At 44.6% G+C, this 143,246-nt stretch overlaps 8 protein-coding genes, 3 non-coding genes and 4 pseudogenes across 13 annotated transcripts; 12 read left to right on the forward strand and 3 right to left on the reverse strand.

Moving 5' to 3' along the window:
• The first annotated feature begins 15,712 nt into the window (after positions 1–15,712).
• On the forward strand, positions 15,713–17,985 carry LOC125507597. Its single transcript, XM_048672133.1, has 5 exons — positions 15,713–15,889; positions 15,994–16,051; positions 16,184–16,245; positions 17,375–17,615; positions 17,716–17,985. Exons 1-5 carry the CDS (start codon positions 15,819–15,821, stop codon positions 17,983–17,985), a joined length of 702 nt encoding a protein of 233 aa, XP_048528090.1. The 5' UTR covers positions 15,713–15,818.
• Positions 17,986–22,504: 4,519 nt separating this feature from the next.
• On the forward strand, positions 22,505–30,952 carry LOC125511498 (annotated as a pseudogene).
• Positions 30,953–32,172: 1,220 nt separating this feature from the next.
• LOC125506436 (BTB/POZ and MATH domain-containing protein 2-like) lies at positions 32,173–33,692 on the forward strand. The gene has a single exon (XM_048671252.1). It carries the CDS (start codon positions 32,361–32,363, stop codon positions 33,399–33,401), a length of 1,041 nt encoding a protein of 346 aa, XP_048527209.1. The 5' UTR covers positions 32,173–32,360; the 3' UTR covers positions 33,402–33,692.
• Positions 33,693–35,403: 1,711 nt separating this feature from the next.
• On the forward strand, positions 35,404–37,114 carry LOC125507598 (annotated as a pseudogene).
• A 148-nt stretch (positions 37,115–37,262) lies between these two features.
• Positions 37,263–45,189, reverse strand: LOC125511499 (myosin-10-like). Its single transcript, XM_048676883.1, has 9 exons — positions 44,728–45,189; positions 43,754–43,951; positions 43,498–43,620; positions 43,300–43,337; positions 42,967–43,135; positions 39,133–42,273; positions 38,931–39,034; positions 38,033–38,258; positions 37,263–37,855 (listed from the first exon to the last, which is right to left on the reverse strand). Exons 1-8 carry the CDS (start codon positions 44,812–44,814, stop codon positions 38,081–38,083), a joined length of 4,038 nt encoding a protein of 1,345 aa, XP_048532840.1. The 5' UTR covers positions 44,815–45,189; the 3' UTR covers positions 37,263–37,855; positions 38,033–38,080.
• Positions 45,190–50,752: 5,563 nt separating this feature from the next.
• On the reverse strand, positions 50,753–50,834 carry TRNAS-GCU. The gene has a single exon. It is a non-coding gene; the product is annotated as a tRNA-Ser (tRNA).
• A 7,861-nt stretch (positions 50,835–58,695) lies between these two features.
• Positions 58,696–61,160, forward strand: LOC125511500 (small nuclear ribonucleoprotein Sm D2-like). Of its 2 annotated transcripts, none has more exons than XM_048676884.1 (5): positions 58,696–58,886; positions 59,046–59,107; positions 59,213–59,290; positions 60,624–60,728; positions 60,826–61,160. In XM_048676884.1, the coding sequence occupies exons 2-5, from the start codon at positions 59,084–59,086 to the stop codon at positions 60,940–60,942; spliced, it is 324 nt and encodes a 107-aa protein (XP_048532841.1). In that variant the 5' UTR covers positions 58,696–58,886; positions 59,046–59,083; the 3' UTR covers positions 60,943–61,160. The 2 variants fall into 2 exon arrangements, with proteins under 2 accessions (XP_048532841.1, XP_048532842.1); XM_048676885.1 differs by having other exon boundaries at positions 58,729–58,886; positions 59,216–59,290.
• Positions 61,161–61,834: 674 nt separating this feature from the next.
• TRNAC-GCA lies at positions 61,835–61,906 on the forward strand. Its single transcript has one exon. It is a non-coding gene; the product is annotated as a tRNA-Cys (tRNA).
• Positions 61,907–63,478: 1,572 nt separating this feature from the next.
• Positions 63,479–66,625, forward strand: LOC125506437 (zinc finger MYM-type protein 1-like). Its single transcript, XM_048671253.1, has 4 exons — positions 63,479–63,601; positions 63,732–64,800; positions 64,878–66,362; positions 66,448–66,625. The coding sequence occupies exons 2-3, from the start codon at positions 63,740–63,742 to the stop codon at positions 66,358–66,360; spliced, it is 2,544 nt and encodes an 847-aa protein (XP_048527210.1). The 5' UTR covers positions 63,479–63,601; positions 63,732–63,739; the 3' UTR covers positions 66,361–66,362; positions 66,448–66,625.
• Positions 66,626–67,776: 1,151 nt separating this feature from the next.
• Positions 67,777–67,848, forward strand: TRNAC-GCA. Its single transcript has one exon. It is a non-coding gene; the product is annotated as a tRNA-Cys (tRNA).
• An 8,161-nt stretch (positions 67,849–76,009) lies between these two features.
• LOC125511501 (silicon efflux transporter LSI2) lies at positions 76,010–78,648 on the forward strand. Its single transcript, XM_048676886.1, has 2 exons — positions 76,010–77,309; positions 77,932–78,648. The coding sequence occupies exons 1-2, from the start codon at positions 76,154–76,156 to the stop codon at positions 78,198–78,200; spliced, it is 1,425 nt and encodes a 474-aa protein (XP_048532843.1). The 5' UTR covers positions 76,010–76,153; the 3' UTR covers positions 78,201–78,648.
• Positions 78,649–80,848: 2,200 nt separating this feature from the next.
• LOC125507599 lies at positions 80,849–86,432 on the reverse strand (annotated as a pseudogene).
• Positions 86,433–86,502: 70 nt separating this feature from the next.
• LOC125511502 (SKP1-like protein 21) lies at positions 86,503–91,314 on the forward strand. Of its 2 annotated transcripts, none has more exons than XM_048676887.1 (10): positions 86,503–86,636; positions 87,639–87,785; positions 87,869–88,093; positions 88,409–88,600; positions 88,687–88,797; positions 88,927–89,002; positions 89,780–89,877; positions 89,962–90,122; positions 90,554–90,675; positions 90,901–91,314. In XM_048676887.1, exons 2-10 carry the CDS (start codon positions 87,750–87,752, stop codon positions 90,915–90,917), a joined length of 1,038 nt encoding a protein of 345 aa, XP_048532844.1. In that variant the 5' UTR covers positions 86,503–86,636; positions 87,639–87,749; the 3' UTR covers positions 90,918–91,314. The 2 variants fall into 2 exon arrangements, with proteins under 2 accessions (XP_048532844.1, XP_048532845.1); XM_048676888.1 differs by having other exon boundaries at positions 90,554–90,648.
• Positions 91,315–91,749: 435 nt separating this feature from the next.
• LOC125511503 lies at positions 91,750–92,955 on the forward strand (annotated as a pseudogene).
• A 235-nt stretch (positions 92,956–93,190) lies between these two features.
• LOC125507600 (protein FAR1-RELATED SEQUENCE 5-like) lies at positions 93,191–96,083 on the forward strand. Its single transcript, XM_048672134.1, has 5 exons — positions 93,191–93,297; positions 93,437–93,506; positions 93,584–93,671; positions 93,769–95,495; positions 95,573–96,083. The coding sequence occupies exons 3-5, from the start codon at positions 93,588–93,590 to the stop codon at positions 96,081–96,083; spliced, it is 2,322 nt and encodes a 773-aa protein (XP_048528091.1). The 5' UTR covers positions 93,191–93,297; positions 93,437–93,506; positions 93,584–93,587.
• Positions 96,084–143,246: the final 47,163 nt, after the last annotated feature.

Genomic DNA, 143,246 nt, shown 5'->3' on the forward strand with positions numbered 1-143,246 from the left:
TACCGAAGGTAGTACGGAGTCCTGGATATGATCACAGACATGACGAGGAGTCTCGAAATGGTCGAGACATGAAGATTGATATATTGGAAGCCTACATTTGGTCATCGAAAGAGTTCCGGGTAAAATCAGGATTTTACCGGAGTATACCGGAGGGGTTACCGGAACCCCCGGGGGGCTAATGGGCCTTGTTGGGCCATAAGGGAAAGAGAGAGGGGCCGGCCTAGGGCAGGCAGCGCGCCCCCTCCCCTCTGGTCCGAATTGGACTAGGAGAGGGGGGGGCGGCACCGCCCTTTCCTTCTCTTTCTCTCCCTTCCTTTCCCCCTCCTAGTAGGAGTAGGAAAGAGGGGAATCCTACTCCTGCTAGGAGGAGGATTCCTCCTCCTGGCGCACCAACAAGGGCCGGCCGACCTCCCCCTTGCTCCTTTATATACAGGGGCGGGGGGCACCTCTAGACACACAAGTTGATCACAAAGATCTCTCCCAGCCGTGTGCGGTGCCCCCCTCCACCATAATCCACCTCGGTCATACTGTAGCGGTGCTTAGGCGAAGCTCTGCCACGGTAGCTTCATCAACATCGTCACCACGCCGTCGTGCTGACGAAACTCTTCCCCGAGCTCTACTGGATCGTGAGTTCGCGGGACGTCACCGAGCTGAACGTGTGCTGAACGCGGAGGTGCCGTACGTTCGGTACTGAGGATTGGTCGATCATGAAGACGTACGACTATATCAACCGCGTTGGCATAACGCTTCCGCTTAACGGTCTACGAGGGTACGTGGACGACACTCTCCCCTCTCGTTGCTATGCATCGCCATGATCATGTGTGTGCATAGGAAATTTTTTGAAATTACTACGTTCCCCACATCTTTGTAAGGGCTGATTTTATATAAACCATTTGTCCTTGTGCCTTTTGCCACAAAAATTAAAATATTTAATCCTCTGGTCACGAATCATGACCATCACCATCACAGGGTGATCATTTTTCTAGAGTCAGTGTATATGTTTCTAAGTTGAATAAGATGTCTAAGCCCATATATACTAATGTTAAGGGAGGTTCGCTAGCTGATAAACCAAATTTAGCGCAGCGACCTGTGATGGAAAAAACGAAACGTTTTTTCTGACTTATAGGTGGCATACTCGGTAATTTGTAGCAACTTTGGGGGTGAATTATATAACGTACGGGCAGAAGCAATAGCCCTTTTATTATTACTAGTAAAGGTGCCCGTGCGTTGCAACGGGGCATACATATTTGAATGATATAACACCATATGGACCCTCTGCAAAAAAAACATCATATAGATCCTCATCTATCTCAGGTGGCATTGTCAAATTCTTTTTACCATTAAACTACTTTTCTTCTTCTCCTCCTCCTTCTCCTTCACCGCTACTCTTCGTGTGCTGGCTGGGCTTGAATTTTAAACTATAGCATTATAGGAGACAAATATGTGCTACAAAAATATTACATGTGCTTAAACCATAGAACGTGAGATCCACAATAAGGCATAAGAAAATGTGTAGAAAGCTCATCATCTTTTATTGTAGTGGCAGTCGATCTAAATATTGAGATACGACGATATGCATCTGCTTGCTATCCATGTGGGCTGGATTAATTCCCTTTGCTTTTTATTTAGATTTGCAAAGACTACTGAAGATGGTGTATCATTTACATGCAATGGCCAAAATTAGAGTTTGCGGAAAATAAAGTAATGCATCTGGTAAACATTTGAGTTACTCTGCCCTCCATGTTGCTACACTGCAATTTTGGCACGCTGGTGTCTTGTACCTGGCACTCCCAAGAAAAGAGTGATGTGATATTCTATCGGACACATTGGACTCAATTTTTTGTTCGCAAAGGTAGGGAGTTTGTGTTGGTAACCAAGAGAAGATCCACAATTTGATATAAACACAAAACGTGTAACTTAAAAGCTACTCCCTCCGTCTCAAAATAGATGACCCAATGTTGTACTAAAGTTAGTCTAAAGTTGAGTCATCTATTTTGAAACGGAGGGAGTAATAATACTACCTTCTCCCTCAAGGCTTCGTTAAACCATCATTTTGTCAACCATTAAATAAACAACATTAACGGAGGGAGCATGTAATTTTTGCTGATGAAGTAATACTTTATTCTGCAAAAACATGCTACTTTTGTCATAAGTAAGGCAAAACCACCAACAATAATGGAGGGAGCATATACACACACACACACATTTAACCTGAGTAACACTATAGAAATAATTCTTAAAAGATCAAATACGCATTCTTCATGGAACCAGGGGCTTTTGTCTATTAAAAACATTAAATCTTTGGACAAACCTTTAACTGGTGTAAATGCACGCGACAATCAGCTAGGAACTCCCAGGATCCTTCCTAGTTGATTTGGTGCTCATCCGGAAAAAAAAAATTTGTAGCCGATGCTAGCAGCCTAGTATGGTTAGCACGCTTAGCAACATCCAGCAGCTTCCCCTCAAATCTCTATTAAATATAAATAAAACTCCAGCAGCTTCTAGTCGGTAGCAGCTATGAAGCACCGATACTTCAAAAATCGCTGTATCGGCGTACCGCACGCGTCCGATACTCCAATACGCATGATACGGCTTCGATATACGTATCTGGGAAGTATCCTAGTTTTTCATTTAAAATAAAGAGAAAGTAAATCCGATACGCTGGGACACGCTGTGGACACGGCTGGGATACGACAAGAGCCCAATAAAAGCCCACGCACGAGCCTAACCCTCAACATTCGCTCTTCCTCTCTGTTCGACCACCTCGGGCGACTGCAGGAGCACGCCGCCGCCGCCGCCTGGAATGGCATGCCGCTGCCCCGACATGAGTGGCTCACCACCGCATGAAATCGTCGTCCAGCTCGCTGACTCGCCTCGCCACCGCCTGAAGTGATTGGGTTTTTCTCCGCCATTGTGGCCCGTTGCTAGCAACAACAAGGTCATGGCTGTCTTTGCTCTCTGTAGGTTTGGAGATGTTGCCGCTGGGGTCATACACGAGGCTAGGATATGTCGGGTGATTATTCCTCGGTATCTTTGGATATTAGGATACGGTAGCTCTGCTGTGTAGAAGATTTTTCTTCGTCTCTCCGTCATTTATTTACATGTCATTTTATTTATTATTTATATATACTCACCGTATCGTCGTATTGCTGTTTGTAGAAATTGTCATATCCCGTATCGCCGTACTTGTATCGCCGTATCGGTGTCGCCGTGTCGGTGCTTCATAGGGTAGCAGCAACAATTTCATCATTAAAAAAAAGCACAAGTCCCCATCGAGGAGCTATCTCACCGCTCCTTATCCACACGCATCGCCTCACCTAGCGCGGTCGCTCTGCCTCCATCCATGGCTCCATCTTCCTCCTCCTGCTACCTCATCAGTCACCACCCGCTCCTCTCCTCCTCTGCTCCATCCACCTAACCACTCGCTGCTCTTCTCTTCTATCCAGCCCACGAGGGCGGCTTGGCGTCGCCCCACCCCAAGTTCACTCCTCCTGGCCGTGCTCCACCGCAGAGCCACAACAGCCGCCCTCCCCTGCCCCTGATCTTCTATTGGCGACCTCTCCAAGCCGACGATGCACTCCACTCCTGGAGTGCGCGTCCGCGGTGGCCCAATAAAATACCCCCCCTATCGGTGCCGCACCAGGAGGGTGCCTGGGATCGGCGAGCACGGTCAGGCCGGTGCCGATGCACGACACCGAGGCGACAAAGCCGAGCGAGGCACCGGTTGCGCCGGGCACAGCCACCAGATATTCCACTGGCTGGCGCGCCTCCAGCCGCGAGGATGGAGAGCTCCCTCGATCCCCCACTCCTCCGCACACCCGAGCCCCACCTCGCGCCGATGGTCAGTGAGTCACCGGCGAGCAGCAGGAGGAGGAGGACGCTGCACCTCACCGCTCCCTTCTCTCGCCCTCCGGCATCCCATCTCCTTCCCCCGTCCTCCCTTCTCTCCCGCCCATCTTGCTCTGTACCCGACGCCATGCCGCGCCCGCCAGCTGTCGTGCTCCAAGCTCATGCCGCTTTCCTTCTAGATCCGCCGCCTGCGCACCATTTTTCACCGGATCCGAGGAGACCCGGCAGGTCCTCGCCGACCGCACCACCGCAAGGCCGCCACCGGTCTCGTCTGTGTAATGGGCGCCCAGCCGTTGCCCAGCACAGTCCCACCTCCCTGCCATGGCCGCCCCTGCAAAAAACGAAACACTGCCTCAAATTAGCCATTCACACACGCACACAGAGAGGAGCAGGAGCCCCATGCGCCGGACCTCCGTTTCCTCTCCGCGAAGACCAGCACCATGGCCGCCGCCGTCCGCGCCAGACTGCCTCTGGCGCTGCCATCTCCGCCCCTGCCTCGCTCCACCTCTTCCCGACGCGACTACGACCAGGGGATCTTGCGGGCTGACGACGAAAGAGGCCGGGGATGGAGGCAAGTTGCGACACGTCCGCCGGCCGCCGCGAAGCCTCCTGCAGCATGCTCGCCCACGAGCCCACCCGGAGCTGTCGCCGCCGTGAAGGGCGCCGGCCCACCGCTCTCGGAAGAAAGCGTATGGATATGATAGAACAAAGGATCGCGGGCTGAATTGTTACAAACCTAGGGTCTGTTTCGTAAAAATGAATCGTTTTTCTAGATTCACTTAAACATGGTTTGCGGGTTGAATTCTCAGAAACAGAGGGGCTTTTCTATAAAAATGCCGATAACGTACGACCAGAAGCGATGGCTACTTTATTATTAGGGGAAGATTATTATTATTATAGGGTAGATGTTGGTTAGAGCATCTCCAATTTTGTTGCGTGCATCACAATGACGCAGAGGCCACGGCAAAGTCCCGTTTCCTAATATAATCCAGCTATTGGGGGTGTTGGGCCAAAAACATGCTTCAACATACCCACTTTGCCCAATAAAATATTAGGGTATTCCACTAATTCACCCCAACTCCCCCAATATCTAGAGAAATTTGGCTCTTCCTATGCCTCTTCCAATAAGTGCCACATCAGTGTGTCGCCACCAAGCCCACTGCGCATCCGCGCCACCATCATGGGCTGCCTGACATCCTCCTGTTGCTGCCAGCCCGTCATCACTGTCGGAGAGACATAGGGAGATCACATTGATAAAGTGAGGCATGTAGGCCAGGTTGGGTATTGCGGAGGAGATTTCCGACCATATGAGAAAGTATCACACCTGCAAACCCAATAAAAATATAATTTCGCTACAAATAGAACGCCAGATTTATTAGGATGGCAAAGCAAACATATTTGATGGCAAATTGTGTTGTTGCGAGGATGGCAATTTTCTTTAGCAAGCATGACATATCCTTGACATGTTCAATTTTTTTGCTAGGTTTTGCCATGCTTACTAAAGAAAATTGTCATCCTCGGCACAATAAAATCTGCCATAAAAAAACATTCAATTCGACATGGTTAAAAATCTGACGTCAAATTTCTAATATTACCATAAAATTACTGGAGAGGCCGAATAACCATTTGTTAGTGAAGATTTTTTCGGGAACCTATCGGAGATGCTCTTAGTGAGTACATGTAATGGCGACACGTGGTGGGCTCTTATTTGTTCTGTTCCGTGCACATGAACCAAGCAATTGTACTGTATATTTTGTTCTCGTGGATTTCTATACTACGGCGCGCTCAGGTTGTACATATACTAGTACCCCGCGCATGAGCGGATGGAATGTTGGCGTAGTTAAACAAACTACACATTATATGGCAGCTAGCCTGGAGTACAAAGGGTGAACTAGGGTAATGCGTGATTTCGTCCATCATTTACGAGATGGAAAGGTAAATTTATTTAAACTCACAATATACTCATGTAACGCATGGATATGATTAGGCTTGCACGCATGCATGGCTGGGAGCCGACATGCATGATACTTCATATGTCAAATTGTCAACTTTGATCCATGGAGACGATCGAGAGAACAGTGCATGTTTTTGCAGCTTCCCCTTGGCCTCGGGCGCCAGTGCCATCGACACCATGCATGTGCTAGCTAGCTTGTGGATCCGCAATTTTTCTTTTCTTCCTTCCGTGCGAGACCGAATACTATGCATATACACTCATCAGTCTAAACGTATGCATGCATATCCTACCTCTACGAGCAGCTCCGAGAGAGACCGAGCACCGATATCAAGATTAGGACTTAGAACCCGGCAGTGTGCAGATTTGACCGTATAAGAAACCTAACCAAGTCGGTCAGTTTGCGGCTTGTCTGCATTATTGGTTGCATGGGAGGCAGCATGGATGGATGGATCTCTATCGGCCATGTCTCCCGGTGGCTACGTAGTACCCCGCAACAACCCCGGCGTTGTTTCGGGATCCATCCATCCATCCATGGCGTGTCGTGATGCGTATGTAGTTGGCTAGCTAGGCTGTGAGCTCTAGCCGCCAAATCCACGAGTACTCTCGGGAGTCGTGGCCTCCTTGTTGCTTACCGCCAATTGCCCGATTCCCTGGCATCTATGCATGCAAGCATGGTGTGCGTGATTGACATTGACGCACGGGCGGGCAGCCGAGACCGAGATACTCCCTCCGATCATTTTTAGTTCGCATATAAGATTTAACTAAAGTCAAACCTCGTAAAATTTGATCAATTTTATATAAAAAAAAGTAACAATATTCATAATCTGAAATCAATATCAATAGATGTGTCATGACTTAAATTTTCATATTGTATAATTTTAGCATGGCAGATGTTGATATTTTCTCATATAAATACGGTCAAACTTTATAAAGTTTGACTTCAGAGAATTCTAAACATTCGCATGATCAACATGATGGATTCTTTTAAGATGAATGCATTCTTCAGTCTCCACATCCGAGGATCTACACAACCTAATTAATTTCTTACGGCATCTCAGATGATCGGATTAAAGGGGAGAGAAAGGGAAAGGGAGCGCCTATTACAAAGGGCACGTGAAAAAAAATTGCATCACTCGCTTTGCTTGGACCACTAGATTTTTCATCCAGCGGCCAGAAACAAATCGCACAGTATTTATCTTCTTCCTCCCGCCACCTGTGGTCGATGGTGCTCCCGCGCACGCCTCGCCGCAATGCCCTCCCCTCAACCGCAGCCCACTACCTCCCAAAGCACTCCCCTCAATGTCGGCGACCACCACGCAGTAGTCAAGTTTCAGACTCACCCTCACCGTCTCCGCGGCAGCGCCGGCTCCTACTCGTTCACGGCTCGCACTCACCGTGAAGTCTATGGCCTCCCCCTCTCGTGCTCGGGGTGAAGCGGAAAGTGAATGATGCAAAGAAAAATAAATTCACATACCTTTTAGCAAATTTTGGGCAACGCATGTTCAATGCAAAATTGGATTTGCCGTCTCCACACGCAGTCGCCTCCACCTCTCCAAATATGCTTAGGGTTCCTCTGCCTTCCGTCGGCGCCACTGCCGATCCACCTTGTCCCTGGTGGCTCTAGGGCCATGGAGGTGCGGTGGATCCCGCTCCTTGCCGGTGGAAGGGCTTCATTTTTAGATGTTTCTTTGAGTTTTTGTTAGGATTTGTGTTATGCTTAGGAAGGTGTGATGGCGGCGAAAGATGGAATAACGTTTCTTCCCGCCTAACCCCCGTCCCGATGGTGCATCTAGCATCGTCAGAAGGCGTGTGGAGGTGTGTTTTCGACGGATCTCGCAGCATTCCGTTAGTGATTGTCTATGGTAGATCTACTCGGCTCCTGTCTTTGTTCGTCTACGTGTGTCTTTAGGTTCTATCCTTCCGATCTACGCATCTCTTTGTCGGCGGCGGTTGCTATTCTGGTGCGCTGGTCCTATGGGGTCTTAGCATAACGACTTCCTGACTGTCAACTACAACAAGTTTTTCCCAGCTCTAGCGAGGCAAAGGCGACGGCGGTGGTGCACCTTCGACTCGCTTCAGTGCTGGCAGTCGTCGTTCGGTGGCTACGGAACTAGATGTAATTTTTATTATTTGTGATTTTCGTTGTACTGTCATGATTGAAGATGAATAGATCAAAAGTTCTAGATGTAATTTTTATTATTTGTGATGTTCATTGTACTGTCATGATTGAAGATGAATAGATCAAAAGTTTTAGATGTAATTTTTATTATTTGTGATGTTCGTTGTACTGCCATGATTGAAGATGAATAGATCAAAAGTTTTTCGGCGGCAATTTTTTTTTTGCAAAATTGGATTTGGTGCACAAAGAAGTTCCGTAGATTTGATTTGTTGTTGTTGTTGAAACAAAGGTTGGAATCAACGTGCGCCTGTGTTGGACGTACGTGATCTGATCTGGTCATGCATACATGCATGCTGTTCCTCCTGCTACTCATTGCACGATACCTACCTTCTGCATCATCTTCCTAGGTACAGTACAATACAACCAATCATGCATGCATGCACCCTGATCTCGATCGATGGATGGATGGTATCCCTCTCCATTCCTTGGAGCTTTCTTCAGCATAGATGCACTTGTCCTTTTCTCGGTGTACCGGCCTCCGTCCTACTGCTGGTATCCAATGTTGATGCTGGTCAAATGTACCAAAAAAAAAGTGGAAGCTCAGATCGATCGTTATTGATCAGTGGGATGCCACTGTTGGTCTCTACGCTTGTCAAATTTGTAATACTACGTTGCACTTCTATGCTTGTCAAATTCGTAATGAATTCCAGATTTTACTCTCTATTTTGATATTTCTTGCGCCGATTAGCCCATTTGACAACCTCGCTACGTGTTTCTAATGGCCGGGACCCAGCTGGTGAATCGCTCAGAAAAGTTTAAATAAATGGGGTAAAATCTGGTAATGTTTTGCTAATTTGGACCAAAACTATTAAATGGTGTTGTTAGTGTCAAGAAAATGTCAAAGCATAGGGTAAAAATTGGAATTAAGAGGATGCTCTTACCTCCAGGCAGATCCCAGGACTAGGATAGGACAAAGCAGTGAGAGTACTGGGGACAAGCAGGAGGGAACAGATCCGTGGGAGGGAGAGAGGAAGGAACGCTGTCCCCCTGGCCACCTTACATGCTCTATGTTTTTAGGGACTATCCATCCGTCCATCCAAGACCCCAAGTCCCGAGAAGATCACCATGGATACCATCATCACCACTTCACCACCACCACCATACAGATCAATCCATCCTTCCACATTCCCACACAACATCGGGTTGTTCACTGCAAATGTATAGTGGTACATTTGTTTGCTTGGCCCGTGTAAAGTGATCCGTTTTTAGTGATCCAAGAGATGTGAGGAGTTGCTCTTCCGGGCCACCGATATGGTGGGAGTTGTTGGGAAGAATGAACATCAGCTACATGCACCTAAACTACTAGCATAACTGTGTGTGTAATCATAAGTACTCCTACTACCAGTGTTATGCCACCAGCTGGATAGTATTCCAGCCGTGTGATCATGTGGCAAGAAGCTGCCCACATGTCAACCAAGCACAAATATATATAGTGCAGCGCTACAGCCACACCAATTGCTCCTTCCTATGAGGATCACCACATATATCTGGAGGGAAATATAATAGTGGAGTGCAAGCTCACAAAACGACGTAAGTAATCAGCCGCTGCACCTTATTTAAGAAAAAAAAATGAATGACTAGGAAAAAATAGAGATATCGGCGAGTTGAGGATGAAACTCAGACTGCCTAGCCCACCATGCATGGTGCTACCCAGTAAGTCCAAGGGCATAGCCAGGATTTAGACATGAAAGGAATGGAGAGAGGCGAAAAAGCCATTGTTCACAGACCAGGCAAAATATTACGATACAAGTCTCAAGATAACCTTGACAACAAGGCATGAAAATGTATAATTGGAACTATGGAGAAAGAAATTTGCATTTAAATTGAGCTCTGCGAGCACCAGAATGCAAATCTCATCTTTGTACCTATTTCCTTCTTCATACAGAAGAACATGTATGGCCAAAGAATGCCGTCTCCATTTTATTTCGAAGGCATGTCTTGATTAGTTTAAAATGCATGAAGAACGAACTAGCTACCCAAGGAATATTAGTGAAATAACTGTACTATAATCAAAGATGGTTCTTTCCCTAACCCGCTATATGGATACTCTCTCATGTTTGGCTAACACGGGCTGTCCAAAAAACTAGAATCGCCGTGCTTCATCTTGCTTATTACGAGAGAGCTCCCAAATCTGTGGGCTCTTACCGTGCTAGGTCCTTTCATATCCGATGCTTCCAATTCTACATTGATCTGCAACTTCTACTAGTGTCACCACATTTTTTGATCATCAGATTGCATATCAATATGAATTGGATTGTAGCTGTCATATATCTTCACATGTTACTCCTCAGATGGATTTACATTCTCAACATTAGAAATGTTGTAACCTGAAGTTGAAGCAATGTGCTTGAAAAAGAATTTACCCCTCTAGTTGTTGGTGTCCTTCGCTTCACCTTTAACTTTGGGCATAACATGCACATAATTGATAGACTAATCTATTGTTTTATACACAGTCGCACTGATTAACTAGACTAAGATCATAATTCATTAAAACATTGTTTCATGATATCCCACCATCTAAGTTTTTTAGTCTAAACACACCCTCTTTATTAATCAATGAAAATGTTAACCGGAATACAATTGATATCAGGAGGCTGTAGGAGCCGGAGATGTCTACTAACGGTAAGACCTAGAGCATGTTTAGCAAGGTTATGTACCTCAAAAATTGATTCTCTCCCCTCGGAAGTGAACGAGCAAGAGCTTCTATACACAATCGTACTCATCCATCGAGGTTGTTATCTCCCGTATAATAATCCCGCGTAGCCCTCCGGTTCCATTCTTGTTGTCACTGACTATGCCCTTGCAATCAGACACAACTTACAGATGTTGCAGAGAGAGATCATTAGCCAAAGCTACAACTTCTCGATATGCAAGAGCTTGTAATGTTATTGAGTCAGTCACCCCCGGGATCACACATGTAGAGGCGTCAAGATAAAGGCATGTTGAGTGTCTGCATACAACAGTGAATGAGTTAGCCTCCTTCTTATTCTCAAAGAATGAGGGGCAAGGGGATTGATACCGAGAAAGATTTCTTCTTATTATAAGACGTGATTTGATCTGCATATGTTTGGTAAAAGAACAATCTTCTCCTTTAATCATATCATAAATGGAGAGTGTTCAATTAAAACATGAAAACGTGACTCAATTGGTCTTAGTTAGTCTTCGGGGCGGAGTGGAAGAAGGGCGGAGACTCTCGAACGAGGAAAAGGATCCTTTCGAAAGAATTGACTGAGGAGCCGTATGAGGCGAAAATCTCATGTACGGTTCTGTAAAGGGACAGTAAGGGTAACTTATCTGTCGACTTTTCCACTATCAACCCCCAAAATACAAAATTCACATGCGGTAATGTATCCATCATAGTGAAGATCCAACACCTTGCACTAGGTTCTCTAGTTTGAGTTACTGCTGCTACCAGGTCCTGATCTGCAAGTCCCCAAATGCACCGGGCCATGGTACAATCAAGTAATGAATGTTGCCATGAGTCAGCTGCTCTTCATAGTCCGCAATAAGATGCTTGTATCCTGGTATTGTAGCACCTCTTTGTATGCTGGGTCGGCTGTTGCTGGTCTGGTCTCTTGCATCTCGTCATGTGCTAGTATCCAATGGTGCTGCTATCTAACGCTTACAGAGAGCATTAGTAGCACACTACTCACTTAGGCCTGCCCCACAATAGCTGCCGCCTTTTTTGCAAATTCATTTGAAAATCTAATATTATAATCAAATTCATAATAATAAGGTAAACATATTATGAATTATGTAAAATTGCCATGTATAAAAAAATAAACAATTAGTATACATCTACAAAAATTATGTTTAAAAAATGTATTCACTTATTTTCAATAACTAATAAAGTATCTCTATATACATAAAGTTTTCTGTAGTTAAAAGTGTTTATTAAGTGATTAGAAAGTGTTCACACATTGTTAAAATATCCATGCAATTATAAAGCTACATACTTTTTCTAAATAGTAAGTTAAATTTTTAAAAAGTGTTCACATCTTTTAAAAATGTATATTTTTCAAAACTCTCCATGCATTTAAAAAATAGACATGTAATTTAAAATACTCATACATTTAAACTTATTTACGTATTTCTGTAACTTTTCAGGTATTTCATAAATATTAATTACTTAACAAAAGTTTCTCTTAAAACTGAATAGGCAGACATTCAAAAAGTAAATAATTTTTTTGAGACAAAAAATAAATAAATAAACCACCGAATGCGACACCTGGGTTACCAGGTTAGCCTTTCTCAGTTTGGCGCACTGATCCAATTGATCAAGCATGGGCTAATGAAGTGGCAATTCCTAAACGGCGCCCGCTGCGCCCATTTTAGTTCTTTTCACTAACGGGCGCATACCCCCGCAGCGGGTTGGGCTCGGCCCGTCTACGTTCTTTTTATTTTGCTTTCATCCCACAAAAAAAAAGAAACGAACCCACAACTTCTTCGTTATATATGTAAGTCACAGTAACCAAAAATGCGTGAACGTTTTTCAATTTCTTGATTTTTTTTTCTTTTACATCCTCTTCCCTCTTTTGTTCTTTTTATTTCTTTTTCTTTTTCCTTTTCTCTTTGAATTTCTTTTTCTTTGTTAAATGCATGAACTTTTTCAATTTCTTGATTTTTTTTCAAATTCGTGAACTGTTTTTCCAAATCAATGAACTTTTTTTCAAAATGATGAACTCTTTTTAAAATTGATGAACTCTTTTCAAAATCGATGAACTCATTTTTTTAAAATCGTTGAACTCTTTTTCGAAATCGATGAACTCTTTTTGAAAATTGATGAAGTCTTTTCCAAATCGATGAACTTTTTTTCAAAATTGATGAAATCTTTTCAAAATCATTGAACTCTTTCCAAAATTGATGAACTTTTTTTTCAAAACCGATGATTTTTTTTCAAAATCGATGGTTTTTTTTCCAAAATCAGTGAACTTCGTAGAAAAATCGATGAACTGTTCTTAAAAAATCATGAACTTTCTAAAAATCGATGATCTTCTTTTCAAATTTACCTTTTCCTTTTTCGAGGGAATTTATATTGGTTCTTATTAAAGCAAACGTTAAACAGGACTGTTTTATAGAACTAGACATAAGAACTAGCTTGGTCTAGTGGTTAAAGCGTTAAGCTGCGACTGGGGTGGTTCTGTATTCGAATCCCGGCCTTTTTCAATTTCGATTAGTTTCTTCCCAAATTCTAAAAAGTGCAGCTGCACTTTTTAGACGTCCCGAGCACACAGGCCTACGAGCCGTTGGATGCGCGATCACGGTCCCCAGGTGTGCCGTTGTCGGACGAAATCGTCCGTGCTAATTCAACCGCCGAAGTGGCAGCCAGTGTAAAATAAAAGCTTCGCTATTTCTTCCCAGAAAAAACACCTAGCCCGATCCCCTTTTCCTCGTCGAGCAGAGGAGCGCCGGCGCCGATTCCCGGGTGGTCGAGGGGGAGGCGGTAGATTGGAGGAGCCCGATCCTCTCCATCCTCTCTCTCGCGACCCGATCCTCACGAACTCCTCCCGGCGACGCACCCGGCCTCCTCCAATCGGCGAAATGCCCCCTCCCACTCGTCGGAGAGCGCCGTTGCGCCTCCGCAGCCGCCGGACGCCAACAGCCCCTCCCCCCGCCACCGCATCTCCACAGCCGCCGCACGCCACCGACCCTTCCGGATCGCCGCATCGCCAGGATCTCGGCAGCCTGCCGGATGCAGCCGCTGCGCTCGGATCCCCGCGGCCTCCTGGATCCCATCGCCGTCGGGTCTCCCGCTCCAACGCCGGGCCGACCCATATCCACGACGAAGGCGAGCGCGCACTGCCTCCATGCTCCTCATTCAGGGCCGTTGGCCCTGACACCGTCACAGCAGGCCTCTTCCTCTCCAGTAGCTCGCTGCCGACCGCATCCGGGACGGCCTCGACCTCCTGCTGCTAGCTGCTGGTGCACCTCCGTATCGCTACTGCTATCTCCTTCTGCACCGTACAACTACCCTAGCTCTGATGTCTGAACTTCTACACCTGACCGTGTACAGGTGCTGGCTATAGCTTGGACTGGAGCAGCAAAATTGCATCAAGGTAGCAGGTGGATGATGGTGTTTGTGCCTTTTCTCTTGAATTGTTGCTGGTGATGGCTGCAATTTGAAGACGTCGGTTTTTTCTCTCCTTTCATATTCTGCAATTGTGCTTCCCCTATGCGTGATGATTCTATTGCTTGGTGCATTGTGGTTTGGGTTGTTTTACTGCTTGACATTGATCTGTGTGAGCCTGTGACAGTTGGAGAGATGATAGTAGCAAGTACAAACTCTCTTGAATGGTTAGTTGATAGTATAGTGGTAAATGTACTATGATCATATAATAAAGCATGAAAAATTCAAGATTTATATTGAGCTATTGGACTCATTTCTTCTATTAGACTTGCTCAAACTTGCATGATGTTTTGATAAGTAGATGCCTCATTTCTGCTATTGGACTTGCTCAATGGGTCGATACTCGATAGGCAATTTGTATCCCCTATTTTATTTCTTCGGCAAGTTGGCTGCAGAATCTATGGGAATTGTCTACAAACCTAGTATGAGTTCCTACCTTTTAATCTTTTTTTCTAAACAAAACCTGGATTGCCTGGATATAGTATGCAATTTTCTTAGATTAGAGCACAACTTGCCTACAACAACTGAAACATTTGCCCAGGGGACACAACACAACTTGATGTTCCACACAATGTAGGTCCACTTTTTTTGCCTAAAACTTGTAGGCAAATTGCCTACAAACCAAGTAGTAGGTGCTCCTGACTTCCGCTACTTTTTTTCTGCGGCTAGCAAACCAATGAGTTGGCTGCAGAAACTATGAAAATTGCCTACAAACCCAGTACGAATTGCTACCTTTCAATCCTCTTTTTCTAAACAAAGCTTAGAGTTGCCTAGATATGCTATGCAATTTTCTTATATCAGAGCACAACTTTCCTTCAACCACTGATGCATTGACACAACACAACTTGATGTTCTACACAATATAAGTCCACATTTTTTTTCTCGCAACATGTCAAATTGCCTATGAACCAAGTAGTAGATTCTCCCGACTTCCATTATCTATTTTTTCTTCGGTATTCAAGCTAATGAATTGGCTACAAAATCTATGGAAATTTCCTACAAACCCAGTGCAAGTTTATAGTGGCTACTTATAGTAGTTGCTCCCGACTTAGCGTTTTTCACTTGGAGCAGAGGGCAAATATAGAGGCTGATTATTGTATCACGTACAGTACTACACATGAACGGATACTTGTAGTTGTACAACACAAACCAATCTGCACAAGAGACGCATACCCCCATCCTCACTTTAACCTGAAAGCTTGGTCGTGCCCCACCTTTGTATTTGCTTCGATCCTGCAGCACTACCACAGAGGGCTAGAGGCCTACAACGGCTACAAAGATCCCTCATGCAGACTAGAAGCATAAAAAATTGTTGCTATGCTAATCTATGCCATCCCCTGGCAGGGAGAGGAAGATGAACATGAGAGAGAGAGGGAGAGGGAGAGGGAGAGGGGGAGAGAGAGAGGGGGGAGGGAGGGAGAGAAGAAGATGAACATGAGAAAGGGAGGGGGAGGGAAGAAGATGAACATGAGAGAGAGAGAAGATGCAGTGGCATTCATGATTCTGAGTCATTTGTATGGTTGCTACTACTTGTACTGCAATGACTATCCTATCTTATCATATTTGAATATTTGACTAGTAGTACCTGCTCTTGCTAGAGCAAACGAAAACCATTGCTCAAAACGCTACCCCTAATCACCTAAGTGTCGTAAATATTCTTGCCTAAAAAAATTGTTTGTTTTGCTTGAAGGGCCTCACTAAATTCTCAAATGATGTCAAAGCAACATTTTCGAGGTTTTGTGCACACACCCAAGCAAGAGGCTTCAACATACACTTCCAGGTAAGCTTTGCACAAAGCTATCCATTTTTTGTTTTGTTTTTTTGTTTCGGCAAAAAAATAGGAGTTGTCTCAAACTTACATGCATTTTGCCTACATTCCAGCAGGACTTGCTTTTTTTATTTTCCATCTTTGCAAGTAAGAAGCTTTGCCAGCCACTTCAAGGTGAATTTCACACATCCCCAGTAGCTTTTCAACTAGTTTTTTCTGCCTCCCAAGTAGCTCGTTGTTAGTTTTTTTTGTCCCAAAAAATTAAGGGAGTTGCCTGAAACTTATGTGCAAATTGCTACATCAAAGGAATACTTGCTTCCTACGCCGCCCTTTTATTGCCAGCAAAAAGTTCTACCAGCAACTTCCACGTAAAGTTCGCAAAACCCCCAGAGCTTTTTCCAACATGTTTATGAATTCCTAGTAGGTGCCTTTTTTGTTCGGCAAAAATGAGAGTTGCCTGAAACTTAAATACAAATTGCGTACATTACAGGAAGACTTGCTTTTGATTTCTCCTTCTCTTTTTTGGCACCAAAGTAACAAGCTGGCTACATAAATAGGTTTTAACTCACAAAATTTGCCTACACCGCAAACACAACTTGCCAAGCAGAAAAAAGTGCAAAGCACTATCCTACTGATGATTTTATTTTTTTCAAAAACAAAAGTTGCCTGCAAGCATTAGGGGAATTGCCTACAACTCAGCACAACTTGTCTAACCAAAAAGCCACACAAGAGTATCATACAAATATAGAAAAAGTGTCTCACAACCATTTTACTAGGATTTTCGCTGATGTAGGCAAACTATTTCTTTGCTAAATTCCTGTTTTTCCTGAACAATTAGAACCTTTTTCCTCAAAATTTTTGCTGCCCCTTTTACTGCTGAGTTGGGGGGGGGGGGGGGGGGGGATGGGTCAAATTATTTTTAAGTTTTTCCAAACAACGAACCTATAACTTGTGTTTTTCAATGTCCACATTTTTTTCAAAGGAACATTATGTTTTTTTGTCTGGCATTACCAAGTCAGAGTGCATTACACAGTGCATTGCAGCTAGTGATGAGTACGACTTGCTTGAAATTTGGCTGTGACTTGCTAGTGCTAAGCATGTGACTTGCCTGCTTTGCATCTGTGATTTGCCTATTTTGCATTTTTGATTTATCTGACACACAAACCTTTTCCCCCTCCCTTACTATGTTTTCCAAACAACAAACCTGTAACTTGTGTGTTTCAATGTCCACAGTATTCAAAAAACATTTTTTTGCATGCTTCCTATAAAGGAACACAAGGTTTTTTCTACCCTCGCAAGTCAGAGTGCATTACAGAGATTTGCCTATTGGGGTTTACTGAACTTGCCCAAAATAACTGCCATAAGTTGTTGACGGTTTTTGCTCTCGATAAATCAAACTGAAGAACCAACCTAATACAAGGACTCAAGGAGGGGTTGCATGCATAACATCCAAGTTGCATGCATAACACTGATGCCTTTTGTGTTTCCTTGTTGCAGGGATCAGGGCATAGTGGCACACCCCCAAGTTGTCCAGATAGAGAGGTGGCGCACGGAAGGTTCAAGTGCTGATGGGTTGGGTGGATGGATCCTGCAGAAGATGGAGGAGGGAGGGGTTGATGGGGAAGAAAGGGTGGAGGAGGAGCGGGGAAGGGAGAAAAGTCTCCAGAGGTTTTGTGCCATGTGTTCACACACACTGGGTTGCGTCGGTTACGATTGGGAGAAAAGGGAATCTGGCCATGTGCACGATCAGATCGTTTCTTTCCTTTTTTGATGCCAGCTGGCAACAAGAGAGGGTCAACTAATTTGTTTATAATATGATGATTCTCCTGCGCATTCAGTGGTCACTGATGGCTGGAGTGATGCGCCTATGGAATGGTTGGGGGGTCCAGAACCTAGTGCTTGTTAGCTTCGTGCTGCAAGTGTTCCTGCTCATGCTCGCCGGGATGCGACGGCGGAACATATCCATTGTCCCAAGGAACCTCCTCTGGCTAGCATACCTGCTGGCAGACTACATAGCGGTATACATCCTTGGCCACATGACCTTCTTCGGCAAGTCGCACGTACACCAACAGCTCATGGCGTTCTGGGTGTTAGACTTTGTAACGTAGCCTAACTGTGTAATTTATATATTGTGTAACCTTATAAATATATGTGATAGGCCACCTCTAGAGGGTTGAGCCAGTTTCCACAAATCCTATGTTTAACATGATATCAGCCTAAACCTAGAACCTACTCCACCTCCACCTCAGCCGCCGCCGCCGCCGTGCCCCCAACCCTAGGGCCGCCGTCGCCGCCGCTGCCATGACCGCTTCCGCCTCCGGTTCCGCCAGCTCCGGGGTCATCCCCGCGACGCTGGCCACCCTTCTCAATCTTCCTGCCCACGCTGGTGCGTCGCCGCGACCCCAAGTCTTCGGCACCACCGCCATTGGTTCATTGTCCTCGGCTCCGATCCCGCCGTCTCCCGCGCCGTCGACGGTGGCTTCCTCCACCGCCGCGATGATGGTGCCACCTGCGGCCACTGCTGGCTCGTCCCCGACACTCGCCATCATGCCGGCGGCCTCGGGGGCCTCCACTGATCAGCCCGCGGGTGTGGCACCCGAAGCCCCTGCGGTCTCCGCTGTTGCTACCACCGACGCCGCCATGATCTTCGGACCGTTCCACTTCGACAACCTAATCATGACTCGTCTCACGCCGGACAACTATTTGTTTTGGCGCGCCAAGGTTCTACCATCTAGGTTATCCTTTGATTTTCTTCGTTTAACTAGCCACACAACTCTTCACTTCTTTATTTAGTCCATGATCAGTGAAATTTGGGAACCATTTTTTAATTTGAGAATAGTTTCTATATTTGCACATTTTGTAAAATTTCTGAATATTTTTTTGTTAACAAAAAATTAGGTTTATAATTTTTTAAACAAATTCACAACATTTCTAAATTTTGTAATTTTTTGAGATCTGGTAAAAAATCAAATTCATGAAAATTTCTTTAAATCCAAAAATATTTTTAAAGTTTGCAATATTTTATAAAATTAATTTTTTAGATTTATGATTTTTTTCAATCCCAGAAATAAAATTAATAAAAGGAAATAAAAAGGAGAAAATAACCAGGGGCCTAAAGAGTGCGTGCAAGGGGTGGGGCGGTGTACACGTTTGAGTGACTCGCAGCACATCTTACCTGGAAGTAGGGCTGTCCACAGTGCTTCCCCAAATGGGCCAGGCCTTGTACGATCTTTTCCTTTTACTTTTTTTCGTCTTGGCAAAATACACAAATATTTTTAATGGGGCATATGGATTATTTGGTTAACAAGTGAACATTCTTATTCAAAATGAGCATCTTTTTGAGATATACAAATATTTTTTTAATATACACAATATTTTTTTATAACACACTTTCTTAAAAGTGCTCCCTCTGTAAAGAAAGATTTTTTTAACAAGTGAACATTCTTATATATCTTTACAGAGGGGCACAACTATTGATTTTCGTATGGGTGAACAATTCCTCTTGGAATAATCAAAACCTGTTTTCCACGCATTTGTTTTAAAAAACATACACGAGTGACGAGTCAAATAAGTGTGGACATCGTTTGCACTCCTTTTTTGTTGAAAAATGTACTCCCTCCGTTTCAAAATAAGTAAACTTGCTAATAGTAAAACTGTTAACAACCTGCTAATAAAGACACACGGATAAACCTGCTAATGGTAAACTCGAGGAAGCAGGAGACATTTGTAAGGTCATGCCCTCCGATGACAGCCCAACAACTCATCACAAGCTGTGAATCTCAACCAAACTATAAATAGATTTTGTAAGGGGTAGCTAGGGCATCCACAGTGTACGATTTAGCCGCCTCTATCGCTGCTTCTATGCTCTTTGGCGCTGGCGCTATACACTACGTGTTCTGCCTCTAAGCTAAAATTCACTAGCGTCGTCGCTATGCTTGGAGGCAGCCTCCAGCGATCAAAAAATATAAACGGATCTACTCCCTTCGTTCGGAATTATTTGTCTCGGATATGGATGTATATAAAACTAAAATACATCTAGATGCATCCATAATTCCGAACGAGGGAGTATATACCAGTGTATTGCTGTAAAAAATGTTCTATGACAAGTGCATGGAAAGATTGAAATCAGCTGGGATATTTGAAATTGTTTATTTCATATGGGACCCATCTTTAGAGGCAAGGACGGATGCTACACACCCTGAGGTCTTTGTACATGCTTGGGGTTGAGGAGGAGGAGGAGGAGGAGGAGGAGGAGAAGAACAAATCTCGGTGTCGTGCTCGTGTGATTGCTTGGTTCTTGGATGATCAACGGTATGCCTCGGATTTATTCTAACACACCTGTTGTCCATCTATACATATAGATGCTCTAACAAACGCGCGCGCAGCTGTTCCGGGCACTCCAGCGGACGCGCAAAAGACGCGCGCGCTATAGTTGGTTCAGCACGCAGAGCAAAACGGTATCACGTGTCACTTATTTCGTGTGCCCGCTCCTGCGCACTGGACAGCGACGACTCGCGCGTGACTTCCACCAACCGCCGGATCCAGCCGCTGGCGCCGCCGCCCGCACCTCCCCATTTACTCCGACGACCCGATGACACTTCCCCGGCCTATCCCCGCACGCCGCCGCGGCTTCCTCCACCTCCTCTCGTCGCCGCCGCCCCTCGAGCGTACCATTCCTCCGACAAACAGCGTCGGGCTTCCCATTGCCGCTCGGCGCCCACAAGGTGTTTGACAAAACGTTTGCAAGGTATGTATTGCTTCAACTTATTTTGTAGATGAATTTGGTGCATGTTGTTTGTAGTTTTATAGACTAGTTTAAATTCAATATTGTAGATGAGTTCGTCATATGATTCTTCCGACGAAGAATTTGATATTCAAGAGGAGGAAGACCTTGCAATGATCCTAGCTATGCACGCCAATAAAAAGCCAAAGCACGATGGTTCGGTTATGCGTCGTCAGAAAATTTGGAGGGATAATATCGATGCCGACAACAGATTGATGAGGCACTATTTTGTGGATAATCCCGTATACCCCGAGTCGTACTTTCAGCGTCGTTTTAGGATGAGAACTGATCAAGTTGTTCAAACGCATTGCAAAGAAACTGGCAAGCCATGATCAGTTTTTTCAACAAAGGAGGAATGTCGCCGGAGAATTCGCGCGTAGCACCTTTCAAAAGGTGACAGCTGCTTTGCATATGTTGGCATACGATATTCCTGCTAATCTAGTTGATGACCACTTAGCCATGGGTGAGAGTCAAGCCATCATGTGTGACAAGTGCTTCGTAGTCGGAGTTGTGCAAGTGTTTGGTCTGGAGTATTTGAGAGCTCCCAATGCTGAATACGCCGCAAGGCTTTTGGAGATGAACAAAGCTCGCGGGTTCCCAAGTATGCTTGGCTCAATAGATTACATGCATTGGAGTTGGAAGAACTGTCCCAAGGCATGGCATGGACAATTTCACGGCCAAAAAAAAAGGTTTCACTATAATCCTTAAAGTAGTGGCCGGTCAAGAGATTTGGATTTGACATGTTTTTTTTTGAATGCCTGGATCTTTGAATAACATCAACGTTCCTAATCGGTCACCACTCATGAATAGGATTTCAAATGATGAACTGTCACCGGTGCAATTTGTAGCAAATGGTCATACATACAACTATGGCTACTACATTGCGGATGGCATCTACCCAAAATGGTAAACATTTGTGAAGCCGTTGAAAAAATCGAAAGGTAAGAAAAATCTTGATTTCCACAATGCTCAGGGTGGCTAGGGAAGATGTGGAGAGAGCTTTTGGGATTTTGCAAGCCCAATTTGCTATTGTGAAAGGACCGGCTAGATTTTGGGATCAAAAGATCCTTTAATACATCATGAACGCTTGTGTGATCATGCATAACATGATCATCGAGAATGAGCGTGGACAAGATTTAGACTACTCCTAATATGAGCTCTTGGGACGTCGAGCGACAGAGGGCTGAGAGGGTGGCTTGCCTCCTATCATGCCATTCGACATGTCGAAACACATGATGATCTTCAGAAGGATCTAATCGAGAAGTGGTGGGCATGGAATCAAAACTAGTGATTTGTATGTTTGATGTTGTAACTATTTGTTTAAATTGTAATAAAACTGAACTATGTATTGTTGATTTATTTTTTATGTGTTTGATCTTTTTGGTTTTGTTCGCCGCGCGCAAAAAGTTGCTATTTCGGCGCTGTAAATGTTATTTTAGCACGCCGCGTGTTGAGCGCATGTTGGAGATGCTCTTAAGGAAAACCAAATTTAAATATAGACCCTTTGTAATTACTATTATCACCCTACCCTGGCTTGCAAAGGCCACTGAAACTAGAGACATATGCATCCTTGTACACGAAACGAACAAGGAAATTAAACAAAAATCTAACGAAAAGAGGTAGCTAGGACCCTTGGCACAATCACAGTGCAGGCTCTTTTCCTACATGCACCCTAAACTAGCTTTGCAAGGACTATATGCACCCCCTCTACAACACGAAACGAACAAGGAAACACACATCAGGTACGCTCTCCTCCTCATCTGTTGTTTCCGTCCATCACCATTTCGTTTCCTGCCAAAACTGAGAAAGAAACATCTCGACTCACATATACAGTAGAGAGAGAGATGGCTGAAGCTTCCCGGCGAGCCGGCGGCTCATCCTCAGGCGACATCTCGCCGGCCATCTGCACCGACACACAGCCACCATTGGCTGCTGGCGTCCAATGATGACGCGAACTTCATCCAGGACGAGATGGAGGTCATGAACGGCTTCCTCCGCCACCTTGCCAGGACCCAGCAGCTGACTCCCAGTGGTGGGCAGCGCGGCGGCGACGAGGAGGTCCAGGTGTGGGTTAGGCAGGTCAGGGACCTCGCCAGCGACTCCCGAGACTGCATCAACCTCTACCGGCACACATCGCCCCGCCGTGCAACGGGGCTGCTGCGCTACATGCAAATGCCATGGTTCCTTGGAGGGTGCGCCACCATCCCCAGCCGCAGCACCATCGCCAAGCGTATCCGGGAGCTCAAGGTCCGGGTGCAAGAGGCCGGCGAGAGACGGCTGAGGTACGGCATCGCCGTGCCGCCACCGCCTGCCATCATGAAAGCTTCTACTACCATGGCGATGGACAGCAGAAGGCCGCCTCTCCGCAGTGTCCAAGAATCAGAAGACTATGATGATGACGACGACGAGAGAGGTGCTTTCAGACGAGCTCTGGTCGATGCTGAGCCCAATATCCTGAAGGAAAGTGCAGCAGAGCTGACCGCCTGGCTGGGCAAGAAAGGAGACGGTGACGAGGCCAGAGGGCGGCCGTTCAAACTCAATGTCATTCTAGCACCAGATGATGCAGAAGGTACCGGTCTAGCTCAGCAAGTGTACCAAGATCCTTCGGTGTCCGGCGGCTTCAACGTAAAGGTATGGATCACCATCCAGAGGCCTCCAATCCTCTGGCAGATATTCCATGACCTGCTCTGCCAGCTCCTTCCTGACCAAAACCAGGACGTGCTGGACGACACATCATCAGATAACATGAAACTCCTGTGGAGCATCCGAGGCCGCTTGGAAGGCAGAAGGGTCCTGATTGTTCTCGACGACCTCGATGATTACCCGGGCATGTGGGACCAGATCAGAATTGCTCTCAACTTCATAAGCCTCCCTGCTGGTAGCGCCATCATAGTGACTGTTGTTGGATTTTGTGGATTTCTCTTCTCTAGCCAGGAAGCTAAGGGGGGAAGCTAGGGATTTCTGGAAGAACCTTATCTCCCGATTCATTCCTCTTTGTCTCAGTATATACAAACTACATTTACATTTTAACCCTTCTCACTTTACTATTTGCAACTAACTCCTCACAACACTCCCCCTCAAGATGGGGTGAAAATGTCTAAGAGCCCCATCTTGCCACACAACTTAAAGAAGGATACAACACTCACGCCCTTTGTTAATACATCCGCAAGTTGGTCTTCAGTTTTAACAAAACCTACTTGAAGTACTCCCTCATCAAGTTTCTCCTTAATAAAATGTCTATCAATTTCGATATGTTTTGTTCTATCATGCTGAACCGGATTGTTGACAATGTTGATTGCGGCTTGATTATCACAATGGAGCCTGAGTGGTCCTCCTTTAAACAACCGAAGTTCAGTTAATAATAATCGAAGCCATAACAACTCACATAGCCCTGAAGCCATGGATCGCAGCTCTGCTTCTGCCGTGGATCTGGCGACAACACTTTGCTTCTTACTCCTCCAACTGACTAAATTTCCTCCCAAGAAGATGCAATAACCTGAAGTGGATCTCCTGTCATCCAAGCACCCAGCCCAATCAGCGTCTGTGTATCCCTCAACTTCTAGATGCCCATGGTTGGAAAGGAGAATTCCTTTTCCAGGACAACCTTTGAGATACCGCAGAATTCTATTTACTGCATCTAGATGACCTGATCGAGGATCATGCATATATTTACTCACGAGGCTTACAGCATATGCAATGTCTGGTCTAGTATGGGATAGATAGATTAAACGTCCCACAAGTCTCTGGTATCTCCCCCTATCAACAGGTTCTCCTGAATTGGCTGTAATACGCAGGTTTGGCTCAATTGGTGTGGCAGCTGGTTTACTTTCAAGCATCCTAGTTTCAGCGAGAAGATCAAGCACATATTTCCTTTGAGAGATATAGATACCTTGAGCTCCATAAGCTACTTCTATTCCCAGGAAGAAGTGGAGGAAGCCAAGGTCTTTGACTTCAAATGACTTCGCCAACATTTTCTTCAAGTTCTTTATCTCCACATCATCATTCCCTGTGATCACAATGTCATCAACATATACGACCAATACGACAGTTTTATTTTCGTGGTGCTTAAAGAAAAGGGTATGGTCAGCATTGCTTTGTCGAAAACCCAAAGTGCAGACTTCCTTGCGAAATCTCCCAAACCAAGCCCTTGGTGACTGTTTAAGTCCATAAAGTGATTTCTTCAATCTACACACTTTACCCATTGTCTCAGGCCCACTGAACCCTGGTGGAATCTCCATATAAACTTCTTCTTTCAAATCTCCATGAAGAAATGCATTCTTCACATCTAGCTGAAACAACTTCCAATTGTTATTTGCTGCCACCGAGATTAAAGCTCTGATGGTGTTCATCTTTGCAACTGGGGCGAAGGTTTCATCATAGTCCACCCCATATGTCTGGCTATAACCTTTCGCCACAAGTCTCGCCTTATATCTATCTACTTTCCCTTCGGGTGTATGTTTTATGGTAAACACCCATTTGCAACCTACCACTTTCTTGTTACAAGGAAGTGGAGTAATTACCCATGTATTATTCTTGTCAAGAGCAGACATCTCCTCAAGCATTGCTGCCCTCCATTTTGGGTTTAATTTTGCCTCCTGCCAGTCCCGTGGTAAGGGTTCTGCAGAATCCAGCGCTGCAATAAAGGACTTGTAAGAAGGACCAACAATGTCATAAGAGACATAGTTGGAGACATTATAAGGATCCAATTTAGAGGGCAATTTTCTGGCACTAGCTCGTGGTTGCTTTCTATAAGCTATTGGGACATCAAGGTCGTCATATTGAGAAGAGATGTTACCACTGTCCAAGGAAGGTCCAGTATCACTAGTTTGAACTTGAGTATTATCTTGTTGGTCAGCCTCCTTCTCTTGCTCACCATGTTGCCCATAAGCCTCAGGCTCAGGTTCCAACACTTGCATCCTTTCCTCCTCAATACGACGTCTTCGTGTATACACCTGAATCTCCCTTTCCTCATTTGGTTTTGGCCACCGGAATGCTTCACTTGATGTATCATACTGCTGCTCATGTCTTCGTTCTTGCTCTGTTTCCACTGGAATTACCCCAATTATCATCTTTCTTGATGTTGCATCATCTTCGTCTTCCTTATCTCCCCCTGTCTCACAATCTGCATCTAAATTTTCATTTTCATTAGCAAACAAATCAGGGAAGACATCGGTTAAATCCGTCGGTTCACCATAGAATGGTTCCTGCTCCCTAAATACCACATCCATACTCACAAACATTCTCCTTTCAGATGGACACCAACATTTATATCCCTTCTGCTTACCAGAGTACCCCACGAATACACACTTTAACGCCTTTGGATCTAGCTTGCCAACAGATGGTCTATAATCCTTCACAAAACAAACACACCCAAAGACCTTAGGTGGAACCACATATTTTGTTTCACCCGTTAGACACTCTAACGGTGTTTTATAACCAAGTACCCTGGATGGCATTCTATTCATCAAGTAAGCAGCTGTCATTACAGCTTCACCCCACAAAAACTTAGGAACATTCATAGATATCATTATGCAACGAGTGATTTCCAGAAGATGTCTATTCTTCCTTTCTGCCAAACCATTCTGCTCTGAAGTACCTGGACAAGTTGTGTGATGAATAATCCCAAAACTGGATAAGTGCTCATCAAATTCCTTGTTCACATACTCCGTGCCATTATCAGTGCGAAATGTTTTCACAAAAGCATTATATTGCGTTCTGATCATATTATGAAAATCAACAAAGCATTCAAACACATCGTTCTTGTTCTTCAACACATAAACCCAAGTCACTCTAGTACAACAGTCAATAAAGGTAACAAACGAGCGATATCCATTTAAAGATGGAACTCCACTAGGACCCCACACATCAGAATGTATAACTTGAAGTGGTGTGTCACTTCTATTATCAGACGATGTATAGGAGCTACGTGTTTGTTTACCATATTGACAAGCGTCACATACTAGACTCCCCTGGTTAACTTTACTATAAAGAGCAGGATAAAGCCTACCAAGGGTGACAAAAGACATATGTCCTAGCCTGCGGTGGTGAAGAAGGAATTCGTCAAGTGGTGTAAGGGACGCAACAGCTGCAACCACAGGTGGCACATTATTATCCAGATAATACAGTCCATCATGCATGATCCCCGTCCCAAGTCTTCTTCCAGTCCCAAGTTCCTGAAACAAGCACCATGATGGAAAGAAGATAGCAACACAATTAAGTTCATTTGTGATGCAACTGATGGATAGCAGATTTATTGGGAACGAGGGAACATGCAAAACAGATGACAAAGACATATCAGTGCTACACATAATTGTCCCTGATCCCATAATGGTTTGGGAGGAGCCATCAGCTAATTTAACGGTTTGCTTATTTAAATCAGGAGTATAGTCAATAAAATTTCTGTAGGAACCAGCCATATGTCTAGATGCACCTGAATCTAATAACCATGGTGCATCAATGGACTTATCTATCACAGTGTGAGAGTTGTTACCATCAAAATTTGCTAAGGCTGCAGAGGTAGGCGCTTCAACAGTTGGCTTGTCACCTAGAGAAAGCCCCTTGAATTGACACCACTTCTCCCAATCCTCAGCAGTCATCTCAACACTCATAGTTTGGGTGGTATTTTCAGTGATCACCGACGTGTTTGCTTTAGCAGCAGGGCGTGTACCTCGCCCACGGTAGCCTCGTCCTTCAAGCCCACGGCCACAGCCTCTTCCACGCCAGTCCTGCCCTCTTCCTCTGCCGCCTCCCATTAACTCAGGGCATGAAAACTTCAAATGTCCTGGCTGACCGCACTCGAAGCATTTCTTCTCAGTTGTATTTGATCCCGACCTTTGATAATTTCCACCCTCTGCTGCATAGAGTGCTGATCGCCGCTGCATGATACCTTGCATCACTGACCCGGCTGCCTCTAATTTCAACCTGGTTTCCTCACTAATGATAGCTGATATTGCCTGCTCCAGTGTAGGAAGCTTTCCGCTACCATACAGTGCAGCCCTCCTGTTTTCATACTTAGAATGAAGTCCATTTAGGAAGTCCCTCACACGTCTCTTTTCCGTCCACTTGTTAAATTTCTCAATACACTTGCCACACTCCATATCAATTGGATCAAAGTAATCAATCTCACTCCACAATCTCTTCAACTCGGACACATAATCCACAACTGATTTGTCACCCTGACTCAACCCCTGCAGCTCCTTCTGAATTTTACAAGCAAGCATCTCATTACCGACTCCAGAATATGTACCTTTCAGTAGCCGCCAAATTTCTGACGCCTCCTTAATCCTTTCCACCTGCTTAGCAATTTGAGGTGAGACTGAACTCAGCAGCCATGCTCTCACCAATGCGTTGGTCATCTTCCACTTCTGGCCTTCCTTGGAGTTCTCGTCAGCTGGTTTTTCAATTGCCCCATGTATATAGCCCTCTAGACTTCTTGAGACAAGAATTGTCTCTGCGTGCTCTGCCCAACTTGCATAGGTTTCAGACCCATCTAACTTCACCAGGGGCATCTGCAATGGATGAACCTCCTCCTTGACCTCTGCTTCTGGTTTTGAACTCCCTCCTTGCTTGCTCATAGCCTCGAACAACAATCTGTATTTCTCATCCATGGCTTGCAACACCGCTGCAAGCTCCCCTGCCGTGACTCCCGATGGAGCGGCATCCTTGTCACCCATCGTTGCAAACCTCTCCTTGATGTGCTGCTCTGACCTGGTCTTCAGCAGCCCAGAAATCCTCTTGCTTCAGGACCAAGCACACTTGTGACCTTTGGTGCTTCTTTCTCTGTTGCAACACAACAGCAGCTCCTGCCTCCTTCTGGACACAAATCTTGCCCAGCAACACCACGCAACCACCTCCAGGGAACACTCTCCTACACCTCTGCTTGGCACCTCCAGCCTGCTTCCACACCTACAGTTCTGCTCGCCTCCAAATCAGTGGCTCTCCACCAACTGCTGCCCCAACCGTACACAATCCGTGCGCTGGCTCTCTGCCGGCGACACCCTTGCCGAGGCTTTCGATTTCGAGCAGCCTGCACAAGGCTACAAGCAGGAGCACCACTCCCAGGTCGCACAGCCACCAGCTTCAACTCCAACCCGCTGAACCGCCTCACACCCTGGCCGCAGCTCCTTCTTCTATTCGCTCCAGTCCACCACCAGAAGCACTCCTATTCTCTCTTCGACAACAGCAAGGAGCGCCACCATTCCCTTGGTCGCCGGCGGCGGCTACAGCACCTGCTCTGACACCATGTTGTTGGATTTTGTGGATTTCTCTTCTCTAGCCAGGAAGCTAAGGGGGGAAGCTAGGGATTTCTGGAAGAACCTTATCTCCCGATTCATTCCTCTTTGTCTCAGTATATACAAACTACATTTACATTTTAACCCTTCTCACTTTACTATTTGCAACTAACTCCTCACAACAGTGACCACAAAGGATGATGGGCTTGTCAAGTCATCTTCTCCGGATAAAGTGGTAACCTATTCCCTTGTGGATTTCTTCTTCAAGAGAGCAGTGGCCCTTGTAGCTAGCAATTTTCATGATGGCGATGTGCGGGGCGTCATACATAGCATTCTCAAGAGATGCGACCCGGATGTTGCTTCCATGAAGATGTTCCTCCATGCCTTGTATGCCAATCCCCACAGGACAAGACAGGAGCTGGAGAAGCTGCAGGAAAGCCTGTGTTTAGAGGCATGCCGCCGTCCTTGCGACGACGATAGCAGCTATAACTTCAAGCGGATGCTCATGTTTTCCTACAGTGACATGCCTAAAGAGTGCCACATGTGCTTCCTGCACCTATGTATTCTCCTTCCACAAGATCACAGCATCAGGAGGACATCCCTAGTGAGAAGATGGGCAGCCCAAGGCCTGATATCTGTGGAAGGTGATCATGGCTCAGCTGAAGTGGCAGCCGAGCGCTGCTTCGGTGCATTTGTCAGCCGATGTCTCATTTGCCCTGCTGACATTAGTGATGCAGGCAAGATCAAGACTTGTGTAGTGCCTCCTCCAGTGCATCGCCTCATCACTGAGGTTGCAGAAGAAGAGAATGTCATCAGTGTCGGCTCCATGATCTGCAATGCACATCTTGGTGACAGCAAGAGGTGCCTGGGATCACTGCCCGCGTCCTCTCAACTGCTGCTGCTGAAGGTGCTTGATCTAGAAGGCTGCAAAGGCTTGGAGAAGCGCCATCTGAACAACATCTGCAAGTTGTTCATGCTCAAGTACTTGAGCCTCAGGAACACTGATGTTTCTGTGCTGCCCAGGCAAATCCATAGGCTGCAGCAGCTAGAGACGCTGGACATTCGGCAAACCAAGATACAAGCCTTCCCCACAGATTTTGCCAAGCTCCTGATGCTCAAGCATCTGCTCGCAGGCCATGCAGACTTCTCCCCGGTCAAGGACACCATCAACTCCAAGGAATCATTTTCCACGCCGCGGATGCCCCATGGAATCGGGGCCATGAGGGGGAACCTGGAGATACTGTCACACGTACAGGTCTCCGGGAGTGGCAGTGAGTCGATGCTCATGGATGTTGGGCAGCTAGTCAAGGTACGGAAGCTAGGAGTTGTTCTCCATGGCAAGAAGGTTGCCAGCTCCTTCAAGCATCTCCTCCAAGCAATCAGCAAGCTGCACAGATGCCTTCGTTCTTTGTCAATCCGAATTGGACATCCTGTCGATGAGACCGATCCTCTTACATTCAGCATGGATCAAGAGAATCCATTTTCACCTCCCGAGTTTCTCCAGAGCCTGTACATCGGCGGCCTCACAGGCGTTGGGCTGCCTCCATGGATCACAGAGCTCCACCAACTTGCCAAGATTACCTTGCGCGACACCTCCCTCAAGGATCATGCCATACGACTCCTTGGCAAACTCGGTGGCTTGCGCTGCCTTAGGCTCCGACAGATGTCCTACGGCGAAATGAAGATCACTTTTGGGAAAGAAGAATTCCCAAGCCTCAAGTTTCTCGCCATTGAGTGTTCCGACATCACCAACATAATCTTCGAGAGTGGAACGGCACCTAGGCTGGAGAAGCTAGCTTGGGCTTTCAAGAGCATGCAGTTCATCTCCGGAATCGGCAATCTCCCAAGGCTGAAAGAGCTCGAGCTCAGCGGCAGCTGCAACCCAGACCCCGTGAAGCAGGCCGTCGCAGCACACCTGAATCATCCCGTCTTCAAGCACAATGCCTGAAGTTAGCCACTGCAGGCACCGACCAGTATGAGCCTGCTTGCTCTGGAGTGAGTGATGATTGTGTTGTGAGTGTTGCATGCTTGTGTGTTACTACTTCTGATTGTTTTCCTCATTCTATCATGGACTGTGATTTGTATACGGTGTGGGATTGTTATACCATTGTGTGTTGGCTATGCAATAAAGACTTGTATTTCTACTGTGTGCAACAATCTTTCTTTCGTTTTGCTGGAACCGGTTCCACTTTGAGTTCTCTGTTTGAGTGTCTGCAATGCTACACCTCAGCCATGTCTAAATGGAAAAGATGTCATGTGCACCTAGGTGAAAAGATAAGCACATTGAGGCTTTGAAAGATTGTAAAAAGAATGTAGATACATTGTGGGGCTGAAATGAAGTATGAATCTATAAATTTTGGTCAAAAAAATATGTCCAGGCTGTTCACACTTATGGTTTCTTAGACAATTATCTCCCGTGTTTTTTTTCTGTATATCCCACTGAAGGACATATTTGTGGCCCAAAATTTGAAGATCCACACTTTATCAAGCGATGTACATGTAAAAATCGAAATTTTTCAAAATATGAACATTTTTCTATTTTTCAAAATTTAAATAAATGGGATGGGCACACAAAAGTTGTTCTCCGTCTAAATGACCCTATATTGCGATGTAGAATTAGTAACTACATTAGTTTGTGCAATGATTTTCTTAGCTTGCCAATTAAGACTGGAAGCAGCTAGCATCGAAGGAATAAGCCAAAAACTTAGATATCGATAGCTTGCCAATTAAGGCTAGAAGCAGCTAGCATCAAAGGTACAAGTTAAAGCCAAAAACTCTGATGTTGTTAACTTGACAATTAGGACTGGAAGCGATTAGCACCAAAGGAAGAAGCTAAAGCCCAAAAGCTTTGATATTCTTAGACTGTCAATTAAGACTGGAAGCAGCTAGCATTAGTTTGCGCAATGATATTCTTAGCTTGCCAATTATGCTTGTACTAATTATGGCCAAAGGGTACCCTACAACTTTCTTTTGTCATGATGATCAGAAACTTAGATTCTTGTCTTGATGGTTGCCAATTCTTTTGGCATGCACATGCTCCTTTGGCTATTCATTCTTATTGCCAACATTGGCCAAATAATGGGCAAGTGAAACCTTGACAGAAATTTTAGCTAGACACTTTTCTGCTACAGTAAACTTGAGCTCAAACCGAACGAAAGACATCCTAAACCCACGGCACGCAACTCGGTATCAGCTCTGGGATTAGCAGCCAGCAAGTTATACCAGGATGTGCTTAATTGAAGTGAAGCAAAGCAAAGGATCTGTCATGGAAACTTGCAAGTCTTGTCCAAACATATTGCCCTCCTTCCACCGCAAGATCCATACCCATTGACTAATTTGATTGTATATACCGCTGCCGCAGTTTCCATACACATTGTATTCTCATAGGCTCCCCTTCTCTGAGCTAGCCGTAATAACCTACTATCACTAGCCATCAAACCGTGCAGACGCATAGGTTAGTATATCTAAGATGTCGTCACGCTCTACCTCCGTCATCGTCGCCAGAGCAGTGAGCGGGCACCATTTGCTCAAGATCGATGGGTACTCGCAAACCAAGGTGGTCACCCATGGTAGAGGCATCAAATCCTGCACTTTTAAGGTCGGAGGCCACAGTTGGCTTCTCCAGTATTACCCCAATGGCGAGCCCTCGGGTCCTGACACTTACATAGATGTCTTCATTCAGCTTGTCAGTGTAAGCAGGGACATGCCGGTCAAGCCTGACAAGGGCATCTCAGCTCAAGGCTCGCTCAGTTTACTGGACAGGGCTGGGAAGCCAGTGCCATCATATACCAGCACCTTCAATAGAAGTTTCACAACCACTGGGATCTTGGTCTGGTACACCTCAAGGACGACCCTAGAGAACTCAGGTTATCTCAAGGACGATTGCTTCACTCTCAGGTGCGACATCACCGTCACGGAGCTGCGTGCCGAGAAAACAGAGGATTGCGATTTCGCCTATCTCCTGTGGAAGGAGGGGGCAGATGTGGCCTTCCATGTGGGAGGTGAGACAATCGCCGCCCATCAATGGGTGCTGGCTGCCCGGTCTCCGATCTTGAAGGCAGCAGCCGAAGCAGAGCTCCTTGGCGTGCCAGAAAGGGAGAAGAAGACGCCCACGGCCACCGTAAGGATTGACGACATGGAGGCAAAAGTGTTCAAGGCTTTGATCCACTATATATACATTGATGCATTGCCTGATGAGATAGACAAGGGAGATGAGGCAGCGACAGCAATGGCGCATCGATTACTTGAAGCGGCGGATAGGTACAAGATGGAGAGGCTGAAGCTGATCTGTGAGGACACGCTGTGCAAACGCGTCTCCACGAGCACGGCGATAACCACGCTGGTGTCAGCGGAGCAGCACCACTGCCAGAGGCTCAAGGCGGCGTGCATCAACTTCCTACTCTCTCCCAAGAATATGGAAGTCGTCTTGGAAAATGGCGGTTTCAAGCATTTACAGAGGAGCTGCCCCTCTGTTCTGATGGACCTCATAGAAAGGGCAAAAGTGGCCTGAGAGGCTGAGACTGGGAGAAGCAAGGATACCATGATCACGGTCATGGTGGCCATTTCTATTTGTCAATGCTGTGTTGGTCAATGTAAGAAGTACTACTGGTGACAATCAACTATGCTCCATACTAATAATATGCTGATGTACATTCGTTTATGTTTGGGAATTGTAGTTGTATTTGCTATACAATTATAATGCTTATGATTTCTTTTAATGTGTTATATCAACACTTAGAAGACTGCCAGATGAAAAGCCTAGCTCTAGCCTCCATGGTGGCGCCCTCCAGCGCCTCTAGCTCTGGAGTGATGATTGTGTAGTGATTGTTTGCAATGTTTGTGCTTCTCTATGAACCCTACTGATCAGTGTGTGTTGCATGCTTGTGTGTTCCTACCTCTGAATGTGTTCCTCATTCTGTCATGGACTATGATATGCATGTATCGTGTTTCATGCTCACAATGTATACCTATAAAAGAAATTGACAAAATTTTCCAAACCAGGTTTACGTCTGCCACGAAAAAGGGGCTGCCGATGGCGGTAGGGCCCACCAGCACCCCTGCCCGTTCCGTTGCACTGACGCAAACGTGTTATCGTCAAGCTGCCACCGTGCGGCTGTGGCAGCAGGTGCCACGTGTCGGCTGCCCAACCTACCGCCATGGTAGTTTTGTCAATACGGTGCGGACGTGGTCCTTTTTGTCAATATGAAAGCATAGCTGGTCTTTTCAGAAAAAAAAATTGAAATATGAACCTATAAATTTTGGTCAAAAAATATGTCCATTTTGAGGGTTGTGCACAATTATGGGCTCTAGTTTAGACCGTCCTCTCCCATGTTTCTTTTTCTTTTCTGTATAACCCACAAAAGGACATATTTATGGGCCAGAAGTTGAAGTCTTGAAGATTCACACTATCGGACAATGTACATGTAAAACAATTCAAAATATCAACGTGCATGCTTTTCTATTTCTTTTTAAAAAAGGGCACAAAATCCGTTCTCTGTCTAAATGACCCTATATTCCAAAATAGAGCTAGTTTTTTTTGGGGGGGGAGGGGGGCGTGAAATAGAAGTAGTGATTGAATTAGTTTGTGTGATGATATTGATAGCATTGATGCTGGAAGCAACTACCATCAAGGGAAAGCCCCAAAAACTTTGATATTCTTAGCTTGCTAATTAAGTCTGGAAGCAGCTACCATCAAGGGAACAAGCTAAAGGCCAAAAACTTTCATATTGGTAGCTTGCCAATTAAAACTGGAAGCAGGTACCATCGAAGGAACAAGCTAAAGCCCGAAAACTTTGATATTGGTAGCTTGCCAATTAAGACCGGAAGCAACTAGCATTAGTTTGCGCAGTTCTATTCTTAGCTTGCCAATTGTGTTTGGATTAATTATGGCTAAAGATTATCTTACCAATTTTTGGTCATGACCAAAAAAATTATCCTTGTTTGGATGGTTGCCAAAAAAATTGGCATGCCCATGCCCCCTTTTGGCTATCTAGCTCATTTTTCTTGTCATTGGCCAAATCATGAGCAAGTAAAACCTTCAATAAAAGCTAGCCAATTTTTTAGTGCGGTGAACTTCAGTTCAAACAAAGCACACCCTAAACCCGCAAAACCTTCAGCACAGGCCACCCACGCACTACGGCACGCAACCTCATATCAGCTATGGGACTGGATGTGCTTAATCAAAGCAAAGCGAAGGATCTGTCATAAAAATTTGCAAGTCTGGGTCTACCCTCCTTTTCAGAAAAAAAAGAAGAAGAAATTTGCAAGTCTTATCCAAACATATTACGTGCTTAATCAAAGCAAAGCAAAGGATCCATCATAGAAGCTTGCAAGTCTTATCAGAACATATTACCTTCCTTCAACTGGAGGATCCATAAAATATATTCATTCATTACCTAATTTTGCTTGTATATATTCGCACCATGGATTGTCATTGCTGCAGCCACAGCTGCAATTTCCATCCCATTGTTATTCCCATATGCTCCCCCTCTCTGAGCTAGCCATAATAATCTACTATTACTAGCCGTCAAACCGTCGGCAACCGTGCAGACTTAGTGCATCTAAGATGTCGTCACGCCATCATCGCCAGGGCGGTGAGCGGGCACCACTTGCTCAAGATCGACGGGCACTCGCAAACCAAGGTGGTCACCAATAGTAGCGACATCAAATCCTGCACTTTCCATGTTGGAGGCCACGCCTGGCGCATCAAGTACTACCCCAACGGCCAAGGTTCAGATAATGCCAATTGCATATCTGTCTTCATTCAGCTTGCCAGTGTTAGCATGGACTTGCCGTTCAAGCCTGACAAGGGCATCTCAGCTCAATGTGTGCTCGGTTTACTGGACCGGGCTGGGAAGCCTGTGCCATCATATACCTTCACCTTCGATAGAAGTTTCACAACCCCTCAAGGAGAGTGGGGCTGGTACAAATTCATCACAAGGTCGGAATTAGAGAACTCAGGTTGCCTCAAGGACGACTGCTTTCACTCTCAGGTGCGACATCACTGTCACAGAGCTGCGCGCCAGGGAAACAGAGGATCGTGATTTCACCGATCTCCTGTGGAAGGAGGGGGCAGATGTGGCCTTCCATGTGGGCGGCGAGACAATCGTCGCCCATCGATGGGTGCTGGCTGCCCGGTCTCCAATCTTGAAGGCAGCAGCAGAAGCAGAGCTCCTTGGCATGTCGGAAAGGGAGAAGAAGAAGAAGACGCCCATGGCCACCATAAGGATCGACGACATGGAGGCAAAAGTGTTCAAGGCTTTGCTCCACTACATATACACCAATGCATTGCCTGATGAGATGGACAAGGGTGATGGTGCCGCGACAGCAATGGCGCATGGATTGCTTGAAGCAGCGGATAGGTACAAGATGGAGAGGCTGAAGATGGTCTGCGAGGACATTCTGTGTGAAAGTGTTTCCACAAGCACAGCGATAACCACGCTGGTGTTAGCGAGCAGCACCACTCCCAGCGGCTCAAGGCGGCATGCATCGACTTCCTCATCTCTCCGAACAATATGAAAGTCGTCTTGGAAAATGGCGGTTTCAAACATTTACAGAGGAGCTGCCCCTCTGTTCTCATGGACCTTGTAGAAAGGACAAAAGCGGCCTGAGACTGGTAGAAGCAAAGGACACGGGGATCATGGTGATTGTGGTACCATTCTTCTATTTATCACTGCAGTGTTGGTCAATGTAAGAAGTACTACTGGTGACAATCAAGTATGGCTCATGCTAATAATACACTAATGTGCATTCGTTTATGTTTGGAGTTGTAGCTGTATTTGCTATACAAGTATAATACTTATGATTTCTTTTAATGTCTATGCCAACACTTAGAAGACTGCCGGGTGGAAAGCCTAGCTCTAGCCTCCGTGGTGGCACCCTCCAGCGCCGCCATGGAAGCCCATGGCTCTTCTTCCTCGCCCTCTTCCGGCACCATCTCCGACAGCACAACACCCACCACCCCCAGACCTCCTATTCCATGCCAAGCTTTTCATCATCTTCCAGCTTTGCCTAGGCAAGGCGGGGCCTTGATTTCTAAAACTTTGTCCAGCGCAACCTTCACTTGATGGTCTCCATCCAATCTCATCCCAAACAATCACTGCTATATCTTCATCTTCTTCCACTCAAACTCTCTCATCTCGACTACACCTTAGTGGCTGCGCTGGTGAAGTTTCGCTTCGGTGGTCATGCTACTAGCTTGAGCTAATGAATACACCAGCTCAATCATGAAGCTGACACCTGATGCTTGTCTTAGATCCTTCAGCTCTTTAATTAAGTAAATAGCAGTAGTAATCCTCCAGATCATGTCATGATAAAATATATTCATACCGGACTCGATGATATCCCACAAAAGCAATAAGTAATTTTCCGATTTGCGATGAAAATGAAAATAATTAAGCAGTTGACACCTTCATATTTTACAAATTGAATTACAATAATGTAAGAGTATAGCTATTGTACTACTAGCTTAAACTCTTCCATGTTGGTTCCACAAACAAGACGAAGAACAACATTTATCAACAGTTAAAGTGAACTTTGCATGTAATCATGTAAATACCCATGTAAATGGTGGGTGATCTGAGTAACCATATGAACAAATAACGTTCACCCTCCCGATCAACTGAGAAACTGGTATACTGGATGAAGAAACACATGGCATCGCATAATTGATTGGTTAAATCGGAATTATCATAGTGAGGCTTACAGGTGAGGTGGCTTTTTCTTCCAGGAAATGGTCCCTCACAATATTTGCCTCTTCAGGGAGACCATCTCTTGAAAGTGACCTTTTCTTTTCTTCCGGGAAATAGTCAGACTCGCAATCCACCGGTACCAACTAGTGAGTGTGGCACATGACCTGTGGTTCTGCATTTGCTTGTTCTCACATCATGAGAATCTGACATCAGTCCTATTGTCATGGCTTGTATTGTCATGGCGCAGACATGACGCTGATTGATGACGGGTCATCTACAAAAGCAGAAGGCTTTAGACTATCCATAAGGACTGGACAAAAAGTATCTTCTACCCAAAAAGTACATGATGGGATCCCACTGATAACAAACCTAAAACAGTTTACCGAGAGATGTTGCTCTACCCATCCAAATTATCATATCATTTATTGGCAAGAAAATAGCATCCATGTACCTGTGTTGTCAGTCTTATGTTTATGGCAGGCAAAAGGTCTCCATCATGTTAGAACCATCGCCCCCCTTTCTTGACAGATTTCAGCTCCATCACTAATCGTTCCCGCTGGGCCTCTACTTCTGCATACTCTAAGCTCATATTGAGTAACCGCTCCTTCATATCTCTTAGATCTCCTTCCAGCTGCAAAATCCTGTCCCCACCAGCAGATTGCTCCTCGGCAATGGGACTGTACAAGAAAATTATAAAATATGTGAAAATTCTGATCTTCTGAATATAGACAGCTGAAAATTAACAAATCAGCAATAAAAGATGATTTGCTATGATGTACGGGAGTCCTCTATAATTTTCCCTATAAAAAGATTTGCTAGGAGATGTGTCCTCTGCCATCATATACCTACAGTATGGACAATCCCTCAAGCCAATAAAATGAAATGATTTTCCACAAACAGTGGTAACCAACAGATTTCAAGGTTCTGTTAATACCAGTGTACAATCTAGCTTCAAGACATGATATTAAGCTTAAACACCGGTTCTCCAGCTAGTGATGTGTATAAAGTCATACCTAGTCAATTCACATGGTCCCAGTTCATATGAAGGAGCAGTTAAGATAGAGAAAGAGCTAAGAATATACTGCAATGCATAACAGATTGTAGAAGCTATTTCCTCGCCCGACTAATAAGCAATTGCATTCTGCAGTGCAAATAGTCAATTTTTTATTTAAAATTACATGGATATTTATATTACATTACAAGGAAAAAAAGAACTTTTGGGAGGGCTGTCACTTGTCAATGCTTGCTTAGACTGACTACCCATAACAAAAGAAAAGTGTAATAGCACGTATAACCATTCTATGCATAATGCTAACATTTAGGTTCAGGCTTCAGAGTGCAAGGGATACCTCTTTTGTTGAGCCCTGTACGTCCTATTTTCCTCCAAAGCCTCTGCAAGCTTAGTTTCCAGTATTTGAATCTTTGACTGAATATCTGTAGAATCTCCAATCTCCTGAAAATACAAGGAAATGCAAGGGGATGCCAAGACATTAGGAACATCAATGCGGTGATTTTCTTTAATCATCACAATAAGTACTGTATATAGCTAACCTGCTTTCTAGTGAGATCCTCAATTTCCTGCTCAAGGGATTGTATCTTCCTCTGGTATTCGCTATTTGATCTTCTGATCCTACTAAGTTCGTTCTTTAACTCTGCTTCATGTACATGTGATGCTTCCGATGCTGATCGATCACTCTCCAATCTCACAAGCTTTGCTTGCATAGATATTCTGCTTCGTTTTTCTTCTTCACCATTGTCCAAAGTCTCTTGCATCTCAGAAACTTTATCTGTTAGCATCGCTTTCTGTGCCTTCAGTTCTTCACATTCCTCAGTCACAGACTCTAGCAGCGCCTTTAATTTTCCCTTTTCAAACTTAGCCTCGTCAAGGGAGCTTCTAAGTTTGGAAACTTCATCTTGAAGACTTGTTATTTTCTGGACCTGAAGTTTCAGGTCAGATATTTCTTCCATCATTTGCTGTCTCTCATAGTCACTGGCTTTAAGCTTTAACTCTAGTTCACCAGAAGACTTCCGTAACTCGTCTTCATTGGATTTAGCAGTTTCCATCAACTTCTTCATATGTTCTGCATCTGCTGTCAACATTTCCTCGCTCTGTTTGGATGCATTAAGAGAATCAACCAAACCTTTAATCTTGCTTTTGGACTCCTTGCGAAGGTCCTCCAGTTGAGACTCATAATGTCTCAACTGCGCACTGACATTTTCGAAATTAGCCTCAAGTTTGGCCTTTTCAGCTCGCAGGACAGAGACCTCCCGGATGGCATCTACTGTGGCATTTTCTCTCTCCTCGTGTGTGGAGGAGACCTGTGCAGTGAGGCTCACGACCTCCCTCTCAAGATTCTCTACCTCAAGAGTCTTTTCTTTCTCGATCTTATTTAACATGAAATGAGCACGGTTTATCTTTTCTTCTTGCTCTGTGTGCTCCTGGAATATACTCTCCAGTTCTGACAGCAATGATTGCTCTTTGGAAGATATGTCCTTCTGAAGAGAAGAAAGCTTTGCTTCTAGGAACTCAACTGTTTTACAAAAATCAAGGATCCTTTTTTTAGAGTTATCCAATTCCTGCTCTTGTTGCATAAAACGGCCATGCAATTCCAACTTCTGCTTCTTGAGATCTGCAGTCAGATTTTGAAGGGAACTGCACTCTTCAATAAGGTTCTCAACTGTAGATTGCAGATTAGAATTAGATCTTCTCAGAACTTCTGAATCGTCCTGTGCTTCCGACAGTTTTCTTTGCGTTTCTTGCTGTTTTTGTTTAAACTCAACCCTTTGAGTATCCATCTCTACTTGTTGTCGCTCTACTTTATCTTTGAGACTGATGACAAGGGATTTTGAGTCGTGCATCTGCAGCTCACTTGACTCCTTTTCATTTGTAATGTAAGATAATTGGGCTTCCAGTCCAGATATGCGTTCTGATAACTCTATATTTTCCTGTTCAAGCTCTGATATATGTAACTCTAGTTCTGCTTTGCAGCTCTCGAGTTCATTTATCTTTCTTTCAAGAACCTTATTAGCAGACACATGGGAATCTATGCTGCTAGAAAGCACCAAAATGTCTTGTTGCAATTCATCCAAGCATTTGGAAGTGATGCTACTTTCTTTAACTGATGCTGCCAAGCGTTCCTCTAACAGACTCTTCTCTGCCTGAATTTCAGACATCAAATTTTCCGTTTCGACTTTGTAGCGCCGCAAGTCATCATTTTCCTGCTGTTGTAGCTGGACTCTAGTCTTCAGTATATCTGTCTCAGATTCATTGTCCTCTAGATCTTCTCTAAATTGGTATCCTCTCGCACCACCAGTTTCACCACCTTCCAAGCCTTCAAGCTCCTCTCTCAGCTTAGATAACTCAAGATTTTTTTGTTCTAGTTCTTCTTGGCTTTTTCGGAACTTCTCTTCTAGCTCAAAGCCTTGAGACCTAAAACGTAGCAGCTTCAGCTCAAGGTCAGCACACTTCCTCTGTAACTCTTTGGCATTAGACACTGATGACTCGGTAAAACTGCCGTCATGCATCATTTCCTTATTTCTAAGTTCCTCTTCCAGTTCATATATTTGTGATGTAAGCTTTTCAATTTGCAATTCACTGTTGTTTGAAACACGAGAATCCTGCCCTTTCCCCACACTGCTTTCTTTCAGCTTATATATAAGCTCCAGATTTTCATCTGTTAGTTCAGAACAATCTTTCTCAAGTTCTTGTATTTTTACCCTTAGAGTTTCATTTTCTTTCTCCAATTCAAGATAAACGGTATCAGAACCTGCGGCACCTGCATTTTCAATACTGAGAAGGCGATCTAGTTTCTGCCTCAAAGTATTAATTTCATCTTCTTTCATTGACAGTTTCCTAGCCCATTCTGTGTCTTCTTTGACTAACAACCCATTCTTCAATACATCTGTATTAGTGACATCCTTGGCCTCAGAAATTTTAGATATCTCCGCTCTCTGTTCTTCTATGGTCTCTTCCAGTTCCTGAAGAATAGAAACAAGCTCTATATTTGCCTCTTGAGTGCTCTTCAGCTGTACCTGTAAGGTTGCATTTGATTCTTTCAGAAACTTCATCTCGTCTTCTACTTCCTTCTCCATGTTGATCCAGTCCCCACGTTTGGGGGTTACAGATTTTATTTGTCGTCTGCTTAACTCTGGCCGAAATGACTCTTGCCGAGATGACTCTTGCCGTGATGACTTCAATTCTTCAATTTCATGTCTGTACGAATCCCGCTCAGCATGTGCAGCAGACAGTTCAAGTGCTAGCTCAGTCTGTTGCTTTGATTTCTCAGAGCATTCCCTCTTCAGCGCCTCTAGATCAGCCTTCAATTTGCGAGAATGTCGTTCCCACATTTTTGCCTCATCACGGAGTTCTTCAATTGTTTCTTCAGCAGCTTCAAGAAGATCTTTAGATGAATCAGTTGTCCCCAAAGATGACTGAGCAATCCCATTTGAAAAGGATTTTGGAGTATTTCCTTGCAGCGTGTTTGGACCTGAAGCCCGGGAACTGAAAGATGAATTGTTTGATCTCAATCCTTCATCACCACGGCCAGCGCTAACATAGGAACTACCTGAATCCTGCCTTCCGACATACAATCCACCATTAGTGTTGTCTATCGGAGACAAATTTGTTCTATCTTGGGTACTATCTCCAGAATTGGAGCTCCGGTGAGACCCTGAAGCTGAGAAACTCATTTCCTGAAGGGAAAAAAGGAGACACCCATTATTTACACATAATACTCTGACAGGGCATTACATAAAAAAAATCATGATTGTGAATTTAAACAAATAAAATACAATTTATATACATGTGGAGCCACAGCTTGATGCAAGACTAATGAGTACTTAAAATAAACAATGCTAGAAAGATCAAAAATAAACTTAAGACATAATGCGATGATCAAGGGCAAATAGGCAAATGAACATTTGAAGTCTGCTATTAGCTGCAGAAAAGAGAAGATTCATGGATTGGAAGTATGTAACTGCTGTTGGAACATGGGGTGTTTACTTCCAACTATCCTAGAGTAGTTAGACTGCAAACAGATGGAACAACAGCATGGAAAAGAGAAGAACTTGGATCTGTAATCGAATATTCTTGTGATATTTAACCAGTTATACTGACAACAAGAGACATATTTCTCGATATCTGTAGGCACCAGAAACAGTCAAATGACAAGCTAGCTTGACTTTCCTGAAGAGTGGTATCATCAGTGTGGGAAGATGTGTCTAAATGATCAAGAATCAAGTTATTATTACTAAAATAAAATTCAAAAGGTGCAAATAAATTAATAGAAACATAACTCAAAGCATGCATTGCACGCTCGTTAAAGGAAACACTGTTCTGAAAAAATGAACTTAGGATGGAGAGCATTGTTCTGAATATCAGCATACCCTGTTTCCAGGTTCATCTTGATAAGTGCCCCCTAAAGGAGTTCCTGACGAAGAACGGACACTCCTGTTGGCCGTATTATCAGAGCCATCTGATTTGTTATCCATGTCGTCATTTATTAGACAATGGTCACTGATACGAGGAGGCATGTCCCTTGAAGATCTCACACCACTGTATAGATATGCCAAGGTTATAATAGAGTATCAACACTTGCAGACAGCAAAAACAATGGGAGAGCAATATAAAGAGATTGCAGGGTCTTCAGTGTGAAGTGTGCACATTGGAGCTATAAATGGGAAATAAGGAAAGAGTAAAACTCAAGTTGAATTAGTTACCCCAACTTAGGCTTTGTGCCAAGAGATTGAACTTTAAGCTGCAAACGAGAAGCAACCAATGTCACCATAAGCAGAATAAATGAAAAAGCATAAAAACTAAGAGTTGAGTGAGTTGACACCATTTTCAGGTTACAGGACCATATACACGAGCACCCAAAAAATCTTTAAAAAGGAAACAGTTGCACGGTACTCGCTTACCTGCAAAACTGTTCCCGAGTTGCATCTCTTCAACGGCATAGAGATAGCAGTTGGGTCCGCCAAATTCAGAAAGTTGGACAGGTTTAGGAAAATTTCGCCAAGAATACCAGTTCTTATTGATCCCTGCAACAAGGGATTGAATTGTTCAGCAAAACAAATACTAGTCCACAAATATCCATACATCCATACCAGTGAGATTGAAAAACAAAGGTGGCTAGATAGAACGCGGTAGTACGCTATGAATACTCATACGTACCACAGAAACAACAATCTTGTATTGGCACTCATCAAACTCTTTTGACACTGCGTCTCGAGAAAACCATATCGGTTCTGATATGGAATCGGGCCATTGGCAGATTCCACTGCGGGCAGCCGCTTTACTGGATTTGGCGATGGTTTTCCCGGTATCCACGGAGACTATCGAAAGGAACATCCTGTCCGATACTGCAGGGACCTGTAGAATACAAGTCAGATCGATCAGAGTCGTCGAAAAAACAGTAAATACACCTAGCGCGTGTACCACAGGAAATAAGCCTGGCACCCTGAGCATACTGAAACTGAAGTTGAATGCTGTTTCCGACAAAAATAAAAATCGTAAGACAGGTTCACTGGCATTTCTTCCGGAAACCTGCCCTTAGAGAAATGGAACACCATCCTGCAGTAATCTACTCCTATCTATTAATAGGAGATTCTCAGAATAACTGTGAAACACCAACCAGAAAGGAGAATACCGTGCTTTTTATTCTTCTAGAAAAACTAGAAAGAGGCAATTGCCAGTGGAAAGTTGCCCGTGCAGCGCTGGTTTGATCTGTGACATGGTGGTCCAATTCCAAATGTCGCACACGCGCGCGCGCGCACACACACACACACACACACACACACAGAGGTAGGCTTGGATTGGGGGATCATCATAATGGCCAGATCACGCAGCAACCATTAAACACAGGTTACTAGTAGTGGCTAGGTTAGGTCAGGTGTGTGACACAGCTAGCTAGCTAGAAATGAAATCTCTACATAGGCGGGCGTAGTATGGTGAGTATGGTTTGATCTAGCTAAATAGTAGTCGTAGATCAAGCAGAGGAGCAACGCGATTGGCAGTTCCGGAACGCGCGCGCGATCTCCCCAATGCCGCCACCGCCGCTCGAATCGACAGCGGGCGGAGGTGCTAGTGGTAGTAAGCTAAGGGGGCGAGGGGGGGAATCTGGGCGGGTGACGGACGGGCGGGCTCACCATGACGGCGCGGAAGCTGGAGAACCTGAACTCGAAGCGCTCGCCGACGCTCCGGTCCGAGGAGCGGTGGCGGTGGAGCTTGAACATCCCGCCCGCCGCGCCGACGACCCCCGGCCGAGGCCGAAACCGGTCGTCGATACGGCAGGTGGCGCTGTGCGTAGGACCACCCGGAGCAGATTCGGCGGGAGCTCCTCCTCCTCCTCCTCCAACTCCTGGTACTGCTACCTGCTGGCTAGTGTGCTCCCGGGCGGTACCGGAGCAGCAGGGGGGCGGAAATCATTGCGCCGCGCCGCGGAGGAGGAGGAGGGAGAGAGAGGGGGGAAGGAGGAGGAGGAAAAGGGGAATCTTAATTAGGGAGCCGGCGGAACTGCACAAAAAGAAAAAGATCCGAGCCGAGCGCGTTAATCAGATGTTGCGAGATTTCTAAGGCGACTCTGCTTGTCCATTTCCATTTGCTCCACCGGACGACGGTGAGAAGCAATTAAAAGACAGCAATAGAATAATGGAGGGGGAGGAGGAGAGGTAGGGTGGTTGACCGGTGGGGCCTCTTCACTTTCTCTCCCGTCATAGTGCTGCCCGCCTACCCGGCCCCGGCCCCGGCCGGCTATTCTCTCCTCTTCTCCCCTCCAGCACACTGCGGCTGGCTTTTCGTTTTTACACACTCTCTCTCACTCTGCTAATTACCGCTGCTAGTGCTAACAGAAGTAACATGGATTTGGATGAGGGTTTCTTTAGACCCGAATATCCAGCAAACGTCAGACTTTCAAGCATGGCAAATCCAACGCTTTTATGGCAAATTATGTCTGCTGAGGATGTCAAATTTAGTTAGCCAGTAGTATGGTAAATTTGCCTCGGTCTGTTTAATTTGATAGGAAGTTGTCGTTCTTCCAAAATAAATTTGTCATCATCACGTCAATATAAATTGCCATGAAAATGCCACCAAAGTCTTATTTCTCCTACATTCATCGATGGCGCGTCATGAGCAATCCTCGTTGTCTCTCCGTCTCAACAAAGCAAATTTTTAAACCCAAGAACTTGTAGAAACAATGGCCAATAAATCGTCGATTTAGACTAGAAGGCGTCGATAGCTGTGGTCCGCATAGCAAGCCGCATATATAGAAGATAATGTTGATAAGGACCCGCGGAACTCTTTAGTTTCGACCAAATGAAGTTGAGGAACACAAATCTCACACGTTTCTCGATGAGGCGAATGCTAAGCCACCCTTAATCGATTGAACTTGGAGCCGGAGGACTTAGATGCACAACCACGTTGTCCGCCGCATAGGACGGCGCTACCAAGACAACCCTGAAAACAAAAAAGCCATACCAAAGAATCAGATCGAAGGACACATCATCCTCACACACCTCTCGACGATGCGAAAAAGAATCGTCGGACCGTGGATGGGCGGGGAATACGTTATTCCACGTCGGCGGCGGGGTATCATCGTCTCATCACCGTTGTTTGAAGACAATACCTAACTTTATTTCTAGCCCTACCACCATCAGAGTGAAGCCATGGGTTCCCGCCCTCTCCTGTGACGGGGCCGACAAACGAAGTTAAAGTGGGTTTGCGGTCCTGATGGGTTGGATCAACAATCGTTCCAAATTCCCAATGAAAAACATTTGAATCAAAAGGGCCCTTAAAGTGGGCCTTGTAAAAATGCGACTACTGCTACTTAATCAATTAAAGATATCAATTGACAATTATATTAAGAAGTTCTTTTTGCGGGTACTAGTAAATGCGTAGGTGCAATGCACGTTAATATTTAGGTAATATATAAATTACATGTGGATATTAGGTATGCTATTATTTATGTATTAATTCTATGATTAGTGCAATATTTGGCATGATATTAATTGCATGTTAAACACGTTGAACGCTCGCCATTAGAGCAATCTAGGTCGTTGGATTGACTTAGTTTGATGGCTGAGATCAGTTGGATCTGCCCCTTTGGTTCTTTTTATATTGTATAGATATAGATATAGATATAGATTAATTCTGTGATTAGTGCAATATTTGGCATGATATTAATTGTATGTTAAACACGTCGAACGCTCGCCATTAGAGCAGTCTAGGTCGTTGGATTGACTTAGTTTGATGGCCGAGATCAGTTGGATCTGCCTCCAAAATATAGATATAGATATAGATATTATTAAAATGTTTTACTTGCAGCAATCGCGATGCACCTCAACTAAAAACGAATTGCAACGCACCTGATATTTAGGCTTAGGAACTTGATGTGTTTGAGCCATTGGTTGTGTGGTGTGACTCTGTCTATGCACAACACGTAGTAGTAAAATCTGTGACTGCTGCCGTGTGTACGTACCCTTCAAAAAATAAATACGTGTGTACGTACGCACTACCCACGCCCGCATGGTGCGAGGATGAGGACGGGGGGTTGGTGAGCGGGCCTGCATGCGTGGCGTGACGTTAACTTGTTTTTTCATCATGATAGTACTCCCTCCGTTTCAAATTACTCCCTCTGTTCCTAAATATTTGTTTTTTTAGAAGTTTTAAATAGTGACTACATACGAAGCAAAATAAGTGAATCTATACTCTAAAATATATCTATATACATCTGTATGTGATGATCATTTGAAATCTACAAATATTTAGAAACGGAGGGAGTACTTGTCGCAGAAATGGATATATCTAGAACTAAAATACAATTAGATACATTCATACCTGCGACAAGTAATTCGGAACGGAGGAAGTATTATTTTGATGGGAAAACTTGTTTTTTCTTTCAAGTACAGATAGAAATGGCGTAACGTTAAGTGGATCGTTCGCTAATGCAGTGGATATGATGAACGGCAGGCAAATAGCAGTCCTGGACGCTGGAGGAACAGATGGAACTCTGCGCTCCCAAGGAATCACCTGGCCGGCTCCGTGATGTTTTTTTGCTTTGTCCCGTGCGTCTGTACTGCATGTCTCGACGTGCGGTTTAGGAGGTTGTCGTTTGTGCTGTCTGTCTGGCTCTCTACCGTCCACACCGCACACCACCACCGCCTGCCGGCGCTTGTTAATCAATCCCCTAACTAAGTGGTTGATTAAATATTCTCTCTGTAAAGAAATATAAAAATGTTTAGATCACTATTTTAATGATTTAAATGTTTTTATATTTCTTTATACAGAGAGTACAAATTAATTAGCATGCGCGAGTAATAACCTCAGCTCATACTGCCAACTGCCAAGTGTGGCAAACCTTTTTTCGCTGTCGCGTGATTATCCTCGATCTCTCTTTGGTGTGTGCGTTGCAGCTGCCTCTTAGTATTATTCCTTCTGTTTCAAAATAGATGACTTAACTTTAATGAAGGGATTAGAGCAACTTCAATGGGGCAACCCAAACGGACGGCGCATTTGTTCGCTTTTTGTTCGTTTGGTCGGCCGGCCGCCCGGCGTCCGCCCAGTTTTGCATTTGGGTCGGTAATGCGCCCAACGCGCCGACCCATTCCATGTCCGCATTCAACTTTTGAATTAAAAAAGGCCCGCGACCGATCATGCCAGCGGCCATGTCTCATGTCGGCACCATGCCAGCACCGGCATACAATGCCGGTTTCAGAAAATACCACAGTTCCTGCTGGCGCACTCGCTCGCCAGCCGGCCGGCACACATGCCAGCACGCAAAAAATGATGGGACTTGGAGTTCAATCACGCCACCGCGGCTCCCGTGGTCATGCCCGCACACCTGCCGGCATACAAAAAGATGGCCCCCGACGCCATAGATCAGTCGTCCTGGAACTTAAGCATGTCGGCCTGCATCTTCTCGAACCACGGCCTTTTCCTTGGCGACAAGGCGTTGAGATCCACCTTCATGATCTCCACCCCGGTCATCATGCTTGCAAGAGCCACTTCTTTCGCCTTTGTCTTGGCGTTGGCGGCCTCGATCTCTAGCATCTTCGCTTGCTTCTCGGCCTCGAGCTCGAACATCTTGGCTTGCTTTCTCGGTGTCAAGGTCAAGCCTCCCCCTTTGGATCTCCATGAAAGCGCTCATTTGCTCTTCTTTGAAACGTCGGCGCTCCCTCGTTACAGCGGCGACGCGGGCGTTGGTGAACTCCTGCTGCGCGGCGGCGGCCTGCGCAGCGGCCTCATCCCTCGCGTCCGCGGCATGCCTCCGGCCCTTCCTCTTGCCCGACTCCCTTGCCCGCTGTTCGGGCGTCAGCGCCTTCTTTGGCTTGGTCGCCGCGGCGGTCTTGCGCGGGGCACGAGGCTTGCCTTTCTCGGAGGGGGCGACGACGCCGGACGAGGCGAGGAAGGCGAGGCCGGCGGCGGCGTCGAGGTCGAGGTCGATGGCGTCCTCCATCGCTAGTTTGGGGGCGAGGGGCGCGCGTTGGCGGGAGCGTTTTTGAGAAAATGGGGGAAATGGTTGTGGCTGGTACCGGCAGGCGGGCCCGGGGAGAGGAGTAGGCGCGCGCCCGTCCGTCTCGTGTCCGCGCCGACGCAAATCCGGCTCAAAAATGGGCTTGAAATGGGTCGCCCGCGGACGAAAAACGAACGCACGTCCGTTTGGGTCGGCGCGTTGGGCCGCCACTTTTGTCCACGCCGACCTAAACGGACGCGGGCGAACGAACATTGGAGTTGCTCTTACTTAATAAAAATAGGAAATCTCTTCCTTTTCCTCCCCTTCCTTCTTTTGTCCCGATCAACAATTTTTTTCAGGCTTTTTTTTACACATAATTTTTTCAGGCTCCTAATTCAGTTTTCACAACAAAGAACGGCTGTGGTGGCGGATCAAATCAAAATCGCAGGGCATGCACGTGTACGAAGCAAGCATGCAGCCAAGTGCACGTGTACGTGCTTGTTTTTGTTGTTAGGGGAAAAGACAATGTGTACTAGCACGGGCGGACCACTGTTTACTTTATCAACATAATATTATATACGTACTTATACACACACATAAAGTACGTACGCATGCTGCAGAAATACCAGTATCTACTACTTTTCTTTATGGTCGACCGGTTCGGTTGGAGCCTTTATGCTTTTGCAAAAGGCTAGCTTCTTTATTTCTCTCCTGTACGATGAATGAAATTCTGGGCCTGCCCGCCTCCATCGCTTTTCATCACGGTGTACATGCATGCATATGATTAAGCTAGCTGCTTCCATCGATTTAAATTTAATTTGATTGATCAGTTAGCTAGGCGCGTCCCTTCCTTTTGGCGACAGGCTAATTACTTACTGCGTGGTCTTTTGAAGATGATTGATAGTTTGTGAGATGATGATGGTCTGATGATGATCAGGACGATCAGCTGATAAGCAAGTCGTCGTTAGCGGGCGGGCGAGGTCTATAATGCATGGCTGAGATGTGAGATGGCGCGCGCAGACATCCGTCCACATGCGTTTGCCGCTCAATTTCCTCTTGAGCTGCCCAGCTGCTGTTGGAGTGTCCCCGTCAGCCAACACAAGCGTACGTCCGTCAACCCATCCATGATACTATATCCGGAGTTGCTGCGGTTTCGGTATGTATGATCCACGTGCCCAGCTCGATCCACCGCACCGCTTGACATCATCCATCAACTATGCAGGAAAGATCGGTCGAGAGTGCAACAAATTAGTTCGGTCAGTTAGTGTAGATGCATGTGATTAGCTCAGGCATCGCCATCCATGTCTACAAATTGTGGCAAGTTTTGGGTGTCTGTATATACTAGTGGCGAGGCTTTGCTTGGTTGGGTTGCCATGTGGCTTCGTCAAGTCACAGACTGATAGACACATTACATAGATTGCGCATGCACTAGTGAAGGCGTGCAGCTGAACCATGCAGGATGCGTTTGCGTTGCGTACAATGATAGTACTAGCTACCACTCGATTATTCTCATACAAGTACGCAATACTATAGACCGAACAGTACGCCAAAAGCAACAACGTATTGTTTTTTATTAATCAGAAGAGCAAAGAGAGAAAAATCCAATAAAAACAACAAGTCCTTCTATAAAACCAATACTGTCATTCGGTGGGCCCAAGGGCAACCAGAGCCACGTTAGTAATTGTGACCCATCCAGAGAAAAATATGGCGAAACAAAAAGGAAACGACGCCTGAGAGATTCGAACTCTCGCGGGGAAACCCCATGTACTTAGCAGGCACACGCCTTAACCACTCGGCCAAAGCGTCGCTTGATGACCTTTCTTCGAATAGAATGCTCTCATACACACGCAACAATGCAAAGCACATGAAAGAGGGATAGAGAGAGATAGGTTGGTTGGAGGAAGCATGCACACCAGATGCCAACATCTGAAACCCAATGTCGCGAATACTCCTACTTTCCTAACTTTATTGCAAATTTTTGTAGGTAGCTTCCCAAGTTGACTGCTTGGTGTCCAGCTTTCCTAACAACTTGTTTACCTTTGGGCTTTGGGCAGTACTGTCCCATAAAGCCATATATAACCAGTTCTCTCTCAGGCCACTTGTACAAAACCATGGATTCCAAGCACTACTAGTACTACACTTTTCAAGATTCCAACCTTTGTTAATATAAAATCTTATATCGAACAACTTTGTACTAATCATGTTCATATGCGCCATCGGTCCATATTAGCTCTGGTCCATAATTTGATAAAAATATATCCGTCTTTGGAACCGTTTTGAAGAGCTCAACCATGAGGGAGTCAAATATCCACTCACGGAACTCCACCCTCATTGGCAAACCTCGCTCCCTCTCGAAAGCTCTCCTCTCTTCATGTAATTTTTTTGTTGAGAGTCAAGTTCGGAGTACCAGCTCTATCTGTTTTCGTTTGGTCACCGGTTGGCTTCATCACATCACCATATCCTCCAGGCCATGACTGCTTGGTAGGGCGGCTTTTCTTCTTCCTCCAGGCCAAGTTGCCAAATCAGAGGCAGTACATCATCATTGTGGAATCTGGGACGAGGTGTCATGGAAGCTCCGTCGTCCCAACTGGTGTCGTCCCCGACGACGATGGAGCTGTGTCCGTGGTGAGGGTATTGAGGACCCGATCGTGTTTTCCATCTATGTTTTGGGGTTCTCTTTGTAAAAGTAAGGGACTGTTTGCAGTTTAGGTCTGCTTATGGGTCTTTATTTAATGTGTTGTGTACTACCACTGTTTCAATATTAATGCAGCTTCAGGGTCCTTCTGGACCCTTCTCCTGTTCAAATAAAAAAATAGAGGGAGTCAAATATATGCAAGTACTTAAAGATGTGCACTATATTCAAAAGATACACATAGTATTTTAGTGTAGTGTGATACGTTCATTTTGCATCATGCTTTTATATCGATATTTATTGCATTATGAGTTGTTATTACACATTACGTCACAATACTTATACCTATTCTCTCTTATTTTACAAGGTTTACATAAAGAGGGAGAATGCCGGCGGCTGGGATTCTGAGCTGGGAAAGGAGCAAATATTAGAGACATATTCTGCACAGCTCCAAAAGTCCTGAAACTTCACAGAAGACGTTTTCAGAATATATAAAAAATACTCAGCGGAAGAGATTCACCAGGGGGCACACCCTGCCTGTTGGGTAACGTTGCAGAAAACAAAAATTTTCCTACGGTTTCACCAAGATCCATCTAGGAGTTCATCTAGCAACGAGTGATTGGATTGCATCTACATACCTTTGTAGATCACGCGCGGAAGCGTTCAAAGAACGGGGATGAGGAAGGCGTACTCGACGTGATCCAAATCACCGGAGATCCTAGCGCCGAACGGACGGCACCTCCGCGTTCAACACACGTACGGTCAGCGTGACGTCTCCTTCTTCTTGATCCAGCAAGGGGGAAGGAGAAGTTGAGGAAGATGGCTCCAGCAGCAGCACGACGGCGTGGTGGTGATGGAGCTGCAGTACTCCGGCAGGGCTTCGCCAAGCACTATGGAGGAGGAGGAGGTGTTGGAGAGGGAGAGGGAGGCACCAAAAGCATGGGGTAAGAAGTCCTCCATCTCCCCAATATATATAGGAGGGCCAAGGGGGGGTGCCGGCCCTAGGAGATCTAATCTCCTAGGGGGGTGCGGCCAAGGGGAGGAATCCCTCCTCCCCAAGGCACCTAGGAGGTGCCTTCCCCTCCTAGGACTCTTCTTCCCTTGAAACCCTAGGCGCATGGGCCTCTTGGGGCTGGTGCCCTTGGCCCATGTAGGCCAAGGCGCACCCCCTACAGCCCATGTGGCCTCCCAGGACAGGTGGCCCCACCCGGTGGACCACGGGGACCCCTCCGGTGGTCCCGGTACAATACCGGTGACCCCGAAACTTGTCCTGATGCCCGAAATAGCACTTCCTATATATAATTCTTTACCTCCGGACCATTCCGGAACTCCTCGTGACGTCCGGGATCTCATCCGGGACTCCGAACAATATTCGGGTTACTGCATATACATATCCCTACAACCCTAGCGTCACCGAACCTTAAGTGTGTAGACCCTACGGGTTCGGGAGACATGTAGACATGACCGAGATCGCTCTCCGGTCAATAACCAACAGCGGGATCTGGATACCCATGTTGGCTCCCACATGCTCCTCGATGATCTCATCAGATGAACCACGATGTCGAGGATTCAAGCAACCCCGTATACAATTCCCTTTGTCAATCGGTATGTTACTTGCCCGAGATTCGATCGTCGGTATCCCAATACCTCGTTCAATCTCGTTACCGGCAAGTCACTTTACTCGTACCGTAATGCATGATCCCGTGACCGGACACTTGGTCACTTTGAGCTCATTATGATGATGCATTACCAAGTGGGCCCAGTGATACCTCTCCGTCATACGGAGTGACAAATCCCAGTCTTGATCCATGTCAACCCAACAGACACTTTCGGAGATACCCGTAGTATACCTTTATAGTCACCCAGTTACGTTGTGACGTTTGGTATACCCAAAGCACTCCTACGGTATCCGGGAGTTACACGATCTCATGGTCTAAGGAAAAGATACTTGACATTGGAAAACTCTAGCAAACGAACTATACGATCTTATGCTATGTTTAGGATTGGGTCTTGTCCATCACATCATTCTCCTAATGATGTGATCTCGTTATCAATGACATCCAATGTCCATAGTCAGGAAACCATGACTATTTGTTGATCAACGAGCTAGTCAACTAGAGGCTTACTAGGGACATGTTGGTGTCTATTATTCACACATGTATTACGATTTCCGGATAACACAATTATAGCATGAATAAAGACAATTATCATGAACAAGGAAATATAATAATAATGCTTTTATTATTGCCTCTAGGGCATATTTCCAACACTGCCCACGAGGGTGGGGGGCGCGCCCCCTACCTCGTGGGCCCCCTGATGGCTCTCTGGTGGCCATCTTCTGCTATATGAAGTCTTTCGATGGGAAAAAAATAATAAGCCATCTTCTCGGACGAAACTCCGCCGCCACGAGGCGGAACCTTGACGGAACCAATCTAGGGCTCTGGCGGAGCTGGTCTGCCGGGGAAACTTCCCTCCCAGAGGGGGAAATCATCGCCATCGTCATCACCAACGCTCCTCTCATTGGGAGAGGGCAATCTTCATCAACATCTTCATCAGCACCATCTCCTCTCAAAACCCTAGTTCATCTCTTGTATCAAATTCTTGTCTCCAAGTCCGGGATTGGTGCTAGTAGGTTGCTAGTAGTGTTAATTACTCCTTGTAGTTGATGCTAGTTGTTTATTTGGTGGAAGATCATATGTTCAGATCTTATATGCATATTAATATTCCTCTGATTATGAACATGTTTATGCTTTGTGAGTAGTTACGTTTGTTCCTGAGGACATGGGAGAAGTCTTGCTATTAGTAGTCATGTGAATTTGGTATTCGTTTGATATTTTGATGAGATGTATGTTGTCTCTCCTCTAGTGGTATTATGTGAACGTCGACTACATGACACTTCACCATTATTTGGGCCTAGAGGAAGGCATTGAGATGTAATAAGTAGATGATGGTTTGCTAGAGTGACAGAAGCTTAAACCCTAGTTTATGCGTTACTTCGTAAGGGGGTGATTTGGATCGATATGTTTCATGCTATGGTTAGGTTTACCTTAATACTTTTGTTGTAGTTGCGGATGCTTGCAATAGAAGTTAATCATAAGTGAGATGCTTGTCCAAGTAAGAACAGTACCCAAGCACCGGTCCATCCACATACCAAATTATCAAAGTACCAAACGCGAATCATATAAGCGTGATAAAAACTAGCTTGATGATATTCCCATGTGTTCTCGGGAGCGCTTTTCTCTATATAAGAGTTTGTCCAGCCTTGTCCTTTGCTACAAAAAGGATTGGGCCACCTTGCTGCATTTTTTTTACTTTTGTTACTTGTTGCTCGTTACAAATTATCCTATCACAAAACTATCTGTTACCACTTGTTTCAGTAATTGCAGAGAATACCTTGCTGGAAATCACTTATCATTTCCTTCTGCTTCTCGTTGGGTTCGACACTCTTACTTATCGAAAGGACTACGATAGATCCCCTATACTTATGGATCATCATAGTGCAATTAGTGTTGAACAGGACATAAGAGCATCTCCGATAGCTGGGAAATGCCGTTTGGTACCTAGGTGTATATACATCCGATATAGATCCTGGGTGTATATAAACCCGATATAGAGAAAAAAATAATTATAAAATTCAAAAAAGTTCATAAGTTTTTAAAATAAGGTTGAATTTATTTTGCAATAGTATATTTTTTTGCAAATAAAAAACACCGTTCGTCATGGAAAAATAGTAATTTATTGCTATATACAAATCACTATTTTACCTACTTTTTTTTCTTAAGTCAACGGTTTTTTTTTCTTTCGTGGGATTTTTTACGAGTACAATGAAAGGTCAAGTTTATTTTCATTTTTTTTACTTTTTATCTAACTATTTTTTTCATGTAAAGTGTATATACACAAACCAAACTTTACCGTCCTCCAATAGCTGCCCTATTTTAGGGCACCCGGAGGCAAAACCCCTCTTCAACAGCAGTCTAACCATAATTTTTTTTGCATTTTTATTTGGGCAACCATAAAATGAGGCACCAAGTGCTCCAAATATTAGTCACTTGGGCGGCTGTCGCAAACTCACGTGACGCCCAACCGCAGCCCTTTCGCTCCCGTGCGTGACTGGTTGTGGCGCCGCTGCCCGACCACTGGCTATTGAATCCAGCAGTGAAGTTCAACTCAATAATTCGTGCTTCAATTTTTGTTTCCTCGTAAGATGGCCGTTGCGTGTTCGGTTTCGCGCCCATCTCAATGAACCTTCTCTCGAGTGACCGTAGTTCTTGTCAGACGTGGCTCACTAGCCGGTCTACCTTTGCTTTCATCAAAGCAACCGAGCGGGCCACCCGTTCCATGTACTACCGATTGTTGGGGAACGTAGCAATAATTTAAAATTTTCCTACGTGTCACCAAGATCTATCTATGGAGTCATCTAGTAACGAGGGAGGAGTGAATCTACATACCCTTGTAGATCGCGCGCGGAAGCGTTCAAGAGAACGGGGTTGATGGAGTTGTACTCGTCGTGATCCACATCACCGATGATCCTAGTGCCGAACGGACGGCACCTCCGCGTTCAACACACGTACGGAACGGAGACGTCTCCCACGCCTTGATCCAGCAAGGAGGAGGGAGAGGTTGATGGAGATCCAGCAGCACGACGACATGGTGGAAGTAGCGGGATTCCAACAGGGCTTCGCTAAGCGCTGCGAGAGGAGGGAGATGTGTCACGGGAGGGAGAGGGAGGCGCCAGGCCTTAGGTATCGTTGCTCCTCCTTTTCCCCACTATATATAGGGCCAAGGGAGAGGGGGAAGGCGCAGCCCTTGCCCCTTCCTCCAAGGAAGGGTGCGGCCAAGGGGGGAGGAGTCCATCCTCCCAAGGCACCTCGGAGGTGCCTTCCCCCTTTAGGACTCTCCCCTTTTTTCTCTCTTGGCGCATGGGCCTCTTGGGGCTGGTGCCCTTGGCCCATATAGGCCAAGGCACACCCCCTACAGCCCATGTGGCCCCCCGGGGCAGGTGGCCCCACCCGGTGGACCCCCGGGACCCTTCCGGTGGTCCCGGTACAATACCGGTGACCCCGAAACTTGTCCCGATGGCCGAAATAGCACTTCCTATATATAATTCTTTACCTCCGGACCATTCCGGAACTCCTCGTGACGTCCGGGATCTCATCCGGGACTCCAAACAACTTTCGGATTACCGCATACAAATATCTCTATAACCCTAGCGTCACCGAACCTTAAGTGTGTAGACCCTACGGGTTCGGGAAGCATGCAGACATGACCGAGACGTTCTCCGGTCAATAACCAACAGCGGGATCTGGATACCCATGTTGGCTCCCACATGTTCCACGATGATCTCATCGGATGAACCACGATGTCAAGGACTTAATCAATCCCGTATACAATTCCCTTTGTCTAGCGGTATTGTACTTGCCCGAGATTCGATCGTCGGTATCCCTATACCTTGTTCAATCTCGTTACCGGCAAGTCTCTTTACTCGTTCCGTAACACATCATCCCGTGATCAACTCCTTGATCACATTGTGCACATTATGATGATGTCCTACCGAGTGGGCCCAGAGATACCTCTCCGTTTACACGGAGTGACAAATCCCAGTCTCGATTCGTGCCAACCCAACAGACACTTTCAGAGATACCTGTAGTGCACCTTTATAGTCACCGAGTTACGTTGTGACGTTTGGTACACCCAAAGCATTCCTACGGTATCCGGGAGTTGCACAATCTCATGGTCTAAGGAAATGATACTTGACATTAGAAAAGCTTTAGCATACGAACTACACGATCTTTGTGCTAGGCTTAGGATTGGGTCTTGTCCATCACATCATTCTCCTAATGATGTGATCCCGTTATCAATGACATCCAATGTCCATGGTCAGGAAACCGTAACCATCTATTGATCAACGAGCTAGTCAACTAGAGGCTTACTAGGGACATGGTGTTGTCTATGTATCCACACATGTATCTGAGTTTCCTATCAATACAATTATAGCATGGATAATAAACGATTATATGAACAAGGAAATATAATAATAACTAATTTATTATTGCCTCTAGGGCATATTTCCAACACCGACCATTGTACAAAGTCATGATGGGTTCCCCACATCTCTTCAAAACAAAATGGCTTGTCCAAAACTATCCTCATGTGTGAAGCTTCAACTTCATCACATAACACAATAGGGCAGTGGTCCTACTTTGCAGCCACTAAGTGACGTAGTGACGCAAAGGGAAGCATAGAATTCAAGTTGACCGTCACTGAAGCCCTGTCAAGCCCAACTCGACAAAATTGTCGCCCACTCACTCATTTTCTAAAGGTCCAATCAAGACCAATGTATTCGAGATCATCGAGTCCACATAGATCCACCGCCTGCCAAAATCCTACCATTTGAGCCACATCTCTCAAATTAGGCCCCATTTGTTGGTCTCTCCGGCACCTCATTAAAATCTCCAATACAAAGCCACAAAAGTGTAGATTCACCCGGTAGTCAAGCCATCGTGTCACAGATCTGCTGTCAAAGGCTTCTGTTAGCCTCGCCACAGAAGCATGTTCACCTCCATTCTTCCTTCCCTTCTTTGGACACAACCGCATCAGTATTGTATTTTGAAAAACTCTTGACCCGTAAATTAACTCAATCCCGCCACTTCTACCCCGACTACCCAGAGCAAAACCATCATCAAAACCAAACGTCATCGTTAAGCCCTCTACTCTCTGTTTTGACAATTGCGCTGGTCCACAAATAACATTTTTTATAAGGGACAGTCCACAAATACTCCCTCCGTTCCGAATTACTTGTCGCAGGTATGGATGTATCTAGATGTATTTTAGTTCTAGATACATCCATTTCTGCGACGAGTAATTTGGAACAGAGGGAGTAACTACAAAGCGGCTTTGACCTTCGCTTTGCACATTTTTTTAGGCATGTCTTTTTTCCTGTGGAAAAACCGGCCAGAAAGCCCAAATAAACAAACGAGGCCCACTATTTTCTACGCGTGTCTTAACGCCTGCCGGGCCGGTCGGTTCGCGCTGGCGCCGAGCCGCCGACAATGGAACGGAGCCCACAGGCCCGTGAGAACCCTAGCGAAGAAGCCCCCTCCTCCTCTCTCTCTATCCGGCCGCACCCTCGCCACCGCGCTTTCCCTCCCCAAAACTTCGACCCGCCTCCTCGCCGCTCCCGTCCGTCCGTCCTCGCCGCGCCTCCGCTGTTCCCCCCGGGTTTTCAGGTACGAGGTCCTCTCCGTCCATCTCCTATCGTAGTCCCGCCTGCACAGTCTCGCGGGACGACGCGCCGCCCCTGACGAGCAGCAGCCGCCGAAACCTAGGGTTTTCTCGCCGCGCGGATCTCTCACTGTCGCCGCTGATTCGGTTTGCTCCGCGTGCAGGTCGCCGACCTTCGCCCCGTCAGCCAGCCGTCGCGTCCATGGCGGAGGTAGCGCCCGTCGATGTAAGAATCCACCAGCTCTCGCAACTTATTAGAGCCGCAGGCCCTCCCATGCATCGCAGCAGCTTACTGACACGGTCGTTGGTTCTGTCTTTGTGTTGCTTGCAGCAGGGGAAGAAGGAGGAGGAGGAGTTCAGCACGGGGCCCCTCTCCATTCTCATGCTCAGCGTCAAGAACAACACTCAGGTTGGTTTGGTCGACTTCTTGCCTCTGTTGATTCAGATCTCAGCTTAGCGCGGACATATATTTTCTGTAGTAGGAGTAGTACTAACTGTTTTTTCTGCATATCTGTTTGAACTGAACACCTGCCCTTCTGGAGTGCTGGTGTTCTCGGTTGTGCGTGCACTTGCTTAAAAACCAATCGACCCAGTTGCCTCTGATCCTGTCGTGCAAGCGAACGGTAGTTTCCCTCCTAGTGCTACAATGCTAAGCGCACCATCGCACAAATGTGTGATAAATGCACAATCGTGTGATGATGAGCAAATATGATGGTTTCTCTGCACCCTTTCGTCAACCAATTGCCCTTTGTCACAATGTCGCCCTCTTAGTACTGCAAAGTTAAATGCGTCAACACGTAACATGTTATCACAGATTTTACCCTGCTTGATGTGTTTATGATTGCAAGCAAACTGGCAATTTTTTTCTACTCAGTAACAATTGTAGAAAAGCTAGATCTCTAGGCGACTTCATTTGCACTGACAGTAGTCTCTTTGCAGACTTCCATCAATTGCCTTTGGTAATAGTGCTGCTACTCTTAATACTGCAAAGTTCAATGCATCATCGTGTATAATATACTAGTAAATACTATAGTTTCTCTGCAGCCTTTCCTCAACCAACTACCTTTGGTAATTGTGTTCCCTTCTTCATGCTGCAAAGTTAAATGCACCAACACATATATAAGTATTTAGATTTTAGCTTGCTTGATGTGATTATGATGTAAACTGCAACAAATACGAGAAAAGTAGACCTCTAGGTGCTGCACTTGCACTGACCATAGATGAGTAATTAGCCATAGTTTTGGTGCAGCCTTTCGTGATATGCCTTTGGTAAATAGTGTAGTACTGCAAGGTTAAATGCACCATCGTGTATATAAATAGTTATTAAGTTTGAACTGTAGTTCCTGTGCAGCCTCTCATCAGTTTCCCTTATTATAGTGCTACCAACTTAATACTGCGAAGTTGAATTCAGAATCGTGTAATAATAAGTAAATACGATAGTTTCTCTGCACCTTTTCGTCAGTCAATTGTCCTCTGTAACAGTGCCGCCCTCTTTGGTACTGCAACCTTAAATGCATCAAGGTGTAAGGTATCAGTAACCAACCATCTTGTTGTCACAGATTTTAGCTTGCTTTGTTTGCTTATGATGTAAATTGCAATAAACTGGTTTCTTTCTTCTACTTGGTAACAAATATGGGGAAACCTAGATCTCTAGGTGACTGCACTTGCACTGACTGTAGCCTGTAGGTGATGTTTTCCATGTTACAAGTTGTTCTAATGATGCATCCTCTCTTCTGCCTTAGGTGCTTATCAACTGCAGGAACAACAAGAAGTTGCTTGGTCGCGTGAGGGCATTTGATCGTCATTGCAACATGGTTCTTGAGAACGTCAGGGAGATGTGGACTGAGGTGTGTGGTGGCAACAACATCCCAGCCGCTAAATGCACCGTTTCCTTGTCTTGTCTTGTGTTGCTGCGTCCACTAACATCCATTCCGCTCGCTACAGGTTCCAAAGACTGGTAAAGGCAAGAAGAAGGCTCTCCCGGTGAACAAGGACAGGTTCATAAGCAAGATGTTCCTCCGAGGGGATTCGGTCATCATCGTCCTCAGGAACCCGAAATGAGTTTGATGACTCGGCGTAAACCAGAAGAGTCTGTTTTCTCTATGCTGCTGTTAGTTTGTATGCCGAATGCTCTGGATCAGGGAGTGTGTAAGAGACAGTTATCAAGCAAGCATTGCCTGTACTGATTAATGGTTTGGTGCTGTAGTCTGGATGTTATGAATTCACGTCTTTGTAGTATCTAATCTAACAACGTGCACTGGTAGCCTCTGTTTGGATCATCAATATGTCTGGTCTGCTGGAGAGAGTTTTCAGTTTCAGAATGTTTTGTTTGCGTTCCACTGAGTTTGTGAATCGGTAGTTGCCCATCCCGTCGTATTGCAATATGATATATTGATTGTTCATATCATATTGTTGTGCAATCCATTTGCATGGTACCTTTTGGATGTCAAATCGAAACTGCTGTGCACACGACATATAGGGTGAACGACCCTTGCACGATGGTCCATCCAGCGGTTTGCAAACAACTTTTGCTTTGCATGGACGGCTTGAATGGGTTGTCGTTCATAAATCGTCTACGTACTGTCGTCTGTATAGCAGTGCTGATGTCAAATAGCGAGGGCTCCTTTGTTGCAATAGAATTTCATGGGATTTTTATCCTCGGGAATATTTTCAATTTTAATCCTCACTCAGGAGTCATTTGCACTATATTTGGAGAAGCATTTTCATCCACTCAAACCGTGGAGTTCGTTTGCCACAAATTTCTCTTACAGGATACAGGAGTAATTCCGTGTTTTACTTTTTTCTATATGAATCAAAAGATGCCGTTTAGGTGTCTTTTTTCAAAAAAGGAAAAGAAAATGACGCCATAAAAACGTGGCCGAAATAATGAAGCAGAAAATCAATGCACCATTCACCTTATATAACTTCTGAATATACTCATTCAAACATCCAAGGGTCCATAGCTCAGTGGTAGAGCAATTGACTGCAGATCAATAGGTCACCGGTTCGAACCCGGTTGGGCCCTTCTCTTCTTTTATTTTTTTATCTTTTTTGCAACGTTCTTACACCTTAGGTTTTTTTAGGGGAAAAAGAAAATTCTTACACCTGAAACTTCCCAAATGACTTCACTCATTCTTGCACCTTAGTTAGTCTAGCATGTATGCCCCAATTCCCAATGGATATACAGGGGAAAACATGTGGGTCCCAATTCCCAAATGGAAATACAGGAGAAAACATGGAACAAACTTTGTCAACACAAAACAAAAGGAGACAGTACCTGAAATCAATGGAGCTACTAAGATAGACAGATGATGAGACTAATGACTTCACTCATTCGTTCGTTCGTTCATACATCTGATTCAGCAGCTAGCATGAATGATAACCTTAACAGTAGTACACTGTACCAGCAATGAAAGAGCAATGCAGATTAGGTGAGGAACTAGTGATCGATTGACTCCTTGCATCAAGGGAGGAGGATGTTGGTGCTGACGCTGCAGGATTTCACACAAGACATAGTTTAAGATAAGACATGAACGATGGCTCATGTCGATCGCGTGTAATCATTCTACAACTGAAACTAATGCTCTCACTCATTGGTGGGTGGTATCACGTGGGTGAGAGTAAACCGCCGAGAAAAACAAAACCGCTTTCAGTCGTGATCAACGAAAACAATCATATTTTTGATAAAAGGGGGCGATTGTATTGACTCTGCTAACGTTGAATCGATCTGAAACAAACATAAAGAGTTCATGCCAGTTGTCGGGCATGTGTTCGTAGGAACAACAGGTACGTATGTATGAACACAATATGACAACAGTCAAATATCTAGGTCATTTTCTTTGTATACCAACATAGGAAAGTATAAGCTCCTGGAATCCAACCAATGCAAACTTCATTAGAATTTGCTTCGGTACACCCTTGAAAAGGTTGTTGCCATATTAGCCTGCAGATCAAACATATTTAATAGATTCATTTGGATACACAGGTCTATATTATCCTTTTTGATTGAAGGGGCACCTTCTAATCTTCGCCTTTAATTTGCATTGAAATCCATAACAAATGGTGAGGAATTAAACTAGACTCTTGAAAATTTAGCTTCAAATGTACGTAGTTAATGATTGCATTTGGTCCACTCTAATGCACAGCTTTTATTCCTTTGGTTGAATTACATTTGTGATAAATATGCATGCACGAAACATTTTTTTTCTACGTAGCCAGTGGCGAGTCCAATGGGCAGGCTTCAACAGGCTGAAGCCTGCCCTCGATAGAAAGCGATTTTTTTTTACTACTAGTATGCTTCGTTTTGGCCCGGACCAACTAGTCCCAGCGCCCAGCCCATCAACTCCCATCTCCCAGCCAGACGTGTTTCTCGTTCTCGTTCGAGCCAGCAGAGAGCAGAGAAGCGCCGCCCCCAATCCTAACCCTAGGCAGCAGGCCCCTCCGCCCCCCCTCCCCCGGTCCCCCCGACTCGACCTCGTACAGGCGCTCGACGGCGGCACGGCCACCTCGTCCAGGCGGTCCACAAAGTGCGCGCGTCGACGACAGGCTGCAGGACTCGCGCGGCATCGAAGGCCCCTGACGGCCTGACCCTGAGTGCAGCCACCAACTCGTCGTTGGCCAGAGAAGTGGAGCCGCCAGCTGGCCAGAGCGAGCATTCGGCTCGCATAGCCGCACACTGCCACGCCCCGTTCCAAGCTGAGCGCATCCAATACTGGCTAAGGTATAATTCCCAGTTTGCTTCCAAGTTCCATAATTCCATTCCTTTCTTTAATTTGGCTCATATCAATTACAGTTTGTTTGCTAGTTCATGCGCTATTAGTTGATTTAGGTCAATTACAATTTATTTGCAGATTTAAAAATGAAGAGAAAAACTATGAGTATGCATAGTTTTTATGCAAGCAGTTCAATTACCCCTCCCCAAAGGCCTGCTCCTCCCCCTACCGATGTCGAACCTGAACTTGAACCAACTAATGTGACTGCAAATCCCCTCCCCTTAATTGTTGTGGGCACAATCCCTCCTCCTGAACGCCCAAATGAATCCCCAAATGTTGAGATGAATCATACCACAATTGATGAGAGTACAAACCAACCAAGGCAACCTATACCAGAATTTCATCCAAGTCAAATTATTTCAGATCCAGGACTTCGAATACCAATAGAAGATTATGCTCCTGAAATTAGAAGTGATGTGAGACGAGCTTATTTGTTGAAAGGGAGAAACAAAGCTATTGGGCATAATTTTGAAAAGACAAAGGATGGTAGAATTTGGAGATCCTTTCAACCTGCGTGGTTTGATACGTATGATTGGTTGGAATATAGTGTGGAAAAGGAGGCCGCTTTTTGCTTCCATTGCTTTCTTTTCAAGAAACCATCACAAGCCATTAGATTTGGAAATGATGTTTTCACAAAAGATGGTTACACTCGTTGGAAAACAGCCCTAAGTAATTTCAGGAAGCATGTTGGTGGTCCATCTAGTTACCACAACATTGCTAAGGGAGATTGTGATGATTTCAACAATCAGAGAGCAAGTGTGGCTACCCAATTCCGTGTGTACAGCAAGGAGTCTGAGATATCTTATAAAATCCGCCTAACTGCATCATTGGATTGTGCAAGGTATCTCATAGCACAAGGTGAAGCTTTTCGTGGGCATGACGAATCCTCCACTTCCATCAACAAGGGCAATTTCAGAGAGTTATTGGACTGGTATAAGGACAAGAAAGAAGATGTGAAGGAGGCATTTGATAAGGGGCCAGGAAACGCACAAATGATTTGTTCCGACATCCAGAAGGACCTTGCTACAGCTTGTGCAATGGAGGTAACCAAAGTTATTAAGAATGACATTGGAGATAAGAATTTCTCAATACTTATTGATGAAGCTAGAGATTGCTCAATAAAGGAGCAAATGGCGGTGATTGTCAGGTAACACATGCCATATTCTAGTGTTTTTTTAAATTGTTCTACTAATGTTTACTAATCTGATTTCCTGATGCATGTAGATTTCTAGATGATCATGGAGTGCTTCAAGAGCGATTTCTTGCAATTAAGCACATCACAGATTGTACATCTGCTGGAATTAAAAAAGCTTTGGTTGATGTGTTGGAATATCATGGTTTGTCAACTTCTAGGCTACGTGGTCAGGGTTATGATGGTGCTTCCAATATGAGAGGGGAATTCAACGGTTTGCAAAAACTGGTTAGAGATGAAGCTCCGTATGCATTTTATGTTCATTGCTTTGCTCACCAGTTACAGTTGGTGGTTGTCAATGTGGCTCAATGTAGTCCTGCTATTGCTGATTTCTTCAACTATATTCCGTTGATAGTTACTCAAGTGTGTTCATCTTGCAAAAGGAAGGATGCATTACTTGCCAAACATCAAGATGAGTTGTTAGATTTGATGGAGAATGGAAAGATCACAGCCGGAACCGGGCTGCATCAAGAATCTAACATAACAAGGCCAGGAGATACTCGTTGGGGCTCACATCTCAAAACTTTGCTTCGTATATTCACAATGTGGAATGCTGTGGTGGAGGTGCTAGGAATTGTTGTGGTTGATGCCCGAGAACACACATGTCAAGGTGGAGCTAGAGGTTTGCTTAAAAACATGGAATGCTTTGAATTTGTGTTCATCATGTTGTTCTTAATAAACTTGTTGAGCAACACAAATCATCTATCCCAAGCTTTGCAAAGAAAGAATCAAAACATTGTTGAAGCCATGCGTTTGATCTTGGATGTGAAAGAAAGCTTGCAGAGCATGAGGGACAATGGGTGGGAGTCTTTATTCTGCCAAGCCAAGAACTTTTGTGAAACACATGGTATTGATGTGCCAAACATGGATGATCTTGTTGGAGCTATGGGTCAATCTGTTCGCACTAAGAATAAGGTGACTCGACTTCATTATTACAAGGTTAGCATATTCAATGTTGCCATTGATGCAACTATCACTGAGATGAATCACCGATTCAATGAAGTTTCCACCGAGTTATTGGATTGTATGTCTTGTCTTAATCCAGCAAACAACTTCTCAAAGTTTAACGTTGACAAACTTATTTGGCTTGCTGAAATTTATGATGAGGACTTCACAGAAGCTGATCGGTTAATGCTAGGAGTAGACCTCCCAAGATTTCTTATGAACATTAGGAGAAGTGAGGAGTTTAATGGATGTCGGGATGTGTCCACACTTGCTCGGTTGATGGTTGAAACAATGAAACACACATCTTTCCAGTTGGTATATCGCCTCATTGAGTTGACACTTATTCTTCCTGTGGCCACTTCATCCGTTGAGAGAATATTTTCAGCAATGAAGATAATCAAGACAGATTTGCGCAACAAACTATCAGATGATTGGCTAAATGATTTGATGGTGTGCTACTGCGAGAAAGAGATATTTAGAAGCATTCCTGATGACCAAATCATGATACAATTCCAGAAAATGAGGGATCGGAAAGGACATTTGCCACATGAGTTTCATGTGATTTCTTAGAGGTATTGATGCCACTGTTACTAGTTTCAATACTTATTCGTTCATGACTTATTGTTATATCACTAACAAGTGTACTAATGTGAACAGATGGCTTGTAGGAGGTGCCTTACGCATACATTTCTATATTTTGGTGTGAAGGTGTTCTATAACTACAGTACTAGTTAGTAAGAGCAACATTTCATTGTCCTTTTGTTGTTACTTCTCTTGTACTTTGATACCTTGTGTATGAATTGTATTAACATTTCTAGTATGGTTAAACATGTTATTACTATTGCTCTTGAAAATTTTCATGTCTTTTTGAGCACTGGTTTGGCAGATATTGTCTTTGCAATACCAATATTAGTTTGAAATTCAATTGTTAAAACCTTTCAAAAAAATCCAGTAAATAGTACATGTTTCCAGTAGTATTCCTGGAAAGCTTGAGCACATTTGCACAAATGGCCTAGAAAATAATGGCTATTTAGCTAAGCAGATTCAGAATTTAGTTCAAATTTAATATGTTTCAAACATTCCAGAGAAAAAATCCAGTAAATACCACATGCCTCCAGTAGTATTCTGAGAAAGTTTGATCACATTTGGACAAATGGACTAGGAGATGATGTTGTTTTTCATCAAACGGACGTTTCGTTTTTTTTCTCTGTTAACTTTGAGCCCACCCTCCATTTTCTTTCTGGATTCGCCACTGTACGTAGCTAATGTACTTTGAGAAACAAATGTATCAAATTATATATGATTCTTTCCCTATAACGAACACTCATTCCTATCTATTGATAGAAAAGAAAGATCTTCGTCACCAATAATAACTGTATTACTATGAAGAAATATGGAAAAAATTGACGTGATTATGTCATATGCAATGTCGATTCTGTGGATCGAATTATTGTATTATACAATGGTATCTATGTCTGAAATGTGAGTATTCAAAAGGATACTAACAAAATACATGCATTGTATTTTATGTATCTGGTTCGAATGAACTTTTGACCCGTGAACATATAAAACGCGGTCGCCTGTTTTCATGGTAAGTTGCAACCTATTTCCCCCTTCCCTTTCCTAGTATCTTCAGGCATGTATGTAGTATGTACAAGAAAAATGAAAAACACACAAAGCCAATAAAAGCCGGTCTCCTAGTATATATTTAACCCAAGAATTCACAAGAAATCCATAGTGGAATCTTTAAAAAGACTTGTATTTAGGAAAGGAGGGAGTATATATTTTGAATATATGTTTTTTCAATATCAAAATCCTTTCCGAGAGTAAAATAAAAACACAAGTACCATAGAACAACACTCCTGTCTTTTCACAAAAGAAGAAGAAGCAAACATGCCACATTTCCCCACTATCAACCTCTGAATTAAGGATTGTTAATTAATCATCACAAAGAAAGCCTACCAATTTCAATTAATTCCTAACAAAGGGTCCATAGCTCAGTGGTAGAGCAATTGACTGCAGATCAATAGGTCACCGGTTCGAACCCGGTTGGGCCCTTCCATTCTATTTTTTTTATGTTCCCTTTTCTTTTGGTTAAGTTTGCCACGTTATTAGCCTGCCATTTTTATACTACGGTAAGATAAGAAGTGATCACGTCATTTCAAACCACAGAACGTGTGGGTCCAAACTCCCAATGGAGTAGGAGATAACGTTCATGGAACAAGTAGTTTTGCCAACACAAAACAAAAGGAGACAGCCCGGTACACCTGAAATCAATGGAGCTAAGCTAGGGAAATGAGTGAGATAATGACTATGCATCTCATGGATGAGCATGAGTGAGAACCTTAACAGTAGACTGTATACCCAGCAAAAGAAAGAAAGAGCCAGATTAGGTGAGGAAGTAGTGACTGACTTCTTGTAGGACTTAAGGAGGATGTAGATGTTGGTGCTGACGCAGGCTCAAGACATCACTGATTGATCATGTCGATCGTTTGTAATCATTCTGCAACTGAAACTGATGCACTCACTCAAGGGTGGGTTGTATCACGTGGGTGCGAGTAAACGATCGAGTACAACAATACTGATTTCAGTCGCAATCGACGAAAACGATCAGATTTTTGATAAATGGGAGATGTTATTGACTCTCTTAACGTCAGATCGCGAGGCGAAACAAACATAAAGAGTTCATACACACCGATGCCCGTTACTTGGGAAACAAAACTGCATTCAAATACCCAAGTCATTTTTCTTGTTTTGGTACTAATTGTATTAGTTTCAGGTCTTGATACTGGAAGACGGTGAGACCCTATTATTGCTTAATATACTTTCCCCGCTACCTGAAATTATCCGGACTCGATGAACTTATCCATGTATAGAAACGACGAAAGGCGATCATCCTCCTACGTACGATCCTTTCTGTATCGTCTCTAGCTACTTTTTTGTTTTGTTTCGAGACAGACAATGCAAGCAAGTGGTAAAGACTGACAGGGAGCGAAGCTGCCAACAACACAATCACCCTGCATCATATCACCACCGCATCCATCATCTGCATGCATGCAGCCAAATCGATCGGGAGGTGCAAAACTAAAGGCACCGTGAAATCTGACGCTGCGTGCACTTACGGCAATACATGTTAAGTCATCGATGGGACTAGACTAGTACACACAAATTTTCAGAACCTAGCATATATAGGTTATCTATATATCGATCGATGTAGCCCGTCAGGTTAAAAGCGTGGGTCAGACAGAAATACAGAATGTATACTAGCTAGCTAGGCTTTAATGAGAAATTACTGTAATTAAGAAAGATGGGCACTGAGAATAAGTTTTGTGAATAGATCTCTCTTTCTGCTTGCTGTCTGCCCAAAGGCGATTAGTGTGGATTTGGTCAGTCGCTCTTGTCTGTGCAACGTGTAGACAGTACGTTGGATCGATCAGAGCCTCACGGAGCTATATGTGCTTGCTAGCTAGCTAGCTAGCTGCTAACCCCCATGGGATCGATCGGAGGCTGTGATCATCCGACATGTTCAGTCGCCGGCCGGCTGGTCGAGCTTGCATATGCCTAGCTAGTAGGAGTGCAGATAACTACTACAAGTTGGACTTTTTCTCTGGAGATTAATTAGTAGAAGCATTTCTTCTCCTTCATCGCGGTAGCTAGCTAGCGTGCTAGATTGGTCATGCCTGACGTATGCATGCCGAGAGGCAGAGTGCCCAACTGTCTGTCTGAAACTCTCTCTGCATACCACCATTCTTAGCTGATCGATCGAGCATGTACATTTCCTAACTCCTTCCTTGTGCTAATTACCAACTGAATACATGCTATTTTCCATATTAGGGGCCCCGGCCCACTAAAATCTACTCCCTCCGCCCCATAATATAAGACCTTTTTTGGCACTGGTCTTATATTATGGGGCGGAGGGAGTAGATCAGCCCGATAAAATCATGAAATCTCATAGGCTCAGTTTGACTTGAATGATATTTGTCGGAGTTGTGTCGAATATTGTGTACAAGTTAGGTTACAGTTGGACTTGTAGTTGTATTGTGTTTAGATAGGATATGGAGTTGTGTCCTAGTAAGACACTTGTATCCTAGGCCTCTCATATATAGCGGGGGTAGACACACGATGTAACCTATGCCAACATAATAGCACAGGCACGCAAGGGGGAGCCGGCGGCGTGTGCCGACGCCCGGGTGGCCGGTGTGCGGTATTGTGACGGTGTCACGGGGAGGAACGCCCGTAGTCAAGCCCCGGGGATGTAGCCATGATGGTGAACCTCGTTAACAAATCTCGGTGTCGTGCTCGTGTGATTGCTTGATCCTTAGAAGATTGACAGTATGGCCTTGGATTTATTTAACAAGTGGTATCATGAGCTAGGTTGTTCGAAGGTGATGGATTGTCGATTTAGAGGCGGGTTTGGTGTTTTGATCGGTATCGTGGTGAGCACGGTTGAGATCGATGGGAAGACGTCAAAGCGATGAGCAATCACGGGGAGTAGCGGAAATCGGATGGGCATGCAAGCAGTCGAGACGTGCGGCGGTTGATCGGGTGGATCGATCGGGCGAGCGTCAGGCGGCGTACGCGAGTTGCGGCAGCAGCGACGCGACCCAGGTGCACGTGCCAGAGGTGTCCCAAGGCCCTTGATTGCTGAGGAGCCGTGCAAGTTCGATGCATACGGTGCGAGCTAGGAGTTCATACGAGATTTGTTTGGAAAACAAAACCGGACCGAGTCCAGGGAGAACACGTGTCTCTGCGAGGAGTGTACCTGTGGTGCAGTATAAAAACAGCAGCAGGCAGCCTCGTGACGAGACAAGGAGGCAGGCCAAATCTAGCGGAAAGTTCCGTATAGTGATACACGTACATCAGGAAAGTTGAGAATTGGCAGGAAAGCAATTGCTAGCATCGGGAATTGAGCCAGGAGCTGCTTCACGTGAAGACTAGAAGATTTTTTGTTCTTTGGTTGGGATTTGCTATTAGTGCATGAGGGTGTATCACGTCAGGTTTTGCTTGTGTACTTGGGCATCACATGAGGAAAGCTTGGATAATTTTTCGCAAGGTCAGCCGTACAAAGAACTGTGGCGCCATCGGGTACCAGGTTTGAGGTGGAGAAGTTCAACGAAACTGAAAACCTCGGGTTATGACAGACAAGGATGAAAGATTTGTTGGCACAGGAGATGCTTGAAGGCGTTGCGGGGTGTCATGTCAGCTAAGATGGAATTATCATGTAATGGATGGAAATTCGTGGAAGACGGTATGAGAGCCTCGAGTGTGTTGTACAGTCGAACGAGATCGGCTGGGTCGGATTAGACAGTCTGACGGATCGACGTGAGTCGATTGATACAGAAGACGGTGGTGGGATCGGCGACGACGACATAGGAGCGTGATGCTGATGGTGACCGACTTTTGGGCGTGGAAACTCGTGACGCAGGCCCGAGGGCTTGTGTGACTTCGACAAGACTATGGCGCGGGATTGATTCAAGGTGGTGTTTACACTGAGCTTGAAGTCGATGAGGTGCAAGGGTGGACTGATCATCTACCATGGAGTCATGTTGAAGGTGGAGCTGGATTGAGGGGCTACGGCGTAAGTCGACGGGGTCGAAGCCTATTCAGCAGGTGGGAAAAGCGAGTGACATGCAGTTTGGACTGGAGCCCAGTGGTCCGATGAAAGCATGAAACTCGTCATCGGTCGGTGATGATCGGTGGTACTCTGCAGTGGGGGTTGAGTGGTGTGGGTTCGCGACCCTTGAGACTCAACCCGGACAGCGGAGGCTCGACGCGGTAATAGCGGCGAGGCGTGCGGTGCGCACGAGGCATGGAGACGGGCCAGGGCTCTGGTGGTCATACATGTGGTGAGACAACTGCGAATTTGACTCGGGGTGACTACAAGCAATGGTGAAATTCCTTCAAGTTTCAGACAGGCGGTCAAGAAAGGAGCAGTGACGTTGAGTTCAGGTAACTCTTATGTGTGACACCCAATATGTGAGTTGTTCACTTTCACGCAGGTCAGTGACCGGTGTGTGATAGCGTTGGGCTGATACTCTGGAAGTTGAGAGCACAGACTAGAGTAAAGAGGAACTCAATTTTGCTCGAGCATTGGCTGTGGTCATGAAAAGAAGGGACTACAAGTTGCAGGTGGAGTCATATGAAGTCTTTGGAGTAGCAGCGATGCTCACGGGATAAACTCAAGTCCAATGTACATGGAAGTTTGACGCATGGACGAATTCAAGGTGGTGGAGAATATTCGCCAAGGTGGAGTTTGTCGGAGTTGTGTCGAATATTGTGTACAAGTTAGGTTACAGTTGGACTTGTAGTTGTATTGTGTTTAGATAGGATATGGAGTCGTGTCCTAGTAAGACACTTGTATCCTAGGCCTCTCATATATAGCGGGGGTAGACACACGATGTAACCTATGCCAACATAATAGCACAGGCACGCAAGGGGGAGCCGGCGGCGTGTGCCGACGCCCGGGTGGCCGGTGTGCGGTATTGTGACGGTGTCACGGGGAGGAACGCCCGTAGTCAAGCCCCAGGGATGTAGCCATGATGGTGAACCTCGTTAACAAATCTTGGTGTCGTGCTCGTGTGATTGCTTGGTTCTTAGAAGATTGACAGTATAGCCTTGGATTTATTTAACAATATTATGTGTATAAAGTTTGACCCCACATTACAAGTGGACGAGGAAAACACCATTTATAAATATATATGTGCTCCAATCCTTATAACACGAGGAAAGAAGCAAGAGCGCACACCCACCCACCCATCTGACTCACCCAACCAGACATGCCTCGCGTAAATCAAGCTCGAGCTAGTGGTACACACGCTACCTGTCAGAAGAGTCATTTGTTTGCTAGTGTAAATCTCTAGGTATATGTGTCAATATATGCTTTAACTTGTTGATGAAACTTTTCTCATGAAAGGATACATAAGGAGAGCTTACGTAGAGGAAGGAGGAGCGAAAGGACTTCCCAACCCAACACGCATGGTTCATATGCAAAAATGTTCGATGCCTAGATGTAACTGTGATATGCTATTGTACTCATCATGTTACTATATTGGAATTAAGCTTAATAAAAGGTGTTTAATATCCTAACAACTAGTTTATCTGTCCCAAAATAAGTGTCGCTGAACGGATGGAGTACTACTTTGAATACACAATCGAGGAGGACAAATCAGATCATGCGTTTGAGTAATTAACTATCCACTTGCGGTAATTAGTAGCCGCCTTAAGAACTACTACTAAATGTAGATATTTCATGCATGTCGATCGTTAGCTAGATAGTGGGCTGGGAGATCCATTCCACTTGGCGTGCTGCTTGCAGGGCAACATGCATGCACGTATGCCGTGTGGTGTGTGATATTTCCGGTTCCAGCAAGTTGAGCCAGCTTTTGCTCTTAATTGGCAATTTGGTGATTAGTTTCCCTAATTTATATGCTCACTACCTAGACCACTTGGGAAGCAGTGGAGTTAATCAATCGATTAAATAATTAAACAGTGGTTGCACTTTTTAACCTCATATTGCACTTAGCTAGAGTATAGTGGATCTTCATACATATGTTCAACCACTTTTTATTAACGGATATGACTAGTGATCGAGCTTTGCAAAAGCACCACGTACTTAGTTAAGGAACTCGTCGAAAAGGGGAGCTTATTTAAGAAATTAGTACCAAACAAAAGCATGCCACAAACAAATTAAAAGATCCAGCATGAGATTTAGGTTTCTTTTGTTGTCTTGGCCGCCCCGTGGAAGTGTAACCGTGCATGCTCACACTTTCCAGAGATCTTTCCAATTTCTTGGTACACCATAAATATGAAAGTAATAATAAATCTTGGTCTAAACTCCCTCCTTCTAGATGTTTATGTCACACCAAAGTAAAAAAAAAAACTTCTATAGCAAGGGAGGACGGATCTTGATGCAAAGCTGAATGGCCTAGATAGAAGGATGAGCTAAAAAAACACTCTGGTCAGTTAAGCCTGCCCCTTTCGTTCAAAAAGGCGATAAAAACCCTAGAGTTTGACATGTGGAAGAGATGTGACATTTGGTGGAGTAGTATATATTCTTTTGTGCCATCCATGGTTGCTTGCATCATGGCAGCACACACTTGGATCGTGCCGTACACATATATGCCACGCCCCATCACGAAATGTTCCACGATGGATGCCAGACCGACACATCATCCTATTTAATCATATCGCGTTAGCTCTCTCGTGCGTCTATTGCTGGCCAGCGCCAATCGCGTGGGAGTACCGGCTGCACCCCCTTCTAATCAATCGCGCGGTTAACTTAATTATACTAGTTAAAAGATTATCAACATGTTGATGAAAGGTTGAAGCTGACACTTGCCTAAAGTGCATATAATGAAAGAGAGCAGTCGTCTGGAGCCTGATTAACATCTGTACTTTAGCTAGCAGCTAGCTCTGAAAGTGGCAGTGTGAGTTGATTAGTCGTACTTCCTTCATTTCAAATTACTCAAAGTTCTAGTTTTTCTCTAAGTTAAGCTTTTATTATGTTTGATCAAGTTTGCAGAAAAATATGCTAATATCGGCAATATTAAATTAGTTTCATTAGGTTTTTCGCAATCTCAATATATTTTCATACTATACATATTCAATGTTGTCGATATTAGCATATTTTTATACACACCTGGTCAAAATTAAGGGCATCTTTGATTCACAGGATTTTAAAAAGTGAAAGAAGTCATAGGATCACACGATGTCATGCCCTTTTGAATCTTAGATGATTTTGGCTTGTTTCTAGGAAAATGTTCAAAAGTCATAGGATAACACGATGTCGCGCCCTTTCGAATAATAAAAATTCTTAGGGATTCCAAATGTTCAAAATTTGTTGGAAAAACCCTTCAACTCAAAGAGGCCTTGAACAGTAGAACTTAAGACAACCCAAATGATAAGTGTCACACGTGTGGCACGAAGCACTCTGGGTATAAAAAACGTTCTGAGTTGCCATGTGTTCATGCTATACATGTGGCACTTATCAGGGCCCTAAGACAAAGCTAGAAGCAGTTCCAAGTATAATCGATTTACAACAAAGGAGTAATATACACGGGGCTGAACTGCTCCATCTGTCAGCTGGTTTAGCTTGAGGCTCCAACGATGGCCTAACTAGGCAGCTAATCAGCGCCAGCGCACGATTAGCACCGACGAGCACGCGCTAACCACTGGTGCCTGACCGTGAGTCGTTAATCCCCCCGTCCTAATCGTGCCAGACCAGCCGGAAAATCATCATGCAGTAACTAATATACTAGTGGTATATATGTGGTTTTGTGGAGAGGAGATGGATTAGGGTTTTGTCGATCAGCCTTTTTGACGATGCGAGCAAAGTGCACTACCTTGACACCTTTTGGAACGGAAGCACACACTCCATATACAGATATACTGTTTGGAGATGATCGAGCGTCGGCAGCTCCGTGGGGAGTGAAGGCTCAGGCGGCCTAACTTTGCCCAATGTCAAGGGTTGATCTATCTGACAACACCCTTTTTGACGGAAATGATCCGCGATATTTGATAGACTTTTAGCCAAATCATTTCGAGGATTGCTTAGTTTATCACTAGGATGCATCTGAGTGCCTGCATCTTTACCGCGTTTCTAAATAAGTGACCTAGCTATGAACAACTGCACACAATGAGGATGCATTTGGATGTTCGATGAGTAATGAGCATCGTGATGCTTTATTGGGTCGCCGCGGCGCCCCTACTACCTCGGTGGCGGGCGGCGACAAGCAAGCCAGAGGGAAATGGCATGATCAAGAGGACCGGGTGAAGGGGGTGCCCGCGAGGAGAAAAGAGAGGGAGGGGCGCCGATGAGACCACATCGACAACAAATAGGTTTGGAGAATGTTTTTTTTTTGTGTGTGTGGGGGGTACCCTAATTAAGCCTATGATGCGCCGTACGTACATAGTGCTGTCCAAGTGCATACATACACATTGGTTGGTGATACGTACGTTGTCCAAGTTCATATGTATGTATTTTCTTACACCTAGCCAGGAGTAGTAGATAGTTTTGGGCCAATAATATCTCAGTGCATACGTACATTGGGCGGTGACGGCGTGAGCGGCGCCTTTAGTTTACATTACCCTTTTGATCTCACGCCATTTGACTCTTAGCCCCTTGGGCCCTTGCACCCTACCCTGCTAGCGACAGTGGAGTGCCGCTCCAACCTTCCATGCCATCACCACCCCGCCAAGCCCTACATATACCCCCGATCCACGAGCGTCCTCCTCAGTACAACCCAGCCCAGCCACCACACCGGTGCATGCACACTGCCTTCGAGGTGCAGCGCCACTAACCAAGCAGAGCACTAACCAGCCACCTTAACTAGATAGCTCCATCTCCCAACACCGGCGGCCAGCCATGGCGCTCGCGTCTCTCCCCAAGGTGGTGCTCGGCTCCATCGCCTTCGCCGTCTTCTGGATGATGGCGGTGTTCCCGTCGGTGCCCTTCCTGCCCATCGGCCGCACGGCGGGCTCGCTGCTCTCGGCCGTGCTCATGATCGTCTTCCACGTGATCAGCCCCGACGACGCCTACGCCTCCATCGACCTCCCCATCCTCGGCCTGCTCTTCTCCACCATGGTCGTCGGTGGCTACCTCAAGAACGCCGGCATGTTCAAGCACCTCGGTACGCTCCTCGCCTGGAAGAGCCAGGGCGGCCGCGACCTGCTCTGCCGCGTCTGCGTCGTCACCGCGCTGGCCTCGGCGCTCTTCACCAACGACACCTGCTGCGTCGTGCTCACCGAGTTCGTGCTCGAGCTCGCCGCCGAGCGGAACCTCCCGGCCAAGCCCTTCCTCCTGGCCCTCGCCTCCAGCGCCAACATCGGCTCCAGCGCCACCCCCATCGGCAACCCGCAGAACCTGGTCATCGCCTTCAACAGCAAGATCTCCTTCCCCAGGTTCCTCATCGGCATCCTGCCGGCCATGCTCGCCGGCATGGCCGTCAACATGGTCATGCTGCTCTGCATGTACTGGAAGGACCTCGAGGGCGTGGCCCCCGACGCGGCCGGCAAGCAGATGTCGGTCGTCGAGGAGGGCGGCCGCTCGCCGTCCGTGGCGTCGCTCAAGAGCCCGCACCCGTTCAACGGCACCACGGCCGACGACGGCAACGAGTCGATGATGGAGGAGAACATCTCGACCAAGCACCCGTGGTTCATGCAGTGCACGGAGCACCGACGCAAGCTGTTCCTCAAGAGCTTCGCCTACATCGTGACGCTGGGCATGGTGGTGGCCTACATGGCTGGGCTCAACATGTCGTGGACGGCCATCACCACCGCCATCGCGCTGGTCGTCGTCGACTTCCGGGACGCCGAGCCGTGCCTCGTCAAGGTCTCCTACTCGCTGCTCGTCTTCTTCTCCGGCATGTTCATCACGGTGAGCGGGTTCAACAAGACGGGGCTGCCGGGCGCCATCTGGAACTTCATGGCGCCCTACTCCAAGGTGGACAGCGCCGGCGGCATCTCCGTGCTCTCCGTCATCATCCTCCTCCTCTCCAACCTCGCCTCCAACGTACCAACAGGTATACATATGCATGCATGGATTTTGTACAACAAATATGTACAGAAAAAATAATATATTCTAGGAGTTTAAAACACACATACATGGACCCACACACCTGGCTAGCTAATTTGTCACACTTAGAAGGGTGACACTGTGACAGGACAAAGCACTCAAAGTAATAGAAAATATATTGATCTAAAAAGAGTTATGGAAAATATCAATTTCTGCATATAATAATAACCCAAACTAATGAAAGTAGTAATTAAATTATGTTGGTGCGGCTGCAGTTAGCACACGCAGGCATGCATGATGCATGGATTTTCTTTTGAATACAACAAGCAAATTTTAAAGTATGAAACGGACCAAATTGCTATCTAGTCATCACACACTCAGTCAGTAGACTCTAGCTAGCTTAAATAGTTAATTTGGTGTTACTTGTGATAAGTGACCAGTGGCCAGCATCAAAAGACCCACAAATTTAGTAATTCTACGAAGAATATTTTTATCTTCATTTACTTAAATACTCTAACTATCACTAGTACTAATCTTATAGAGTTGCAAATTAATGTAGGGGGGCACTGCCCCCCTCCCAAAAAGCTCCGGCGGTGTAAGTGACGGTCATGTGTTTTTGGTATGTGCAGTGCTGCTGATGGGGAACGAGGTGGCGACCGCAGCGGCCCTGATCTCGCCGGCAGCGGTGACGCGGTCGTGGCTGCTGCTGGCGTGGGTGAGCACGGTGGCAGGGAATCTCTCGCTGCTGGGGTCGGCGGCGAACCTGATCGTGTGTGAGCAGGCGCGTCGGGCGCCGCGTAACGCCTACGAGCTCACCTTCTGGAACCACCTCATCTTTGGCGTGCCCTCCACCCTCATCGTCACCGCCGTCGGCATCCCCCTCATCGGAAAGATGTAGCCACCCTACCCATCTACCAACATCGCCCTCGCCACCGCCGACGATCCAACTATATGCAATATACACTTTCCTTATACATACCAGCAGCCTGTACATACGTACGTGCATACACAAGCGTATATACAGGCACTTTGTACGTACGTACGTATAGGTCATAGCCTCCGCTTTCGTATGTGTGTTAATTGCCGTGTGCGTTGTTGATTAATTAATATATGTATGTATGGTGAGAAGAGAGGGAGGGAGATGATTATCACGCGCGGTGCGCTAATTAATTAAGCAGTGCACTGTGGACTGTATCGGTGATCTGCATGGATTAATGAATTTGCTTCATCAGATCAGAGAACACATATGTATATATGCAAGTGCAACACATGTGGTTGCATGCATTATGCATATATATGCCAAGATGTAAGGGAATTTAAGTAATGTTATCTTGTCATCTTGTGTATGTATGTGGCAGGTGGTGCTTGAGGAAAAAAGAAACGAAATCTCCTGTTGGTTTCTCTCCTAATTAATCACTATATAATACTCCCTTCGTCCCAAAATAAGTGTCTCAACTTTAGTACAACTTTATAAAATAAGTGTCTCAACTTTAGTATAAAGGTGAGGCACTTATTTTGGGATGGAGGAAATACAACCATAAATATATCATAAGCTTGTTTGTTACTAGTACTAAAATGTAGTAAAGTGTTGTTAGGCAGCTGTTGGGGACTCCCAGAGACAGGGAATCAGGTCCTCTGTCTCTTGTTATAAGAATGGTGACAAGCAAGCAAGCGTCTCTTTCCAAATGGCAAATCTCACTGGCTTTAGTTTTGTAGCATAAAAGGCAACCATAGTATCTAACACCTGTTCTACTGGAATAGTATACTAACAATAAATTAACCTCACACCCTTTGTCTTACTACTACCAAGACAGCAGCCCACCCAACAGAATAGACACTCATGTCCTACTTGTAAACAAAAGCAAATAGCATCAAGGATTTTGCTTCAAGTGATTAACTGTTGAAGCCACCTAGAAAACTAAGTTCAGAACAGAGGGGCGGTGAGTCTAGACAAGTCTCATTTATGGTTCAAATATCCTATCGATTATGTGCACGGCATTAGAAGTCGATTATATTCAAGCTAACCAGAGCAATTATATATGAGCGGAATGACATGTTTACGCAAAAGTGTTGACGATGGCCAGTTGGAGTTAACGATTATCTACCCTCCAATAGATAGATACCTTTTAAGAGAGCATTTCCCCTTTGTAAGAGAAAGAACGGTCGCGAGATTTTAAACCTTGAACCCCCACACCTTCAGGTTAAGAACAACACAGAAGAATCTTCAAATAGAAGTATAGTTTGTTCAGACCCTCAAATTTATGAGCTGGAACTTGATGTCTAGTAATGTAGAATATTTAGCGCAAGCCTATACAGTAGGTGACAAACAAATCTTGTAAGATTGAGTCTTAAGTATATATATGCTTTCAGTGTCGACACTTGATATTCAGAAGTCTTATCTTTGCCCCCATTATGCATTTCAAAAGAGAAGGTGCGGAATACACGAGGAAAATACCTGATAGGTATATTCTCCTCATTGGCAAGGAAAAAGGGTCAACAAAAGCTACACTTAATTAACGGCCTCTCTCCGCAGGAAATGGCCAACCAATCCCAAGATAGTTTCTGCTATATAACTTCATATCTTGCTAACCACCCCTCTTCTATAATTCACAGGGTGATGCGAGCCTCGCCTGCTCCAATGCCCATCTGACAACACATTTTTAAAATTGGTGGAATACTTTTAAGGATGATGCAACCTTCAATGGACTTCCTGTGCATCTGACAACACATTCTCCACTTCATAAATATAAATATCTACATCATAGTTTAAAATTGAAATGACATTTCAAGAGTGATGCACGCAGGCATGCCACTACGATACCAGCGTTGCGCATCCGACAACACATTTTTTGCTACTGTATAAATATCTGCAATATAACAATATTTTCTAAGAATGACGCTGGGAACTCACCTGCCAACAACCACCACCGCACATGCCAACTGCACCACCATATAACTATTGCTGAGGCAGGCGCCAATTGGGCATATGCAAATGCAGGCTTGGAGAGTCTCCCCATTCCCCAGCGACCATGGCCACGCATGACCTGCACAAGTGTCACCGCGATAACCAAATTAACTCATAATGTGGTAAGATACGATATCTTTACGCATCACTTGGAAATGTAGAAAGTATCAACGAAGGACTCCTGAAGTTGTTGCGTCGCAGTCCTAATAGTCGATACATTACGCAGTTACCTGAATGACAGTTCAGACGAATATCATTTTACAGGATGGAAATATATATTTTCACTGTATTCAAGGGATTTTACAGGACACATCCTGTATTTATTGTTTCTATACTGTCTAGATGACAAACAATTAAAAGAGAGAGTATGATTATTAGTTCGATTTTGATATATCTACTAATCTTCACACTTGAGGTTGACCTTTTCAACCTAGTACTTTCAGTAAGGCGCCATCTTGGTGTTGAACTCTTTTCAGCTAGCTGACATCATGGTACAGGGCAAATAATAAGACATCAGAAGGGTTAGAATCCATAAATTGATTTTAAGGAGAAAAACAAAAGAATTTAAAAAATATCAGAAAAGATCTAAGGTAAATCATAAGATAAAAAGTGAAATGCACTTTTGTACAACATTGTGACACTGGAATTGTGTTTTCTGAATAAAGACTAAAGAGGGATCGATGTATAACTTTGCGATCCAGATATATTTACTTGAAGGATTTACAGGTTATACACTTAAAAATGACTGGCTACAAGAATATTTCCTACACTTGAGGCATCTAAGTAGAGCCCGGCTGCTGCAGCCTGACATCAAGTATTGCATACAGTGACCAGAGCAAAGCTATACGCAAGATGGCTGAATGTATGCATATTGTCAGCAACTTTTCACTAGTCATGTTTGCACGCCTCCATGTGTGACCTGCCGAAGAGCAGAAGATTAGTTACTGTTGCAACAGAGGGTTGAAGGAAAGAACATCAAGTAATCCCATGTCTAGCAAACTTACAAATTAAAACAGGGGTCATGAGCACCACAAAGTTGTACAACCATATCAATCCTGCTCTGAGGCAACCAACACCCTTTGGTAGTGCCAAATCCAAGTCACCATATACAGTTTTATGGGTTGCCACCTGACAGAAAACAGTTGATATGATGAGTATCGAGAAGAAACATACCTAGCACTAAGAAACTTTACTATCTCTACACAACACGATCTTCATAGGATGAATACAAATCTGTTTTGTTTTCTTTCAGGGGGCAGGGGACTGATTGGAGGAAAGAATGGCATGAGCATCCTACTTGAACAATGTGTTAATAGCACAAGCTTTATTTCATACAATGGCTTAACTCTTAACATTGTCAACTGTTAGCCAATCATTCCTAGCCAGACACATTGATCCTGTGCCAAATTATCATGCTGACAAGAAGGCAGAAGTTCGATGAAATTATCAGGCAGTCATTGAAGGGTCTCAACAAAAACACATACATAAGAGGAAATGAGCTCACCATCTGAGTAAAAATAAAAGTACATGCTACAACAGGTCCAGGACATCTGATAAGGTAGCAGTTGTCAGAATGAACAAACAGTACAGCCTGGTTCACTATGCTCATCTGAAGGAACAAAGCAGCTCTAATTTCTTCATCGGAGCCCATCAGCGATCTACCTCAGAATTTATACTGCCCATGTACTAAAACATCAGTTAACAAATTCAACACCAAAATAACGTACATAAACTGGAAGAAAGAGAGCTCACTGAAAAGAAGTCTGGAAGTGTTGCAGCCCTGAAAAAAATGGCTGTACTCAGAATTATGTAGCTACCAGAAGCAACACCGCTTGCAATGATTTTCTTAACTCTCTATCTATCTGGTGAATTACTCAGTTCCACCCTTTCAAATAATATTGCAAAGGATGTACCTGCAAGTAAAAAGGACAACGGCAATTGAACACTGAAATGAAGATACAAATAATACACTCCCACCAATCCATAATGCAAGAATTTTTAGCATTTTCAACTTTAACCGAAATGTAGATCCAACTAAGATCACAATGAACTTTTTCTCATGTTGTTCCTATTTTACTCATTCATTTCATTAAGAATTGAGCCTGTAATTCAGGAAATTATGATATTTGGGAGGAAAGAAAGAAAGTTGTAGAAATAACTGAAGGGTAGTATTGGCATTGTACATACACCCTTAGTTATTTTGCCCAAGTCTAAAAGGACCTATATTCTGGATCAGGAGTATGACGTAGAGTAAAGGTTGTGGACGTATTGCAGTTGAAACTTACAATAGCTAAAAGTGGCAATCACCAAAGCCAGGAAACTTGGCAAGTTAAAGTTCCACAAGAGTAAAATGACATGGATACCAACCTTCAATAAAATTAATGAACATAGTTAGCATTGCACAATACAGTCAATTATAAAAAACTATTAACACAAACATACTGTCATAATTGTACTCACAAGATGCACAGTTGATGACACAGTGTAGATCTGCAACAAAAGCAACATATTGCAAGTGATCAGCCATCTATCATGATTTAGACACTAAATACCATGTCAGCAACCAAACCCTTAAATGCATTTGAGTGATTTACCGTGTAACCCCTCATAATTTGACACATCTCCCTACTGATTTGCACAGCTGATGAAATAGGTAACAGGACAGGCTGAGTCAAAACAAGATCAGATTCACTTTTGGTGTAATCACTGGCCTCAGCTACTGAAATTCCAATATTGCTTTCACCTATGGCATCATGATCAAGAAATTCATACCCAACCATTGCGCAATGCCATCCGAAATCTCTTAGCCTTCTCACTATATCACTGTTATCGTCTGCACTAATAAATCAAGATAGCAAAATGGTAAGACTGGAGCCTTTGTGCCTTCTGTAAATCAAAGCCTTAATGTTATTAAAAATGTATGCTGTAACTGTCTTGAGAGCATAGAAGTACTACTCAAACTGTCAACATAAACAGAAAATTCTTCCAAAGATTTCCTTTGGAGGGGGTGGGGAGAAGTGTGAAAACTGGACACCGCTCCAAATAAGAACAGACCTGGAAAGAGATCGGAAATCCCATTGATGTTTAAGTGAACTTATCTGTTATTACGAGCTAAATCAAACACCGAGTGGGCAGGTAACACATTGATGCCTACTTTTCCAAGCTTTCCACATACTTGCTTTGTAGTCAAAACAATGGCCTTTCTGAGGAGAGAAAATGAACTGTTTGCTGAATTGCTATGTATTACAGGAAATGACAATAGCTGAAACAAGACAGCTGAATGGCTGAATAACCTGTGGGGATTCTTATATCCAAACCCAAATCGATAAGGCTATCAATGGAATCTGCACTATCACTTCTAAGGTCATCTCTGAAAGATAGAAGACCAATGTACTCCCAGCATGAGCCTACCTGGATGAAAATAATAGAAATTAAATGACACATGCAATAAATTTGGGCATTGTAGAATGCTAATGTAAAATTAAGTTGCACACCTGGTGTCCTACAGCTATGGCTTGATACCCATCAAGAGCAAAATTATCCATCACCATGCTTCTTGTCTGTTTGACTGCTTTGCCAGCCACATTGATGATCCACCTATAGCATGAAAACAAAAGATGACCAAGGAATGAGCCTGTACTAACACAACATGTGCAAATTTGCAAATGCGTGCATGGTGATGGCACTGGGGCTTGTTTGCTCCTCTCTATGTGGTTTTGACATTATGACTTGCCTTCGATGGATCACCTTTGAATACGCAGCACTTGGGTCCATTGCTATCAATGTATGTAGTTAGGAACATCAACTTCAGTGCAACAAAGAAGCGGGAATGGTGTTCTAAGACCTCAATACCAGTTCTTGCCTACATTATGTGATCATGTTTGTTAAGTTTACCAAACATTAATACATATAGGCGTTAAAAGACAACATAGTGAGAGAAAAGGAACCTGTTCTGGATCATCCAAGCGGCTCAGAATAGCTGCATCAATTGGCTCTATATATATAGAATTCATGTTGAGATCTTGATGCTCGTGCAGCTAATATAATAGCTTGATCTTTGTCAACACCGTCAGCAAACAACTCAATCTTGTCCCGGAACAAATATGGCTTATTAAACATTAAAGTACCAATCAGGTTGAAGAGCATCACATCCGTACTGGCCAGATCTTCAAGTGCAACTGTTCCTCGGCTAGCAATTCCCAGAAAACAAAGCCTTAGAGATCCCAATGCTAATGCCAGGTAGAGGACAATGGGCATTGCCATTGGAATCCCACCAATCAATGGCATAAAGTGGCAATTGTGCAGCATGTACTCAAGGTTGTGTTTACGGAAGAGCAATATTAAGACTAGCTCAGCAACGGTGCCAGCAAGTATAAGAGAAAAAACAGAAGCACCCAGTAACCATGATTCCCTCTTTAAGTTGCCCTGGCCGAGCATAACGGTGTGGGTAGAGTCGCAGTGTGCATCTAGGGATACCACTGCCAGTCGCAATAACAACAGCAGTCCCTTGGCCACATGACACCGTCCAAGCATAATATATGAGGAAGCCATGCACACAGTCAACAGATCTTTTAGCCCAGCAAGTCAGCATGTCAATTTTGTGAAACCAGAGGACACGAGCATTGGCAGGGACAATATCCCCAACCTTGAGAAATATGATATCCCCAGGGACGAAATTATCTGCGTGCACATCTATCCGACTCCCGTCTCTCAGCACCTTGGCCCTTGGTGCGTATGCTTTGGCCTCCAGAGGCGCCTTAGCATACTCTACAACAAGCTTTGCAGCAAAGCATGCTACCAAGGTTGTAGCTAGTAAGAAGATGACGGCGGTCAGCACGTAAGATCTCTGAGCAGCTGATGTGATGGTGAGAGACACGACTGTAGTTAGTACAGTAACCCATGGCATGGAATTAAGTATGACGCAGAGCATGGCCTTGTACTCAGGGAGGACATGATGCCATCCCCAGAGTGAGAAGATTGTCATCAGGAATTCTCGAAACATGCTTCCGTCCTGCAGGAGCAATAGATTTGACCTTATGAAGCTGCATTTGTTCATAAACCTGTAGAGGGTATGACACTCTACATGAGCTAGCTAACAAATTCAATTATTTCCAAATTAGATACAAATTGGGTATGCTAAACTAGCTACCGATTGTAATGCTTTTTTGTATCTCTCATCCAGAACAACTACTAGGGAACCATTGCTTTGATCAGAATGGGTGGCGAGAGGTGAGCTTGGTACTGCTGACGAAGAGCAACTCCCTGGGATCTTCGGAAGAGAAAGACGATACCTACAAGTTAGCATATTGAGTTGGACCAATATTCTTGCGAGCCATCAGAGGACGTAGTACAATAGAGCGATAGGTTGACGAACGAACATTCAGTGCGTTCTTCGATCAATATTTAACAACGTGACACTGACTTGTAAAGCAGCACAGCAGAAAGGCAATTGTACATAAACACAGATAGCACAAGTGGTGAGATTGGCCCTCAAACTCGGAACATCAAGGCGTGCAATCTAACAATCATAGATGACGTGTTGATCACCCTAGCTATGCTGGGAGCGACACGGCACCTGAACTGAAGATGAGGGGGCTACAACTAGAAGCAATCATCACAGTTGAGAGGAACAAAGGGTGATAATGCAACTCCGAAGACTGAAAGTAGAGGTCAGGCCAACAAATCTAATCGCAATTCTGAGCCAACATACTTATTAGCGTTCGTCTAGTCCATGGACCAAAGGATTGGCAAATCACTGCTGAATTGGTGGCGTACTGAACTGAATCATCCTTTATCAGTTATTAGTTAATTGGCGATGAAGGGAGGAAGAAAGGCAGAGTACGTAGTTACTGGTTAGAGGCGAGGAGAGAGCGCGGGGCCTCACCTTGACGTGGTGGGAGCAGACGACGACGTTGGGCCCGTGGAGGCGGAGCCGGCGCGCCGCCTCGTGGGCGGTGAGCCCGGCCCTCTCCCCCGTGACCGGCCGCCGCAGCACCTCCGCCGTCGCCATCCCCGCCGGCCCAGTGGGTCAGCGGAGCAAGAGGCAGGCCCAGGCGAGCGAGGGAGCGTGGCGGGCCGGATGGGCGAGGCAGATGGATAAGGGAGTGAGAGCACTCCCGTGTCGCTTCGGCTTCCTCGGCTCGCCATTTTGCGTCCCATTCCCTTCCCCCGGACCGAGCCGAACCAAACCAAACCAAACCAAACCGCAGGCAGGCAGGCGCACGCCCACCAACCAAATAACACCACACGCCTCCTTCCCACCCCACCCCGCCCCCCTCGCCGCCGCCACTCGCCACCGCCGCCGCAGCGGCCCTCGCTCCCTCCCTCCTCGCCGCCTCCCCGCCTCCCCGCTCGCTCCGCCCCCCAAAGGTACGCCCGCCCCGCGCCCGCCGCCGGCAACCAGTCTAATCCTCCCCGCGTTCGCGTCCCCGCCCCCGCGCCTGCGCCGCCGGGGCCTACTGGCTAGGGTTTTGGGCGGCGGCCCCGCGGGGTTTCTGGGACTGGCGGCCCTCGCAATCCCCCTAGGGCCCGCCGCGCCCTCCGCGGCGCTTTCTCTGCAGCTAGGGTTTAACCCCCATTTCCGGGCGCGGTTGCGTTTCGCGCGCCGTCTAGGGTTCGGCCCTCGTTTCCCATCCGTTTAGGGTTCCAGGGTCCGCGCGCCTGGGCTCGCAAGGCCTAACGGCCGCCTCAGGGACGAATTTCTGTTGGTTTGATTAGGAGTGTTTTTTCCCCATACGACTGTTTCCCATTGCTGGATGCCGGATTCAATTGGAGTCAATTCCTTCCCATTGACGTCTGTAAAATCGAATAAGGTGCATAGATTGGTTTTCCCAATCTGTCCATCACCACAGAGTCCAGACAATACTTCACTGAAACCATTAAACTGATTGCTATCTCTGCTGTGTACTTCACCAAATCATATATCTGTTGCTTATTGCCATTGAGTCTTTGAAGTCATCATATCAGAGTAAGGCGCGCATACTAGATTTCCCAAATATGTCCGCCAGTGCTCTTTGGGTCCATGTAATACTCCTCTTACAACGGTAGTTAAACTGAGGCTGTGGCTACAGATGAGTTTGTCATGTTTGACATGCCACTCAGCTGTTGAATGTGTGTGTGTAATCCATTTCGTTGGAATTGTATGCTTCTATAGTTATGTTGCGCAGAACCGATGCCGTGAGCCCAGCAGTACAATTTCAGGGACAGCAGCTTGTTTCTTTCCTTGTGGCAATTTTTATTATGCACCACCTTGTGAAATCTCTCTTCAGATATGGTTATCACTTGCTTTTGCATAATCCAAAGAAAATAAATTAACTTCATTGCCTGTTCAGAAGAGTAAATAAGGGATACCTGAATTTTGTATTTGCACAGTTATTTGCTGGCCATTGGAGTACTCGGTGGAGGAATACCTAAAAAGGAGTTACTTGTAAATTTTCTGCTGCATCCAATTCCTCCCATATATTTTTTCTGGCATCGGCAAGAATGTCAGAAAGTGAGTTATCAGTAATAAAACCAGAGGTATGACCCATGCATTTATAAGTTTGGAATTCGTTTGCCTTGCAGGAAAAATACTCACTACTAATTTTATTATCAACTTGCAGTCATTGAAGACTTATATTTGGCTTCAGTGCTTTGATGGATCCATACAGCAAGTGGAGGAAGAGGTTGCCATGTTCTGCCCTATGATATGTCGAGAAATTGTCAAAAATGGCACAGGATCATCCAAAAATCATGCTATTGCTCTCCCAGAAAGAGTTAATCCATCAAGTTTGAGTTTGATTCTTGACTATTGTCGGTTTCATCAAGTCCCAGGGCGCTCCAACAAGGTACCATATGTTGCAACTTCCTGGTCTCCATTTTATTTATTTTACCGCTTTCCCTTTTTTTTTTGCATCTTTGACCCATGGACATCGTGTAAGTTTAGATTGCTATATACTGTTTTTGTTTCCTTATTATTCATATGATCTTATGGAATTACTCTCTGACCATAAGGATGATTTTCTGAATGTTTCAACTATTTTTCTTGGGAAAAAGGTTCACCAACTTGGATGTTGTATTCTGTTAAGCTTGTACATTTTATCATAGTTGACAAGCTTACCTCTGTTCCAGTTATCTTATTAGGCTTTTCGTTTATTGCGCAGGAGCGGAAGTCATTTGATGAGAAGTTTGTTAGGATAGACACCGAAAAACTTTGTGAGCTGACATCTGCAGCTGACAGTCTTCAATTAAAGCCATTGGTTGATCTTACTAGTCGAGCACTTGCTCGAATCATTGAAGGGAAGACACCTGAGGAAATCCGTGATATTTTTCATTTACCAGATGACTTAACGGAGGCATGTAAACTTTTCTTTTTGAGGATCAGCAGGAGTTTTCTTTATTAATTTGAGACAGCACTTACTGTGAGCTTACATGCATGCAGGAAGAAAAATTGGAGCCACTGAAAAATATAAACGATGATCCCAGGATTCGCTTATTGAATCGATTGTATGCAAAGAAACGGAAAGAACTACAGGAGCGCCAGAAACTAAAGGTAATTTTGATAGATTTCACCTGTTTTGCATGCTTTGATATGTTATGTCCTGTGCAATGATGTTTATCTCTTTCATCTAGTTGTCTTGCTCATGTTTGAATTTTACACGTTATGTTGGGTTTGTTTCAGGATATTCAGGTACAGCAAGAGCAAAAGGATGAGCGATCTTTGGACGAGTTACTTTGTTTTATAAATGGGGATGGAGGTATGTAACTGGACCGAGTTATATTGGCTATATGTTGTTCTATATAGTAATCGTAAATTGCAAACAAAAGTTGTTGTCCTGAACCAATGCATATGCCTTGGCAATATTTCAAGGATCAAGTTATTACTGTAGTGAATGCATATGCCCATAATTCCCTGCAAGTTAGTAGTAATTGATCATTTGATCGGTCAGCTTTTCATGAGCTCCCATATTTCAGTAACTCGTTTCTCCACTGGGTGCACCTTACGGATTTTATGTCTGACTGGAATAATGATTGGAATTGGCTTTTGAAAATGGTTAGTGTAGAGTGAATTGTTCCAAAATGTGGTGTGGATACCTTGGTACTGCAAAGCTTTAGATTATCTGTGTGATTAGCTGCCCAGTAGGAACAGTAATGAATATATTCTTGTTAATGGGACAATGCGGGAGTATTGTGATGATTCTAAGAATAGTCAGCTGCAGGACCAATCTAATTTACGATGGCACATCTATTAGGCACTTCTGATTTGTCAACTAATGTTAAGTACTCCCTCCGTCTGAAAATACTAGTTCAAAATACGTAAACTTTTATCCATTTCTCCGACAAGTATTTCCGGACAGGGGAGTATTTTGTTGCTCCCTTGTGATTTTCTTCTGTTATAAGATCGACCTATTGGCTGAGCTTGGTTACCATTTCAAGTTAAACCAATACCTACAATGCAAACATGCAGCATGGAAACATTCTCCATCAGTCGTTCCTCATAACTGCATGTAACCAGCTATCCACTTGACTGACAGGTTCTGGAGGTGGGAAAGCTGGTAAGAATAAGAAAAGGAACAAGAGAAGGAAGGATCCTAAGAACCTCCCAAAGGCTGACCCTGAACATTTAAACAAGGTTATATTTTGTAACCCTAATTTTTCAGTGTATGCTATGTGAATAATATTTTATTTCTTACATCTTTCTATCTGTTGAGTTCAGGAGGAAGGCGCCTGTGCGGTTCCATGCAATGCGGGTGCTGTTAATAATATTTCTAGAGCTCCTTGCCCAAGTTCAGATGTGCAAGATGATAATGAGTACCCCTTTGAAGATGGTGATCTTGATGATGGACTTGATCCTGCAATGCAGGAAGAGCTTGATAGGTAAGGAAACTATCTCTCTCATTTGTACATCTATTCAGGCCCTTAGCTTAGTTTCTGATTTTTTTACTATGTTGACACATTTTTTTCCCGATGGGTGAGAAGTGTTATGGGGCGCTTATTTTGTGCATCTACTATTGTGTTGCTCAGTTACAAATAGATGCCATTTTCCTGAAATAATGAACCACTGTTTGTGCTCACTAGCTCTTCAATAGAAGTTGCTGTGTTTGGAATTCAGAACTGAGGATATATCAAATGGTTCAGCTGTAATATGGAGCAAGCTAAATGTTTGCTAGTACTTGGGCTCACTGCTGTTTATATTTGATTATTCTATTATTATGTGTACTGAAAATGCTATAACGAATTTACTGCTCATATTCCTGTACCAAAGCCCTCATGCGAATTAATGACATGCTTCATTTCTGAACAAACAGGGAAGTTGAAGATTTCGCTAGGAGGCTGAACTCTGTTTGGCCTGAAAGAATGCATTTGGGTCAAGAAAGAAGAATTGAGTCACAGCTGATTGGTGGTAATGGTTCTCTGCAGAGATTTTCTGGTAATTTTTTCCATATAGAATAGTTGAAACGGTAGTGAGTAAAGAATTTAGCCCACTCTACTGAATGTAGTTTTGGAAGAACAGAAGGTTTGTACATACTAAAGGACAGTGTTTGGTTAGTCCAACGTAAAGTAGGAATTACCTCATTCTTGCACCAGCTCATTCCATAACCGGGTCAAGTGATTTGAGTTTTATTGATCCTACTGTATTTGTATGTGCCCGCAGGGTTCAATCACAGGTGAATGCCGTGCGACAGGATGAGCAAGCTGAAGCCTAGGAAATTTGTGCACATACAGCTTCGAAGAGAGGTAGAGACCGAAGTGAGCAGCTGCTGCAGAAAAGGCCTTGAAACTCGGAACCGAGCTTGCAGACAATGTGCATCTGTTTCCCTTTGCCATTTTTGGCGCAGGGTCCGGCTCGTCAAAGTTGGGATGAAGCATAGCAAGGTTTTAGATAGATCAAGGGGGAAAATTTTCCGGTCCGGTCGTGTTATTTCTTGGATAGCGTTTGTTCATTCTGGGTCGACTCTGTTTTTTCCCTCGTCGCAATTTTCCTGGACAGAGCAGAGTGTGCAACTGTAAGAAATGATGAAGTCGTCACTGCTGTGAAAGAAATTCCGTTGGTTGGTACTTATGCAAAGTCTGCTTGGTTGCTTCCTCCTGATGGTACCAAAAATGTGTGTGCGTGTGTGTTGCTGACGTTGAAATACAGGAAAATCATGCGTCGCTGCAACACCTGTCTAACTTCAACTAACTTCTGTTGCAACAACGGAATGGGCAACGTGACGGCCGCCATAGTATTATTATTATCAATATGTCTAATTCACATCTGATGTTTTTAAGGATGTCATATCTAAGCTCTCATAAATAAGGAATTATGGTATCTCCAGCCCATCAGGGTTCAAATCCCGATGATTCCGGCGATGCACATTCAGTGCGAGGAGACGTACCCGTCGGTGACTTAGTAAATCTCAAGATAATATGCCGGTTCAGTTTTTCGGAGGTGCTCATAGGGGTAGGGTGTGTGTGTGCGTTCATAGGATGACTGTATACGCGTGTATATGAGCGCTTGTGTCTGTATTGATGTTCAAAAAAAATGTCGCTTGTGATTTTGCTAGCATTTTCATGTCCTTCTGACAACTTGCACCTTCACCATGCACAAATGGTTCAGACATTTAAACATAGGCGGCTTTGGTCAGCAAGAGGATGCACCTCCGACGATGATGGCGAGCCGCATATGCATGCACGGACAAGCTCGCCTCCCGCTGACGGCAGCCAGCCACAGCATCCTCCCCCCCTCTTCTGGTGTGCCCTATAAAAGCAGGGCAGCAAGAAGAGGTACAGCAGCGACAGCGGCAACAAGGAACAGTTCAAGAGAAGATGGCTTCTTCTTCCTCGTCGGTGCTGCTGGTTGCGGCGGTGTTGGCCGCGGTCGTGTGCGGCGCACACGGCATCGCCAAGGTTCCCCCGGGCCCCAACATCACGGCATCGCCTGCGAGCTACGGCAACAAGTGGCTGGACGCCAAGACCACGTGGTACGGCAAGCCGACGGGCGCCGGGCCCAAGGACAACGGCGGCGCCTGCGGGTACAAGGAGGTGGACAAGGCCCCCTTCCACGGCATGACCTCCTGCGGCAACATCCCCATCTTCAAGGACGGCCGCGGCTGCGGGTCCTGCTTCGAGCTCAAGTGCACCAAGCCCGAGGCCTGCTCCGGCGAGCCCACCATGGTGACCATCACCGACAAGAACGAGGAGCCCATCGCCCCCTACCACTTCGACCTCTCCGGCCACGCCTTCGGCTCCATGGCAAAGAAGGGCGAGGAGCAGAAGCTGCGCGACGCCGGCGAGGTGGAGATCAAGTTCCGGCGCGTCAAGTGCAAGTACCCGGCGGGCACCAAGGTGAACTTCCACGTGGAGAAGTCCTCCAACGAAAATACCTGGCACTGGTGATCAAGTTCCTCCAAGGCGACGGCGACGTGGTGGGCGTGGACATCAAGCAGAAGGGCGAGGACAAGTGGACCGAGCTCAACGAGTCGTGGGGAGCCGTGTGGAGGATCGACACCCCCCACAAGCTCATCGGCCCCTTCTCCGTCCGCTACACCACCGAGGGCGGCACCAAGACCGTCGTCGACGACGTCATCCCCAAGGGCTGGAAGCCCGACACCTCCTACGAGGCCAAGGGCGCGTACTGAAGATGATGATGATGATGATGATGAGACTCCTTCCGGCGGCCAGGCCAGCTTAATTAATTAACTTCTTTTCGCTCGAAAAGAAGAATAAACCAGCCGCACATATATTATACATATGATGCGATGAGAGCATGAGTATATATACTTATTCATTCATTTACGGCAGCATATCTCGTGAATCCGAGCTATTTGTGTGTCCGTGTATCCCTTTTCTTTTCACCCCCACGATCTTAATCGTACGAATTATCAGAGTTTGCGGTAATTTTACACTTACACGTCCGCCCTCCGACTAAAAGCAGCAACTTAATTTTGCAACAATACCCCAACTTCTGTATGCGTCGTGCGCCGCCGCCGCCGCCGAACTGCACATACGTCTGATCTGGATCGACTTGATCCTGACGTGCACCGGCACCCACCCGGCCGCCCCCATGCAGGTAGCATCCTAATCCTTTACGTGCTCCTCTACTCCCATGTTAACACTTAACACAAACCAGATAAGCACCAACAAGTGCCCCATGCTTGTACTTCCCCGATCTGATCCATCTCATGTATAACTGAAATATTCTGCTGCAGCGGCGACTAGACACGGACAAGTAGCAAGTACCCCTTGCAATCAGAGACACGTGGGCATCAAAACTTTGAGGTAAAACAACCGACAAATTCAATCCTTGTGTATACATAGTGTATTTTGCAAGGCTAATTGTGTAGCTACATGTGCAGAAGTATGGATCCAATCAATAACATTCAAATGCATATGAGCCCCGGGGGATTTAGTACGCCCAAAAAGAACACAACCATACCTCTCTTTGTAAGTCAGTTTGCACTAACTGAAACTATGCATGCATTTGCCAAAAAAATACTGAACACATGAAATTACTTATTTCCGTTTATTCTTGACATTGCAGTCTTCTTCTTTTACGCCTGAATGTGATGAGCATTTGAAGCCTAAAGTGGGTATGACATTTGAAGGACTCGAGGCCGTGGAGAAGTTCTACAAGGCATATGCACATCAATCAGGTTTTGGCGTTCGTATCGGACAGCAGAAAAAGATTGAGAATAAGGTGGTCCGGACTAAGCGTTTCATGTGTAGTAGAGAAGGATTCAAGTCAAAAGATATTAAGGAGATTAATGACCCCTTGAGGAAAAGACGTAAGCAGACAGACACGCGATGCGGTTGTGATGCTCATATATTTGTTAGACTTTGTGGGGAGAACACCTACAAGATAGACTCATGGATTGAGCATCATGTTCATGGTCTTGTATCACCTGATAAGCGTCATTTGATCAGATCCAATCGTAGAGTTAGTGAGAGGGCAAAGAATACTTTATACACATGTCATAAGGCAAGCATTGGAACCTCCCAGGCATACAGGCTCCTGCAAGTTAGCGAGGGTGGAATTCCGAATGCTGGGTGCACAAAGAGGGACTTGCAAAATTACTATCGCGGACTCAGGTATAAAATCAGAGACGCAGATGCTCAAATGTTTGTGGCCCAATTAGCTAGAAAGCAGGAAGTGAATTCAGCATTTTTCTATGATTTTGAGGTGAATGATGAGGGGAACCTGGTGCGTGTGTTCTGGGCGGATGCCACAAGCAGGAAGAACTATAGTCACTTTGGTGATGTGATATCCTTCGATTCTACATACACCACTAATCAGTACAACATGATATTTGCACCATTTACAGGGGTTAATCATCACTTACAAAGTGTCTTTTTTGGTGCTGGATTCTTATCAAATGAGAAGGATGAGTCATACATTTGGTTATTTCAGACCTTCCTAAAAGCAATGGGAGGGGTAGCACCTAGACTCATCATAACTGATGAAGCTGCTAGCATCAAGAATGGTATTGACAAAGTTCTTCCAGCCACTATGCATAGGTTATGCATGTGGCATATAATGGAAAAGGTGCCTGGAAAAGTTGGACCTTTGATTAGGGAAGATTCTGAATTTTGGCCGAGGTTGAACTCATGTGTTTGGGGTTCAGAAACTGCAAGTGAGTTTGAGTCACAATGGAATTCCATCATTACAGATTTTGGGTTGGAGGATAACGAGTGGTTAGCTAAGAGGTTTACCATTAGAGATACATGGATACCAGCCTACTTTATGGATATATCTCTTGCGGGCTTGCTCCGAACCACTTCAAGGTCAGAAAGTGCAAATTCTTTTTTCAACCGTTTCATTCATCGTAGGCTTGCTTTTGTTGAGTTCTGGCTTAGGTTCGACACAGCTTTAGAATGCCAACGTGAGGAAGAATTAATGGCAGACAACAGAAGCATGCATACCACCCCACAACTATTTACGCCATGGACAATGGAGAAACAAGGTAGTGAGGTATTCACATATGAGGTATTCGAGAAATTTCAGCTACAAGTTATTGCTGCTAGAGATCATTGTTGTGTTCAGGGTATTACACAAGGTGTGGGGTTAAAAACGGTGACCCTGAGAGGTCGATCTGGTAAGGTTAGGGAGGTCTCCTATGACACTACAACCATGATAGCAAATTGTCCGTGCAAGTTATTTGAGTCAATCGGTATTCCATGTCGACATATTATCCAAGTGTTGAGGATTGAGAACCAAAATGAACTTCCCAACTATTACATTATGAAAAGATGGCAGAAACGGTGCAAGAGGTAAAAAATGCATGCCAATCAATTTCTTATTCTAATTTCAAAATCATAGGACCAACAATATCTTATTTCCTTTGCAGGGAGAATGTTTATGATGAACAGGGGAACCTACTAGAAGAAAAGCCCACAGATTCACTAGATGCAGCCACGAGAAAGAAGATTTCGACTGTACGTGATAAGATGGAAGAGTTGATTCAAAAGGCAAAGCACTCAAATGAAGGCATGGACTTCTTAACATCAAGTGTGTTGAGCATTGAGGCGCCTTTAGACCAAATGGTCCCTGCAGCCACACAGAACACTAGGCAAGACAAATATGAGGCTTTTATTGGTTGTAATATTCCTACAGAAGTTGATATACATCCACCAACTGATGTTCGTACCGTGGGGAGATGCAAAAGAATAAAGAGTGGAAAGGAGATCAATGAGGGTGATAGGAAAAGGAAGGACAAAGAAGCGAAGTTAAAGGTTGCACGCTTGTGCAAGACATGCAAGCAAATGGTGTTTCATGATAGTCGCAATTGTCCAAGCAAAACTATTCAAGGGAAAAGGAGCTTGATTGCGGAAGATGTGCAACCAAATGGTGCTTCCTGATATGAAAAATTGTCCAAGAAAATAATGATTTAATCTATGTTATATTATTTGCAATTTGATATACTGAAGTCATATAATGGATCAGAATTTGTGTTATATCCAATTAAAGTTTAGTTGATTTCTGACAAGTTTTGATGCTTGTCAAATTGTTACAGAATATTGAACATATGTATCCAGTTAATGTTTTTCTACCAAGTGAAGCATGATGACATTTCTGGTTTCTATGTAACTTGAGAGGCTGTATAGTGGCAGTACATGCATTTTTATTGCCCCTTCATATCCGTTAGATGGTTAAATATGAAGCTGAAGTTCAGGATTTCAAATGTTGACCATGCTTGCTGTTGCACCAATATTTTTCCTCAGACTAGCATCGTACAAGGACAAACAATGCAGTTTTGTCAATTTATTTGATCAACCAAGACCTAGGGCAAATGTTCAATAAACTTTTCATAGTGTCGCATCGCTTATATGTTTGATCTCAAAACTGAACAAACACATCGCAAGCCACTTCTCATAGTTCAGAAGCTTTACTGAACAGTATTTGCTTCAACCACGATAACTCAGAAAGTTTCAACACATAATGGATCTAGTCACTTCATGGGAACCTCTCATACTGACTTTTTGCTTATGGCATTGATCTCAAAACCGGACAATGCTGTTGCAGACCACTTCCTTTAAGTCAAAAGGTTACTGATCACTACATGTTTTGACCACATGAAGTCATCAATTTTTTCAATGCATAACTGAACTAGTCACAGAATTATTTCACAGTAGCAGCGAAGGGTTTTTTTTTTTCAAATGCCAGGCAAACTGACAGGAATTTCACTAATATGACCATGTGAGCAAGAATTGCACTAGTACAATCTGTTACTACAGCCTACAGCTTCAGGATATAAGCAAACTGACTCCATATAGGATACAAGCACTGCACTAGTACATCTTCGGCAGCCTACATCTCTACAGGCTACAGGCTATATAAGCAAAGCAATTAAGCATGGCATGCCATTAAGCATCGCACTAATACATCTGCTACAGTCAACAAACAGCTTCCTACAGACGTCATGCTACAACATCGGGACTGTCGTGGTTGTAGGAGGCTATCTAGGGGGTGTTGGCGCCGCATTTGGGACGAGTTGTCACCGTCGCGGAACCATCAATTCGCCATGGCTTCGTCGTTGAGACGGCCGCCGGATCTCCGTTGCTGTCGCTGGTCGCTGTTGTCGTCGCTTCTTGGTTGCCGTCGCCAAAGGACTTTATGGGGGCCGTCTAGCCCAAGGTTTCTATCGTACGAGGCCTTTGGGTTGGGATTTAGATTTTGGAGCGACGGCGTGCGGGATTTGGCTGCAGAGGATCAGAGGATTTGGGGCAGCACGAAACGACATGGGGACCTCGGTTGAGGATCGTGGAGGACGGACTTTCGGGAGTTTGCTGCAAAATAAATGGTTGTTAGGTCCAAAAGCGGGCGGCTAATTATAAATGTTCCTGTTGCTGCACGGGAGGCGCATGATTTAGTGTTAATGGCTGAGATCACAGGGATACATGGATACACAATAAGCTCGGATTCACGAGATATGCTGCCTTCATTTACTATAGGGAAAGAGCGTGGACAACTAATAATTTCTTGTTTTGATGTATCTAAACTTGCTCATGATTGTAAACATGTTTTATTAATAGAAATTGGTATACACGCATTAATTATGTTTTCTTTTCTTTCAAAAATACCATGAAAGATGGTCACAACGGGCTCAAGCTAGCCCGTTATTTTTCTTCTTCTCAAAAACTGAATTGCCACACCTAAACAACAGGGCAGCACTATAGCTCACTTGGAGACCACTTAGTTAGGTCGCTGGATGGTCTCCATTTTCGCCAAGGGGAATGTATTAATATTGTAAAGATATCGATTACACCCAGACTTTGTAACACTGAAATGTTTTACAGACATTACGGATGCACACTACCCTACAACAAAGAAGAAGAAGAAGAAGAAAACAAAAGATCTCGCTACGGTGATCAAAACCATGTAGCTGCAAAGCAAACCACCGGGAACGCAGCACCCGGAGTCCAAATTCTTCAAAAGCGACGCTTCCAAGAAGGAAACAGTGCACAAGTGTTGTCGCCTCCCGATCATAGATCTCAGGTTTTCACCCTGAACAAAAGTCCGCGCTCTTAAAACAATGCTTTCAACAAGGCCGTTGCTAGGCACAACTACTTAAGGTCATACCTTGGATTTTCACCTTGAAAGATAAGACTATGTACTCCTCCTGTGTTGCCGCGTCCACTTGCTGATGCCGCTGCTACAAGTCAAGAAACACCAAGAAAAGTCCTCATCCCCTCGAGGACAGAGTCTGTCGTTGCGAGACCTCATAACTCAATTGCCATGACATTCTCGGACACTATCTTCATCATGGAAATCGAAACACCGACATGTCCCATGATGGCAACATACAGCGAAGCTTCGTGTCACTCCCTCCTGAAGCCGCATAGCCAGAAATATGGGTTAACATGACCGAATCCCGCCCGATCCAGCAATCTACAGGCATCAAGCGCCCAATAGAGATCGCCGGTGGAGCCTTCAGGAACCTGTCTGTGACGCCCAGATAATTAAGCTACAGTAATCCCACGTTAACGATGCCACGTCACCTCGGTTATTGTTGCTAATCTCGCATTAGTTCAAAAACGTTTCAAATTCCAAATTTAAAATCAAGCAAACAATAAAAGTTTTCAAATACTAAAACTAAAATGTTCAATAAATAGTAGATAAATCAGAGGCTATGAGAAAATTGTAAACAACATTATTGCAAGTATAAGTGACTTAAACAACCTCAAACGATAACTGAAAACATTATTTAATAACTTTTTTTATTTATACAAAATAAATATGAAATGATAATTACTCCAAACTAGTTTTTGGTGGTAGGATATATTGTGCTATGATTTGTGGGCCAACTATCATGTTTTACAAAACTCATTTGTTGCCCAAACAATTAGCTAAAAAAAGAAAAAGTAGAACAAAACAAAAAAAAGAGAGGAAAGGAAACCCCCCATCCTGGCCTCGGCCCAGCAGGCCGATGGGCCGCCAGACCGGCCCACCCCGGTCCCCCTTAACCCCCCACTCCCTTTGACCTAGAGCGGTCCCCCCATTTCACCCACTTCCCCCCCCACGCCTCGCTCCTCCTCTCCCCACCCCGTCTGGATCGAGATCGGGAGCAACCGTGCCCCCGAACCCGTCGACGCCGCCGCCGCCCGGAGGACCACCTCGCCGGAGCTCCCCGCCCGTTGGATCTGGATCGGCACCCGAGCCGATCCCCGGTGCCCGCGCTCGCCGCCGTTCGCCGTCACCATGCCGGACCCCGTCGCCGGAACCTCCCCGCCGGCCTGTCTCCTCCTCATCGCCGACCTGCTTCCCCTCTGGCGCCGTCGTCCCCGCCGCCCTCCTCGCGCCCCGCTCCCCCGACTCCTCCTCCGCGCGGTGAGGCCCCGGCCTCTCCTTCTCTTCCCCTGCTCCAGGCCGCGCCCTGGCCGCTCGCATGACGGCGCGTGCGCCCGCACGCCTCACCTCTGTCCGCACCCGCGCTCCGTTGGAGCGCACCGAGACCCGCGCCCGCTAGCTCCTCGAGCTGCAGCTGTGCCGCCCGCGCGCTGCCTCTGCTACTGCACTACGGCCCGCCTTGCCGTGGCTCCCGCCCGGCCACTTCCCCACAGCCATCTACCACGGTCACCGCGCCTCTCGTCGCGCCCCAGGTCCCTTGCACACGCTCCGCGCGCACCCGCCTAGTCGCCGTGCCCATGCCCCGCTTCGACCCTCCGCACTCGCGCCCGCCGGCACAGTGCTCTACTACTGCTGCTGCATGCCTGCTGCTGCTCTACCTCCCTGACCGCGCCGGCCCCGTGCTGCTGCTGTTTCTACTCCGCTATTGTCCCACATCGTCCTCTGTAGCCTAGTTCACCCCACTCGCGCTGGACCCACCTTGGCCGCGCCCGGCCTTTCCCCTGCTCCGCCCACACGCCGCCCGCGTCGGACTTTGGCTCCGCGGCCGAGCGCCGTTGCCGCCGGCGCTCTCCTGTGCGCGCGGTGCTCCTAACCAGCCTTTGTGCCGCTGACTAGTGGGCCCGAGGCCATTAGGTTAAATGCTAATGACTAATTACCACTAATGACACTGCTAATAGACACTGACTGGTGGACCCCAATCTAGTTAATTAAACTAATAAATTTTATGTCAAAACTTGTACCTATGACACATGGGTCCCACTGGTCCCTTTGACCAGTCAAACTGCTGACTGGGATAACCCAGTCAATGACATGCGGCCCCCCTGAGCCTTTGACTAGTCAACGGTCCTAGTTGACTGCTGACTAGGCAGTCAACTGGACCCCACCTGTTAGCCCCTGGTTGAAATAGCTGGGTACAATTCTGTGTACCCGTAGCGATTTAACCATTTATTTCTGATTTAAATGAATTCCAGAATATGAATAAAACTTTGGGAAAATAATAATAATACTAAATAAAATAATAATTAACTTAATTAATTAATTATGTATTAGTTTAACCCAATCATTTTAGTTAACTAATTAAGCGTAACTAATTAACCTAAACCCTGATTAACCTAAAACAGTGTATGACAGGTGGGTCCCACTGGACCCACACGTCAGTTTGACCAGTCAACACCTCTGTTGACTGCTGACGTCATGATGACGTCAACATGCACTAATCTGGATAATGTTGAATTAAATTAATTAAATAAATTCTAAAAATGATTTAAAACTTTAGAAAATCATATAAAATAAACCGTAACTCAGATGAAAATACTTTCTACATGAAAGTTTCTCAAAACGACGAGACGAATTCGGATACGCAACCCGTTCGTCCGCCACACATCCCTAACCTATCGAACTCGCAACTTTCCCCCTCCGGTTCATCTGTCCGAAAACACGAAACATCGGGAATCCTTTCTCAGATGTTTCCCCCCTTTCCTGGTATCACCTAGTACTGCGTTAGGGCACACCTAGCACCGCGTATTGCTATGTTATGCCTTGTGTTGCTTTGATTGCTTTGTTATTTATTGTGTTCCCCTCCGTTACTTCTTTCCGGTAGACCCCGAGACTGCCGGTGACCCCCCGTTCGACTACGGTGTTGACGAACCCTCTCTCTTGCCAGAGCAACCAGGCAAGCCCCCCTCCCTTGGATCACCAGATATCGCCTACTCTTCTCTATACTGCTTGTATTAGAGTAGTGTAGCATGTTACTGCTTTCCGTTAATCCTATCCTAATGCATAGCCTGTCCTTGCCACTACTGTTTTTACCTTTACCTGCAATCCTAATGCTTAGTATAGGATGCTAGTTTATCATCAGTGGCCCTACCTACTTGTCCGTCTGCCATGCTATACTATCGGGCCGTGATCACTCGGGAGTTGATCACGGGTATATACTATATACTTTATACATGATACATGTGGTGACTAAAGTCGGGTCGGCTCATGGAGCACCCGCGAGTGATTCACGGATTAGGGGCTGAAAGGACCTTTGTCCCAACGGCCCTCTGTGTGGATCTTTGTGGCGAAGCAACAGGGCAGGTTGAGACCACCTAGGAGAGAGGTGGGCCTGGCCCTGGTCGGCGTTCGCGGTTATTTCAAGATAACACGTTTAACGAGATCTTGGTATTTGATCTGAGTCTGGCCACTGGCCTATACGCACTAACCATCTACGCGGGGACATTTATGGGCACTCGACGTCGTGGTATCAGCCGAAGCCTTCGTGACGTCAGCGACTGAGCGGCGCGTGCCGGGTTGGACCGCGTAACGCAACTTCCATTGTAATGGAGGTTGCTAGGTCTGCTCTCCGGCCGCCCTCGCAACATGCAGGTGTGCAATGGGCGATGGGCCCAGACCCCTGCGCCATAGGATTTAGACCGGCGTGCTGACCTCTCTGTTGTGCCTAGGTAGGGCTGCGACGTGTTGATCTTCCGAGGCCGGGCATGACCCAGGAAAGTGTGTCCGGCCAAATGGGATCGAGCATGTTGGGTTATGTGGTGCACCCCTGCAGGGAAGTTAATCTATTTGAATAGCCGTGATCTTCGGTAACAGGACGACTTGGAGTTGTACCTTGACCATATGACAACTAGAACCGGATACTTAATAAAACACACCCTTCCAAGTGCCAGATACAACCGGTGATCGCTCTCTCACAGGGCGACGAAGGGAGGATCATCGGTTAGGATTATGCTATGCGATGCTACTTGGTGAACTTACCATCTACTCTGTTCTCCTGCTGCAAGATGGAGGTTACCAGAAGCGTAGTCTTCGATAGGACTAGCTATCCCCCTCTTATTCCGGCATTCTGCAGTTCAGTCCACATATGATACCCTTATTCCATTTGATACCAATGCATTCATATGTAGTGTAGCTCCTTGCTTGCGAGTACTTTGGATGAGTACTCACGGTTGCTTTGCTCCCTCTTTTCCCCCTCTCTATACCCGATTGCTGCGACCAGGCGTTTGGAGCCCAGGAGCCAGACGCCACCGTCGATGACGACTACTACTACTCGAGAGGTGCCTACTACTATGTGCAGCCTGCTGACGACGACCAGGAGTAGTTTAGGAGGATCCCAGGCAGGAGGCCTGTGCCTCTTTCGATCTGTATCCCAGTTTATGCTAGCCTTCTTAAGGCAAACTTGTTTAACTTATGTCTGTACTCAGATATTGTTGCTTCTGCTGACTCGTCTATGATCGAGCTCTTGTATTCGAGCCCTCGAGGCCCCTGACTTGTAATATGATGCTTGTATGACTTATTTTATTTGTAGAGTTGTGTTGTGATATCTTCCCGTGAGTCCCTGATCTTGATCATACACGTTTGCGTGTATGATTAGTGTACGATCAAATCGGGGGCGTCACAAGTTGGTATCAGAGCCGACTACCTGTAGGAATCCCCCTTTCCAACTCCTTGGCCGAAGTCGAGTCTAGTCATTGAAAAACTTTTACTAACATGGCTATGTGGCTTACGGGCCCACGTCGCCATTGGGTGGTATTAGGATCTTTTACTCCTTGTTTATACTCTGGGACTCTGATCTCTCTTCTATTCGGGTTAAATGAATTTTGCTAAATCTAACATTAGGATCTCGTTATCACTTTCACTCGGAGAGCCCCTTATTACTGATGATCATCTACTGCACGTGAAGACCCTGAAGATACTCTCCGCTGTTAACCCGAGAACTTGTGTTCATCGCGTTTGCAATTCCCCTTCCACCGTCAATCCTTATGGATAACTACTTGCAGTTGTTATTCTTGCATTCATCCCCAGTTGGTCTTGCTATTACAAGATACCCGGAAATACTCGTCGTTGTTTCAATAATCCTTTGAGCTTACTGCCTTGCTGTTCTTTGTCACCTGAATACCCCTATGGATAATTCTCGCACTTATCGAGTATCCGCTCACCCCCCAGTTGTTCATGTGTTTCACAATGGTCTTCGAAATACTATTCGATCCTCCAAGAATCCTTAGTAGATTATTGCTCTGCAATACTTGTCTGCTTGCATTATGGATGCTTTCCATGTGTTTGGCAATATTCGTTAGTATCCTTAGACACCGTAATTTTGATCCTATTGATTCAACATGAGTGCGAATGCACGCAATTATCAGTTGATCCTTTTAAATTATCTTTCTGGCTCAGACGTCATTTTTGAACATGAGCTTGTTCTCGACCAATCTGTTTGCCGTCAATTGTACTCTTAGGTCTATTGAACTTATCCACCCTTGATCAGAGCGTCTGCTTCTGATCCTTCTATTTGGAAATCATAATTCCTTTGATATCTAAGCATCGAATCATTCAGGTGTTCTATAATCTAATGCCCTTGCATCCTTTCTTCAACTGATTGTGTGCCGATGCTCACATCAGCTCCGCTATGGACCGTCAGATCCTTTATTGGATTATTATTCGACAATGTCTGTAACACCCTCGGTGCGGCTATATCTCCTACGTGTCGAAGCACGACTTAGAGGCATAACCGCATTGAAAGCAATGTCGCAAGTGAGGTAATCTTCACAACAACCCATGTAAATAAATAAAGGGGAAAGGTACATAGTTGGCTTACACTCGCCATGTCACACAAATACATAAATAAGCATTACAACATCCAAATACAATCAAGGCCCGACTATGGAACCAAAATAAAAGAAGACTACCCCAAAAGCGACAAGGTCCCCGATCGACCCCAACTGGGATCCACTACTGATCAACTGGAAACGAAACAAGACTACGAACACGATCTTCATCGAGCTCCTCCTTGAGCTGGGTTGCGTCACCTGCACGGTAATCGTCGGGACCTGAAACTGGTTTTGGAAGTATCTGTGAGCCACGGGAACTCAACAATCTCACACCCTCGCGATCAAGACTATTTAAGCTTATAGGTAGGGAAAAGTTATGAGGTGGAGCTGCAGCAAGCAACTAGCATAATTGGTGGCTAACATTCGTAAATGAGAGCGAGAAGAGAAGGCAAAGCACGTTTGAGAAAATATGATCAAGAAGTGATCCAAATCTACCTACGTCAAGCATAACTCCAACACCGTGTTCACTTCCCGGACACCGCTGAAAAGAGACCATCACGGTTACACATGCGGTTGATGTATTTTAGTTAAGATCAACTTCAGGTTTTCTACAACCGGACATTAACAAATTCCCATCTGCCCATAACCGCGGGCACGGCTTTCAAAAGTTCAAATCCCTGCAGGGGTGTCCCAACTTAGCCCATCACAAGCTCTCACGGTCAACAAAGGATATTCCTTCTAGCGGGAATACCCGATCAGACTCGGAATCCCGGTTACAAGACATTTCGACAAGGTAAAACAAGACCAGCAAAGCCGCCCGATGTGCCGACAAATCCTGATAGGAGCTGCACATATCTCGTTCTCAGGGCACACCGGATGAACACTACGTACAACTAAAACCAACCCTCAAGTTTCCTCGAGGTGGCGCTGCAAGTGGCTCTGTTTTGGACCAACACTCAGAGGAGCACTGGCCCGGGGTTTAATAAAGATGACCCTTGAGTCTGCAGAACCCAAGGGAAAGAAAAAGGCTAGGTGGCAAATGGTAAAACCAATGTTGGGCCTTGCTGGAGGAGTTTTATTCAAGACGAACTGTCAAGGGGTTCCCATTATCACCCAACCGCGTAAGGAACGCAAAATCAAGGAACATAACACCGGTATGACGGAAACTAGGGCGGCAAGAGTGGAACAAAACACCAGGCATAAGGCCGAGCCTTCCACCCTTTACAAAGTATATAGATGCATTAATTAAATAAGAGATATTGTGATATCCCAACAAAAATCATGTTCCAACAAGGAACGACATCTCCATGTTCCAACAAGGAACAAACTTCCTCTTCACCTGCAACTAACAACGCTATAAGAGGGGCTGAGCAAAGCGGTAACATAGCCAAACAACGGTTTGCTAGGACAAGGTGGGTTAGAGGCTGAACATGGCAATATGGGAGGCATGATGAGCAAGTGGTAGGTATCGTAGCATAGGCATAGCAAAAGAGCGAGCATCTAGCAAGCAAAGATAGAAGTGATTTCGAGGGTATGGTCATCTTGCCTGAAATCCCGCAAGGAAGAAGAACGAGTCCATGAAGAAGACAAACGGACGTAGCCGAACGGATCCTCACAAACGCGACATTACCAGAACCAACCCGAAGAAGCAACACCGGAAAGAAGGACACAACATAGTAACCAACCAACACATGAACAAGGCATGATATGCGGGATGCGGTATGTGATGTATATGCATGATTTGGAAAGGAATGATTGAACCTGGCCTCAACTTGGAAATCCAAGAGTGCCACTGGAAAGGTGAGTTGATTTCGGTTGAAATCGATAAAAAGATCGCCGGAATTGGATGCACGGTTTGGAAATGGCAAGCAAAACAAATATGGCACCGGTCTGCGATAATCAGCAAGTGGCCATCTAAATGCATCAAGTTAAATATGCTACAGCACTCAAACATAGCAACAAAATACATGGCAGGGATCCACTCATGATTCTTGACAAAAGATGAACACTTATCTACGGCTAATTCATCCATTAACAGGTTCAAACAAGCATGGCAAAAGGGCAAATGATAACAGGTTTCAGACTTAGTGAAATTAACACAAGTCTGGAATTTATCATCAGGAAGCATACTTTAGAGCATGAAAACTACATGCTACAGGAACATATCATGGCAAAGAAAGGCATGGAATGAAGCTACTCAAAGCATATAAAAAAAGTCCCTTAGTGACCATGAGCCAAAAGGGATCAGAAAATACAATTGCAAGCATGTGAACATAACAAAAACGCAAACAGATTCAGACTTAGTGAAAAACTGGAGCATGCAAAACAGATTAACAAGTAGGCATGTTTACGAGCTCGATGCACTCACTACAGAGCATTGCATGACAAGATAAGCATACATCCATCAAGAAGACATGGCATATGAGCTAGACATGGAAAGAACAATAACATATCATGCACGGATCAATAGCAACATCCTCGGCAAAATCGCTAAACATGTCAACAATCTACCAGGAACATTTTATAGTAAAAGTAGAGCTCGATTGGCTCAAGCTAGGGTGCTCCATAATTTTAAACAAAGATATGGATGGATAGAGCACCACAATATTAACAAAACATCCTTACTGATCATCCTCAAAAGAGGCACGGATCACTAGGAAACAACATGAACATATGGCATAATAACAATATCAGGACAAGGACTTAGAGAAATTCCAAGTCCTTGAAATCAGCATCATTGAGTAAGCTACTTTGCATGCTTGTGCTAGTCACCACATAGATCACAAAAATACATGGCATACACCCCTGTAAAGATGGCATGGCATATAACAAAACACATGTAGAGCTCAGGATCATAGCATGCACACATTAAACATGGCAAAAATGACAAAAGGCCATTTGCTGAAACAGATCTGCAACTTTCCTCACATAGCCCTCTTCCAACAGAATTTCGGGCATCAAGATGAGATCAAATGAAAATGATGCAATGAGATGAAATGATGTACTCGTCGAGACGAACATTTTGATATGCTACACGCATGAATCAGAGCTACGATGACAGAGTTATGATGCGATGAATATGCTCAAAAAATACTGAAATCTGGGGGACTTAGAGAAGTCAACGCGGGATGGAGAGGAGCGGGACGGAGGGATCCGGGATCGGGGTGCTGTTTGGCTAGAGGACTTGGTGGATCTCGTCCAGGGGCAGGTCAACGCCGCCGGCGAGCTCCTCCGGCGAGGGCGCAGATGCCGAGGAGGTCGAGGAGGAGGAGCACGGTCGCCGGGGCGCGGCACCGGCGAAGGGCGACGTAGGGCCGGGCGCTCGGGCAGCGCGGCACACTCACAGGAGGAAGGCGGCGCAGGGCGGCGGTCATGGCGTGAGAGGCGGCGCAGCGCGGCGACGGGAGAACAGCGGTGGCGGCGCCGGCGAACAGGCGGTGGGGTGGAGGCGACGGCATGGCGGCGAGCAGGGTCGCCGGCGTCGGGGTCGGTGAAGGCGGCGGCGGCGAGGCGCACTACACACGGGAGCCGGGCGGCGTGGGTGAGCGGCGGCGGAGGCGGGCCCGGCGTGACCCGGTTCGGCCCGGGGCGGGTCGGATCTGGGCCCCGGGTGCCGCGGCGAAGTGGGCGCGGGCGCGGGGACACGTGGCAGCGTCTGAGTGGTTGGAGGCGGCGGTGTGGCTGATGTGGCAGCTCTCCATTGGCCGGAATGAGGTGGCTATGGAGTGGACGCGTCCGCCGGCGAGACGGACATGTTCGGTGGCGCGATAGAGAAGAAGGTTAGGGTTTCATCCGCGAAAATTTCGGGGGAGGCCACATATTTATAGGTAGAGGGAGCTAGGAGAGTCCAAATGAGGTGCGGTTTTCGGCCACGTGATCGTGATCGAACACTCTAGATGATAGAAGGGTTTTAGGTGGGTTTTGGGCCAGTTTGGAAGGGTGTTGGGCTGCAACACACACGAGGCCTTTTTGGTCCCTCGGTTAACCGTTGGAGTATCAAACGAAGTTCAAATGGCACGAAACTTGACAGGCGGTCTATCGGTAGTAAACCAAGGCCGCATGGCAAGTCTCGGTCCAATCCAAAAACGTTTAACACCCGCACACGAAAAGAGGTAGAAAGGGACACCAGAGGACATAGGAGCGCCGGATAGCAAAACGGACAACGGGGAAAATGCTAGGATGCATGAGACGAACACGTATGCAAATGCAATGCACATGATGACATGATATGAGATGCATGACACGCAAGCACATGAAAAGGCAATAACAGCGAATAACTGGAAGACACGTGGCACAACGGTCTCGGGGCATTACAGTGTCCTCCTTATTCAATAACCTTGTGAGCCTTTCCTCGGATACATAATGCTTTTGGTAAATTGCATCCTCTGTTTTCTCAACCATGCTCTATTTTCGAGCTGGTGGTATTTACGATCGAAGCTTGTGGTATATGTTTCCACGATACCCTGACGGGTTGAACCTATGCCTTTCTTAATCTATGTGAACCCGAAAGTTTTCATGGGTCATACTCCTCTGGTAATTCACCAGGTAGGTTTTGACACTAAAATCATTCTTATCTAGAGAAGTGAATGAAAGTTTATGCATTGAAGAAGTGGGAGTCGACCTTGAACTTTGTGTTCATGCCCATGGACACGATGTAGATCTTATCATTAAAGCTTCTCTTAAATTAATTTTTCCCTTGGTATAAGTTCTTATATCTGGGATCCGGCCTTTTGCAATTGTGGTTTCGACCATATGTTCTTCTTTGACCCCATTTCATGGGAAAGTTTAAGCACTTGTCTTCTGTGGATCATTACACCAGTCCAACCTTTACTTTGATCTTCCGTCGAGTATTACACCATGGTACCTCGATAATATCAAGTACTACCTAACCTCTTATGAATTCTTGGTACAAGTGATACTTCTTGCCATTTTCGTTCATTCCTTGGTCCCCGTGTTATTTCTAACCGGAAAACCGACAATTGAACTATGAGGTGCGAATTCAAAAGTTCTAGCAACCCTATTGCTTTGAAGTTAATGGTCGACATTACATTCTTAGGCCATTGGTTATCGAAACACCATTCTAACATTGATCGTATTACATAAGCCCATATATCGGGTGCACCTTTCAGCCAATGTTTAATTGTGTATGTTTTTCCTCTAGCATACATCATTATATCATTTGATATGAAAAATGTTATCTCCTTGTTCTCATAAGTGTGGAAATCCATCTTTTGAAAATCTCAATGAATTGTCACTGAGTTAATCGGCCACCTCCTCGCCTCTCCTTGATTTAATGAGGAACTCTTGTTTCGGAACTCGCTTCCATAGTTCAATTCCAGAGAGTCTTACAATGTCATCTCGATATTTTGTGTTGCACCTTTTCTTCTCAGGCATCCTGAGTCTGAGTTATCCTGATACTAATCAGATCTGAATCTCGGTCAGATATGATGGTTGGAACATATTCCCAAGAGTTATCACCTTGGACTTTATGTGACCCGGTAATGTGATGTCGTGCCTAGCACACCTGACCGGAGGACCTATTGTTATAGTATCCTTTTTAGCAAGTTTAGCCATTCTTTCACGAGGAAATTGCAAGACTTATTTTATAAGTTGTTCCTGATGAATCCTTAGAGTATCCAAAGTCTGATCTTTACCCAGTGGCCATGTCAATGCTATCTCGAAGCATGTCAGTGGTACTCCGACTTTCAATAAAGACATTGAAAGCACAAAGGCTAAATTTTCCTTATCAATTATCCGAACACCGTTGTATGGATAATTTCATGAAATTTCTCTCCCCTTACCTAAAGGGTTTTCTTTTTTATATCTCGTCATGGATATTTCTTCTCTGCTTGTCTTTGGAAGGGTATACCCCTGAAATGTGTGTTTAAACACATTTTCCTTTCCATTGTTCTGTTAATCTGATAATCAAATTTTTATTTCCCTTGTTTTGTTTAACCTTCTTGAGGTTCATATGATCTAAGCAGTAATAAGTCACTGCTTTTGTAAGAACCTCGGTGTACAACTTTGTCAGTAAGACCCTGTTACTATTGTTGATGACATTCCGGTAACCACCGATGGACAAGAACTTTGCCTATTGGTCTGCCTCGTTCAACGAGCAGGAAGATGGTTCTCTTCGTCCCTCGCCCTTGGTACCTGATGACCCACAAGTATAGGGGATCGTAACAGCTTTCGAGGGTAGAGTATTCAACCCAAATTTATTGATTCGACACAAGGGGAGCCAAAGAATATTCTCAAGTATTAGCAGCTGAGTTGTCAATTCAACCACACCTGGAAACTTAGTATCTGCAGCAAAGTGTTTAGTAGCAAAGTAATATGATAGTGGTGGTAGCGGCAACAAAAGTAAAGACAGCAAAAGTAATGTTTTTGGTATTTTGTAGTAATTGTAACAGTAGCAGCGGGAAAGTAAATAAGCGTAAACCAGTATATGGAAAACTCGTAGGCACCGGATCAGTGATGGATAATTATGCCGGATGCGGTTCATCATGTAATAGTCATAACATAGGGTGACACAGAACTAGCTCCAATTCATCAATGTAATGTAGGCATGTATTCCGAATATAGTCATATGTGCTTATGGAAAAGAACTTGCATGACATCTTTTGTCCTACCCTCCCGTGGCAGCGGGGTCCTATTGGAAACTAAGGGATATTAAGGCCTCCTTTTAATAGAGAACCGGAACAAAGCATTAGCACATAGTGAATACATGAACTCCTCAAACTATGGTCATCACCGGGAGTGGTCCCGATTATTGTCATTTCAGGGTTGCCAGATCATAACACATAGTAGGTGACTATAGACTTGCAAGATAGGATCAAGAACTCATATATATTCATGAAAACATAATAGGTTCAGATCTGAAATCATGGCACTCGGGCCCTAGTGACAAGCATTAAGCATAGCAAAGTCATAGCAACATCAATCTCAGAACATAATGGATACTAGGGATCAAACCCTAACAAAACTAACTCGATTACATGATAAATCTCATCCAACCCATCACCGTCCAGCAAGCCTACGATGGAATTACTCACGCACGACGGTGAGCATCATGAAATTGGTGATGGAGGATGGTTGATGACGACGACGACGACGAATCCCCCTCTCCGGAGCCCCGAACGGACTCCAGATCAGCCCTCCCGAGAGGTTTTAGGGCTTGGCGGCGGCTCCGTATCGTAAAACGCGATGATTTCTTCTCTCTGATTTTTCTCTCTTTGAAAGCAAATATATAGAGTTGGAGTTGACGTCGGAGGGTTTCCAGGGGGCCCACGAGGTAGGGGGGCACGCCCTAGGGGGGGCGCCCCCCACCCTCGTGAGAAGGGTGTGGGCCCCCTGGTCTTCATATTTGGCGAGGATTTTTTATTATTTTTTTCTAAGACCCCCCGTGGAGTTTCAGGTCATTCCGAGAATATTTTTTTTCTGCACATAAAACAACATCATGGCAATTCTGCTGAAAATAGCGTCAGTCCGGGTTAGTTCCATTCAAATCATACAAGTTAGGGTCCAAAACAAGGGCAAAAGTGTTTGGAAAAGTAGATACGATGGAGACGTATCAACTCCCCCAAGCTTAAACCCTTGCTTGTCCTCAAGCAATTCAGTTGACAAACTGAAAGAAAGAAAGAAAAACTTTTACAAACTCTGTTTGCTCTTGTTGTTGTAACTATGTCAATCCAGCATTCAAGTTTTCAGCATATATCATAACTAACCACATTTGCAATAATTCTCAGGTCTCATACTTACTCATATCAATAGCATAATCAACTAGCAAGTCATAATAATAAATCTCGGATGACAACACTTTCTCAAAACAATCATAATATGATATAACAAAATGGTATCTCGCTAGCCCTTTCTGAGACCGCAAAACATAAATGCAGAGCACCTTTAAAGATCAAGGACTGACTAGACATTGTAATTCATGGTAAAAGAGATCCAATCATAGTCACACCCAACATAGATTAATAGTAACGGATGCAAATGACAACTGTGCTCTCCAGCTAGTGCTTTTTAGTAAGAGGGTGATGACTCAACATAAAAGTAAATGGATAGGACCTTCGCAGAGGGAAGCAGGGATTTGTAGAGGTCCCAGAGCTCGGTTTTGCAATAGAGATAAATTGTATTTTGAGCGGTATACTTTCATTGTCAACGTAACAACTAAGAGATGTCGATATCTTCCATGCTACACACATTATAGGCGGTTCCCAAACAGAATGGTAAAGTTTATACTCCCCCTCCACCAACAAACATCAATCCATGGCTTGCTCGAAACAACGAGTGCCTCCAACATGCATCAGGTCCCAGGGGGAGTTTTGTTTGCAATTAATTTTGATTTAGTTTGCATAAAGCATGGGACTGGGCATCCCAGGTGACCAGCCATTTTCTCGTGAGTGAGGAGCGGAGTCCACTCCTCTTGAGAATAACCCGCCTAACACGAAGATAAGGACAACCTTGGTTGATACATGAGCTATTCGAGCATACAAAACAGAATGTTTATTTGAAGGTTTAGAGTTTGGCACATACAAATTTACTTGGAACGGCAGGTAGATACCGCATATAGGAAGGTATAGTGGACTCATCTGGAATAACTTTGGGGTTTAAGGGATTGGATGCACAAGCAGTATTCCCGCTTAGTACAAGTGAAGGCTAGCAAAAGACTGGGAAGCGACCAACTAGAGAGTGACAACAGCCATGTACATGCATTAAAATTAATAAACATTGGATGCAAGCATGAGTAGGATATAATCCACCATGAACATAAATATCGTGAAGGCTATGTTGATTTGTTTCAACTACATGCGTGAACATGTGCCAAGTCAAGTCACTTAAATCATTCAAAGGAGGATACCACCCCATCATACCACATCATAATCATCTCAATAGCATGTTGGCACACAAGGTAAATCATTATAACTCATAGCTAATCAAGCATGGCACAAGCAACTACGATCTCTAATTGTCATTGCAAACATGTTTATTCATAATAAGCTGAATCAAGAACGAGGGACTCATCATATTTACAAAAACAAAAGAGGTCGAGTTCATACCAGCTTTTCTCATCTCAGTCAGCCCATCATATATCATCATAATTGCCTTTCACTTGCACGACCGAACGGTGTGAATAATAATAAGAGTGCACGTGCATTGGACTAAGCTGGAATCTGCGAGCATTCAATAAACAGGAGAAGACAAGGCAATATGGGCTCTTGGTTAATTCAACAATAATGCATATAAGAGCCACTTCAACAATTTAATTATGGTCTTCTCCTACTGACCCCCAAAGAAAAGAAAAGAAATAAAACTATTTACACGGGAAAGCTCCCAACAAGCAAAAGAAGAACGGGAAATATTTTTGGGTTTTCTTTTTAATTATTACTACTACAGCAGAAAAATAAACTACTACTAATTTTTTTTGGTTTTTCTTAAGGTTTAACAAACACACAAGAAGAAAGCAGGAAAAAGAAAATAAACTAGCATGGATATTACAGTGAAAAAGTATGAGCACCGACATCTAGCAATGAGTGTGTGTGAACATAAATGTAATGTCGGTGAGAAATACGTACTCCCCCAAGCTTAGGCTTTTGGCCTAAGTTGGTCTATGGCCACGGCTGGCCTGGCGGATATCCATAATAATAGTTGTTGGGGTCGTACTGTGATGAGGAGGAATAGTTGGGATCATACTGATGTGCAGCGGTTATCGCCTGCTGAGCTGCAGCGTGGAGTCGAGCTGCCCCGCTCTCCTCTCGTACTCTTCTGCCTCCTCTCTGGTAATAACATATCTTCTTTTTGTCTGTGAATCAAAGAAGGCAGGAGCAGGGAGAGTAATACAGAAAACACGTCGTTTATCAAAAATTAAATGATATAAGAGAGGTGATTCAGGCCTCTCGACAAACTGGTGCGAAGCCATAGAGTTATAATCTAAATATGCAGGAGGCAACTCCGTATCACCCTCACGAATGTCTATCTCAAGAAAATATGAGCTAAGTGGGTTGCAAAAATTCCTCCAAAGAAATCTCCATTATGTCTATTATGATGCAACCTACGAGCTACAATGGCTCCCATATGATAAGATTAGTCTCCTAACACAGCACTCCTAAGAATGCTAAGATCAGGGACACACATGTGACATGCTTCATCCTTAGCATTTATGCATCTACTGATGAAGAGAGCAAAATAATGTATAGCAGGAAAGTGAATGCTCCCTATGGTAGCCTGCGTTATATCTCTAGATTCCCCCACAGTTATACTAGCAAGAAAGTTTCTAAATTCAGATTTAGGGGGATCCCTAACACTACCCCATGATGGAAGTTTGCAAGCAGAAGTGAAATCCTCTAAGTCCATGGTATAAGATTTGTCATAGAGATCAAACATGACTGAAGGAGAATTACGCGAAGATGAATACTCAAACCTCATCACAAATGAACTTGTGAGATCATGATACTGGGGGCATTTGTTAACCTCAAAATCCTCAAGACCGGCATTGCACAAATATGTTTTGAATTCTTCTTTAATTCCCGCACGGTCCATAAAATTTTCCGACGGCCATTCGCAAGGCCGTACTGGAGCGTCTCTTGGTGGATCCTCGTCAGCATCGCACATAGCAATCCTGGGACCTTGCTTCTTAGAAGAACCACCTTGGAACATCTTCCTAAGCATATTGTTTTTCTCTGAAAAATTCTGAAATTTTTAGTAACTTCAAACAAAAGTAAACCAACTTTAATAAAACTGATAGCAACTATTCCTACAAGTGCCTAGAGCCTATATCATGCATCAAAACTACTTGGAACCATATAAATTTGACATGCAAGCTCAAGAACATGGTCACCTATGCAGCATAAATTTGCAATGAATAAAGCACTAGAAAAAAACTAATTGGACCAATGGAGGAGTCACATACCAAGGAACAATCTCCCCAAGCAGCTTTGCGAGAGGTGCTTTGAGCAAGGAGATCGAAAATCACAGCAAAAGTGGTTGGAACTCGTGCTTGAGTTGGTTTTTCGGGTTTGTGTGAGACAGAGGAAGAAGATGGGTGCTGGGATAATTGGAGGAGGGCCACCGTGGGCCCACGAGGCAGGGGGGCGTGCCCTATAGGGGGGGCGCCCACCACCCTCGTGGCCAGGTGGCAGCTCCTCCCGCGGTAATTTTTGCACAGTAAATCCTCAAATATTCCCGACATAATCATATTAAATTGGCATGTCATTCTGAGGACTTTTATTTTCGGGTTATTTTTATATTGCACGGATAATCAGATAACAGACAGAAAAATACTATTTTTACTTTATTTAATATAAATAACAGAAAATATAGAGTGGGTACATAAGTTTGTGTTTCTAGTTTCATCCATCTCATGCTCATCAAAAAGAATCCACTAACAAGGTTGATCAAGTCTTGTTAACAAACTCATTCCGATAATCATGAAACCGGAGAAATTTCGAATAACACTAAGTTACCTCAACGGGGATATGCACATCCCCTATAATAAGTATATCATATTTCTTCTTGACAGTAGGAAGAGGAAATTCAAAACCTCCAAATATAATCGATGGAATTTTCCAATGGAGTTGATACTATGAACTTGAGGTTGTTTCCTCGGAAAGTGTACCGTATGCTCATTACCATTAACATGAAAAGTGACATTGCCTTTGTTGCAATCAATAACAACCCTTGCAGTATTAAGAAAAGGTCTTCCAAGAATAATAGACATACTATCATCCTCGGGAATATCAAGAATAACAAAGTCCGTTAAAATAGTAACGTTTGCAACCACAACAGGCACATCCTCACAAATACCGACAGGTATAGCAGTTGATTTATTAGCCATTTGCAAAGATATTTCAGTAGGTGTCAGCTTATTTGAGTCAAGTCTACGATATAAAGAGAGGGGCATAACACTAACACCGGCTCCAAGATCACATAAAGCAGTTTTAATATAATTTCTTTTAATGGAGCAAGGTATAGTAGGTACTCCGGGATCTCCAAGTTTCTTTGGTATTCCACCCTTAAAAGTATAATTAGCCAGCATGGTGGAAATCTCAGCTTCCGGTATCTTTCTTTTATTAGTAATGATATCCTTCATATATTTAGCATAAGGATTTGTTTTGAGCACATCAGTTAATCGCATACGCAAAAAGATAGGCCTAATCATTTCAGCAAAGCGCTCAAAATCCTCATCATCCTTTTTCTTGGATGGTATTGGAGGAAAAGGCATGGGTATCTGAACCCAAGGTTCCCTTTCTTTACCATGTTTCCTAGCAACAAAGTCTTTCTTACCATAACGTTGATTCTTTGATTGTGGGTTATCAAGATCAACAACAGGTTCAATTTCTACATCATTGTCATTACTAGGTTGAGCATCATCATGAACATCAGCATTAATATTTTCACTAGGTTCATGTTCATTACCAGATTGTGTTTCAGCATCAGACATAGATATATCATTTGGATTATCAGGTGGTTCAGCAATAGGTTCACTAGAAGTTTGCATAGTTCTATCATTTTTCTTTTTCTTCTTTTTAGAAGAACTAGGAACATCAATATTATTTCTCTGAGAATCTTGCTCGATTCTCTTAGGGTGGCCTTCAGGATACAAAGGTTCCTGAGTCATTCTACCGGTTCTAGTAGCCACTCTAACAACATAATCATTTTTTTACTATTCATTTCATCAAGCACTTCTTTTTGAGCTTTAAGTACTTGTTCTACTTGCGTGGTAACCATAGAAGCATGTTTGCTAACAAGTTTAAGTTCACCTCTAATATTAGCCATATAGTCACCCAAGCGTCTAATCATATAAGCATTTTCTTTTAATTGTCTACCAAAATAAGCATTGAAGTCGTCTTGCTTAAACTTAAAGTTATCAAACTCATCCAAGCACTGACTAGTAATTTTAGTAGGAGGAACTTCAGCTTTATCATATCTATAGAGAGAATTTACCTTACTACCTGTGTCGGGATATCGGGATCAGGAGGTTCTTCAACAAATAAATAATTGAGATCATAAGTTTCTTCAATAGGCTGTGAATTAAGACCATGTATTTCTTCAATAGGAGGTAAATTCTTAACGTCTTCAGCTTTAATACCTTTCTCTTTCATAGATTTCTTTGCCTCTTTCATATCTTCGGGACTGAGAAATAGAACACCTCTCTTCTTCGGAGTTGGTTTAGGAATAGGCTCAGTAATTGGAGCAGGAGCTGGCTTAGGAGCTGGCTCAGGAGGTGCCCAATTATTTTCATTTGTCAACATATTATTCAATAGAATTTCAGCTTCATCCGGTGTTCTTTCCCTGAAAAGAGAACCAGCACAACTATCTAGGTAATCTCTGGAAGTATCGGTTAGTCCATTATAAAAGATATCAAGTATTTTGGGTTTCTTAAGAGGATGATCAGGCAAAGCATTAAGTAACTTGAGAAGCCTCCCCCAAGCTTGTGGGAGACTCTCTTATTTAATTTGCACAAAGTTGTATATTTCCCTCAAAGCAGCTTGTTTCTTATGAGCAGGGAAATATTTAGCAGAGAAGTAATAAATCATATCCTGGGGACTACGCACACAACCAGGATCAAGAGAATTAAACCATATCTTAGCATCACCCTTTAATGAGAACGGAAATATTTTGAGTAAATAGAGGTAACGTGATCTCTCATTATTAGTGAATAGGGCAGCTATATCATTTAACTTAGTAAGATGTGCCACAACAGTTTCAGATTCATAGCCATAAAACGGATCAGATTCAACCAAAGTAATTATATCAGGATCAACAGAGAATTCATAATCTTTATCAGGAACACATATAGGTGAAGTAGCAAAAGCAGGGTCGGGTTTCATTTTATCTCTAAGTGATTCTTTGTTCCATTTAATTAATAACCTCTTAAGCTCATATCTATCCTTGCAAGCGAAAATAGCGGCAGAAGGTTCCATATCAAAAAGATAGCCCTCAGGAATAACATGCATATTTTCATCATCACTATCATCATCGTATTCAGATTCAATAATTTATTTTCTCTAGCCCTAGCAATTTGTTCATCAAGAAATTTACCAAGGGGCACAGTAGTATCAAGCATGGAAGCAGTTTCATCATAAGTATCATGCATAGTAGAAGTGGCATCATCAATAACATGCGACATATCAGAACGAATAGCAGAAGCAGGTGTAGGTGTCGCAAACTTACTCATAACAGAAGGTGAATCAAGTGCAGAGCTAGATGACAGTTCCTTACCTCCCCTCGTAGTTGAGGGATAGATCTTGGTTTTTGGATCTCTCAAGTTCTTCATAATGATAAGCAGATATAAATCCCAAGTGACTCAAAGAATAGAGCTATGCTCCCCAGCAACGGCGCCAGAAATTAGTCTTGATGACCCACAAGTATAGGGGATCGCAACAGCTTTCGAGTGTAGAGTATTCAACCCAAATTTATTGATTCGACACAAGGGGAGCCAAAGAATATTCTCAAGTATTAGCAGCTGAGTTGTCAATTCAACCACACCTGGAAACTTAGTATCTGCAACAAAGTGTTTAGTAGCAAAGTAATATGATAGTGGTGGTAGCGGCAACAAAAGTAAAGACAGCAAAAGTAATGTTTCTGGTATTTTGTAGTAATTGTAACAATAGCAGCGGGAAAGTAAATAAGCGTAAACCAGTATATGGAAAACTCGTAGGCACCGGATCAGTGATGGATAATTATGCCGGATGTGGTTCATCATGTAACAGTCATAACATAGGGTGACACAGAACTAGCTCCAATTCATCAATGTAATGTAGGCATGTATTCCGAATATAGTCATACGTGCTTATGGAAAAGAACTTGCATGACATCTTTTGTCCTACCCTCCCGTGGTAGCGGGGTCCTATTGGAAACTAAGGGATATTAAGGCCTCCTTTTAATAGAGAACCGGAACAAAGCATTAGCACATAGTGAATACATGAACTCCTCAAACTATGGTCATCACCGGGAGTGGTCCCGATTATTGTCACTTCGGGGTTGCCGGATCATAACACATAGTAGGTGACTATAGACTTGCAAGATAGGATCAAGAACTCACATATATTCATGAAAACATAATAGGTTCATATCTGAAATCATGGCACTCGGGCCCTAGTGACAAGCATTAAGCATAGCAAAGTCATAGCAACATCAATCTCAGAACATAATGGATACTAGGGATCAAACCCTAACAAAACTAACTCGATTACATGATCAATATCATCCAACCCATTGTTGGAAATATGCCCTAGAGGCAATAATAAATTGGTTATTATTATATTTCCTTGTTCATGATAACCGTTTATTATCCATGCTAGAATTGTATTGATAGGAAACTCAGATACATGTGTGGATACATAGACAACACCATGTCCCTAGTAAGCCTCTAGTTGACTAGCTCGTTAATCAATAGATGGTTACGGTTTCCTGACCATGGACATTGGATGTCATTGATAACGGGATCACATCATTAGGAGAATGATGTGATGGACAAGACCCAATCCTAAGCCTGTCACAAAGGTCGTGTAGTTCGTATGCTAAAGCTTTTCTAATGTCAAGTATCATTTCCTTAGACCATGAGATTGTGCAACTCCCGGATACCGTAGGAATGCTTTGGGTGTATCAAACGTCACAACGTAACTGGGTGACTATAAAGGTGCATTACAGGTATCTCTGAAAGTGTCTGTTGGGTTGGCACGAATCGAGACTGGGATTTGTCACTCCGTGTAAGCGGAGAGGTATCTCTGGGACCACTCGGTAGGACATCATCATATGCGCAATGTGACCAAGGAGTTGATCACGGGATGATGTGTTACGGAACAAGTAAAGAGACTTGCCGGTAACGAGATTGAACTGGGTATGGGATACCGACGATCGAATCTCGGGCAAGTAACATACCGATAGACAAAGGGAATTGTATACGGGATTGATTAAGTCCTTGACATCGTGGTTCATCCGATGAGATCATCGTGGAACATGTGGGAGCCAACATGGGTATCCAGATCCCGCTGTTGGTTATTGACCGGAGAACGTCTCGGTCATGTCTGCATGTCTCCCGAACCCGTAGGGTCTACACACTTAAGGTTCGGTGACGCTAGGGTTATGGAGATATTAGTATGCGGTAACCCGAATGTTGTTCGGAGTCCCGGATGAGATCCCAGACGTCACGAGGAGTTCCGGAATGGTCCGGAGGTAAAGAATTATATATAGGAAGTGCTGTTTCGGCCATCGGGACAAGTTTCGGGGTCATCGGTATTGTACCGGGACCACCGAAAGGGTCCCGGGGGTCCACCGGGTGGGGCCACCTGCCCCGGGGGGGCACATGGGCTGTAGGGGTTGTGCCTTGGCCTATATGGGCCAAGGGCACCAGCCCCAAGAGGCCCATGCGCCAAGAGAAAAGGGAAAGGAAGAGTCCTAAAGGGGGAAGGCACCTCCTAGGTGCCTTGGGGAGGAGGGACTCCTCCCTGGCCGCACCCTTCCTTGGAGGAAGGGCCAAGGCTGCGCCCCCCCTCTCCCTTGGCCCTATATATAGTGGGGGAAAGGGAGGGCAGCAATACCTAAGCCCTGGCGCCTCCCTCTCCCTCCCATGACACATCTCCCTCCTCCCTCAGCGCTTGGCGAAGCCCTGTTGGAATCCCGGTACTTCCACCACCACGCCGTCGTGCTGGATCTCCATCAACCTCTCCTCCCCCCTTGCTGGATCAAGAAGGAGGAGACGTTGCTGCTCCGTACGTGTGTTGAACGCGGAGGTGCCGTCCGTTCGGTGCTAGGATCATCGGTGATTTGGATCACGACGAGTATGACTCCATCAACCCCGTTCTCTTGAACGGTTCCGCGCGCGATCTACAAGGGTATGTAGATCCACTCCTCCCTCATTGCTAGATGACTCCATAGATAGATCTTGGTGACACGTAGGAAAATTTTGAATTTATGCTACGTTCCCCAACAGTGGCATCATGAGCTAGGTCTATGCGTAGCTTCTATGCACGAGTAGAACACAAAGTAGTTGTGGGCGTTGATTTTGTCAATTTACTTGCCGTTACTAGTCTTATCTTGATTCGGTGGCATCGTGGGATGAAGCGGCCCGGACCGACCTTACACGTACTCTTACGTGAGACTGGTTCCACCGACTGACATGCACTAGTTGCATAAGGTGGCTAGAGGGTGTCTGTCTCTCCCACTTTAGTCGGATCGGATTCGATGAAAAGGGTCCTTATGAAGGGTAAATAGCAATTGGCATATCACGTTGTGGTTTTGCGTAGGTAAGAAACGTTCTTGCTAGAAACCCATAGCAGCCACGTAAAACATGCAAACAACAATTAGAGGACGTCTAACTTGTTTTTGCAGGGTATGCCTTGTGATGTGATATGGCCAAAAGGATGTGATGAATGATATATGTGATGTATGAGATTGATCATGTTCTTGTAATAGGAATCACGACTTGCATGTCGATGAGTATGACAACCGGCAGGAGCCATAGGAGTTGTCTTTATTTATTTATGACCTGTGTGTCAACATAAACGTCATGTAATTACTTTACTTTATTGCTAAAGCGTTAGCCATAGTAGTAGAAGTAATAGATGACGTGACAACTTCAAGAAGACACGATGATGGAGATCATGATGATGGAGATCATGGTGTCATGCCGGTGACAACGATGATCATGGAGCCCCGAAGATGGAGATCAAAAGGAGCAATATGATATTGGCCATATCATGTCACTATTTGATTGCATGTGATGTTTATCATGTTTTTGCATCTTGTTTACTTAGAACGACGGTAGTAAATAAGATGATCCCTCATTAAAATTTCAAGAAAGTGTTCCCCCTAACTGTGCACCGTTGTGAAAGTTCATCGTTTCGAAGCACCACGTGATGATCGGGTGTGATAGATTCTTACGTTCGAATACAACGGGTGTTGACGAGCCTAGCATGTACATACATGGCCTCGAAACACATGCAAAACACTTGGGTTGACTTGACGAGCCTAGCATGTACAGACATGGCCTCGGAACACAAGAGACCGAAAGGTCGATCATGAGTCGTATGGTAGATACGATCAACATGAAGATGTTCACCGATGTTGAATAGTCCGTCTCACGTGATGATCGGACACGGCCTAGTTGACTCGGATCATGTAATCACTTAGATGACTAGAGGGATGTCTATCTGAGTGGAGTTCATAAGATGAACTTAATTATCTTGAACATAGTCAAAAGGTCTTCGCAAATTATGTCGTAGCTCGCGCTTCAGTTCTACTGTTTAGTTATGTTCCTAGAGAAAATTTAGTTGAAAGTTGATAGTAGCAATTATGTGGACTAGGTCCGTAAACTGAGGATTGTCCTCATTGCTTCATAGAAGGCTTATGTCCTTAATGCACCGCTCAGTGTGCTGAACCTCGAACGTTGTCTGTAGATGTTGCGAACATCTGACATACACATTTTGATAACTACGTGATAGTTCAGTTAAACGGTTTAGAATTGAGGCACCAAAGACGTTTTTTGAAACATCGCAGGACATATGAGATGTTCCAAGGACTGAAATTGGGATTTCAGGCTCGTGCCCACGTCAAGAGGTATAAGACCTCCGACGATTTTCTTAGCCTGCAAACTAAGGGAGAAAAGCTCAATTGTTGAGCTTGTGCTCAGATTGTCTGAGTACAACAATCATTTGAATCGAGTGGGAGTTGATCTTCCAGATGAGAAAGTGATGTTTCTCCGAAGTCATTACCACCAAGCTGCTAGAGCTTCTTGATGAACTATAATATATCAGGGACATATGTGATGATCCTTGAGATATTCGCGATGTTTGACACCACAAAAGTAGAAATCAAGAAGGAGCATCAATTGTTGATGGTTGGTGAAACCACTAGTTTCAAGAAGGGCAAGGGCAAGAAGGGATACTTCATGAAACGGCAAATCAGCTGCTGCTCTAGTGAAGAAACCCAAGGTTGAACCCAAACCCGAGACTAAGTGCTTCTGTAATAAAGGGAACAGCCACTGGAGCAGAATTACCCTAGATACTTGGTAGATAAGAAGGCTGGCAAGGTCGATAGAAGTATATTGGATGTATTATGTTAATGTGTACTTTACTAGTACTCCTAGTAGTACCAGGGTATTAGATACCGGTTCCGTTGCTAAGTGTTAGTAACTCGAAATAGAAGCTATGGAATAAACGGAGACTAGCTAAAGGTGAGATGACGATATGTGTTGGAAGTATTTCCAAGGTTGATCAAATATCGTACGCTCCCTCTACCATCGAGATTGGTGTTTGCGTTGATCATAGACATGATTGGATTATGTCTATCGCAATACGGTTATTCATTTAAGGAGAATAATGGTTACTCTGTTTATTTGAATAATACCTTCAATGGTCTTGCACCTAAAATGAATGGTTCATTGAATCTCGATCATAGTGATACACATGTTCATGCCAAAAGATATAAGATAGTAATGATAGTACCACCTACTTGTGGCACTGCCACTTAAGTCATATCGGTATAAAACGCATGAAGAGGCTCCATGTTGATGGATCTTTGGACTCACTCATTTTTGAAAGGTTTGAGACATGCGAACCATGTCTATTGGTGTATATGCACGAAGAAACTCCATGCAAATGGACCGTTTGGACTCACTTGATTTTGAATCACTTGAGACATGCAAATCATACCACATGGGCAAGATGACTGAAAGCCTCGTTTTCAGTAAAATGGAACTAGAAAGCAACTTGTTGTAAGTAATACATTTTGATGTGTGCAATCCAATGTAAGCTGAGGCATGCAGTGGATATCGTTATGTTCTTACTTCACAGAAGATTTGAGTAGACGTTGAGTATATTTACTTGATGAATCACGAGTCTGAATTATTGAAAGGTTCAAGTAATTTCAGGGTGAAGTTGAAAGATCGTCGTGACAAGAGGATAAAATATCTATGATATGATCATAGAGATGAATATCTGAATTACAAGTTTGGCACAGAATTAAGACATTGTGGAAATTGTTTCACAACTAATACAGCCTGGAACACCATAGTGTGATGGTGTGTCCGAACATCATAACTGCACCCTATTGGATATGATGCATACCATGATGTCTCTTATCGAATTACCACGATAGTTTATGGGTTAGGCATTAAAGACAACCACATTCACTTTAAATAGGGCACCACGTAATTCCGATGAGATGACACCATATGAACTATGGTTTAGAGAAACCTAAGCTGTCATTTCTTAGAAGTTTGGGGCTGCGACGCTTATGTGAAAAAGTTTCAGGCTGATAAGCTCGAACCCAAAGCGGATAAATGCATCTTCACAGGACACCCAAAACAGTTGGGTATACCTCCTGTCTCAGATCCGAAAGCAATAAGGGATTGTTTCTAGAATCGGGTCCTTTCTCGAGGAAAAGTTTCTCTCGAAAGAATTGAGTGGGAGGATGGTGGAGACTTGATGAGGTTATTGAACCGTCTCTTCAACTAGTGTGTGACAGGGCACAGGGAGTTGTTCCTGTGGCACCTACACCAATTGAAGTGGAAGCTTATGATAGTGATCATGAAACTTCAGATCAAGTCACTACCAAACCTCGTGGGATGACAAGGATGCGTACTACTTTAGAGTGGTATGTAATCCTGTCTTGGAAGTCATGTTGCTAGACAACAATGAACCTACGAGCTATGGAGAAGCGATGGTGGGCCCGGATTCCGATAAATGGCTCAAGGCCATAAAATCCGAGAGAGGATCCATGTATGAAAACAAAGTGTAGACTTTGGCAGAACAGCTCGATGGTCGTAAGGCTGTTGAGTACAGATGGATTTTAAAAGGAAGACGGATAATGATGGTAAATGTCACCATTAAGAAAGCTTGACTTGTCGTTAAGAAGTTTCCCGACAAGTTCAAGGAGTTGACTACGGTGAGACTTTCTCACTCGTAGCGATGCTAAGAGTCTGTTGGAATTATATTAGCGATTACTACATTATTTATGAAATCTTGCAGATAGGATGTCAAACCATTGTTTCCTCGGCGATTTTCTTGAGGAAAGGTTGTATGTGATACAACCGGAAGGTTTTGTCAATCCTGAAAGATGCTAATAAGTATGCAAAGCTCCAGCAATCCTTCTGAGGACTGGAGTAAGCATCTCGGAGTTGGAATGTATGCTTTAATAAGATGATCAAAGATTTTGGGTGTATACAAAGTTTATGAGAAACTTGTATTTCCAAAGAAGTGAGTGGGAGCACTATAGAATTTCTGATGAATATATGTTGTTGACATATTGTTGATCAGAAATGACGTAGAATTTCTGGAAAGCATATAGGGTTATTTGGAAAGTGTTTTTCAATGGAAAGCCTGGATTAAGCTACTTGAACATTGAGCATCAAGATCTATAAGGATAGATCAAAACGCTTAATGGTACTTTCAAATGAGCACATACCTTGACATGATCTTGAAGGTGTTCAAGATGGATCAGTCAAAGAAGGAGTTCTTGCCTGAGTTGTAAGGTATGAAGTTAAGACTTAAAGCTCGACCACGGCAGAATAGAGAGAAAGGACGAAGGTCGTCCCCTATGCTTAAGACATAGGACCTACAGTATGCTATGCTGTGTATCGCACATGAAATGTGCCTTGCCATGAGTCAGTCAAGGGGTACAAGAGTGATCCAAGAATGGATCACAAGACAGCGGGCAAAGTTATCCTTAGTAACTAGTGGACTAAGGAATTTTCTCGATTATGGAGGTGGTAAAAGAGTTCGTCGTAAAGGGTTACGCCGATGCCAACTTTGACACTAATCCAGATTATTCTGAGTAGTAAACTGGATTCGTATAGTAGAACAGTTATTTGGAATAGCTCCAAATGTAGCGTAGTAGTTGCATCTACAAGATGACATAGAAATTTACGAAGTACATACGGATCTGAAAGATTCAGACCCGTTGACTATAACATCTCTCACAAGCATAACATGATCAAACCCAGAACTCATCGAGTGTTAATCACATGGTAATGTGAACTAGATTATTGACTCTAGTAAACTCTTTGGGTGTTAGTCACATGGGGATGTGACCTTGAGTGTTAGTCACATAGCAATGTGAACTGGATTATTGACTCTAGTGCAAGTGGGAGACTGTTGGAAATATGCCCTAGAGGCAATAATAAATTGGTTATTATTATATTTCCTTGTTCATGATAATCGTTTATTATCCATGCTAGAATTGTATTGATAGGAAACTCAGATACATGTGTGGATACATAGACAACACCATGTCCCTAGTAAGCCTCTAGTTGACTAGCTCGTTAATCAATAGATGGTTACGGTTTCCTGACCATGGACATTGGATGTCATTGATAACGGGATCACATCATTAGGAGAATGATGTGATGGACAAGACCCAATCCTCAGCCTGGCACAAAGATCGTGTAGTTCGTATGCTAAAGCTTTTCTAATGTCAAGTATCATTTCCTTAGACCATGAGATTGTGCAACTCCTGGATACCGTATGAGTGCTTTGGGTGTGCCAAACGTCACAACGTAACTGGGTGACTATAAAGGTGCACTACGGGTATCTCTGAAAGTGTCTGTTGGGTTGGCACGAATCGAGACTGGGATTTGTCACTCCGTGTGACGGAGAGGTATCTCTGGGCCCACTCAGTAGGACATCATCATAATGTGCACAATGTGATCAAGGAGTTGATCACGGGATGATGTGTTACGGAATGAGTAAAGAGACTTGCCGGTAACGAGATTGAACAAGGTATCGGGATACCGACGATCGAATCTCGGGCAAGTATCGTACCGCTAGACAAAGGGAATTGTATACGGGATTGATTAAGTCCTTGACATCGTGGTTCATCCGATGAGATCATCGTGGAACATGTGGGAGCCAACATGGGTATCCAGATCCCGCTGTTGGTTATTGGCCGGAGAGTCATCTCGGTCATGTCTGCATGTCTCCCGAACCCGTAGGGTCTACACACTTAAGGTTCGGTGACGCTAGGGTTATAGAGATATTAGTATGCGGTGACCCGAAAGTTGTTCGGAGTCCCGTATGAGATCCCGGACGTCATGAGGAGTTCCGGAATGGTCCGGAGGTAAAGAATTATATATAGGAAGTGCTATTTCGGCCATCGGGACAAGTTTCGGGGTCACCGGTATTGTACCGGGACCACCGGAAGGGTCCCGGGGGGTCCACCGGGTGGGGCCACCTGCCCCGGGGGGCCACATGGGCTGTAGGGGGTGCGCCTTGGCCTATATGGGCCAAGGGAACCAGCCCCAAGAGGCCCATGCGCCAAGAGAAAAGGGAAAGGAAGAGTCCTAAAGGGGGAAGGCACCTCCTAGGTGCCTTGGGGAGGAGGGACTCCTCCCTGGCCGCACCCTTCCTTGGAGGAAGGGCCAAGGCTGTGCCCCCCCTCTCCCTTGGCCCTATATATAGTGGGGGAAAGGGAGGGCAGCAATACCTAAGCCCTGGCACCTCCCTCTCCCTCCCATGACACATCTCCCTCCTCCCTCAGCGCTTGGCGAAGCCCTGTTGGAATCCTGCTACTTCCACCACCACGCCGTCGTGCTGGATCTCCATCAACCTCTCCTCCCCCCTTGCTGGATCAAGAAGGAGGAGACGTCGCTGCTCTGTACGTGTGTTGAATGCGGAGGTGCCGTCCGTTCGGCGCTAGGATCATCGGTGATTTGGATCACGACGAGTACGACTCCATCAACCCCGTTCTCTTGAACGCTTCGGTGCGCGATCTACAAGGGTATGTAGATCCACTCCTCCCTCGTTGCTAGATGACTCCATAGATAGATCTTGGTGACACGTAGGAAAATTTTGAATTTATGCTACGTTCCCCAACACCTATCACCGTCCAGCAAGCCTACGATGGAATTACTCACGCACGGCGGTGAGCATCATGAAATTGGTGATGGAGGATGGTTGATGATGACGACGGCGACGAATCCCCCTCTCCGGAGCCTCGAACGGACTCCAGATCAGCCCTCCCGAGAGGTTTTAGGGCTTGGCGGCGGCTCCGTATCGTAAAACGCGATGATTTTTTCTCTCTGATTTTTTTCTCTCCGAAAGCAAATATATAGAGTTGGAGTTGGCGTTGGAGGGTTTCCAGGGGGCCCACGAGGTAGGGGGGCGCGCCCTAGGGGGGCCCCAACCTCGTGAGAAGGGTGTGGGCCCACTGGTCTTCATATTTGGCGAGGATTTTTTATTATTTTTTCTAAGACCTCCCGTGGAGTTTCAGGTCATTCCGAGAATATTTGTTTTCTACACATAAAACAACATCATGGCAATTCTGCTGAAACATCGTCAGTCCGGGTTAGTTCCATTCAAATCATACAAGTTAGGGTCCAAAACAAGGGCAAAAGTGTTTGGAAAAGTAGATACGACGGAGACGTATCAGTACCGACGTTGTTGCCGACATGACTGACATGCTATCCGCTGACATGTCTTGCCTACATGGTCATGCAAGACGTCACCGCCCTTCCTACCGTCAACTCACATGGTGGGCCCATAACCCACATGTCCCAGGGTCGAAACTTGACTCTCCTGTACACCTCTATCTCCGAAGTTATCCCTCGCGCTTGACTTCGTATGTAATTCACGGGGTCACTTTCCCAGTCATATATTCTGGTATTAGACGCAATATTTATTCTCGTTGCTCTGAACCCCTTTCTCGCCTTGCGTCAGGCATCGAGCGATTGCATGCCCGCTCGAAACTTCCCAGATACCTCCTTACTTTGCTCTCAATATTTCTTAAGTTTCAATTCGAGAGTTACTTTCTGCCACCTTCCCCGATGATATCTACCAGATAGTCTACCTTGCAGAGGTCCATTCTTCCGGTATACCCCCTTATTCTTTCGTAAGTACAACGGAGTTCCCGAAGTAAGGATGCCGACTCCATCATGATGACCTGAAGCAGAGAAATAAAGACATCAACGAAAGGGATTAACTTCTTTGAGAAGAGCAACCAAGACTGAGAAGATTCGTTAGAATTTTGTAACCAGACATTTCCCCTTCTCCATCTCCGAAATCTCGGGACGAGATTTCTTGTAATGGAGGAGAATTGTGACGCCCGGATAATTAAGCTACAGTAATCCCACGTTAACGATGCCACGTCACCTCGGTTATTGTTGCTAATCTTGCATTAGTTCGAAAACGTTTCAAATTCGAAATTTAAAATCAAGCAAACAACAAAAGTTTTCAAATATTAAAACTAAAATGTTCAATAAATAGTAGATAACTTAGAGGCTATGATAAAATTGTAAACAACATTATTGAAAGTTAATAAGTGACTTAAACAACCTCAAACGATGACTGAAAACATTATTTAATAACTTTTTTATTTATACAAAATAAATATGAAATGATAATTACCCCAAACTAGTTTTTGGTGGTAGGATATATTGTGCCATGATTTGTGGGCCAACTATAATGTTTTACAAAACTCATTTGTTGCCCAAACAATTAGCTAAAAAAATAAGAAAAAGTAAAACAAAACAAAAAAGAGAGGAAAGGAAACCCCCCATCCTGGCCTCGGCCCAGCAGGCCAATGGGCCGCCAGACCGGCCAACCCCGGTCCCCCTTAACCCCCCACTCCCCTTGACCTAGAGCGGTCCCCCACTTCACCCACTTCCCCCCACGCCTCGCTCCTCCTCTCCCCACCCCGTCTGGATCGCGATCGGGAGCAACCGTGCCCCCGAACCCATCAACATCGCCGCCGCCCGGAGGACCACCTAGCCGGAGCTCCCCCCCGCTGGATCTGGATCGGCACCTGAGCCGATCCCTGGTGCCCGCGCTCGCCGCCGTTCGCCGTCACCACGCCGGACCCTATTGTCGGAACCTCCCCGCCGGCCTGCCTCCTCCTCATCGCCGGCCTGCTTCTCCTCCGGCGTCGTCGTGCCCGCCGCCCTCCTCACGCCCCGTTGCCCCGACCCCTCCTCCGCGTGGTGAGGCCCCGGCCTCTCCTTCTCTTCCCTTGCTCCAGGCCGCGCCCTGGCCGCTCGCATGACGGCGCGTGCGCCCGCACCCCTCACCTCTGTCCGCGCCCGCGCTTCGTCGGAGCGCACGGAGACCTGCGCCCCGCTAGCTCCTCGAGCTGTAGCTGTGCCGCCCGCGCGCTGCCTCTGCTACTGCACTACGGCCCGCCTTGCCGTGGCTCCCGCCCGGCCACTTCCCCACAGCCATCTACCACGGTCACCGCGCCTCTCGTCGCGCCCCAGGTCCCTTGCACACGCTCCGCGCGCACCCTCCTAGTCGCCGTGCCCATGCCCCGCTTCGACCCTCCGCACTCGCGCCCGCCGGCCCAGTGCTCTACTACTACTGCTGCATGCCTGCTGCTGCTCTACCTCCCTGACCGCGCCGGCCCCGTGCTGCTGCTGTTTCTACTCCGCTATTGTCCCACATCGTCCTCTGTAGCCCAGTTCGCCCCACTCGCGCTGGACCCACCTTGGCCGCGCCCGGCCTTTCCCCTGCTCCGCCCACACGCCGCCCGCGTCGGCCTTGGCTCCGCCGGCCGAGCGCCGTTGCCGTCGGCGCTCTCCTGTGCGCGCACGGTGCTCCTAACCAGCCTTTGCGCCGCTGACTAGTGGGCCCGAGGCCATTAGGTTAAATGCTAATGACTAATTACCACTAATGACACTGCTAATAGACACTGACTGGTGGACATCTAGTTAATTAAACTAATAAATTTTATTGTCAAAACTTGTACCTATGACACATGGGTCCCACTGGTCCCTTTGACCAGTCAAAGCTGCTGACTGGGATAACCCAGTCAATGACATGCGGCCCCCCTGAGCCTTTGACTAGTCAACGGTCCTAGTTGACTGCTGACTAGGCAGTCAACTGGACCCCACCTGTTAGCCCCTGGTTGAAATAGCTGGGTACAATTATGTGTACCTGTAGCGATTTAACCATTTATTTCCGATTTAAATATTCCAGAATATGAATAAAACTTTGGGAAAATAATAATAATACTAAATAAAATAATAATTAATTAATTAACTTAATTAATTAATTCTGTATTAGTTTAATCCAATCATTTTAGTTAACTAATTAAGTGTAACTAATTAACCTAAACCCTGATTAACCTAAAACAATGTATGACAGGTGGGTCCCACTGGACCCACATGTCAGTTTGACCAGTCAACACCTCTGTTGACTGCTGATGTCATGCTGATGTCATGATGACGTCAACATGCACTAATCTGGATAATATTGAATTAAATTAATTAAATAAATTCTAAAAATGATTTAAAACTTTAGAAAATCATATGAAATAAACCGTAACTCAGATGAAAATACTTTCTACATGAAAGTTGCTCAGAACGATGAGACGAATCCGGATACGCAGCCCGTTTGTCCGCCACACATCCCTAACCTATCGAACTCGCAACTTTCCCCCTCCGGTTCATTTGTCCGAAAACACGAAACACCGGGAATCCTTTCCCGGATGTTTCCCCCTTTCCCGGTATCACCTAGTACTACGTTAGGGCACACCTAGCACCGCGTATTGCTATGTTATGCCTTGTGTTGCTTTGATTGCTTTGTTATTTATTGTGTTCCCCCTCCGTTACTTCTTTCCAGTAGACCCCAAGACTGCCGGCGACCCCCAGTTCGACTACGGTGTTGACGACCCCTCTCTCTTGCCAGAGCAACCAGGCAAGCCCCCTTGGATCACCAGATATCGCCTACTCTTCTCTATACTGCTTGTATTAGAGTAGTGTAGCATGTTATTGCTTTCCGTTAATCCTATCCTAATGCATAGCCTGTCCTTGCCACTACTGTTTTTACCTTTACCTGCAATCCTAATGCTTAGTATAGGATGCTAGTTTATCATCAGTGGCCCTACCTACTCGTCCGTCTGCCATGCTATACTATCGGGCCGTGATCACTCGGGAGGTGATCACGGGTATATACTATATACTTTATACATGATACATGTGGTGACTAAAGTCGGGTCGGCTCATGGAGCACCCACGAGTGATTCACGGATTGGGGGCTGAAAGGACCTTTGTCCCAACGGCCCTCTGTGTGGATCTTTGTGGCAAAGCAACATGGCAGGTTGAGACCACCTAGGAGAGAGGTGGGCCTGGCCCTGGTCGGCATTCATGGTTATTTCAAGATAACACGTTTAACGAGATCTTGGTATTTGATCTGAGTCTGGCCACTGGACTATACGCACTAACCATCTACGCGGGGACAGTTATGGGCACTCGACGTCATGGTATCAGCCAAAGCCTTCGTGACGTCAGCGACTGAGCGGCGCGCGCCGGGTTGGACCGCGTAACACAACTTCCTTTGTAATGGAGGTTGCTAGGTCTGCTCTCCGGCCGCCCTCGCAACATGCAGGTGTGCAATGGGCGATGGGCCCAGACCCCTACGCCATAGGATTTAGACCGGCGTGCTGACCTCTCTGTGGTGCCTAGGTAGGGCTGCGACATGTTGATCTTCCAAGGCCGGGCATGACCCAGGAAAGTGTCTCCGACCAAATGGGATCGAGCGTGTTGGGTTATGTGGTGCACCCCTGCAGGGAAGTTAATCTATTCGAATAGCCGTGATCTTCGGTAACATGATGACTTGGAGTTGTATCTTGACCTTATGACATCTAGAACCGGATACTTAATAAAACACACCCTTCCAAGTGCTAGATGCAACCGGTGATCGCTCTCTCACAGGGCAATGAAGGGAGGATCATCGGTTAGGATTATGCTATGCGATGCTACTTGGTGAACTTACCATCTACTCTCTTCCCCTGCTGCAAGATGGATGTTACCAGAAGTGTAGTCTTCGATAGGACTAGCTATCCCCCTCTTATTCCGGCATTCTGCTGTTCAGTCCACATATGATACCCTTATTCCATTTGATACCAATGCATACATATGTAGTGTAGCTCCTTACTTGCGAGTACTTTGGATGAGTACTCACGGTTGCTTTGCTCCGTCTTTTCCCCCTCTCTATACCCGATTGCTGCGACCAGACGTTTGGAGCCCAGGAGCCAGACGCCACCGTCGACGATGACTACTACTACTACTCGGGAGGTGCCTACTACTATGTGCAGCCCGCTGACAACGACCAAGAGTAGTTTAGGAGGATCCCAGGCAGGAGACCTGCGCCTCTTTCGATATGTATCCCAGTTTATGCTAGCCTTCTTAAGGAAAACTTGTTTAACTTATGTCTGTACTCAGATATTGTTGCTTCCGCTGACTCGTCTATGATCGAGCTCTTGTATTCGAGCCCTCGAGGCCCCTGGCTTGTAATATGATGCTTGTATGACTTATTTTATTTGTAGAGTTGTGTTGTGATATCTTCCCGTGAGTCCTTGATCTTGATCGTACACGTTTGCGTGTATGATTAGTGTACGGTCAAATCGGGGGCGTCACACTGTCACCCGCCAGATGAATGAGGGCGGGCAACAAGCGGAACACCGTCTTGACGCGAGGAGAACCCTAGAACCACCACATTTATTAGGAAAATCGACAGCCCCCCACGCCATCACCCACCGGCTCCTGATCAGCAGGCCGGAGAACTCAACGGGCATCGTTGCCACCACCCGCACCATGCGTAGATGAGGGGCTGAGTAGCACCGAGATCCCTTAGGCGCCATGCCGCCCACGCGGCCATGATACATCTCCAACGTATCTATAAGTTTTGCTTGTTCCATGCTGTTTTATTATGAATCTTGGATGTTTTATAATCATTTTATATCATTTTTTGGTACTAACCTATTGACATAGTGCCAAGTGCCAGTTGTTGTTTTTTCCATGTTTTTTACATCACATAAAATCAATATCAAATGGAGTCCAAATGCCATGAAACTTTACGGAGATTTTTTATGGACCAGATGGAAGATATTGGGCCCTGGTTGTACCTGGGTGGGAGTCCCGAGGAGGGGACAACCCAGCAGGGTGCGCCACCTCGGATGCTCCCCGGACCACCTCTTTGCTCTATAAATACCCCCCAAATCACAGAACCCTAGGGGAGTCGATGAAATATTCATCCAGCCGCCGCAGAGTCCAGACCCACCAGATCTAATCTAGACACCATCACAGAGGGGTTCACCACTTCCATTGGTGCCTCTCTGATGATGCGTGAGTAGTTCCTTGTAGACCTTCGGGTCCATAGTTAGTAGCTAGATGGTTTCATATCTCTCTCTCTTGATTCTCAATACAATGGTCTCTTGGAGATCCATATGATGTAACTCTTTTGCGGTGTGTTTGTTGGGATTGATGAAGTTTGAGTTTATGATCAGATCTATCTATTTATATCCATGGAAGTATTTGAGTTTCTTTGATCTCTTTTATGCATGATCTCTTATAGCCTCGTATTTCTTCTCTGATATTTGGGTTTTGTCTGGCCAACTTGATCTATTTATCTTGCAATGAGAAGAGGTGCCCGGTAGTGGGTTCGGTCTTACGGTGCTTGATCCCAGTGACAGAAAGGGAACTGGCACGTATGTATCGTTGCTACTAAGGATAAAAAGATGGGATCTATATCTACCGTCATATAGATAAACAGATCTCGTCTACATCATGTCATCGTTCTTATTGCATTACTCTGTTTTTCCATGAACTTAATACACTAGATGCATGCTGGATAGCGGTCAATGTGTGGAGTAATAGTAGTAGATGCAGGAAGGAGTCGGTCTACTAATCTTGGACGTGATGCCTATGTAATGATCATTGCCTGGATATCATCATAATTATTTGAGGTTCTATCGATTACCCAATAGTAATTTTTTTACCCACCGTTTGCTATTTTTCTTGAGAGAAGCCACTAGTGAAATGTACGGCCCCCGGGTCTTCTTTCTCATATATTTGCCTTTGCGATCTACTTTTTATTTGCTTTTATTTTCAGATCTATTAAACCAAAAACTCAAAAATACCTTGTTGCAATTTATGTTATTTGGCGTTCGGTCTGTCAATATTTACAACTTCTTCCCGTCCACGTGCCATTTTTGGCGCCGTTACCCGAAAGGAATTGACAACACCTTTAACACGCCGGGTTGCGAGTGGTTGTTATTTGTCTGCAGGGGCTATTTATGTTGTGTTGCTTGGTTCTCCTACTGGTTCGATAACCTTGATTTCATATATGAGGGAAATACCTACCGCCGCTGTGCTGCATCATCCCTTCCTCTTTGGGGAAATACTGACGTAACTTCAAGCGACACCAAAAGGAATTTCTGGCGCCGTTGCCGGGGAGGATCTTCATCATAACCAGGTTCCTAATCACAAATATCATCTCCTCACAATTTACATTATTTGCCATTTGCCTCTCATTTTCCTCTCCCCCACTTCACAAAAAATTGTTGTTTTATTCGCCTCTCTTTTTCGTTCGTCGTTTTTTTGCCGGATCTATTTTTGAGTGCAATCTTGTTGTGTGGTCATCATGACTCAAGAGAACACCAAGTTATGTGATTTCTTAAATACCAACAACAATGATTTTATTGGCACTCCACTTGCTCCTCCCACCGCTAGTGCGGAGACTTGTGATATTAATACTGCTTTGCTGAATCTTGTTATGAAAGACCAATTTTCCGGTACTCCTAATGAGGATGCCGCGTCCCATCTTAATACCTTCGTGGTATTATGCGATATGTAAAATAAAAAATATGTGGACAATGATGTGGTCAAGATGAAATTATTTCCGTTTTATTTCCATGATTCTGTAAAAAATTGGTTCTCTTCTTTGCCTCGCAATAGTATCGATTCTTGGAATAAGTGCAAAGATGCTTTTATCACTAAGTATTTTCCTCCCGCAAAAATTATTTCCCTTAGAACCCAGATCATGAATTTCAAGCAACTTTAACATGAGCATGTTGCACAATCTTGTGAAAGGATGAAAATGATGCTAAGGAATTGCCCAACTCATGGGATAAATCTTTGGATGATCATACAAATTTTTTATGCGGGTTGAATTTTGTTTCTCGTAATCTTTTAGATTCCGCCGCGGGTGGTACTTTTATGGAAATTACTTTGTGTGAAGCCACCAAATTGCTTGACAATATCGTGGCAAACTATTCGCAACGGCACACCAAAAGGGCTCCTACTAGTAAGAAAGTTAATTCGGTTGAAGAAATTTCTTCTTTGAGTGAGAAATTTGATGCTCTTGTGAAATTGGTTGCTAGTAGAAGTGCTCCTATTGATCTTAATGATATGCCTTTGTCTACTTTGATTGAGAAAAATAGTGATGCCATTGATGTGAATTTTATTTCTCACAATAATTTCAACAACAATGCTTATAGAGGTAATTTTAATCCTAGGCCTTTCCCTAGTAATTCCTCTAACAATTATGGTAATTCCTATGGAAATCAATCTTATAATAATAATAGGAACACCTCTGATCTTGAGAATAATATTAAAGAATTTATCAACACACAAAAAGTTTTCAATACTTCCATAGAAGAAAAGCTGAATAAGATTGATGATTTGTCTAGAAGTGTTGATAGAATTGCTCATGATGTGGAAAATCTTGAGATGAAAAGTTTTGTGCCTAAAGTTGATGAATCAATTAAAGCTCTTTATGTTTCTATGGATAAATGTAAGAAAAGAACCGCTATGCTTAGAGCTAGAAGAGAATTTTTAGAAAAAGCTTTTTCTAGTGATTATTCTTGCAAAAATGATGAAGATCTAAAAATGTTTGGTGTTTCTTCTATTGATTCTTTGTTTAGTAAATTTAAGAATGATGAAAAAGGGACTGAAGAAGAGTCAACTTTAGGTAGAAGGCGTCCCAATATTTCAGAGGGTGAAAATCTTGTTGAGAAAAATGATGAAAGTGGGTTTGGAGAGGTCAAAACTTTAGCTAGTGATGTGCCCACTCTTTTGGATTACAAAGAGTTTAATTATGATAGTTGCTCATTGATTGATTGTATTTATTTGTTGCAATCCATGATAAATTCACCCCATGCTTCAGAACAACACAAAGCTTTTACTAAACATATTGTTGATGCTATGATAAAAGCTTTTGAAGAAAAATTGCAATTAGAAGTTTCAATTCCTAGAAAATCGCATGATGAGTGGGAACCTACTATCAAAGTCAAGGTTAAAAATTATGAGTGTTTTGCTTTGTGTGACTTGGGTGCTAGTGTTTCTACAATTCCAAAATCTTTATGTGATGTGCTTGGTATTACCAATCTTGAAGAATGTTCCTTGAATTTGCACTTGGAGGATTCTACTCTTAAAAAGCCCATGGGAAGGATTAATGACGTTATTATTCTTGCAAATAGGAATTATGTGCCCATAGATTTTATTGCTCTTGATATTGATTGCAATCCGTCTTGTCCAATTATTCTTGGTAGACCATTTTTACGCACTATCGGTGCCGTGATTGATATGAAAGAAGGCAATATTAAGTTCCAATTTCCTTTGAGGAAGGGCATGGAACACTTTACTAGAACTAGAATTAAGCCACCTTATGAATCAATCATGAGGGCATCTTATGGATCTCGAACCAAAGATGCAAAACTTAGATCCTTGCTTTATGCCTAGCTAAGGGCGTAAAACTATAGCGCTTGTTGGGAGGCAACCCAATGAATAAAATTTATTTTTGCTTTTTGCTTCCTGTTTTTGAGTGTTAGCACAATTATGCTACTGTTATAATTGTGTTTTATGTTATAATTAGTGTTTGTGCCAAGTAAAGCCTTTAGGATCTTCTTGGGCAATAGTTGTTTGATCTTGCTGAAAAACCAGAAACTTTTGCGCTCACAAAATTAATTTTCATCTTTTACCAGAGAGAGATAAAATACCCATTCCACTTGCAGTAGATCAGTATACAAATTTCTCAGGTCATCCTAATTTTTCAGAGTTTTTTGAGTTACAAAAGTATTCAAAATAGTTAGATTGCTACAGACTGTTCTGTTTTGACAGATTCTGTTTTCTTTGTGTTGTGTGCTTATTTTGATGGCTCTATGGTTTTATTTGATGAGTTTTTGCCATATAAAAGTTGTAATACAGTAGATATTATACAATAACAAAATATGAATTGGTTTGATACAACACTTATAGTAGTGATTTATTATTCTTATACTAACGGATCTCACGAAGGCTTTGTTGAGTTTTGTGTGATTGAAGTTTTCAAGTTTTGGGTTATCTTACGATGGATGAAGGAAGGATGTAAGAGTCTAAGCTTGGGGATGCCCCGGCATCCCAAGCTATTATCCAAGAATGAGCAACCAACTAAGCTTGGGGATGGCCCTGAGTGGCATCCCCGCTTTCTTCCAACAACTATCGGTATTTTACTCGAGACTATATTTTTATTCGTCACATGATATGTGTTTTGCTTGGAGCGTCTTGTATGATATGTGTATTTGCTTGTTTTATTTTGTGTTTTAAGTCATCAATCCTTTTTGGACACACCTATTTGAGAGAGCCAAAATTATTTCATGACTTGTTAGAATTGCTCTCTATGCTTCACTTAAATCTTTTATGAGCTAGGACTTGCTCTAGTGCTTCACTTATATCTTTTTGAGCACGGTGTGCTTTGTTATTTTTTGAATAAATGCTCTCTTGATTCACTTAGATTTATTTGAGAGTTAGTAAAATTTTGAAGAAATTCTCTCTTGCTACACTTAAATTATTTTTAGAGAAAGAAAATTTGTTATGCTCATGATCTTCACTTATATTTGTTTGAGATTACGAAAGCAACACATGAAAATTAGTCCCAAAGTGATAGAATCGAAGAAGGATAAAGAAAAAAAATGTCATGAAGATCTTTGGACAAAATAAACTTGATTCTTAGTAATAATTTTGAGATATGATGATGTGATATGTGAGTCATATTGATGAGTAATTATGCTTTAGTTGGAATATTGGTGTTAAGGTTTGTGATTCCCTATGCATGCACGAAAGTCAATAATCATGCAATGAAAATTATATCCTACTTGTGGTGCATTATTCAGTGTTAATTATGCTTAATGCTTGCTTATGAGATGATTCGTTTCTTGGTTGGTCGCTTCCCAATCTTTTGCTAGCCTTCATTTTGCACTAAGTATGACCTCTACTTGTGCATCCAAAATCCTTTAAACTAGTTCTGCCACATGAGTCCACTATATCTACCTATATGCGCTATTCTTTTGCCATTCTAAGCAAATTTTCATGTGCCATCTCTAATTCTCAAAATAAACTTCTCTTTTGTGTGTTTGTTTCGCTCGCGGAGCGGTGAGGGGTGGCTAATATTTTCCATGCTAGATGTGTTATTCTCAAGATGAGTGTTTATTCACTTGTCATTGCACGAGAGTAAGGCAAAGGTAATAGGGATTCCCAGTCCCGAAATGCAAAAATAAATGAATTTACTTTATGTTGTCAAATAATAAATTCCTTGGAAAGTGTTGGTATGGAGGGCACCCGTGGATATGGTTAGCCATGGAAAGTGAAAGTTATGGTGGAAAAAGGAATAAACTTTATTTTATGTCTGGGAACCGCCTATGATATATCTATGCATGGAAAGTATTGAGAACTCTAAGTCGTTTTCGTTGGTGGGATGGATACACCTCCAAGAATGTTTTTATCTCAAAAATTTTCGCTTTGAGCTCTGGCACCTCTACAAATCCCTACTTCCCTCTGCGAATGGCCTTTCTTTTACTTTATGCAATTTTTATTTTGAGTCTCCATCTTCTCTTATAAAAGCACCAACTAGGAGGCAATATGATCATGCTTAAGTATTGGGTGTAGTTAATATTAGAGCGTGTTTCATGAATAGATCAATGTTTGAGAATGATGGGCTAGGGATAACTTATTTTAGCATTGATATCTTGAAAGACATGGTTGCTTGTTGATATGCTTGAGTATCTTAATTATTATGTCAAAACTAGACTATTGTTTTGAATCACATAAAAGTCCAATTGTCCATGTTATAAAGAAAACAATATGATATGACATGATGAACAACACTCCACATCAAAAATTCTGTTTTTATCACTTACCAACTTGAGGACGAGTAGGAGTTAAGCTTGGGGATGCTGATACGTCTCCAATGTATATATAATTTTTTATTGTTCCATGCTATTTTATTATCAATCCTGGATGTTTTATAATCATTTTATATCAATTTTTGGTACTCACCTATCGACATAGTGCCAAGTGCCAGTTGCTGTTTTTCCATGTTTTTTACATCGCAGAAAATCAATGTCAAACGGAGTCCAAATGCCACGAAACTTTACAGAGATTTTTTATCGACCAGATGGAAGATATTGGGCCCTGGTTGCACCTGGGGGGAGACCTGAGGAGGGGAAAACCCACCAGGGCGCGCCAGGAGGCCCAGGCGCGCCCTGGTGGGTTGTGCCCACCTCGGGTGCCCCCAGACCGCCTCTTTGCTCTATAAATACCCCCAAAATCCCAGAACCCTAGGGGAGTTAATGAAATATTCATCCATCCACCGTAGAGTCCAGAACCACCAGATCCAATCTAGACACCATCACGGAGGGGGTTCACCACTTCCATTGGTGCCTCTCCGATGATGCGTGAGTAGTTCCTTGTAGACCTTAGGGTCCATAGTTACTAGGTAGATGACTTCATCTCTCTCTCTCTCTCTCTCGATTCTCAATACAATGGTCTCTTGGAGATCCATATGATGTAACTCTTTTGCGGTGTGTTTGTTGGGACCGATGAACTTTGAGTTTATGATCAAATCTATCTTTCTATATCCATGAAAGTATTTGAGTTTCTTTGATCTCTTTTATGCATGATCTCTTATAGACTCATATTTCTTCTCCGATATTTGGGTTTTGTCTGGCCAACTTGATCTATTTATCTTACAACGGGAAGAGGTTCCCGGTAGTGGGTTCGATCTTACGGTGCTTGATCCTAGTGAAAGAAAGGGAACCGACATGTATGTATCATTGCTACTAAGGATAAAAAGATGGGATCTATGTCTACCGCCATAGATAAACGTATCTCGTCTACATCATGTCATCGTTCTTATTGCATTACTCTGTTTTTCCATGAACTTAATACACTAGATGCATGCTGGATAGCAGTCAATGTGTGGAGTAATAGTAGTAGATGCAGGCAGGAGTTGGTCTACTAATCTTGGACGTGATGCCTATGTAATGATCATTGCCTGGATATCGTCATAATTATTTGAGGTTCTATCAATTGCCCAACAGTAATTTTTTTACCCACCGTTTGCTATTTTTCCCGAGAGAAGCCACTGGTGTAACCTACGGCCCCCGGGTCTTGTTTCTCATATATTTGCCTTCGCGTTCTACTTTTTATTTGTTTTCATTTTCAGATCTATTAAACCAAAAATCCAAAAATATCTTGCTGCAATTTATTTTATTTAGCATTTGATCTATCAATATTTACAACTTTTTCCCGTCCACATGCCATTTCTGGCGCCATTACCCGAAAGGGATTGACAACCCCTTTAGCACGTCGTGTTGCGAGTGGTTGTTATTTGTGTGCAGGGGGTGTTTATGTTGTGTTGCTTGGTTCTCCTACTGGTTCAATAACATTGGTTTCATATTCGAGGGAAATACCTACCGCCGCTGTGCTGCATCATCCCTTCCTCTTTGGGGAAATACCGACATAGCTTCAAGCGACATAAGGCCACAACGGTCGCCTAGGTCGTTGAAGAAGCCCGAGGCCGCCACCCCAGTGTCGAACTTCGCCAGACGAGCTGCGCCGTCCAAGGCCGCCACGAAACTCCAGCCGGAGATCCAGCCACGCGAGAAGGAGGAGGCCCCCGCCGCTACCAGTCGTGCTCAGGGATGAGAGCCTACCACCACTGTCAGCCGTGCGGCCTTTGACTAGCGGCATCCTTCGGCGGCAGTGGGGGTGGGTCAGGGGCGGAGGAGAGGGAGGCGGCGGCTCTAGGGTTTCCCTCCTGGGAGTTCGATGATCTCTATCGTGCATCCCCCACGTATCCCGCGGGTGCCCATATTTTTTCTTTTCCTTTTCCTTTTTATTTCTCTTTTCTTTTTTTTCTTAATTAAGACAATTTAGGATTAAAAAAGAAATTGATAAAATCTTCAAGAATCTAGAAAATGTGTTTCAATTCAAAAAATGCCCGCAAGTTTGAAATCAAATCCAAAAAAATTCCCAAGTTTGCAAAAACATTCAAATAATTACTTCACTTTTGAAAAGTGTTCTTCCCAAATTTCAGAAATGCTCGTGCAATCTAAAAAATGATAAAAACAACTTTTAAAGTATGTTCGAACCCTTCAAAGAAATGTCCGTGAGATTCAATAACAATTCACGCCTTTGACAAAATATCTGCGTGATATTTTCATGTTTAAGCAATATAAAAATGATCTCATATTATTTTTAAAAGAAATTTGTGCCATTCAAAATACGTGTTTCTGAAATTCAAACAGAGTGTTCAGGTGTATGAAAATGTATGTTTGATGCCATTCATAAAAATGTTAATACAATGTAAAAACAATATTCATGTAATTTCAAAAAGTACTTGGTGCCATTGGAAAAATGTTCAACATGTATTTTAGTTTATATAACACTTACTAAAAATGTTTGAAACATTTATTTGAAATTATGCAATGTAAACAAAATCATGTTATTCGTTTGGTGCCATTAAAAAATGTTAAACATGTATTTTTTAATATTTATGAAAAAATGTTTGAAACATTTAATTGAAAATTGTTTATACAATGTTCTTAGAAAATATTTTGGTTTATTGAAAAAAATATTCAACTTGTATTAGAAAATGGTAACCTGCATTTGAATAATTTTTTAGAGAAATGTATTTTGAAAATGTTCATCGCCTATTTGAAAATAAATGTACCCGGCGAGCACCAAGGTGAACTTCCACGTGGAGAAGGGCTCCAGCCCTAACTACCTGGCGTTGGTGATCAAGCTCCTCCATGGTGACGACGACGTGGTGGCCGTGGACATCAAGCAGAAGGGCAAGGATAAGTGGATCGAGTTCAAGGAGTCGTGGGGAGCTGTGTGGAGGATCGACATCCCCGACAAGATCATCGGACCCTTCACCATCCGCTACACCACCGAGGGCGGCACCAAGACCGTCGCCGAGGACGTCATCCCCAAGGGCTGGAAGCTCGACACCTCCTACGAGACCAAGTGAAGAATATGAAGGAGATGAAGATATGAACTTCTACCGGCCACCTTAAATAGTTCCTTTTGGCTCAAGAAGAAGAATAAACCAGCTAGCCGCACATATCATACATATGATGCGATGAGAGCATGAGTATACT

This window comes from Triticum urartu, chromosome 5 (assembly GCF_003073215.2).
Source record: "Triticum urartu cultivar G1812 chromosome 5, Tu2.1, whole genome shotgun sequence".
NCBI lineage: Eukaryota > Viridiplantae > Streptophyta > Magnoliopsida > Poales > Poaceae > Triticum > Triticum urartu.

What these genes read in the sequence shown, in the direction of transcription:
- LOC125507597 (XM_048672133.1), top strand. Translation starts at nt 15,819, where the DNA reads ATGATGTCAAAGCAACATTTTCGAGGTTTTGTGCACACACCCAAGCAA. An exon ending in GCTTCAACATACACTTCCAG is followed by an intron (nt 15,890 to 15,993) that starts GTAAGCTTTGCA and finishes ACATTCCAGCAG; the next exon opens with GACTTGCTTTTTTTATTTTC. An exon ending in GCTTTGCCAGCCACTTCAAG is followed by an intron (nt 16,052 to 16,183) that starts GTGAATTTCACA and finishes GCTACATCAAAG; the next exon opens with GAATACTTGCTTCCTACGCC.
- LOC125506436 (XM_048671252.1), top strand. Translation starts at nt 32,361, where the DNA reads ATGTCGTCACGCTCTACCTCCGTCATCGTCGCCAGAGCAGTGAGCGGG.
- LOC125511499 (XM_048676883.1), bottom strand. Translation starts at nt 44,814, where the DNA reads ATGTTCAAGCTCCACCGCCACCGCTCCTCGGACCGGAGCGTCGGCGAG. An exon ending in ACAAGATTGTTGTTTCTGTG is followed by an intron (nt 43,621 to 43,753) that starts GTACGTATGAGT and finishes CCCTTGTTGCAG; the next exon opens with GGATCAATAAGAACTGGTAT. An exon ending in GGCACAAAGCCTAAGTTGGG is followed by an intron (nt 43,136 to 43,299) that starts GTAACTAATTCA and finishes ATATCTATACAG; the next exon opens with TGGTGTGAGATCTTCAAGGG.
- LOC125511500 (XM_048676884.1), top strand. Translation starts at nt 59,084, where the DNA reads ATGGCGGAGGTAGCGCCCGTCGAT. An exon ending in CGGAGGTAGCGCCCGTCGAT is followed by an intron (nt 59,108 to 59,212) that starts GTAAGAATCCAC and finishes TGTTGCTTGCAG; the next exon opens with CAGGGGAAGAAGGAGGAGGA. An exon ending in GCGTCAAGAACAACACTCAG is followed by an intron (nt 59,291 to 60,623) that starts GTTGGTTTGGTC and finishes CTTCTGCCTTAG; the next exon opens with GTGCTTATCAACTGCAGGAA.
- LOC125506437 (XM_048671253.1), top strand. Translation starts at nt 63,740, where the DNA reads ATGAAGAGAAAAACTATGAGTATGCATAGTTTTTATGCAAGCAGTTCA. An exon ending in CAAATGGCGGTGATTGTCAG is followed by an intron (nt 64,801 to 64,877) that starts GTAACACATGCC and finishes TGATGCATGTAG; the next exon opens with ATTTCTAGATGATCATGGAG.
- LOC125511501 (XM_048676886.1), top strand. Translation starts at nt 76,154, where the DNA reads ATGGCGCTCGCGTCTCTCCCCAAGGTGGTGCTCGGCTCCATCGCCTTC. An exon ending in CGCCTCCAACGTACCAACAG is followed by an intron (nt 77,310 to 77,931) that starts GTATACATATGC and finishes TGGTATGTGCAG; the next exon opens with TGCTGCTGATGGGGAACGAG.
- LOC125511502 (XM_048676887.1), top strand. Translation starts at nt 87,750, where the DNA reads ATGTCAGAAAGTGAGTTATCAGTAATAAAACCAGAG. An exon ending in TACCAGATGACTTAACGGAG is followed by an intron (nt 88,601 to 88,686) that starts GCATGTAAACTT and finishes ACATGCATGCAG; the next exon opens with GAAGAAAAATTGGAGCCACT. An exon ending in AGGAGCGCCAGAAACTAAAG is followed by an intron (nt 88,798 to 88,926) that starts GTAATTTTGATA and finishes GGTTTGTTTCAG; the next exon opens with GATATTCAGGTACAGCAAGA.
- LOC125507600 (XM_048672134.1), top strand. Translation starts at nt 93,588, where the DNA reads ATGGATCCAATCAATAACATTCAAATGCATATGAGCCCCGGGGGATTT. An exon ending in ACACAACCATACCTCTCTTT is followed by an intron (nt 93,672 to 93,768) that starts GTAAGTCAGTTT and finishes TTGACATTGCAG; the next exon opens with TCTTCTTCTTTTACGCCTGA. An exon ending in TGGCAGAAACGGTGCAAGAG is followed by an intron (nt 95,496 to 95,572) that starts GTAAAAAATGCA and finishes TTTCCTTTGCAG; the next exon opens with GGAGAATGTTTATGATGAAC.